The sequence below is a fragment of the Staurois parvus genome, unplaced genomic scaffold (assembly GCF_062004578.1).
Source record: "Staurois parvus isolate SC_StPar_1 unplaced genomic scaffold, SC_StPar_1.0 ptg001026l, whole genome shotgun sequence".
Lineage (NCBI taxonomy): Eukaryota > Metazoa > Chordata > Amphibia > Anura > Ranidae > Staurois > Staurois parvus.
In genome coordinates, this window is record NW_028318822.1 from 569,909 (window position 1) to 691,804 (window position 121,896).

At 46.5% G+C, this 121,896-nt stretch overlaps 3 protein-coding genes and 1 pseudogene across 8 annotated transcripts; 1 reads left to right on the forward strand and 3 right to left on the reverse strand.

The window, feature by feature from the left end:
* Window positions 1-8,417: 8,417 nt before the first annotated feature.
* Window positions 8,418-19,810, reverse strand: LOC149441093 (uncharacterized; annotated as a pseudogene). The gene is made up of 4 exons (XR_016307433.1): window positions 19,616-19,810; window positions 17,383-17,518; window positions 10,454-11,770; window positions 8,418-10,103 (listed from the first exon to the last, which is right to left on the reverse strand). The product of XR_016307433.1 is annotated as an uncharacterized LOC149441093 (transcript).
* Window positions 19,811-33,159: 13,349 nt separating this feature from the next.
* On the reverse strand, window positions 33,160-39,853 carry LOC149441094 (uncharacterized). Its single transcript, XM_089657769.1, has 6 exons — window positions 39,777-39,853; window positions 34,486-34,600; window positions 34,084-34,218; window positions 33,874-33,997; window positions 33,558-33,757; window positions 33,160-33,403 (listed from the first exon to the last, which is right to left on the reverse strand). Exons 2-6 carry the CDS (start codon window positions 34,579-34,581, stop codon window positions 33,245-33,247), a joined length of 714 nt encoding a protein of 237 aa, XP_089513895.1. The 5' UTR covers window positions 34,582-34,600; window positions 39,777-39,853; the 3' UTR covers window positions 33,160-33,244.
* Window positions 39,854-64,611: 24,758 nt separating this feature from the next.
* LOC149441095 (uncharacterized) lies at window positions 64,612-83,180 on the reverse strand. Its single transcript, XM_089657746.1, has 7 exons — window positions 83,116-83,180; window positions 70,860-70,999; window positions 70,164-70,298; window positions 69,795-70,022; window positions 69,494-69,715; window positions 69,204-69,339; window positions 64,612-66,484 (listed from the first exon to the last, which is right to left on the reverse strand). Exons 2-7 carry the CDS (start codon window positions 70,989-70,991, stop codon window positions 65,160-65,162), a joined length of 2,178 nt encoding a protein of 725 aa, XP_089513872.1. The 5' UTR covers window positions 70,992-70,999; window positions 83,116-83,180; the 3' UTR covers window positions 64,612-65,159.
* A 14,205-nt stretch (window positions 83,181-97,385) lies between these two features.
* Window positions 97,386-121,392, forward strand: LOC149441096 (uncharacterized). Of its 5 annotated transcripts, none has more exons than XM_089657734.1 (7): window positions 97,386-97,452; window positions 101,265-101,379; window positions 103,188-103,322; window positions 103,409-103,532; window positions 103,649-104,052; window positions 112,176-112,311; window positions 118,494-120,982. In XM_089657734.1, exons 2-7 carry the CDS (start codon window positions 101,284-101,286, stop codon window positions 120,596-120,598), a joined length of 3,000 nt encoding a protein of 999 aa, XP_089513860.1. In that variant the 5' UTR covers window positions 97,386-97,452; window positions 101,265-101,283; the 3' UTR covers window positions 120,599-120,982. The 5 variants fall into 5 exon arrangements, with proteins under 5 accessions (XP_089513860.1, XP_089513861.1, XP_089513865.1 ...); XM_089657739.1 differs by lacking the exon at window positions 97,386-97,452 and having other exon boundaries at window positions 97,469-101,379; window positions 118,494-120,552; window positions 120,912-121,392; XM_089657735.1 differs by lacking the exon at window positions 97,386-97,452 and having other exon boundaries at window positions 97,468-101,379; window positions 103,454-103,532.
* Window positions 121,393-121,896: the final 504 nt, after the last annotated feature.

Below are 121,896 nucleotides of genomic sequence, written 5' to 3' on the forward strand. Positions count from 1 at the left end.
TTAAAATGGCAACCAAAACCTGAAAGACGTGGAAGAAAGCGAAAAACTACCATTGGAATGGATAGAAGAATAGCCAAAATGGGGCGGACTCAGCCAACAATCAGCTCCAGGAAGATGAAAGAAGGTGTGACGTTCCCTGTGAGGACTGTTACAATTAGAAGACGCCTATGTGAAGCCAAGCTATCTGCAAGAAGCCCCCGCAAAGTCCCACTGTTGGGAAAAAGACGTGTGCTGAAGAGGTTACAATTTGCCAAAGAGCACATTGACTGGCCTAAAGAGAAATGGCGCAACATTTTGTGGACTGATGAAAGTAAGATTGTTCTTTTTGGGTCTAGTGGGCGGAGACAGTTTGTCAGACGACCCCCAAACACTGAATTCAAGCCACAGAACACTGTGAAGACAGTGAAGCATGGTGGTGCAAGCATCATGATATGGGGATGTTTCTCATACTACGGTGTTGGGCCTATTTATCGCATACCAGGGATCATGGATCAGTTTGAATACATCAGAATACTTGAAGAGGTCATGCTGCATTATGCTGAAGAGGAAATGCCCTTGAAATGGGTGTTCCAACAAGACAACGACCCCAAACACATCAGTAAACGTGCAACATCTTGGCTCCAGACCAACAAGATTGACGTTATGGAGTGGCCAGCCCAATCCCCGGATCTTCATCCAATAGAAAACTTGTGGGTGACATCAAAAATGCAGTTTCTGAGGCAAAACCAAGAAATAGAGAAGAACTGTGGAATGTGGTCCAATCATCCTGGGCTGGAATACCTGATCACAGGGGCCAGAAGTTGGGTGACTCCATACAACACAGATGTACAGCAGTTCTCAGAAACAGTGCGACTACTACCAAATATTCATGAAGTCATTCAAAGGAAAGCAAAATCTTCAAACATTTCTCAGTTTATATAGTGAATGTTTGAGTTTGTAAAGAAGAATACAAACACTGCTAGTTTTTTGAACCGTCTAATATTCACTTTTCTTCCATTTTTTTTAGAGGAATAATACAAATGTGATCTATTTTTCTTCATGTTTTGATTTGGAATAGAATGTGTCGTGTTCCCAATGCATTTGTGTGGATGGAAATAAAAGCTATTAGAAGGATTTTCAGCTTTATTCACCTTTTTCAACACACTGCTATTATTTTGAACACAACTGTAAATATATACACACCATGGTTTGTGGACTCTATATCTAACAATCGATCAATCCTGATGTACTGACAGCCCATCTAATTTCTTGAGGCCTGAAAATGCCAGGATAGTGCAAATACCTCCCAAATTACCCATTTTTTGGAAAAAAGACAGTCCAAGGTATTTAGTAAGAGGCATGGCGAGTTTTTCAGAGGTTGTAATTTTTTTTTCTTCTTGCAAGCAGACTACTTCTACAAACATTGGTGAAAGAATGGGTCGCTCTCAGGAGCTCAGTGACTCCAAGCGTGGTCCCGTGATAGGTGGTCACCTGTGCAATAAGTCCATCCGTGACATTTCCTGGCTACTAAATATTCCACGCTCAACTGTTAGTGGGATTATAACAAAGTGGAAGCAACTGGGAACAACAGCCACTGAGCCACCAAGTGTAGGCCACATCACATGACAGAGCGGGGTCAGCGCATACTGAAGCACACAGTGCGCAGAAGTCGCCAACTGTCTGCAGAGTCAATAGCTAAAGACCTCCAAACTTGGTGTGGCCTTCAGATGAGCACAACACCAGTGCGTAGAGAGCTTCATGGAATGGGTTTCCATGGCCGAGCAGCTGCATCCAAGCCTTACATCACCAAGTGCAATGCAAAGCGTCGGATGTCGTAATGTAAAGCATGCCACCACTGGACTCTAGAGCAGTGGAGACGTGTTCTCTGGAATGACCAATCACGCTTCTCCGTCTGGCAATCCGATGACTATGTCTGGGTTTGGCGGTTGCCAGGAGAACGGTACTTGCCTGACTGCATTGTGCCAAGTGTAAAGTTTGGTGGACGGGGGATTATGGTGTGGGGTTGTTTTTCAGGGGTTGGGCTTGGCCCCCTAGTTCCAGTGAAGGGAATTCCTAAGGCGTCAGCATAGCAAGACATTCTGGACAATTTCATGCTCCCAACTTTGTGGGAAGAGTTTGGGGATGACCCCTTCCTGTTCCAACATGACTGCATACCAGTGCACAAAGCAAGGACTATAAAGAGCCAGTTTGGAGTGGAGGAACTTGACTGTCCTGACCTCAACCCCATAGAACACCTTTGGGATGAATTAGAGTGGAGACTGCGAGCCAGGCCTCCTCCCCCGACATTATTGCCTGACCTGACAAATGTGCTTCTGGAAGAATGGTCCAACCTTCCCATAGACACCCTCCTAAACCTTGTGGACGGCCTTCCCAGAAGAGTTGAAGCTGTTATAGCTGCAAAGGGCGGGGCCAACTCAATACTGAACCCTACGGACTAAGACTGGGAGGCCATTAGAGTTCATGTGCGTGGAAAGGGAAGCGCCCCAATACTTTTGGCAATATAGTGTAAGTCTGAATGATGACCTTGCTGATCCTTTCCAAAATTCTCAGGAAAGTCTCCTTGACCCAGTTTTTCGAGTTTGTATCACAAACAGTTGTTCAGACTTTCTTGACTGGACCATAGCCTGAGGATACGTCTTCAGTACTCAACATTGAGTGCATGAACTTGGCCATCTGTTGTGACTGTGGTTGGAAAAGCTGGCCATACAATGGGGAAATTCTCGCTCAGTGTGTGGTCTTGCTCTCTTTGACAAAAGGCGATTGTTCATATGACTTTTGTCAAAGGAAATGTAAAGAGAGAGGAAGGCGCTTCTATGTAGTAACACCAGTATATATTATTGAGAATGCGGTTAAAAACACTCACAGGAAGGTAGTGACAAGCTACTGTAATAATATCAAAAAATAATATACTAATAATTATATTACCTTTTATCTGCATGTCTTGGTTATATATACATTTTGTGTCTAATTTATTTATTTTATTCACTTCTCTACCATATTTTTATTATCATGCTGGGACTTATAGTTTCTATCTGGTTTTATTTGTTTTTTTTATGCATGTAGCACCGCTCTAGTCAGCTAGGGGGAGCTAACTAGTTTTTTTTTGTTAGAAAGGCTGAGTAGCAGCCTGGGCAATAGTCAGCAGGGTCAATATTAGGCCAGGGCTAAGAGGCTCTGCAGGCCAGTTCCCTGATACCCCCCCCCCCCACTCTAGAAACTTGGAGAAGATTCTAGAACACAGGTGTCAAACACAAGGCCCGCAGGCTGAATACGTCCCTCCAGGCCATTTCATGTCGCCCTTGCACCTCTCCTGTAGGTCTCCACCTTGTCTCAGCAGTCAGCAGCAGAGAGGAGAATTTAACTCCTTGTCCAAATCCTGCACCTCAGTGCAGCTGCAGCACCCCCTCATCTCTGCCTCCCCTGGTCTCAGCATTCAGCAGACTCTGGTAACTGACTCCATTCCTCCTCTGGTCCTCCTCCAGACCCTACACTTTCTGCTTTCCAGCTCTTCCCCCAAAGGGGGTGCACGGTGATGTTAGGGAGGGTTTGGGATTCTTGACATCTGATGTAATGAGGGGTGGGGTGCTCTGGACATCTAGTCTTACAGATACAACCGCCCCTTTGAGGGCAACCATAATGCCGGTACAGCCCTTGATGAAATGGAGTTTGACAACCCTGTTCTAGAAGCTGTGGGTGGGGGTGAGGAGGGGCTGGCTTGCACACTTAGAGGACTCTGGCCAATTCCCAAAGCAGGAGGCATGGCATGGGTCCAGGGCAGCCTTTAAGTGTGTCTGAGCCTGCTCAACAGCAGGACAGTTCGGGTGGAAGATGTGAGGTAGGCTGAGATGCAGGAGCCTGTGAGGGGGCCCAGTAGGAAGGGACCTATCTACAGGCCAGGAACCAGAAATCACATAGCCTCATCGGTCCCCGGAGGGAGGACCACTTATGGAGCCAAGGAAGGAACCAGCCCAACAGAGGACCTGAAGGCAACCACCAACCCAACCAGCTCACAGGAAAGGACTGAGTGAGTAATCCTGTAACCCCTGTGCCAGACAAGGGGAGAGGGCCTTCTGGTGGGAAACCTGACTAGCTCTACACCAGGGACTGTTACATAGAAAGTGGCAGCTTTGGATCCCCTTGCCCAGGGATTCACCCAGTACAGCTGGATGAGGAGAGGATTCATCTGGGGTCTGGAGTGGTACACCAGGAGAGGTTGGAGAGCTCCCCCAGAAGAGGCTGGAGAGCTCTCCAAGAAGAGTTTTGCTGTAAAGAGATGTGTACATAGTGCTAAGGAGTTGTCCTCAGTTGCAGTACCCTTGGGCATCCCATACGTCCCTCAACCCATCCAAGTTTAATACCCCGATAAAACAATACACAAGCTCAAGGACTCTTTACTGTCTCTGGAAGGCAAGCTCAAGGACTCTTTACTGTCTCTGGAAAGCAAGCTCAAGGACTCTTTACTGTCTCTGGAATGCAAGCTCAAGGACTCTTTACTGTCTAGAATGCAAGCTCAATGACTCTTTACTGTCTGGAATGAAAGCTCAAGGACTCTTTACTGTCTCTGGATTGCAAGCTCAAGGACTCTTTACTGTCTCTGGAATGCAAGCTCAAGGACTCTTTACTGTCTCTGGATTGCAAGCTCAAGTACTCTTTGCTGTCTCTGGAATGCAAGCTCAAGGACTCTTTGCTGTCTCTGGAATGCAAGCTCAAGGACTCTACTGTCTCAGGAAAGCAAGCTCAAGGACTCTTTACTGTCTCTGGAATGCAAGCTCAAGGACTCTTTACTGTCTCTGGAATGCAAGCTCAAGGACTCTACTGTCTCAAGAAAGCAAGCTCAAGGACTCTTTACTGTCTCTGGAATGCAAGCTCAAGGACTCTTTGCTGTCACTGGAAAGCAAGCTCAAGGACTCTTTACTGTCTAGAATGCAAGCTCAATGACTCTTTACTGTCTGGAATGCAAGCTCAATGACTCTACTGTCTCTGGAATGCAAGCTCAAGGACTCTTTACTGTCTCTGGAATGCAAGCTCAAGGACTCTTTACTGTCTCTGGAATGCAAGCTCAAGGACTCTTTACTGTCTCTGGGCCCAAATCTTCAGCAACTCCTAAGGGGGGTGGTGCTACATACAGTTTTCAGAATCCGTGAACGTATTTAACCGTTGTCTTTTTATCGGTTGCTATATTTTGGTGTGATTTCCTCATATTGCCCCATATTAATGTGTTATGTGTTTGGATGGTTCTCCATAACACCGTGCCGCCCAACGCCCGCCCGTTTTTTCTATTTCTTCGAGCTCCCCTGTCCCGGGACTCAAGTTCGACAAAGGAGCTTCTGCACATGCTGTGAAACATGTAGCCGCCCCTTGTCTGATGTCACTTTTGGTAGGTGCATTCCATGCTGGTTCGGGAAGTTGGGTGGCCATCTTGCATCTCAGCTGGTCAGCTACTGAGGATCCATGACAGGAGATCTACTTCCATGTCTGTATGGTATGATGAGCTTGTTTGACACCATTTTCCTGTGAGTGTTTTTAACCCCATTCTCAATAAAATATGAGGTGGTATCAAAAAGTTTCATGACTAGTTTTGTAACACGCCAACAGATGACAGCACAAGGCTGCATGCACAGTCACATGGAGCATCAACATTCACAAGTCATACCCATTTAGAATAGGGTACGGGGCAAGATCTGAGTGGGGGGCCTTGTTAAAGGGGGCTTCTAGATTCCGATAAGTCACCCCACGCAGACCCCCACAACCACAGCCCAGGGTTGTGGGGAAAAGGTCCTTGTCCTCATCATTTATACCCATTTACAAGGGGGGACGGGGCGAGATCTGAGGGGGGGGCTTTTTATAAGAGGATTCTAGATTTTAATAAGTCACCCCATAACCACAGCCCAGGGTTGTGGGGAAGAGGCCCTACTAGAGCCTTGATGTGAGCACAGGCCTGGCAGGCCAGGAAAGAGGAGGGGATAAGCGAGAGCCCCCTCCTGAACCATACCAGGCCACATGCCCTCAACATGGAGACAAGGGGGGAGCCCCCCCTACAAAAAAAGCTCCCTCACCATGTTGAGGACATGTGGCCTAGTACGGTTAGGGGAGGGGGGATGCTCACTCCCCCCCTTCCTTTCCTGGCCTGTTCTCAGATAAATGGAGCGAATATAAAGCGTCCGGTCTGGTATTTCTGCCGCCACCATGTCAGAATACCGGGCCGGCCGCTCAGCTGTTCTCTCCTGCAGGACCTTACCTGTTCCTCGCTCCAGCGCCGCTGCACAGTCTTCCCACACTGGCTTCTGAGACAGCCGGGTGCCCAATGCGCATGCGCTGCGCTTTGTGAATGGTCCAGTGTTTTCTGGGACATATGACAGGTCCCAGAAGGCTCCGGGCCATTCACAAAGCGCAGCGCATCTCGCGCATGCGCAGTGGGCACCCGGCTGTCACAGAAGCTGGCGCGGGAAGAAGAGGGAAGGACAACTCCGCAGAAGTGGGAGCGGGTACCTGTCAAATTCAGGTACCCGCTCCCCCTCCCTCCCCAAAGGTCCTCAGTCTCTGGTCATCCCCTGCACTGTCTGCAGTCTCTGGTTATCTCCTGTACTATGTCCACACTCTGGTCATCTCCTGTACTGTGTCCGCAGTCTCTGGTCATCTCCTGTACTGTGTCCGCAGTCTCTGATTATCTCCTGTACTGTGTCCACAGTCTCTGATCATCTCCTGTACTGTATCCGCAGTCTCTGATCATCTCCTGTACTGTGTCCGCAGTCTCTGATCATCTCCTATACTGTGTCCGCAGTCTCTGGTCATCTCCTGTACTGTGTCCGCAGTCTCTGACTGTCTCCTCTAGTTTGTCTGCAGTCTCTGGTCATCCCCTGTACTGTGTCCGCAGTCTCTGGTCATCTCCTGTACTGTGTCTGCAGTCTCTGACCATCCCTGTACTGTGTCCGCAGTCTCTGGTCATCCCCTGTACTGTGTCCGCAGTCTGTGGTCATCTCCTGTACTGTGTCCGCAGTCTCTGGTCATCTCCTGTACTGTGTCCTCAGTCTCTGGTCATCTCCTGTACTGTGTCCGCAGTCTCTGGTCATCTCCTGTACTGTGTCCGCAGTCTCTGGTCATCCCCTGTACTGTGTCCGCAGTCTCTGGTCATCTCCCGTACTGTGTCCGCAGTCTCTGACCATCCCTGTACTGTGTCCGCAGTCTCTGGTCATCTCCCGTACTGTGTCCGCAGTCTCTGACCATCCCTGTACTGTGTCTGCAGTCTCTGGTCATCTCCTGTACTGTGTCTGCAGTCTCTGGTCATCCCCTGTACTGTGTCCGCAGTCTCTGGTCATCTCTTGTACTGTGTCCGCAGTCTCTGGTCATCTCCTGTACTATGCCCGCAGTCTCTGGTCATCTCCTGTACTGTATCCGCAGTTTCTGGTCATCTCCTGTACTATGTCCGCAGTCTCTGGTCATCTCCTGTACTATGCCCGCAGTCTCTGGTCATCTCCTGTACTGTATCCGCAGTTTCTGGTCATCTCCTGTACTATGTCCGCAGTCTCTGGTCATCTCCTGTACTATGCCCGCAGTCTCTGGTCATCTCCTGTACTGTATCCGCAGTTTCTGGTCATCTCCTGTACTATGTCCGCAGTCTCTGGTCATCTCCTGTACTGTATCCGCAGTTTCTGGTCATCTCCTGTACTGTGTCCGCAGTCTCTGGTCATCCCCTGTACTGTGTCCGCAGTCTCTGGTCATCTCCTGTACTGTGTCCGCAGTCTCTGGTCATCTCCTGTACTGTGTCTGCAGTCTCTGGTCATCTCCTGTACTGTGTCCGCAGTCTCTGGTCATCCCTGTACTGTGTCCGCAGTCTCTGGTCATCTCCTGTACTATGTCCGCAGTCTCTGGTCATCTCCTGTACTATGTCTGCAGTCTCTGGTCATCCCCTGTACTGTGTCCGCAGTCTCTGGTCATCCCCTGTACTATGTCTGCAGTCCATTGGTTCAGAATATTTTTTTTTCTTGTTTTTCGCCTCTAAAACCTAGGTGCGTCTTATGGAGCGAAAAATACGGTACATTGTATCTCTCTATCTCCTTGCAGAGACAAAGAAAAAAAAACTGTAAAAAAGATAAATATTAAAAAATAAAGAAAAAATACCCAGATCAAGGTTTGATCTAGTTCAGTGCCAGGGTTAGTGTTTGGGTCAAGGTCAGGGTCAAAGGTCAGGATTTTTTTTCTTTTAATTGGTATCAGTTTCAGTTAGTGTCAGTGTGTTTTAGGTGAAAAAAACAAAACAAAAAGCGCACTATTGCTTCTGGGCTGTACTGCAGGTACAAATAACACACATATATGGTGTCGCTGTGATCGTCAAGAGCTGGAAAATGTATTTTGTGTTGTTCTTTGGCGGTAGGTTACGGTAGTAACAAGAAACACACATCTAAATTAAACAAAAAAAATTAATATTTTTTTTTCTTTTATAATTTTGGGCCAGTTTTCCTTTGATAATAAAAATAAATAAATAAATCAGGAGATATCAATTCCCATTTACCACCAAATGAAAGCCCAATTTGTCCTGAAATAAAAACCATGTGGTATAATTCCCCTGGATGTACAAAGTAGCTGTGATGATATGGACGGTTTTACTAACACGTGTCAAAGTTGTAAAATTTTTCTTAGGCATTAAGATTTGTTTTACCCTTAGGCATGAAGGGGTTAAGTTCGAAGACACTGCGCCAGGCAAGGAAGCATTGCACCATAGGCACTGCATAGGGAGAGATGCAGCTGAAAGGCAAACAAGCTAACACATGGTGAAGCACATAATAGGCAGAATCAGGGGCGGACTGACCATTGGGGCACTGCCCGAGGGCCCGGGGTCAGCAGGGGGCCCCATGAGATGCCCCTGGTACCTTTTTCATAGGCTTTTTTGAGTTTGTGCAAGGCCACAGGGGCCCCATGATCCCCTATTGCCCGGGGGCCCCATGAGTTGTCAGTCCGCCCCTGGGCAGAATGGTACTCCATGCAAGACGCATACTCCAATGAAGGACACACTGGCAGTGAAAATTTTCCATACTCAAAACAAATGTATGGTCACTTGTCTGTATGAGATCTTTGATGTATAAAAAAAAAAAAAAAAAAAGAGTCGGGATTCCATTTATGGCATTTTTACACTCAGGGCAGAAATACAGCTTCTGCCGTTTTTGAGATCTTTGATGTACACCAAGGGTCTGATTTCTGTGAAAAACATTTCCCGCACACAGGACAGGAATGCAGCTTAAACCTGTGTGAAACCTCCGATGTGTGTGAAGATGGGATACCCGTAAAAAACATTTCCCGCACCCAGGACAGGAATACGGCTTTGACCTGTGTGACACCTCCGATGTGTGTGAAGATGGGACACCCTTAGAAAACATTTCCTGCACCCAGGACAGGAATGCAGCTTAAACCTGTGTGAAACCTCCGATGTGTGTGAAGATGGGACACCCGTAGAAAACATTTCCCGGACCCAGGACAGGAATGCAGCTTAAACCTGTGTGAAACCTCCGATGTGTGTGAAGATGGGATACCCGTAGAAAAGATTTCCCACACCCAGGACAGGAATACGGCTTTGACCTGTGTGACACCTCCGATGTGTGTGAAGATGGGACACCCGTAGAAAACATTTTCCGCACCCAGGACAGGAATACGGCTTTGACCTGTGTGACACCTCCGATGTGTGTGAAGATGGGACACCCGTAGAAAACATTTTCCGCACCCAGGACAGGAATACGGCTTTGACCTGTGTGAAACCTCCGATGTGTGTGAAGATGGGACACCCGTAGAAAAGATTTTCCGCACCCAGGACAGGAATACGGCTTTGACCTGTGTGACACCTCCGATGTGTGTGAAGATGGGACACCCGTAGAAAAGATTTTCCGCACCCAGGACAGGAATACGGCTTTGACCTGTGTGACACCTCCGATGTGTGTGAAGATGGGACACCCGTAGAAAACATTTTCTGCACCCAGGACAGGAATATGGCTTTGACCTGTGTGACACCTCCGATGTGTGTGAAGATGGGACACCCGTAGAAAACATTTCCCGCACTCAGGACAGGAATACGGCTTCTCACATGTGTGAGATCTTTGATTTTTGCGGGCGGCACAGTGGCTTAGTGGTTAGCACGTCTGCCTTGCAGTAAATGGGTCATGGGTTAGATTCCTGACCATGGTGCCTCCTGCATGGAGTTTGCATGTTCTCCCTGTGCTTGTATGGGTTTCCTCCCACGCTCCAAAGACATGCTGGTAGGTTAATTGGCTCCTGTCTAAATTGGCCCTAGTATGTGTATGTATGAATGTGAGTTAGGGACCTTAGATCTTACGCCCCTTGAGGGTTAGGGACTGATGTGAATGTACAATATATATATGTAAAGTGCTGCGTATATTGACAGCGCTATATAAGTACCTGAAATAAATAAATAAATGTTTGATTTCCTTGAAAAAAATTCCCTCACTCAGAACAGGAATACGGCTTCTCCTGTTTTGCACCACCGATGTGTGCAAAGATAGGACGCCTGTGAAAAACATTTCCCGCACTCAGGGCAGAAATAAGGCCTCACTCTTGTGTGAGATCTCTGATGTCGAACAAAGATAGCTTTCTGTGAAAAACATTTCTTGCATTCAGGGCAGGAATACGGCTTCTCTCCCTGTGTGAATCCTCTGGTGTCTGTAAAGACTCAACGTCTCTGAAAAACATTTTCCGCACTCAGAACAGGAATAAGGCTTCTCATCAGTGTGCAATTTCTGATGCGTGTAAAGATGGGATTTCTGTGAAAAATGTTTCCCGCACTCAGAGCAACAATCAGGCTTCATCCCTGTGCGAGATCTCTCATGTTTAACAAGGTCTGTGTTCTCTGTAAAACATTTCCCTCACTCAGGACAGGAATAGAGCTTTTTCCCTTTGTGAAACTTCTGATGTCTGTAAAGATGGGACAATTGTGAATAACTTTTCCCACACTCAGGACAAGCATACGGCTTCTCACCCGTGTGAATCCTCTGGTGTCTGTTAAGATTGGACTTCACAGAAAAACTTTTACCGCACTCAGGACAGGAATACAGTTTCTTCCCCTCGTGAGACCTCTGATGTACGAAAAGATGGGCTTTCTGTGAAAAATATTTCCCACACTCGGAACAGAAAAACGGCTTCTCTCCTGTGTGAGTCCTCTGGTGTGTGTAAAGTATGGATTTTTCTGAAAAACGTTTCCCGCACTCAGAGCAGGAATAAGAGCTATCCCCCGTGTGAATCCTCTGATGTCTGTAAAGTCTGAACCTCTCTGAAAAACATTTCCCGCACTCAGAGCAGGAATAAGACTTCTCCCCTCTGCAAATCCTCTGATGTTTGCAAAGATTGGACTTCTCTGAAAAACATTTCCCGCACTCATTGCAGAAATAAGGCTTCTCCCCTGTGTGAGATCTCTGATGTAGAACAAGTCTTGATTTCCATGTAAAGCATTTCCCGCACTCAGAACAGGAATGAAGCTTCCCACCCGTGTGAGATCTCTGATGTTCAGCAAGATTTGATTCAGAGCTAAAGCTTTCCCCACATTCAGAACAGGAAAGTTTCTCCTCCCCCAGAATTCCGGCACCATCCCTCACAGTGAGAGATTGCTCAGAGTCAGAGGGAATTGATGGTCCATCCACACTTTGAAGTCCACCATCCATAGCTGAGCTCATTGTTGTTTCTCCTGCACAATCTCCTGTGATGTCCTCATCTTCCATTTTACAGCTTAGATGTAAAGTGAGACAATCCTTTGAGGGTTCCTTGATGGCATGTCCTAGAAAATATAAAAACATGATCAATAGATACAAGATGGTTAGTTCACCTAAATCAAGGTTCCATCTGGATCAGGTAGGTGATAATGAAGAGGTTCAAACTTGGAGAACCTTTTGTAGAGAACAAGAGACCATAGGCCTAGGTATCAAATCAAGATTCCATCTGGATCAAGCAGGTTTTAGTGAGTAGATGTTCTCTGTAGATGTCCCAACCAGCTGTGACTTCCCCTCTTTAGTAAAAAGTCCTTTGGTCCTCCCCCCAGATCACTTCTACATTTCCCCAGCCTTGTCAGAAGAGCAGGAACCAATGGGAACTGGGAGGGGCATGCTCTTCACACAACCACAAGCCTAGGCACTGGGTCATTTTATCCCTGATAATGAAGAGGTTCAACGTTCAGACTTGCAGACCCTTTAGCACAGAACAAGTGACCAAAGGACATTCAGGGGTAGGGGCCTAAACATGGTGCTGTGAGCAGCTTGAGCTCTAGGCGCCCGCCATGATCGAATGAAGCCCTGTCCTTGACTGTCTTGATCGACCTGGACTAACCTGTGGATCCCTGATGGGCGTTCTTTGGTCCTCCCCCAGATCACTTCTACATTTCCCCATCCTTGTCAGAAGAGCAGGAACCAATGGGGACTGGGAGGGGCATGCTCTTCACACAACCACAAAGCTAGGCTCTGAGTCATGTGATCTCTGATAATGAAGAGGTTCAGACTTGCAGACCCTTTAGCACAGAACAAGTGACCATAGGACATTCAGGGGGAGGAGCCTAAACAAGGCACCATGAGCTCCGGGCGCCCGCCATGATCGAATGAAGCCCTGTCCCTGACTGCCTTGATCGACCTGGACTAACCTGTGGAGCCCTGATGGGTGAGGAGTAGGAGGTGACCGGTCCCCCGGTAGTAGCTGGTGAGGGCGCAGGACCTTCCTGGATCCAGGTCCCCAGATCGGCCAGAGTGTCTGTAGGTGGCAGCCATAAGGAGCCCTGAGATTCTGGCGGTCCAGGAGTAGGAGGCCTGGTGAGAGAGGTCCTCCCATACTGCAAGGGAGTCTTAAAGGTCCGGGAGAGCTGGGAGGCTCTACGGATGAAGAATATTTTGAGCCCTGGAAGGATACCACCCCTCCTGGGATGAGACACCAAACATAAGAGATCTAGAGACTCCCCAGACCACCAGTAATGCACAGAGTCCCCCTACAGGTATATTTGGAAGGCTGACGTGGAGGTCCATATCTTAAGTTGCCTATATCTGTGTCCCTGTTTTGGGAAAGTGGAGAAGATAGAGAAAGAACATCAGAAACGAGCTTGATCAAGTTCATGACTTATAATGTGAAAGGATTAAACTCCCCGACAAAAAGACATAAGATCCTTAGGGAAATATACCAACACTCCATAGATGTAGTGTTTCTACAAGAGACGCACATAACCTATGATACATACGTCAAGTTACACTCAAAGTATTATCCAACGTGGTATTATGCCGATTCCCCAGCATAATAAGAAGGGCTAAAGGAGTAGCAATTGGGTTTTCAAAAAATGCTCTTAACCCTGGAGGGGAGATTGGAGGACCACCCAGAGGGCCGGTTTATATTCCTGAAGGGAAGACTACAAGGAATGGAGTATACATTAGCTAATATCTACTGTCCGAATAAAAACCCAGTAACATTCTTGGAGGGTATGTTAAGAAAAATCTCTGAATATATAGTAAGGGGTAGTCTGGTTGTGGCAGGAGATTTCAATTTGTGTCTGGATCTGCATCTGGATACGCTATCTGATACGCTGAGAGAGGGTGGTAGGAAATTAAAATTACTGAAGAAGTTATTACATCAAGGTCAATTGACCAATACTTGGAGAGTAAAACATCCAAGAGAAAGAGACTACACTTCCTTCTCTCCAGTACACAAAACGTATTCAAGACTGGATTATATATTGACAGAGTATAGACAATTGGAGTTGCTGGTTAGCTCTAATATAGAGGTTATGTCTATCTCTGATCATGCTCCTGTCACAATGAGACTTCGGGTTGGAGTGGAGCAGGACAAAATAAATACTTGTAGACTAAATAAGAAGCTCATACAAGATCCTGATATACAGAGAAAGATATGGCAGGAAATTGAGCAATTTTTTTAATTTAATGAGACCAAGGAGGTTTCTGTAGCCACAGTGTGGGAGGCTCATACGGCATATATTAGGGGAATACTGATAGTGACAGGGGCTAAGAAAAAGAAGGGGGGGGGATAAAGGGGGTGATGATGGAGCTATAGAAGTTAGGACAGAGACATAAAAAGAAAAGAGACATGGTATATATCAGAAGATAATCCTTAAAAGAGAGGGATTAAAAGATTTTACTCAACAGGAGTTGAGGAGGATATTTAATAGGGTACAGGGGCGGACTGACAACTCATGGGGCCCCCGGGCAATAGGGGATAATGGGGCCCATGTCCTTGCCCAAACTCAAAAAAGCCTATGAAAAAGGTACCAGGGGCGTCTCATGGGGCCCCCTACTGACCCCGGGCCCTCGGGCAGTGCCCAAGTTTGCAAATGGTCAGTCCACCCCTGATAGGGTATCAAAAGAAAGATATCAGTGGGGGAATAGACCTGGAAAACATCTTATGAGGAGGTTAAAGGAAAAGAAATCCAAAACTTTTATAGATAAAATTCAAACCGATAAAGGAGAATTGGTGTACTCCACCACTGATATCGCTAACAGATTCCAAGAATACTATAGCAGTCTTTATGACGTGAGCCCTAGAAATCAAAAATAAATTGAGGATGATAAGAAGAGAAAAAGGCAGAAATACTTAAAGGAGGTAGAGATGCCAAGAATAACAGAAGAAAAACTAGAGGCCCTAGAGAGAACTATTACTCCGGAGGAAATTAGTTTGGCCTTAAAGAACACAGACCTAGGAAAGAGCCCTGGTCCGGGAGGATACACTGTGGAGTATTTAAAAAAATTTAGAGATCTTCTGGTCCCTAAAATGTGTGGCTACATGAATGCAATTGTAAGGGAATTCCTGTACGACGACTGGCACATAGAAGTGCGCAATATCGCACATAGAAATGAGCACGGGTGCATTGCTAATAGAAATGAGCATAGGCTCGTGCATGCGTGCAAGAATGTGCGCACATGGGAGTAAGCACACAGGAGCATGCACACAGTTTATGGCGCCAGACGGACTATTTAAAGGAGGCTCTCGCTCTCTCTGTCAATGCTGACTGGTCTTCAACTAATTACCGGTGTCCTGCTGTATCCTGTGTGTATCCGTTACCGACCCGGCTTGCCATTGACCTGCTCTTGGATTCTGTTTATGCTTCTGCTCATCTGTTTCTGATCCTGGCTTCCTCCTGACCTTGTCTGTTGTTCCAGTACCTCATTGCCTGCTCGTTGCTGACCCTGGCTATTACTCTGACTACTCTTCTGGCTCCAGTTTGGCTCTACAGTCCTGCCGAGTGCTTGTCCTGGCTATCTATTATATCAGCTCCAGTTGTCATGGTGTGTCCCGGGCCTCACGCTTATCAGAAGTTCCGGCAAGCCACATACCCAGATCTTGCAGTTCCAGTGGAGTGCCTCCTTAACCTCAGCTGGCCATTCCGGCATCTCCTCTGTTCCTGACTGGATGCTCTGCTTGATTCACCGAGGCTACACCACCAACAGCAAGTTCTACAATCAATACCCACAGGCACTCATGTTCCTCCTGTCCCTCAGCATCATCTGTTCCACCTGCAGTAGGGCCTGGGTTGGAGATACAGGAGAGGCTGACCTCATCAATTCAGACTTCTATCAGGTACGTGACAGCAATAGGAGAGGGGATGCAAATGAGGGAAGAATCACTGCAAGCACATATAACGGTCATACTCAAAGAAGGCAAGGATAGCTCAGCTCGCTAGCTATAGACCCATATTCTTACTAAATATTGATACAAAACTATATGCTGAGGTTTTGACAACCAGACTGAAGGAGCTGATGCCGGAGTGGATACACTTGGATCAGGTAGGATTTATCCCTGGAAGAGAGGGACGGGACAATGGTGTACGATCATTGCTCCTCTTACAAAGAGTAAAAAGAGAGAAACAGACGTCAAGATTTCTGTCAATAGATGCCGAGAAAGCTTTTGACAGTGTCGACTGCGGATTTATATTTGATTCATCAGAAGTCTTAGGATTAGGGCCCAAAATGTTGAAGTGGATAAAAGGGCTTTACAATGGTCCAACAATGACGGTTAAGGTCAACGGATCCCTCGACCAGTCGTTTAAAATGCATAACGGTACTAGACTGGAATGACCACTATGTCCATTGTTGTTTGTGCTATCACTAGAACCCGTCCTGGCAAGGGTAAGATGGTGTATAGATATAGTAGGAATAAAGATAGGGGACGTGGAACATAAGGTGGCAGCATACGCAGACGATATGCTATTTTATATAGTAAATCCTAGAAGGATCCGGGGAGAATGGATATAGTGAAAGCAGGATCCGGGGAGAGCGAATATAGTGAATGCAGGATCCAGGGAGAGCGGATATAGTGAATGCGGGATCCAGGGAGAGCGAATATAGTGAATGCAGGGTCTGGGGAGAGCAGATATAGTGAATGCGGGATCCAGGGAGAACGAATATAGTGAATGCAGGGTCTGGGGAGAGCAGATATAGTGAATGCAGGATCCGGGGAGAGCAGATATAGTGAATGCGGGGTCCGGGGAGAGCGGATATAGTGAATGCAGGGTCCGGGGAGACCGGATATAGTGAATGCAGGATCCGGGGAGAGCAAATATAGTGAATGCAGGATCCGGGGAGAGCGGATATAGTGAATGCAGGGTCCAGGGAGAGCGAATATAGTGAATGCAGGGTCCGGGGAGACCAGATATAGTGAATGCAGGGTCCAGGGAGAGCGGATATAGTGAATGCGGGATCCAGGGAGAGCGAATATAGTGAATGCAGGGTCTGGGGAGAGCAGATATAGTGAATGCGGGATCCAGGGAGAACGAATATAGTGAATGCAGGGTCTGGGGAGAGCAGATATAGTGAATGCAGGATCCGGGGAGAGCAGATATAGTGAATGCGGGGTCCGGGGAGAGCGGATATAGTGAATGCAGGGTCCGGGGAGACCGGATATAGTGAATGCAGGATCCGGGGAGAGCAAATATAGTGAATGCAGGATCCGGGGAGAGCGGATATAGTGAATGCAGGGTCCGGGGAGAGCGAATATAGTGAATGCAGGGTCCGGGGAGACCAGATATAGTGAATGCAGGGTCCAGGGAGAGCGGATATAGTGAATGCGGGGTCCGGGGAGAGTGAATATAGTGAATGCAGGATCCGGGGAGAGCGGATATAGTGAATGCAGGGTCTGGGCAGAGTGGATATAGTGAATGCAGGGTCCGGGGAGAGCGAATATAGTGAATGCGGACCGATCCCTATGCATAAATCATGTCTGAATACATAAATTGTGTCTGCAGCACAGAGAAGGGGGTTTATCTGAGGGAGAAGATCTAACGTGAAGGATGGGTATTAGTACAAGGAGGTGACTATTATCAACCTATGACATCACTCATCTCCCACCCTATTCTGGACCAATCAGTAAGCAGAAACAGAGCAGATAACAGAAGAATATATTGTGGCTCACCTGTGCTGATCTCTGTAGGAGTGTCCTCCTCTTTGAATGTCCTCGTCATTCCAGCCTCCTCCGTATATTGCTGATCATCCCTCACATACGTCTCTTCTACTTCACCCTCAACTTTCATCTTCATCATATCTTCACCCTAAACCAACAGAATGGCAGAAGATAACATCTGTGAAGGGCGCACACCGATGGAGACTCACTAACTATGGCACGGACCAGGGGCGGACTGACAACTCATGGGGCCCCTGGGCAATGGGGGATCATGGGGCCCCTGTGTCCTTGCCCAAACTCAAAAAAGCCTATGAAAAAAGGTACCAGGGGCATCTCATGGGGCCCCCTACTGACCCCGGGCCCTCGGGCAGTGCCCGGGTTTCCAAATGGTCAGTCCGCCCCTGGCACGGACTTTGCTTGGTGGTGGAGGAATGAAGAGAGAGGATTAATAATAGTCAACGTCGATTGAGAGATTGAAGTTTCAGGATGCTAATCTCTCAATCAACATGGACTATTTGTAATCCCTATGCTGCTAGCATTAGTAAATAGATAGGAAAGTATATTATACTTACTCTGGGCTTTTTTTCAGCTGGAACGTGGGGAAATCAGTTCCGGCACCTCCAGCACTGAATGTGTATAATGGCAAGGGGTGCTGGGGTGTGCTGGAGGCTCTATTGATGCTGGCTGCTGGTGGATCTATTACCACTGATGGGAATCCATTTTTGCATGGGGGTTTTATGTTTCTGGGAGTTAGTTGTGGATGGGAGGGATCTCCCATTGAGGGGGAGTCTATTGTTGCTCGCTGCTGTCGGGCCTATTGATGCTGGCTGATAGGAGATCTGTTGTTGCTGCTGGGAGTCTATAATTACTGGGTGGTATTTTGTTGTGGGGGGGGCTCCATTTTGTGGGGGTTCAATTGTTGCTGGCTGCAGGGGATCTACTGTATTTTACTGCTTTTCTTGGTATTACTAACACATTACATACAAATTATTTAGCACCACAAAATGATTCTTGGTTCTGTATTCTATAGAAGGACGGTACTGGGAGGTGGTTAGGAGGTGTAACCAAGGGATGGTGCTCGGAAGTGGGTAGGAGGCGGAGACAAGGAGTGACTCAAATAATGGGGAGTTCCTGCACCTATTCTCTGAAAAAAATAGCCCTGTATTTACTTGTTCTTCCTGGTTTCCATTCCTAGCCAAAATGATGTCATACATCCCAGGGGTCTTCATGAGGGTTTTTTTCAGCGAAATACCCCCTCCTATGTGCCTGAGCTAAGGGTAGATGGATTCCAGAACGTAAATGCTACCTGAATCATCTTTTCTTACTGAAAATGGCCATGGAAAGAAATGCTAGGCGTTTTCAAGGTGATTACTCCGCCAAAAAAAAGCATTGAGACAGGAATGGATAGATGGAGGGATGGGGGTTTTGCTTTGAATATTTGTTTGGTGGTGTTCAGATGCAGTACAGTTCCGTTTTAACGCTGATCAAGGTAAGCAAGACTCCATTTCACCTTCGAAGAGAAGATATCAAGCTGCAGGTTTGACAGGTCAGTGGCTGTAAGAAAGCCATTACTAAGATGGCAAAATAAGAAAAAGAGGCTTGCCTGGGCCATATAGCATCTGCCAATGGACTACTAAAGACTGGATGAAGGTCCTATGGGCAAATTAATCAAAACTGACAGCAGGAGAAATTCCCTTGTCCTTCAGCACCTGGCTTTCAACAGCAATGCCATTTATCCCAGCGACTGTAATGCAGGATGAAAGATCGGACCTTGGAAGAGAAGGCCCAAATGACGCCAGAGGATGCTATGTCACGTCGGTAAGATCTGCGACCAATGAACATATCTGAATTTCTCTCTTCAGACTAGCAATTGGCCCTCCTGCTCTATCCTCTGCAACAACTGGGTAGGATCTTCAGAGGAGGAAAGGCTTAGATTAGGGAGTACATGTCCCATCCAGGGGTGGACTGACCATTTTGAAACTCTGACACTGCCCAAGGGCCCAGGGTCAGTAGGGGGCCCCATGAGATGCCCCTGGTACTTTTTCATAGGCTTTTTTGAGTTTGGGCAAGGACACAGGGGCCCCCATGATCCCCTATTGCCTGGGGGCCCCATGAGTTGTCAATCCGCCCCTGGTCCCATCCAACACATTAGCACAGGGACCCTTTGCACTGGTTACAAACCTGGGAACTTTTCGAGCCTGGATGCAAGGACATCTATTATTGGTGTGCCCCAGAGTTGACAAACCTGCAAAAAACATCTAGATGGAGACCCCACTCTCCTTGATCCAGCCATTGAAGACTGAGATAGTCCATTTGCCAATTGTCCACATCCAAAATGTGAAATGCGGACAAGGCTGAAAAGTATTCCACCAAAGGATCTGAGACACCTCCAGTTTAGCCTGCCAAGCTCTGCTGGGTGACTGATGTAGGCCAAGGCCATGGTGTTGTCCAACAGCACCCCGATTGGGTAACCCTTAAAAATAGGCATTCAATGGGAAAGATAGAGATGTATCATTCTGTGTTCCAAGATGTTAATGGAAAGTCTGCTTTTCTGCTGGGTCCATTGACCATGAATCGACAATTGACCCAGCCCTCACCCCACCTCAACTGAACAGGCTGGCAACCATCATGTTAGCTGGACGCCTAATCCTTGCAGATTAAATTATCATAGAAAGAATCATAAGGAAAACCTTTTGAGTATTGTCTATGTTGTCTAGAACAGGACTGTGGAGTCCTCTAACATGGAGGGCGATTCCTCAGCCTTCAAATTCTTCAAAACAGCCCTAAAAGCCAAGACCAGCTCTTTCTAACATGTCAAATTAGCCGCTGGAAACTCATCCTTGTTTCTGCAATAAGGCCCTCTCCATGTGGGATACAAAACCCAGCATGGCTTCCAAAAAATTGCCAAAAGTTATGGGGCCCACGAAGACCCTGGCACCACCTTGCCCACGTCCGAAGCAAAAAACAAGGGCCTCCAGGACTGGGAATATTGGCAGGTGATGCAGAGAGAGTCCTAGTGGGAAGCAGCCCCACATGCTCTTCAACTGGCACAGGAGGGGAGAGGATATTTGTCCCCAAGTACAAGGCATCCCTCAACCCATCCACCATGACTTGATCATGACTATAAAGAGGTGAATGTGTGCAGACAGGGATGGCCCCCCAACAGGAACCAGGAACTACTGACCCCACCAGGCACACACCCATGGGAAACAGTAGTGGTACCTGTAGTGTTAGAGCTCAGAAAGAAGGACCACCCCTCCAGAATCCAGGAAACACTGCTCCCAAGAGAATTAACTCCAGTAGGGCAGTCTCCCACAGTCCAAATGGCAGTTGCCCTTCCACTTCAACAGCCCATCTATAGCTGCTATAACTTCTTCATGTTATCTGTGCTCAGCCACTGACAAAGAAAGACCTAGGCAGTCCCGGCCCAGCAGCACTTCCTCAAACAGCACATCCCCACATCACTGCCCAACATATGCAGCATGCTTCTGCCTGGGGGAAGAAGTCTGTGATGGTGACAGAGAATGTGGACTGAGGGTTACAGGTAAAGGAGGCCAGGATGGCCATTCCTTGCACAAAGTGCCATTCAGGCGCTAAGTGCATGGCACTTTGAACACGGCACTTTAACTAAGGCAAGTACAAATATTAGTGCTCCACCCCAAGTAGTCTGCAAGTGCTCTTTCCTCGCTTATCTCTTTAACTCAGCCTTCCTTTTTTATTTCTCCTCACTCTCCAACATGCTTTACATTCTTTTTTGCTATAATGCCCTCTCTCCTCAAACTCTCTCTTTTTTACCCCTCCTCCCACCAAACAACCTGTACATATCACCCTCACTTCTGCCCTCTCATTATCATTGCATTATCTCCTGCTCTTCCTTAGCCCACATAATGTCACCACTCCAAAATCAATGCAGCATTTGCCCTCATATATATCCCACTCCCACCTCACCCTCCTACTACTACCAACTTCTGGAGACATCGCCCCAAAGCCTGGCCCTCCAACATCAAACTGTTATCCACAGAATCAGCAGTCTATCTTCTCTGGCAGCAGCCAGAACCCTCACTCTCTTATCTCAATTCCCCTGCTTCCACGTGCCGGTCCCTCCCTGTTATATGCACTCTTTAATGCCCGCTCAGTCTTTAACAAACCTTCCACTGTCAATAACCTCTTCCTCTCCCACTCCCTCAACCTGCTTGCTATTACTGAAACATGGCTCCAGGAATCAGACTCTGTCTCCTCAGCTGCTCTCTCCCATGGTGGCATCCTTTGGACTCGCTTGTCCAGACCCAGTGGATGAAAAGGGGATGGAGTTGGACTTCTTCTTTCCCCACTTTCCCAGGTTCTTCCCAAACCTCCTTCACTGTCACTCCGCTATTTTGAAGTGCGCTGTATTCATCTCTTTTCTCCTGTTTGTCTGAGGATCGCAGTCATCTACCAGCCCCCGGGCCCAGTTTCATGCTTGCTTGATGACTTCTCTGCATGGCTACCCTACTTTCTCTCCTCTGAGGTGCCTGCCATCATCCTCGGTGACTTTAACATCCCAGTGAATGTTAACACTTCAGCCACTTCTCAACCTAACCTCCTCTTTTAACCTAACACAATGGACACAAACCACCACCCACTCCAATGGCAACACCCTCAACCTTGTATTCTCCCACCTATGGACTCATTGTAACCTCTTAAACACCCCTTTTCCTCTATCTGATCACAACTTTATCAGCTTCACACTCTCCCTGTCTCCTACTTCCCATGCCTCCAACCAGCAAACCGTTACACGTAGAAACCTCCACCACCTCAGCCCTGACCTTCTTCACTCTACTACTGAGTGCCTCTATGATAAAATTGCACCCCTGTCCTGCCCAGAGCTGGCCACATCTGCCTCCAACAACTATCTATCATCCTCCCTGGACGTACTTGCTCTCTACACACAGAACCAGGCCTCGCCTGTCACAACCCTGGCAAACAGATGACACCAGAAGTCTCAAGAGACGCAGCCGCACTCTTGAATGAACATGGCGTAAGACTAAAATTCCTGAAAGACTTCACCCTCTACAAATCCGCTCTTCTCAAATACAACTCCAGCCTCCTCGCTGCTAAACAAACCTACTACAACACTCTCATCAAGACCCTCTCATCCAATCCTCGTCAACTCTTCTCTACCCTTAATTCCTTACTCCATTCCCCACTGTCTCTACCCACCAATTTACTGCACAGGAGAGCCAGTCATTTCAAGAATAAGATTGACACAATTTGTGATGAGATCTCCAGTTGCAAGCTTCCTCCTCCAACCAAGATTCCAGACCAACACCACATGCAATACTCTCCTCCTTCGAACCTGTTACCACTGAGGAAGTTGCCAAACTCTTTTCCAAGGCTCACCCCACAACCTGTCCCCTGGACCCTTCACCATTACTGTGGCCTCCTTTCTGCTCTATTCTAAACTTTCTAACCCACATCTTCAACCTTTTTCTCTCCATCGGCACCTTTCCCTCCCTGCTCACACATGCACTGGTTACCTCCATACTTAAGAAAGCCCCCTCGCTGGACCCCACCTGTTCGAATAACTTAACTCCCTGCTCCCATTTGCCTCCAAGCTTCTTGAGCGCCTTGTCCACAACTGTATGATTTGCTACATCACTGACAACAACCTTCTCGATCCTCTACAGTCCGGCTTCGGCCCACAACATTCCACTAAAATTTCTCTACTAAAACTCACTAATGACCTACTAATGGCCATTACTCCTTGTGTCAGGATCAGGTGAGAGGAGCCTGTGTCCCATTTCCACCAGGCAGCAGCAGCAACAAAGAGCAGTAGGGGGGCTCCTCCATCCTGACCTTGTCCTCTTCTTCCTCCTCCTCCACAGGCCCTCTGCTGGCACCCCCTGGCCTCATCCTCCCCGCACAGCCCTGTGCACATTGCAATTCCTAACTGGAGTTTGCCTGGCAGCAAGCCCCAAACACCTTTTTGCACACACCAGGGATTCACCCACCACTACGCCCTCCTCTGCAGCTGGTCCCCCATCCTGATGGCAGCCCTGCTGCTCACAGCCAACCTTTGTCCCTTCTGCCTAGGTGTGGTGCCACCCCCCTGTAAGATGCCACCTAAGGCAAACGCCTTGTTTGCCTCACAGTAGCTACAGTGCCTTCAAAAAGTATTCATACCCTTTAATAATTTCCACATTCCTCAAGTCTTTTACAGACTCTAACAGGTTTTCTTCTAAGATTGCCCTGTATTTGGCTCCGTCCATCTTCCCATCAACTCTGACCAGCTTCCCTGTCCCTGCTGAAAAAAAGCATCCTCACAACATGATGCTGCCACCACCATGTTTCACGGTGGGGATGGCGTGCTCAGGGTTATGTGCAGTGTTAGTTTTCTGCAACACATAGCGTTTTGCTTTTAGGCCCAAAAATTAAATTTTGGTCTCCTCTGACCAGAGCCCCTTCTTCCACATATTTGCTGTGTCCCCCACATGGCTTCTCACAAACTGCAAACGGGACTTCTTATGGCTTTCTTCCAACAATGACTTTCTTGTCGCCACTCTTCCATAAAGGCAGATTTGTGGAGTGCACAACTAATAGTTGTCCTGTGGACAGATTTTCCCACCTGAGCTGTGGATCTCTGCAGCTCCTCCAGAGCTCCCATGGGCCTCTTGGCTGCTTCTCTGATCAATGCTCTCCTTGCCCGGCCTGTCAATTTAGGTGGTCGGCCATATCTTGGTAGACTTGCAGTTGTGCCATACGCTTTCCATTTTCGGATAATGGATTGAACAGTGCTCTGTGGGATGTTCAAAGCTTGGGAATTTTTTTTTGCTTTAAACGCCTCCACAACTTTATCCCTGACCCGCCTGGTGTGTTCTTTGGCCTTAATGATGCTGTTTGTTCACAAATGTTCTCTACAAACCTCTGAGGGCTTCACAGAACAGCTGGATTTATACTGAGATTAAATTACACAGAGGTGGACTCTACTAATTAGGTGACTTCTGAAGGCAATTGGTTCCACTAGATTTTAGTTAGGGGTAGCAGAGTAAAAGGGGCTGAATACAAATGCACATCACACTTTTCAGATATTGATTTGTAATCAATAGATACAAGATGGATAGTTCACCTAAATCAAGATTCCATCTGGATCAGGTAGGTTTTAGTGAGCAGATGTTCTCTGTAGATGTCCCAACCAGCTGTGACTTTCCCTCTTCAGTAAAAGGTCCTTTGGTCCTCCCCCCAGATCACTTCTACATTTCCCCAGCCTTGTCAGAAGAGCAGGAACCAATAGGGACTGGGAGGGGCATGCTCTTCACACAACCACAAGCCTAGGCACTGGGTCATGTGATCTCTGGTAAGGAAGAGGCTCAACGTTCAGACTTCCAGACCCATTAGCATGGAAATAGTGACCATAGGCCTAGGCGTATGGTGATAGGCAGCACTGGAGGGTGTCTGGAGAAGTATTTTCTGTTGCAACTGTATTTCAGTTTTCTTCTTTCCTCCTTACTTTACATCCCAACAAGACTGTTCATATCAATCTTTACCTATAGGTCAGCTCAAAGAAAAGGGACCAACCTAAGAAAGTGCTAATGTATACTTCAAAAGACTGGAAATAAATGTCTTTAACAACATGGAGACAAGATTATTTGCCAGAACAGCCCTCCAGGTAAGGTTAGTATGTTGAGGGCATGGGACCTGGTATGGTTCAGGGGAAAGGTGGTCACATGGTCACCCCCCCTTCCTTTTCCTCTTTTGCCAAGCAAGATGAGGGTCAACCATGTATTTCAAAAAGGAACTTTTTTTGCAAGGGGTCTCCCATTAACATTAAATAATGTATTTGCTTTGGTATATGTCCCCCAGGGCAGCAACCAGCCCCCTCTTTGTATGACAATCCCTTGCCTATTAACATCGAAAATGGCCATTATTCATTTCTAAGATTTAGTTGGCTCCAATGGGGTTCGGGCTCAGCAAGTTCACTCAACCTGCCCCCAACCGGACCCAGGTACGGTCAGCTCATCACTATGCATAACTGTCTGAATAAATAAATGGTCTGTAGCACAGAGAAGGGGGTTTACCTGAGGGAGAAGATCTAATGTGCAGGACGGGTATCAGTACAAAGAGGTGACTATTATCAACCTATGACATCACTCATCTCTCTACTCTGGACCAATCAGTGTGCAGTAACCGAGCAGAGATAACAGAAGAATATATTGTGGCTCACCTGTGCTGATCTCTGTAGGAGTGTCCTTGTGCTGCCACGCAGCTTTACTGTTTAGCTGTTGTTATTTACATGTTATGTTATAATGTTATTTGGTATCATCCACACACCCCTGCTGTTTCTGACTAGTTGGTTGCTTCCACCTTCATTTCCTGGTGTAACCCCATTTTAGTTTAGTGGTTATCAAGATGCTGTAGAGTGAGGAGGCTATGTACATTACTGGAAATTTACCTATGAAAACACCTTTTATGTTCATACCTTTGTTACCTTGAAGCATAAAGAAGCATTGGAAAATACCTCTGAAGTTGTTATTCATTGAGTAAACTATCTGTTAAGGCGATCATTCAACTTGCTGCACACATTCTGACAGACCGGGTCTAAACGAATCTCGCCACAAGTACAACCGATGCCAAGACAGAACAGTAAATTTCCAATAAATCTCAATGAGAATCCATCACACAGCCATCTCTGCAGCTTCAGAACTGTGAGTAACCATTCTCCTGTATGAAGAACAGTAATCTTGTCTGTGCACTGAGTGGAGCATCCAGTGTGAGCCAGGCTGCTGCTCTAGCTGCCTCATTGCAATAGACATTCAGCTCCCCAGCTCAGCCTGCTTTCAAATAAAAGTAACTACAGATTTCTGCAGATTTCCAACAAGACATTAAAACTACAGCACTTGTCATTATGTCTGACAGTGATCCCACTTATGAGTCACCTGCATGTAATCAAGATAAAACAGACACCATGCTGCATTCTGCCCGTCCTGTTAGAGCCCCTCATCCATCTTTGAAGGCAAGGGAGGCTTATGATGCAAGTAAGGAAGAGACATGCAGTAACCTGACTGCATTATGGGAGAAAACTTTAAGTTGTATAACAGCCAGTAATGAAACTAGCAACAATTCTGAGCAATTGAACACTGCCCTCTCAAGGGTTAAGAAGGCATTTGAGAATTATAAAAGACTTTCTGAAAAGTACTCTTCCCTTTTGTCACATTCCAATGTAGAGGAAGCTTCAATAGAATTAAAGAACTTTATTTCTACTGACCAGCAGAGACATATCACTTATATTGAAGCAAAGACACAGATAGAGGGTAGATTAGCACAACTACATGAAACTACATCCTGTATATCTGCTTCTTCCAGACACTCAGGAAAATCAAATAGATCTGCCCGCTCATATCATAAATCATCTTCTAAGTCATTGCGGTCCTGCTCTGTAAGGTCAACATTGAGCGACCAAATACTCAAAGCTCGCCAAAAGGTTGCAGTAGCCCAGGTTCAAGCCACCTGTTCTGAAAGAGAAGCAGCCTTCAAGGCAGAAGCTAAATGCAAGGAAGCAGAAGCTAAATGCAAGGAAGCAGCCTTCAAGGCAGAAGCTAAACGAATACAAGCAGAATCAGAGGCCCAGCTAGAAATCCTTCAGAAAAATAGAGAAAAGGAAGTAGCCTTAGCGGAATTATCCGTCTTGGAACAAGCCCTTTTAGAAGAAGAAGGAGCATATTGTCCCAGCTTGGCTGCTTGTCAAGACCCTGTTGAAAGGACCCTACAGTTTGTCTTAACCCAGAACCACGACGATACAGTTCCACCTACAGTTGGAGATTCTTCCCATAATCATCCAGCAAGTCAATCAGAAGGCAACATGTCGTCAAAGCAAGCTGATCAACCAGACGCACATTCCAACAGAGACACTCCACAACTACCACGTGCCACAAAATTAAGTGTACCAACCTATCCAGCTCATGTGCCACCACAAACATATGTGAATAGAGATTACAAGGGCACAACAGAAGACTACAGAGTGAACTCTATACCTCCTGTAATACAGTTAACTTCAACTTCAAACGCACAGAGATCTTCAGACACCAGACCCTTACCTGGATTGAACCCATCTGCAATACCTTTCTCTCCACCTATCAGCCAGCATCAGATACCAACCATGATTCAAGATGGTGCACCATCAGTATCACCTGTGGATGTAAAAACTGAAAGGGTTGATATTGCAGAGTTCAGCAAGTACATGATTCGGCGAGAGTTAATTACTACTGGACTGTCTAGATTTGACGATCACCCAGAGAACTATAGAAGTTGGAGATCTACATTTAAGGCGGTAACAAAGAACTTGGACATTGAACCTCAAGCAGAACTTGACTTACTAATAAGGTGGTTGGGGCGTCAATCTTCAGAACAAGTAAAGAGACTTAAATCCGTCTACATTTATAACTTTGAAGCAGGCCTCAATGCTGCCTGGGAACGTCTGGAACAAGACTATGGGAGCCCCGAAGTCATTGAATCTGCCTTATTCCAGAGACTAAAAGACTTTCCTAAGATTTCTGTTAAGGACAATCATAGGCTTAGAGAGTTAGGTGACCTCCTTCATGAACTTGAAATTGCTAAGTCAGATCCTAGTTTGCCAGGTCTTAGCTATTTAGACACTGCTCAGGGCGTAAATCCTATTGTAGCAAAGTTGCCTAGTTATCTCCAGGGAAAGTGGACTAGTGTAGGATCAAAGTATAAATATGAACACCATGTTTCTTTTCCCCCCTTTTCCTATTTTGCAGAGTTCATCAGGAAGATTGCAAGAACCAAGAATGACCCAAGCTTCCTGTATCCAGATACAACCATCTTTCCTTCAACTACTTCAAAGGGTATTGCCACCAACAGTAAATTCAGGGACTTAAGACATCCTATTGCCGTGAGGAAGACCGCTATCATGTCCAACGTCTTGGCTACAGACACTAAATTACAACATACCAAGGCAAGCAAGCTTGATCAACAGTGTCCCATTCATAATGCACCACATTCTCTCTCCAAATGTCGTGCATTTAAGGACAAGCCTATTGAAGAACGCAAGACATTTCTCAAAGAACATAATATCTGTTTCAAGTGTTGTGCATCCTCCGATCATTTCGCTAGAGACTGTAAGATCGCCATCAGATGTTCCCTGTGTAACAGTGCCAAGCATGTGGACGCACTCCATGCAGACCTGTTCAAAAGGAAACCTTCACCCGGCAGCAACCCCAAGACCACCTCAGATGATGGCGGGGAGAGAACCGAGCAACATGCCGACCCCGTAACCACAAGATGTACAGAGGTGTGTGGAGAAGGGCTTCATAGCAAGTCTTGCAGCAAGATATGTCTTGTAAGGGTTTTTCCTGAAGGATGTCCACAAAATGCCATAAAAATGTATGCCATACTCGAAGATCAGAGCAATCGCTCGTTGGCAAGTACAGAATTCTTTGACTTATTCAACATTCGTGGAGAGGCCTGGTCCTATACCTTGCAGACATGCGCAGGAAGGGTCAATACTTCTGGAAGAAGAGCCCATGGCTTTATAGTGGCATCAGAATATGAGAACATAGAGTTTCCTCTTCCTACTCTAATCGAATGTGATCAACTACCGAACAACAGAGAAGAGATCCCCACACCTGAGGTTGCACATCATCACCCTCATTTGAGCCACATTGCTAAATGCATTCCTACACTTAGCAAGGATGCGAAGATCTTGATTCTTCTAGGGAGAGACATTCCTAGGGTTCATAAAATAAGAGAGTTATGCAACGGTCCAGATGATGCTCCTTATGCCCAGAAACTTGATCTTGGATGGGTGATAATAGGAGAAGTTTGTTTAGATCGATCTCACAAGCTCTTGGATGTAGCTTCTTACAAAACTAATGTGGAGGGATCATACACCTATCGATCGATGAAATGTCCATTGCACTATTATGTGAAGGAAAGACTTGATTTCAGTCCTGAAGTTCCATATCAAGTACTCCAAGGCATTACTTGCAAGCTCACTTCTCACAAGGATCTTGGTGATGCAGTGTACCAGACTACTTGTGATGACAACAAGATTGCTCCTTCGGTCGAAGACAAGGAGTTCATCAAGATTATGAATGAAGAGTTCTTCAAGGACAACTCCAACAGTTGGGTAGCTCCATTACCCTTTCGTGTACCAAGGCTTACTCTCCCTAACAATCGAGAACAAGCTTTAGCCAGATTTGCTGCACTTAAGAGAACTCTACGCAACAAACCTGAGATGCAAGAGCACTTTCTAGCATTCATGCAGAAGATTCTAGATAACCATCATGCCGAGCCAGCACCAGACCTTGCAGAAGGTGAGGAATGCTGGTACCTTCCATCCTTTGGAGTCTACCATCCTCGTAAACCGGAGCAAATCAGAATCGTCTTCGACTCAAGCGCTCAGTTCAAGGGAACTTCTTTAAACAACGTTCTTCTAACAGGTCCAAATCTAACGAACAATCTTGTAGGAGTGTTGATACGGTTCAGGAAGGAACCCATTGCCGTGACAGCTGACATCCAACAGATGTTCCACTGTTTCGTAGTCAAAGAAGACCACAGAAATTATCTCAGATTCTTGTGGCACCGCAACAATGATATTAATGATCAGGTGATAGATTATCGCATGAGAGTCCATGTCTTTGGCAATAGTCCATCTCCTGCCGTGGCAACTTATGGACTGAGAAGAACAGCACAGGAAGGTGAAAAGGAATTTGGATTTGCCACCAGGCAATTCATTGAGAGAGATTTCTATGTAGATGATGGTCTGAAATCCTTCCCAACACCTGAAGAAGCCATCAATCTGATAAAAGGAACTCAACAGCTCCTGTTGACTGCTAACTTAAGGCTTCATAAGATCGCATCTAATAGCAGTGAAGTAATGAAGGCTTTTAATCCGGAAGATCATGCTAAAGATTTGAAGGATTTGGATTTGGGAGTAGATGCCCTACCCACGCAAAGGAGTCTCGGTCTTCTCTGGAATGTAACTTCAGATACATTCACCTTTCAAGTCTCTGACACCAAGAAGCCATTCACCAGACGAGGAATCCTGTCAACTGTCAATAGCCTTTACGATCCCCTAGGCTTTGTGACTCCAGTTACCGCCCAAGGGAGATCCATACTTCGTCAGCTTACTGAGAGAGTGACAGATTGGGATGCCCCTCTACCAGTAGACCTACTACCTAAATGGGAGAAATGGAGAGACTCCTTGAAAGTATTGGAAGAACTTAATATCCCACGCTGCTATTCACCTACTTCAACTTCAAGAAGTCAGAGGAAAGAGATTCATATCTTTTGTGATGCGTCCACCGAGGCTATAGCGGCCGTGGCTTATCTCAAAATCATAGATCCCTCTGGGAGATCCCATGTCGGGTTTCTTCTAGGAAGAGCCAAGTTAGCTCCAAAACCGGCTCACACTATTCCAAGATTAGAATTGTGTGGAGCAACCCTAGCTGTTGAAGTTGCAGAATTCCTGCAAAATGAACTGGACACTGAAATTAATCAGGTTAAGTACTACACTGACAGCAAGGTCGTACTTGGCTACATATGCAACAGTGTAAGAAGGTTCTATGTGTACGTGGCTAACAGGGTAGAACGAATAAGAAAAATCAGTAGACCTGAACAATGGAACTATGTCCCGACTGGTTTGAATCCCGCTGACATTGCCATGAGGTCAGTGCCAGCAGTTGTCCTCACGCAAACCATTTGGTTTACAGGACCCAAGTTTTTAACAGATCAGTCTTCTACAAACTTAGAAGAAGATATCGATTTCTACCTGGTGGATCCAGATACTGATCAGGAAATCCGCCTTGAAGTTATAACATTGAGTTCTAACATCTGCTCAAGAAGAAACTTGGAGGTAAGACGTTTTGAACGTTTCTCTTCTTGGAAAAGATTGGTGAAGACTATAGCAAGACTGAGTCATATTGCACAGATTTTCCACAAGTCCAACCAGACATCATCTTGTCATGGATGGCACACCTGCAAGGAGTCACCCAATGCGTTAGAGTATGAGAAGGCAGAGTTATTCATCATACGTCGTGTGCAAGAAGAAGTCTTTGCAGAAGAGATTAAGTGTTTGAGAGGCAATAGACCAGTCTCAAAGGGTAGTCCACTATTCAAACTGAACCCAATAATTGACAATGAAGACATGCTTAGAGTTGGGGGACGACTGAATAAGTCAAACCTGCTAAGAAGGGAACAGAACCCTTTGATAGTACCAAGAAACCACCATTTGGCAACCTTGATTATCCGGCATTACCATGAGAGAGTCAGACATCAAGGAAGACACTATACCGAAGGTGCCATCAGAGTTGCAGGGTTCTGGATAATTGGAGTGAAAAGACAAATAGCCACGATTATTCATAACTGTGTCAAATGTCAGAAGTTGAGAGGTAGACAGCAGTATCAACAGATGGCTGACCTACCCGCAGACAGACTGAGTGAAGATGCACCCTTTACATATGTTGGAATCGATGTGTTTGGACCATGGATAGTAATGGCCAGAAGAACTCATGGTGGTGAAGTCAACAGCAAAAGATGGGCTGTAATGTTCACTTGTTTAAGTGTAAGAGCTGTACATATCGAAGTGATTGAGTCAATGGACACTTCAAGTTTTATCAACGCTCTAAGGAGATTTCTTGCTCTAAGAGGTCCTGTGAAGTTGTTGAGATCAGATTGTGGAACTAATTTCATTGGTGCTTGCAGAGAGTTACAGATAGACCAACAACAAGTTGGAAATTATTTGAGTGATCAAGGCTGCGTATGGAAATTCAACCCACCACACTCTTCGCACATGGGCGGAGCATGGGAACGCATGATTGGGATGGCAAGGCGCATACTGGACTCAATGTTGCTTGACATAAGTTCTTCACGCCTTACCCATGAGGTGCTCACCACATTCCTTGCTGAGGTCGCAGCAATAATCAACTCAAGACCATTGACTGCCGTATCTACAGACCCAGAATTTCTGACTATCTTAACTCCAGCTACATTATTGAGCAGGAAGATTGGACAGATTCAAGCGCCAAAAGGTATTTTCGATGAAAAGGACGTATATAAACGTCAGTGGAGATACGCTCAATACCTTGCAGATCGTTTCTGGGACAGATGGAGGAAGGAATACCTCACTCTTCTCCAAGGACGTAAAAAGTGGCAAACCCAGAAGCCCAACTTAAAGGAAGGGGACCTGGTCCTGCTAAAAGACCAGCAAACTCATTGGATCCAGTGGCCAGTTGGACTTATTACAAAAGCAATTGCCAGTGATGATGGAAGAGTCCGAAGTGTGGAAGTCAGGATCGTTAAGGACGGAGACTCAAAAACCTTTCTCAGACCAGTCACTGAGATTATCCTAATTATGCCTGCTTCTAGTAATTCTGATTCAGTGTTATGTGAGGGAGTCACTTAAGACCTCTAATATAGCTAACTTGCAGATTTGAGAAGGTTAGATAGTATTTTACTGTATGCAATGTTAATAGTATTTTATAAGGAAGAAAATAATTGTGTAGTGGTATCTCTCGATACCAGACGGGGAGTGTGCTGCCACGCAGCTTTACTGTTTAGCTGTTGTTATTTACATGTTATGTTATAATGTTATTTGGTATCATCCACACACCCCTGCTGTTTCTGACTAGTTGGTTGCTTCCACCTTCATTTCCTGGTGTAACCCCATTTTAGTTTAGTGGTTATCAAGATGTTGTAGAGTGAGGAGGCTATGTACATTACTGGAAATTTACCTATGAAAACACCTTTTATGTTCATACCTTTGCTACCTTAAAGCATAAAGAAGCATTGGAAAATACCTCTGAAGTTGTTATTCATTGAGTAAACTATCTGTTAAGGCGATCATTCAACTTGCTGCACACATTCTGACAGACTGGGTCTAAACGAATCTCGCCACAAGTACAACCGATGCCAAGACAGAACAGTCCTCCTCTTTGAATGTCCTCATCATTCCAGCCTCCTCCGTATATTGCTGATCATCCCTCACATACGTCTCTTCTACTTCACCCTCAACTTTCATCTTCATCAGATCTTCACCCTAAACCAACAGAATGGCAGAAATAACATCTGTAATATAGAAGGATTTATGATGTGAGATCACATAGAAAATATCATCTTGTAGAGTCCACACATCGTCTCCACATGTCAGAGTGTTCCATCACTTTATGTTCCAGACCCTCAACTCCACCAACCTGATGATGGTGAGGGGTGGTGTGACCTTCCTGTGTGGAATCCCGAGAATACAGAGGACGGGGACATCTCTCTGGTGGGCTCCCATGACTGGATCCATCTACCTGATGATGGTGAGGGATGGTGTGATCTTCCTGTGTGGAATCCTGGGAATACAGAGGACAGGGACATCTCTCTGGTGGGTTCCCATGACTGGATCCATCTGTAGGAAACACACACACTGACTGAATCCATTGTTTCTATGTGTTTATCAGATGATGGGGGATCTAGGTGGATCCTCCGTACTGCTCTCTCCTTTACAATAAAGTCTCCTCTTACCCGGTGATGTGAGGGGCGGCTGATTGTCCATCATGACGTCCTTGTAGAGATCCTTGTGTCCTTCTAAATACTCCCACTCCTCCATGGAGAAATAGACAGTGACACCCTGACACCTTATAGGAACCTGACACACACAATGATACAGTCACCATCCAGACACATCCTTTGTCTGTTACTGGAGAATGTCCCAGAATTCCCGGCACCGCTCACCTCTCCTGTCAGCAGCTCCATCATCTTCTTGGTGACTTCTAGAATCTTTTGCATGTTGTGTCTCTCAGGTTTTAGGGAGTAACATGGAGGCACTGTGATGGTCATATGATCACCTGACTTCACAGGAGGAAATCTCTGTAAACCAATAGGAATATCATGATAGAATCCCAGAATCCTCCTCACCTCTCTGGTCAGGTCTGTGTTTTATTAATAGAGATAAGAGTGAAGTCATGTGACCTCCCAGAATCCTCCTCACCTCTCTGGTCAGGTCTGTGTTTTATTAATAGAGATAAGAGTGATGTCATGTGACCTCCCAGAATCCTCCTCACCTCTCTGGTCAGGTCTGTGTTTTATTAATAGAGATAAGAGTGAAGTCATGTGACCTCCCAGAATCCTCCTCACCTCTTCGGTCAGCAGGTAGATGATCTCCAGGTTGAGGTTTAGTATCTTCTCAGTCATGTGACTCCAATCCTCCTCCATCCTCATTGATGTGGTCATGTGATCTATGTGGGTTTCTCTGTAGATAGATAGCGGAGAATTATATGGACGGTATTGGTTGTACAATATTAGAATGGGGATATAAGGGGTTAATAGGCAGGCTGCTCCCAGTGGCACAGGTGGAGTGGGTTCTCCCATTCCACCCTGGTCAGGGGAGCACACTACAGAAATGATGGAGGAACTTCCATTGCCCAATCATCTCTATGGACTATGAAACGGGAAGCGATGAGGATTTTGTCACTTCTGGTTTCAGTTTGTTGTAAGCAAGCCCTTACTGACTTGTGAAAGCATCTGACCAAACCGATCTCGGTTTGATCAGATGCTTTTGAGAACAGAGGACAGATCTGGGGTCTAGTACACCCCAGACCTCTCATTAAAGAGTACCTATCACTACTTCAGCTATCACAAGTGAGTCCACCCCTAAGTGACAAGGTCCAAATTGGGCCCAAAGTGTCAATATTTTGTGTGGCCGCCATTATTTTCCAGCACTGCCTTAACCCTCTTGGGCATGGAGTTCACCAGAGCTTCACAGGTTGCCAATGAAGTCCTCTTCCACTCCTTCATGACGAGATCACGGAGCTGGTGGATGTTAGAGACCTTGCGCTCCTCCACTTTCCATTTGAGGATGCCCCACAGATGCTCAATAGGGTTTAGATGTGGAGACATGCTTGGCCAGTCCATCACCTTTACCCTCAGCTTCTTTAGCAAGGCAGTGGTGGTCTTGGAGGTGTGTTTGGGGTCGTTATGTTGGAATACTGCCCTGCGGCCCAGTCTCTGAAGGGAGGGGATCATGCTCTGCTTCAGTATGTCACAGTACATGTTGGCATTCATGGTTCCCTCAATGAACTGTAGCCCCCCAGTGCCGGCAGCACTCATGCAGCCCCAGACCATGACACTCCCACCACCATGCTTGACTGTAGGCAAGACACACTTGTCTTTGTACTCCTCACCTGGTTGCCGCCACACAAACTTGACACCATCTGAACCAAATCAGTTTATCTTGGTATCATCAGACCATAGGACATGGTTCCAGTAATCCATGTCCTTAGTCTGCTTGTCTTCAGCAAACTGTTTGCAGGCTTTCTTGTGCATCATCTTTAGAAGATGCTTCCTTCTGGTACCACAGCCATGCAGACCAATGTGATGCAGGGTGCGGCGTATGGTCTGAGCACTGACAGGCTGACCCCCCCACCCCTTCAACCTCTGCAGCAATGCTGGCAGCACTCATATGTCTATTTCCCAAAGACAATCTCTGAATATGACGCTGAGCATGTGCACTCAACTTCTTTGATCGACCATGGTGAGGCCTATTGTGAGTGGAACCTGTCCTGTTAAACCGCTGTATGGTCTTGGCCACCGTGCTGGAGCTCAGTTTCAGGGTCTTGGCAATCTTCTTATAGCCTAGGCCATCTTTATGTAGAGCAGTGTTTCTCAACTCCAGTCCTCGTGGACCCCCAACAGGTCATGTTTTCAGGATTTCCCTCAGATGAAACAGCTGTGGTAATTACTAAGGCAGTGAAACTGATAAAATCACCTGTGCAAAATAATGGAAATCCTGAAAACATGACCTGTTGGGGGTCCACGAGGACTGGAGTTGAGAAACACTGATGTAGAGCAACAATTCTTTTTTTCAGATCCTCAGAGAGTTCTTTGCCATGAGGTGCCATGTTGAACTTCCAGTGACCAGTATGAGAGAGTGATAACACCAAATGTAACCCACCTGCTCCCCATTCACACCTGAGACCTTGTAACACTAATGAGTCACATGACATTGCGGAGGAAAAATGGCTAATTGGGCCCAATTTGGACCTTGTCACTTAGGGGTGGACTCACTTTTGTTGCCAGCGGTTTAGACATTAATGGCTGTGTGTTGAGTTTTTTTGAGGGGACAGCAAATTTACATGTTATACAAGCTGTACACTGACTACGTCACATTGTAGCAAAGTGTCATTTCTTCAGTGTTGTCACATGAAAAGAGAGAATCAAATATTTACAAAAAAGTGAGGGGGGACTCACTTTTGGGAGATACTGTAAATGATGAAATGTATTTTTTTTTTTAAATGACCCCGTCTCCTTGTGCTCACTCACAAATGTGAACTCGCACACTGGTCATGCGTGCATATGTAAATAGCGATTGTACCACACATGTGAGGTATCACCACGAACATCAGTAATCACAATAATCCAAGCACCAGACCTCCTGTGTAACTCTAAGCTGGTAACCTGTAACAGCTTTTAAAGCATTGCCTACGGAGATTTTGAGGTAGCGTAGTTTGCGCCATTCCACGGGTATGCACAATTTTTAAGCATGACATGTTAGGGATCTGTTTACTCGGTGTAACCTCATCTGTTATATTTTACCAAACAACTGGGTATTACATTGTGTTTGTGTGCACTAAAATTCATTAAAATGTACTTAAAAAAACCCCCACTGCATTTGAAAAACCGCTGTGCAAATATCGTGTGACATAAAATATTGTAACAGCCAACATTTGCTTTCTCCAGCGTCTTTGTTTTCAGAAAATATAGAACTTTTGGGGGGTTCTAAGTAATTATCTAGTAGAAAAAAAAAAAAAGCTGATTTTTACATGTATATGAGAAGTGTCAGAATTGGCCTTAGGGGTTAACCGCTTGCCATCTGCCCTATAGGAGAAGTACTGCTACAGGGCGGCATGGCTGCGCAAAATCACATATATATATATATATATACGTGATTTTGGATTTCTGGGTAGGGGCATGCACGTGCACCCACGCTGCTATTGGCGGCTGGGGATATCAATCACTGGGTCCCAGACAGCAATTTCCGGACGGCGCTCGGTGATCGTTGGAAAAGCTGACAGGGGAGAGACCTGTGTGTAAACAACACAGGTCTCTCTCCTGTCAGCAAGGACATGCTGCTTTGTATTTCTCTGGAAAAACAGAATGGTTGTCCGCACAAACAGCAATGTGGTGGATGAAATCCTTTATTGGAATCCTTTACATGCAATATAAGAACATGACAGCTCCAAGACAGGACAGAGGAGCAGTAGATGCGTTTCACACAAACACATGCTTAGTCATTACTGAAAAACACAGGTAAACAACACAGGTCTCTCTCCTGCCATGAAGGACATGCTGCTGTCCATTTCTCTGCACAGCATGTCTTTCTAGGAAAATACACCCAGCACACAGTTAACCCTTTGATCACCCCAGATGTTAACCTCTTCCTGCCCAGTGTCATTAGTACAGTGTCAGTGCTTTTTATTAGCACTGATCACTGTATTAGTGTCACTTGGGATGTCAGTGACACCAAGTCAGAATGCCCACTGCAGTCCCGCTATAATTCGCTGATCACCGCCATTACTAGTATTAAAAAAATATATATATATATATTTGGGGGGGAACTCTACGGGCACAGGGAATCCTGTGAAAATTAATGGCAAGATGTTATCAGAGAATACTGGCAGTCAATTTCCACAAAAGCTGTGCATGGTGGAATGCTCTTGGACTTTCCTGCACAATGATGACCCTAAGCCAGGGGCGGACTGACCATTTGGAAACTCGGGCAATGCCTGAGGGCCTGGGGTCAGTAGGGGCCCCATGAGATGCCCCTGGTACCTTTTTCATAGGCTTTTTTGAGTTTGGGCAAGGACACAGGGGCCCCATGATCCCCTATTGCCCGGGGGCCCCATGAGTTGTCAGTCTGCCCCTGCCCTAAGCACAAGGCTAAGTTGACCCACCAGTGGTTATGGCAGAAAAATATGAAGGTTCTGGAGTGGCCATCATACTCTCCTGACCTTAAAGAGGAGTTCCAGTGAAAATGTAAAAAAATCAAAGTCAGCAGATACAAAAACTGTAGCCACTGACCTGTCCCTCAATCCTGCGGTGTCACCCCCACAACCTGTTTCATCGTCAACCCTGTGTTCCTGGTGCCGACATCTTCAGTGTGGGAACCCAGCTGTGACAGCTTGCGGCTTCTCAGCTGGGTGCCTATTGCGCATGCGCGAGTAGCCCTGGGTTTTCTGAATGGTCTTGTAGTCTTCTGGAACCTGTCACATGTTCCAGAATACTACGGGGAGGACAACTTCCTTTTTCGATCACCTAGTTGATCGAAGCAAAAGTGGGAGCGGGTACATGTCAATTTCAGGTACCCTCTCCCCAAAGGTGCCAATCCTTAATGGGGAGCGGGGGACCAGTCCTTAAAGTGGAACTTCTCCTTTTGAGCGGAGCTCCGCTTTAATATCATCGAGCCACTCTGGGGAGATCTCAAACGTGCGGTTCATGCAAGACGACCAAAGACTTTACATGACCTGGTGGCATCTTGCCAAGATGAATGGTAGCTCTTTCACCTGCAAGAATTCGGGGGCTTCATAGAAAACTATTACATAAGACCGCACGCTGTCATTGATACTAAAGGGGGCAATACACAGTATCTCCGCAGGTCATCTCCAGGGAGAAGGTAACATCTCCAAAATGAAGAGAACGTTCCTGCCTCATAAGTGGGGAAATGTGTGGCCCTGGAAGGGGTTAATCTAGGTTTCCACACTATATATGTGTGTATCATCATTTTTTGCTGGGACCCTCATCTAAAATAAGGGTTCAACATAGCTAAAGGGAGTACCCAGCCACTTTGTTTACGGACAGAAGGAAGAGGCTAGGAGCTCTCTCATCCCGAACCCAGGTATGTTCTTCTCATCTCCAGTGAGAAGGTGACCCATCTCCACAATGAGGAGAATGTCCCGGCCTCGGAAGTGGGGGAATGTTGTGCCCCTGAAGGGGTTAATCTGGGTTCCCACACTATATATGTGTGTATCATCATCTGCTGGAGATAAAAGACATCACAGTGACTATGGAGGAAGAGGACAGACGTGACTATAGAGGAAGAGGACGGACGTGACTACGGGGGGAAGAGGACGGACGTGACTATGGAGGAAGAGGACGGACATGACTATGGAGGAAGAGGACGGACATGACTATGGAGGAAGAGGACGGACGTGACTATGGAGGAAGAGGACGGACGTGACTATGGAGGAAGAGCACGGACGTGACTATGGAGGAAGAGGACGGACATGACTATGGAGGAAGAGGGCGGCCGTGACTATGGAGGAAGAGGACGGACGTGACCATGGGGGAAGAGGACGGACAGGACTATGGAGGAAGAGGACGGACATGACAGGGGGGTTACTGGGTGTAAATAGGAAATAGCATCTTATTACCTCCTCTGCTGCCACTTCCACCAACATCCCCTCTCTACTTCCTACCAAATTGCCTCTCAGCCAGAATTTCTTATTTATTCCTGACATCACTTCCTGTCTGTTCCTGACATCACTTCCTGTCTTCCATAGGGACTTCCTGTCTCAGCTTAACTGAGTCCACCATCTTGTGGTGCTCAGGTAAACTGCAGCCTGAGAAAGTTCTGGCCATTGTCGCCAAGTGGATGCTGCAAGACAGTCCCAGGATTTTGGCTACTATCCCATCATAGCCACATCTCGCAGGTTCTCAGACACGGTACAGGTTCCAGGATGTTGAACGCTCTCCGGGTTCCATCACCAGGCACTGCAATGATACCAGACTGTTGGAAGCCGTGATCTCCTCTCTGATAGTGAAAGTAGAACTCCGACATCAGCAGAGGGTGGGATCAGGTAAGTACCACCACTGACCACCAATGCTGGGTTGGGGGTACACTTTGTTCTCACTGACACCAACAATTCCACAGAGTTTGTCCACATGGGAGAACCATCCACTTGTAGTGGCAAGGCCTCAGGAGATGGCATTCTAGGCAAGTGAGTGGTGGGAGCGGACTGAATCTGTTGGTCGGCGTTTGTTTTTTGGGGGGTTTTTGTGTGGCATAAGACGTCTTTCAGGTGGCAGTGAGGTGATGATGGCTGGAACACTCTCTGGGTTCCATCACCAAGCACTGCAATGATACCAGACTGTTGGGAGCCGTGATCTCCTCTCTGACAGTGAAAGTAGAACTCCGACATCAGCAGAGAGGCAGTGGGAGGGTGAGATTTGGCAAGTATCACCATTGACCACCAATGCTAGACTTATACTTTGTTCCGACACCAGGGGCTTACTTGATCCCACTTAAGCCAAAGATGAGGCTTATTTAATCCCACTGACACCAGTAATGGGGTTAAGCACCCCTCTAGATAGCCGGGGGGAGCTAGCTAGGGTTTTTTTTTTAAGTTAGAAGTAGCAGCCTGACATGAGACAGCAGGGGCTATTAGAGGTCAGGGCTGAGAGGCTCTACAGATCAGTTCCCTGATACCTCCCAAAAAAACCCACAATAAAGAAAGTTCCCTGATCTAGAGAGTTGGAGAAGTCTTTAGAACTCAGTGGGCATGGGTGAGGAGGGGCTGATCTACACATTTAGGGGATCCTAGCCAATCGCCAAGGAATAGGCCCTTGGAGTACAGCCCTTAAATGTGGAAGATGGAGTGAAAGGAAGAGATGTAGGAGCCTGTGAGGGGGCCCAGTGGCAAGGGACCTGCCTAAAGGCTGGATCTAGCAAGGAGGACTGCTTTACCTCACCAGTCCCCTAAGACAGTGTTTTTCAACCTTTTTTGTGCAAAGGCACACTTTTTTCATGAAAAAAATCACGAGGCACACCACCATTAGAAAATGTTAAAAAAAATTTACCTCTGTGCCTATATTGACTATATATAAAGTAATTCTCTTGAATAGGAATCAAACACAAAGAAATTATTTTATAATTACTTTATTATGAAATAATAAAGTATTTTATAATTGGACCCGGGGGCCGGACCAAGAGTAGATGAATGATGTGTATGTGTCATCCATAGTAAGTATAGTAATATTCCCCCATAGTAAGCATAGTAATTAATCCCCCATATAGTAATTCACCCCCCCTATAGTAATTCATCCCCCATATAGTAATTCATCCCCCATAGTAATTCACCCCCCATAGTAATTCATCCCCCATATAGTAATTCATCCCCCATATAGTAATTCATCCCCCATAGTAATTCATCCCCCATATAGTAATTCATCCCCCCTATAGTAATTCATCCCCCCTATAGTAATTCATCCCCCATATAGTAATTCATCCCCCATATAGTAATTCATCCCCCATAGTAATTCATCCCCCTATAGTAATTAATCCCCCATATAGTAATTCATCCCCCATAGTAATTCATCCCCCATATAGTAATTCATCCCCCATATAGTAATTCACCCCCCATATAGTAATTCATCCCCCCTATAGTAATTCATCCCCCATATAGTAATTCATCCCCCATAGTAATTCATCCCCCCTATAGTAATTCATCCCCCATATAGTAATTCATCCCCCATAGTAATTCATCCCCCATATAGTAATTCATCCCCCATATAGTAATTCATCCCCCATATAGTAATTCATCCCCCATAGTAATTCATCCCCCATATAGTAATTCATCCCCCATAGTAATTCATCCCCCATAGTAATTCATCCCCCATATTAATTCATCCCCCATATTAATTCATCCCCCATATTAAGTCCCCAAGCCCCCCCTGTGTCAATTCACTTACCTTTGCTCCGCGCGTTCCTCTCGCCGTTCCGGTGTAGCATGAAAATCTGTCTCCTATGAGGATCTGTCCCCCTCGACGTATCTGTGCATGTGCCAGTTTCAGGCATTAGCAGCCGATCGGCGATCTCCGGCACATGCGCAGATACGTCGAGGGGGACAGATCATCCTGACAGTATCACGCTCCGCGGGCCGGATTAAAAGGTCTGCCGGGCCGTATACGGCCCGCGGGCCGTAGTTTGCCCATTGCTGTTCTAATGATTGGTCTATTTGTGAGCCGAGGCCACATGTTACGGATGAAATTGCAATTTTTCCCAGGGCACACCAGACAATATCTCACGGCACACTAGTGTGCCGCGGCACAGTGGTTGAAAAACGCTGCCCTAAGAGAGGACCACCTGTAGAGCCAGGGAAGAAGCCAGTCCAGCCGAAGGCCTGATGGCAGCTGCCAACCCAACTAGCCTGCCAGAGATGAACAGTGAGTACTCCTACACCCCCTGGACCGGAAAAGAAGGAGAGGGCATTTGGGTGGGAAACCTGACTCCCCCCAGTCACATCTGGAACTGTTCATTTTAAAAGTGACAGATTCTGGGCCTCTTGCCCAGGGGTTCCCTCAGGCAACTGGATGAGAAGAGGATTCATCTGGGGTGGTACACCAGGAGAGGCTGGAGAGCTCTCCAAGAAGAGATTATGCTGCATAGAGACTTGTATATAGTTGCTAATGAGTTTGTCCTCAGTTGCAGTTTCCTTGGGCGTCCCTTACACCGCTCAACCCCATACAACTTCAAAGCCCCTTAATAAATTGTTAAAACGCTGAGCAAACTGTGCAAAGTGCTATATAAATCCTGTATGATAATAACAATAAAACATAAAAATCAAGCTCAAGGACTGTTTACTGTCTTAAGAGTGCAAGTTGGAGGAAAATGCTTGTTGCCTGGTTGTGCAGGACTATAGGTGGGCCCAAAACTGCAGCCACACCTAAAGGGGTAGTGCAGCAGGGGCTTATTTTATCCCACTGACACCAACAATGGGGCTTATTTTACCCCACTGACACCAACGATGAGGCTCATTTTATTCCAATTATGGGACTTATTTTATCCCATTGACACCATTAGTAGGCATTATTTTATTCCACTGACACCATTAGTAGGACTTATTTTATCCCACTGACACCATTAGTAGGGCTTATTTTATCCCACTGACACTATTAGTAGGGCTTATTTTATCTCATTTATGCCAATGATGGGGTTTATTTTATCCCCCTGACACAAATGGTGGGGCTTCTGTTATCCTGCCAACACAACGAGGGTTGTTTTATCCCACTTACACCAATGGTGGGCCTTTTTTTGTCTCACTGACACCAACAATGGGACTAACTGTATCTCAATGACACCAATGATGAGATGTATTTTATCCCACAGACAACAATGGGGAGTATTTTATCCCAAAAACACCAATGATTAGACTTATTTTATCCCCCTGATACTAATGATAGGGCTCCTTTTATCACACTGACACCAATTATGGGGCTTATATTATCCCATATTGGTGCATATTTTATTGCTCTGACACCAACAATGGGTTTTATTCGGTTTCATTTATGCCAACGATGGGGCTTATTTTATCCCGTTGACACCAGCTATGGAACTTATTTATTCTCACTGACACCAATGATGGGGCTCATTCTATCCCACTGACACCAATGATGGGGCTCATTCTATCCCACTGACACCAATAATGGGACTATTTTATTTCACTGACATTAAGGAAGAGGCTCATTTTATCCAACTTACACCAATGATGGGACCTATTTTATTCCACTGACACCACCAATGGGGCTCATTTTATCCCACTGATAGCAACTATAAGGCTCTTTTATATCCTTATGATGCTCATTTAATCCAAATAACACCAGAAATTGGCTTTATTTAATCTCATTGACACCAATAACAAAGCTTATATTAACTCTATGACACCAACGATGGGTCTAAGGCTGTGCCTTGTGTTGCCTCCTAAAGTGGTCATAGGGTTTTTATTGGACCCACTGATGACTGGGTCAGTGATGATATGTCTGACACCAATGGGTTAGCCTGTTCCCAACAAGTCCATGCACATAATGGCTGCTTTAAGCTGGCCCCACATACCTGTTTTGTTGGTCTCAAGGTGATTTTGTGTAACTGAAGCACTAAATTTTATATGTGAACGTACTGTAGCTCATGGTATGCATATCAGAAGGAATTTTATCTGATTGCAACTAATATTTCAGGTTTTGAGTTAAAACATATTCCATTTTATATTTAAGAGAAAGAGTGTCACAGTAGACAGCCTGGTGCTTTCCCTCTGAAAGAGCCCCGCTCCATGACGATTCTGAAGCCAGAAGGTCTGGTGTCAACCATGACCTGTACTTCAACCTTTCTGAAAAATATCGGCATCTAGCAGATAGTGTCTTTAATCACCTGGCTCAAGAAAAGGTCTACTCAGATTCTATGTTATGAAGGTTGAATTAAGAAACATGAGATTTTTAGTTTACCTCTAAAGTCCTTTTCTTGGAATACCTCACAAGATTTAAAGTGTATTCTTCAGTCCTTATGACAGGGTTATGCTGCCCAAAACACCACATCAGAATAGGGAGGAACCTCAGAAACCTGCAAAACACACCGACCAAAAGCATCCTCAGGGGCTCTAACATTCACCTAAAAATACTTTGTGAAAGTGTGAATTGAGACCGAAGACCACATAGCAAGCCTTACAAACTTGAGCTTCGGAAGCTTGGTGATGAATAGTCCTGGAGGCACCTACATTCTTGGTAGAATGAGAGGTCACTGAAAAGGGTGAAGCCTTTCCTTTCAAACCATAAGCTTGAGAAATAAGCTGAAGGATCCAATGGTAAATTGTAGACTTTCATGACCCTTCTTTGGGCTCTCAGGAAGTACAGGGAGGGAAACTGATTCCTGAATCAGGGTAGTCAACTTCAGATGAGCCTTAACCACAACTGCGCTATAGCAGGATGATGGCTACACTGCGGTTGTCCAGTTCTGGGAGGGCAGGAAGGGGGTAAAAGTTTCTGGTAGGCAAGTGGTTAACAGCACAAACCATATCCAAGGCCTTTCCCATGGCATCTGAGGCTTAGGAAAAATCGAAGGCAAGACAATATCCTGGTTAATTTTACCACCGTGTGCAGCTGAGCACAACTTCCAGCCACTGTGTGACCTATTTTAATTCTTTATGCTCCTGACAACGCTCTCTTTTCTGGAGCAAAACATGTAGAGTTTCTTTTTTTTTTTTGGGTCTATTTTTAAGAGCACTTTTTGAATGCACATGGTATTCAATCCTCTCCCCCTTTTTTTTGGAGAGGTCTGTACTGCGGTTTATAGTGCATCTTTTGCATTCCTCAAGACAGTGAGGTATTTTTGGTGGGTATGGTGATGTATGGGGATTATCCATGAGAGGCTGACATTTAAGCCCGTGGATGAGTGTACCCGTATTACATATCTGTAGCAGGATAGATTATTCTATCCAATTAGTTTTATCCATGGGGGGAACTCCATTTCCTTAACAGAGATTATATATTCAAGCTGATAGGCTTCTGATCAAACTACAGTACCTCCTTGTATGCCGTCACTTCATCTAAAACGGTATGGTATTTGATTTGGTCTGGTGTTATTAACCATTTGGATGTAAGGGAAATAATTGCAATGGTATCCAGTTATATTGGTGTGCGCAGTACATTCCACTCCAATAGGCATTCATTACAGCTGAGCGTACATTTTTTATATGATCAAATAAAGGTTATATTTTAGATTCATCAGTTGGTCAGATGGTGGATAGGGAAACGCACCCTCGTCCAGTATAGATTTCAATATCCTGGTTAAGATGGAAGGCAGAAACCACTTTAAGTAAAAAAAGATGGCTGAGGCCAAAAAACCACCTTGTCAAGGTAGAACACCAGCAATGGTTCCTTACAGGAAAGGACAGCCAGTTCTAAAACCCTGGGAGCCAAAGTAATGGCAGCCCGAAACACCACCTTCCATGTCAAAAGAACTAAACGAAGCTGATGGAGGGGTTGGACTGGGGGGATTTCTGTAAGACAGGAAGAACCAAATTGTGATCTCACAGAGTCAACTGAGGTCTCACCAGGAGAGCAATATGCGGGACATCCTGTACCAAGAAATGCACCAGAGCAATGAGAAGTACTAGGCCTCCAAAAACAGACTGACAAGGCTGAAATCTAACCCTTGATTGTACTCAAGGCCAGTCGCTGATCAACTCCCGTTTAGAGAAAAGCCAGCAAACAGCCCACAACATGCTTGCAAGGATGAAAACTCCTAGTTTTGCACCAAACAATATACAATTTCTATGTCCTGTGGTAAATGTTCCTTGAAGTAGCCTTCGTAGTTTTCAAAAAGGTAGAAATGCCAGAATCAGTGACTCATCTGTCTCTCAGGACTCTGGCTTCAAAATCCAAGCCATTAGAGCCTGCAGCTGTAAAGAAGGATGGAAAATCAGACTTTGCAACAGGAGGTCATGACGACCTGGATAGATGCAAGGACTGTCCACTGACATGTTCACAATGTCAGGGATACCAAACACAGCGTACCCTTGTCACCCAGAAGGGAAGAGACTGCTTTCTTCCCTTTCCTATGTGCAAACATAGTCATGTAGGACCTTGTTTGTTTCGGCATGATAGATATGATCTATCCAAATATACACCTAATATTAATGTGCCCAGTTCCTATTGAATTTTATGAATGGTTACATGTGGAATAGACGTTTTATGGCAAGCTCTGCATTCCTAGCTTTAATGGCCTAACAGGTCATGTGTGACGGCTGCCTGAGTTATTGTTTTACGATACGGCAGAAGAAAGTGTCTTGCAAAATAGACATCCTGCCAAGACTAATTAGTGGGTTACAGCTCTGGAGCTGGCCTCTATTTGTGTTTTTATTTAAGCTAAGAGGCTCTTTTGAAGTTTTGCAACAACTTACAGCTACAAATTCCATTTGAAGAGGAGGGGAGAAAGATGATTGTTCATGAAAAAAAAATGGCTGAGACTTTAACAAGATGGCTGTCGCATAGATCTTCCATGTCTCTATTGCGCATAATCGTTACAGCCACCTGTGCAGTAAGTCCATCCGTGACATTTCCTGGCTACTAAATATTCCACGCTCAACTGTTAGTGGGATTATAACAAAGTGGAAGCAACTGGGAACAACAGCAACTCAGCCACCCAGTGGTAGGCCACGTCACATGACAGAGCGGGGTCAGCGCATACTGAAGTGCAAAGTGCAAAGAAGTCGCCAACTGTCTGCAGAGTCAATAGCTAAAGACCTCCAAACTTGGTGTGGCCTTCAGATTAGCTCAACAACAGTGCGTAGAGAGCTTCATGGAATGGTCAGGCACCTTTGCCAGTTCTCATGAACAGCCCCCCACTCATCCTGACTTATCCCTTTGTACTGACCCACCCCTAGACAGCTGGAGCACCATGCAGCTCAGGCACTATCTCCTGACATTTGTGAAATCTGGTTTCTCATGGCTTTCAAAACATTGTGTCAGAAGGAAGCACTTTCTAGACACACACTTTCACTCCTATACAGTTTCCTGACTGCGTCTTCCGACAATGCCGCACCAGCATTTGTGCATCATTGGGAAACTGATCTAGGAATGACTTTTATGGCCAAACAGGTAGACAAGATTCTCCTGCTGACTCATAAATCTTCCATAGCGAAGACATATCAGGAGTACCGAGTCCCATATATACTCAAAAAAGTTGACCTAACATTCCAGATACATGTTGGTGTTGTGCCCAAGACGTTGGTACGTTGGCTCATATTTCCTGTCTCTGTCCTAGACTGCGCCCCTTCTGGGAGGACGTGACAGCCACAGTTAAACAATTGACGTCTGTAGACCTGAGTGGGAACCTAGCAGTCTACCTGCTCCACCTGATGGAGAGGTCCATCTGAAAATACAAGTCTTGTCTTACAATCCACTTGGTGAATGTGGCAAAGGCTTGCATCGCAGTTTTGTAGAAGCAGACACAACCTCTGACTAGGTCACTGTGGTCTTCCAAAGTCAATGATATTCTCCATATGGAGGACTTAACGGCTCCTCTTCACAACACTGAGAGGGCCTTCAGAGAAAGGTGGAGGCCTTGGAGATACTTTAAATATCACAAGGTCATGCCTCAAGCTGACCCTGACCTTCCTTAACTAGTTGCCGACCGCAGATAGCCGAATGACGGCTAAACTGCGGCCGGCCAGTTCTGAGTGGACGTCATATGACGTCCTCCCAGAACGCGCTCTCCTGCGCGCCCCAGGGGGCGCGCACCCGGCGATCTCCGTGATCGCTGTGTCCTACGGACACAGCTGATCACGTGATGTGGTAAAAGGCCAATCATACCGGCCTTTTACCACGTGATTAGCGGTGTCCAATGACACGCTGATCACAGGGAAATGCAAGTGCCGGTTCTCGGCTGCACTTTCCTCACGCTGTCAGATCGTGAGGAAAGTACTGCCGAGAACTGGCAGTTGTCAGAGCGGGGATCGGCACCGATCATCAGGGCACTGATGATCAGTGCCCTGATGATCGGTGCCCAGCAATGCCACCCGCAAGTTCCGCCCACCTGTGCCCAGCAGTGCGCCCACTAGCTCCGCCCACCTGTGCCCAGCAGTGCGCCCACTAGCTCCGCCCACCTGTGCCCAGCAGATCACCCACCTGTGCCACTCTGCAGTGTCACACACCTGTGCCCAGAAGTGCCACCTACCTGTGCCCAGCAGTGCCATCCACCTGTGCCCACCCACCTGTGCCCACCAGTGCCACCCACCTGTGCCCACCCACCAGTGCTGCCCACCAGTGCTGCCAGTCAGTGCCACCAGTCAGTGCCACCAGTCAGTGCCCAGGGGTTGTGCCAGTCAGTGCCGCCAGTCAGTGCCCAGCAGTGATGCCAGTCAGTGCCGTCTATCAGTACCCATCATCAGTGTCACCTATCAGTGCCGCCTATCAGTGCTGCATATTAGTGCCGCCTATCCGTGACACCTCATTAGTGCTGTCATCAGTGCCGCCTATCCGTGCCACCTCATTAGTACTGCCTATCAGTGCCCTTTAGTGCTGCCTATCAGTGCCCATCAGTGCCGCCTATCAGTGCCCATCAGTGCTGCCTCATCAACGCACATCAGTGAAGGAGAAAAAATACCTGTTTGAAAAATTTTATAATAGAAACAAAGAAACTTTTTTTTTTTTTTCAAATTTTTTGCACTTTTTTAATTTATAGCGCAAAAAGTAAAGGGCCCAGTGGCGATTAAATACCAACAAAAGAAAGCTCTATTTGTGAGAAAAAAATTATCAAAATTTCATATGGGTACAATGTTGCATGACCGCGCAATTGTCAATCGAAGTGCGGCAGCGCTGAAAGCTGAAAATTGGCCTGGTAAATAAGGGGGTATAAGTGCCTGGTAGGCAAGTGGTTAAAGTACTCGTTGGGGGGGCAAATGTCCTTGAGAAACCTAATCTGGAGACATTCCCAAAGAACAACTCCGCCCCCCCTTTTTTTTTCTCTCTTACTACTTTCTGTTACCCTTATTCTCTCTTACTTAGTTCCTGTAAGCTGCCTTGCCATAGTTGGTGACCAGTGCTATGATTTTGTACAGTACTTGCACTGACAGTTCACTCGGGCAGCTCTATGTAGGTTAAGCTCTCAGTTGAATAGTACATTAGAATGTTTCTCTTCCTATATAATTCTGTGTATCTGATTGAAGTACGTCTGCCTCTTGACCCTATGTGATGCAATCTCTATGCTCATTTATGTGTGGCGAAATTTGGAAAAGTGATGATTTATCGATTATATGCCTCTGTATTACAAACCGATGTTCATATAATCCTTTGTAAGAAGGTTTCCAAGGGGCAAGGGGCTGGACACCCTTATAAGTGTTGGAGCCTGCTCAGTTGGAGAAAAGTGGAGGAAGAGTTTGGGTAGAAGACAGGAGGATGTGAGGCTGAAGGAAGGAGGCTGTGAGGAGGCCCAGTGGGATGGGGCCTACCTGCAGACCTGAAGCTGGAAAGGAGGAGAGCTCACAAGCTCTCTGAGAGAGGACCACCTGTATGACAGGGAAGGAGCGGCCCAACTGACAGGCCTGGTAGCAGCCACCAACGCACAAGTGGTACAGGAAAGGATATGAGTGAATACACCTACACCCCCTGGGTGGATAGTGGAAGAAGAACTCTGGTGGATGGTTGGGTTGGATTAGGATTTCCATATCTGTATATTCTATATTAATCAGATTGCAGCAAGTCCAAGTATTGCATGACTGCCGTAGTCGGGAACCATATATCAGTTTTGCCATTCCATCGGAGGTTCTTTATAACCAGCACATACCATTTTGCATCTGCATGTAGTTTATAATGTTCATCTCCCTGTGACAAATGGTCTAGATTTTATAGAGACAAACATATCCCCTCTGATCTGAGAAGAAAGTGACTGATGTTTTGCAGATGGTGTGGAGCCCATGGTGGACGGATTTCTCCCTTCATGCTGCTTTTGGAGATGCCTGGTCTGAAGGATTCTATTGAGGGCTGGTGAGGTGATGGTTGCTCTTATCTCAGCTGCAAACCTTCAGGACTTGTCAGAATGTCCTTGGTGGTGCTAGGTGTTAACTCAAGATGCAGGTCTGCATGGTATTTCCAAATACTACAACAAGATCATTTAGCAAAACTATTGACCACTGGAGTAATAAAATATTTTCAATACCACGCGGGCCTGCACAACTATCCATCAGATGGGGACAACACCCCTCCTATAACAGACAGGTCCTCATACAGGGATGTACCATCCATCATAGGGACCACACCCCTCATATATAATAGACAGGTCCTCATACAGGGATGTACCATCTACCATAGGGACCACAAACCTAATATATACTAGACAGGTCCTCATACAGGGATGTACCATCCATCATAGGGACCACACCCCCCATATATAATAGACAGGTCCTCATACAGGGATGTACCATCTATCATAGGGACCACACCCCTCATATATAATAGACAGGTCCTCATACAGGGATGTACCATCTATCATAGGGACCACACACCTAATATATAATAGACAGGTCCTCATACAGGGATGTACCAACCATCATAGGGACCACACCCCTCATATATAATAGACAGGTCCTCATACAGGGATGTACCAACCATCACAGGGGATCACAACCCTCATATAATAGACAGGTTCTCATATAGGGAGGTACCATCCATTATAGGGGGCATAATTTCTCATATAATAGACAAGCCCTCATACAGGGATGTACAATTCCTTATTAGAGATCACACCCCTCATATAATAGACAGGTCCTCATACAGGGATGTACAATTCATTATCAGAGATCACACCCCTCATATAATAGGTTCTCATACAGGGATGTACCATCCATCATAGTGACTCCACCCCTCATACCATAGAGAGGTTCTCATACAGGGATGTACCATCCATCATAGGGACTATGAACCTCATTCAATAGACAGGTACTCATACAGGGATGTACCATCCATCATAGGGACTATACCCCCCATATCATAGACAGGTCCTCATACAGGGATGTTCCATCCATCATAGGGACTATACCCCTCATACCATAAACAGATCCTCATAGAAGGATGTATCATCCATCATAGTGACCACACCCCTCATATCATAGATAGGTCTTCATACATGGATGTGCCATTCATCACAGGGACCAGACCCCTCATATAAACGACAGGTCCTTTTAGAGGGATGTAATTTCCATCATATTGATTATACCCCTCATATCATAGACAGGTCCTCATACAGGGATGTACCATCCATCATAGGAACTATACCCTTCATATCATAGATAGGCCTTCATGCAGGGATGTGCCATCCATCACAGGGACCAGACCCCTCATATAAATGACAGGTCCTTATACAGGGATGTACTATCCATCATAGGGACCACACACCTCATATAATAGACAGGTCTACATACAGAGATTATTGAGGAAACTTTCTTAGTCACAAACAATTATAGTTATTCCTCATAACTGAGGTCCTCCAGCCATTAGCTTTGTTGCCCTTCTCTGAACTCTGTTTAGCTCAGTCACACCCTTACTGAAGATTGGTGACCAGAAGTTGACGGTGTACTCAAGATGTGGAAGAACCAGGGTTTTGTAAAGTGCCAGAACTATAGTTTTATCTCTTAAGTAAATATCTTTTTTTGCATGCTAATAGTCTGTTGGCCTTGTTTGCGATAGCTTGGCATTGCATGCTATTGCTGAGCCTGTGATCTACTAGGGCACGCAGATCCTTTTCCATCTTTGATTCTCCCTGAGGTTCTCCACCTAATGAGTAACTTGTATGCTTGTTTAGTTCCCTAGTACATTACTTTACATTTTCCAATATTAAATCTCATCTGCAATATAGCTGCTCACCCATTTATTTTATGGAGGTCTTCTTTTAAAGTTGCTATATCTTGTTTTGAGGTTATTCCCCTGCTCAAATCTATGGTAGATACACTACATCCAAAGGCCTTCCTCTATTTAAATCACAGCTTACCTCCTCAGAGAATGTTCAAAGTTGGTCAATCAAGAACGGTGCTTCAAAAATCCATGTTGGTTACTACTAATGATACTTTTTTCATCAGCAAATTCTTGCCTTCCAATAGTTTACATACTATTGATGTTAGGCTGACTGGTCTGTAGTTTTAAGGTATATATCTCAGACCTTTTCAAATATTGGATCCGCATATGTTTTTCACCAATCAGCTGCTATCACTCCAATTAGTAAACTGTCCTTAAAAATTAAGAACAATGATCTGGTTATAACATGGCTAAGATTTTTGAGAACTCTTGGGTGGTAGCCATCTGGTTCTGGTGATTTATTCACATTACATTTTTTGAAGACTGGTCTCTGTCAGCCACAAGGGTGCATTCTATACAATGTTACTAACATTACTGTCTTGCTTTTTATACCCCTCCTTTTTCTTCATATAAGCGAAGAAGAATGTATTTAATACAATTGTCTTTTCCCTGTCACTTGTAAACATCTAACCCTCATCAACTTGCCTTTCTACCATTAAAGCAGTATTAAATCCAAACGCAAACATTTATTATATTGCAGCTTACCAGTTCTTACATGCGATCTTTTTTTTATCTCTCTCTCTCTCTTTTTCTGTCTCTTTCTTTTTCCAGTAAGAATTACATGTTCTCCATTAGAATGTATCAATTACAGAGATAAGACACTATTTAATACTGACCTGGTGCTTACAATGATCAGCTTTTATTTATGGAAAAACTTTTATGTCAAAAGAAAAAAAAACTGTTCTGATTACAAAATGTTAGCTGGAGTTTGGCTTCAATTAGTGTATATAAATCTGCTACTACATCTAACACTCCCCATCTCCCTTCCCCCAAATTAACAATGCTACTGTCCAAAAGGTACCCTCTGCACTCCTTCATCCAGAGTGGGGGTGCTACAATGCACAGCTGCACCAGATTTTGCACTTGTCAGGGTTGGGCTCCTGCTACTTAATGAGCAGCTCTTTTCTTTTACCCCTGGTTCACATATCTGTGGCCATGCGGGCCGCGTTTTGCATGGGCACGAGAGCCCATTCTTTTGCATGGACTCTAGTGCCCCGGGACACGCAGGGAAGAAGTCGACTGTCAATATCTGCTGGTGTCCCCAGTGGACCATCAACATCTGTCACAGTGTATCAGTGCACAAAAAATCTGTCACAGTGTACCAGTGTCCCATCAACATCGGTCACAGTGTACCGTTGTCCCTAGTAGACCATCAACTTCTGTTAGTGTTCCTAGTGGACCATCAACATCTGTCAGTATCCTAGTGGACCTTCAACATCTGTTGGTGTCCCAGTGGACCATCAACATCTCTCCGTATCCATACTGGACCATCAAAATCTGTTGGTGTCCCTAGTGGACCATCAACATCTGTCAGTGTCCCTAGTGGACCTTCAACATCTGTTGGTGTCCCAGTGGACCATCAATGTCAGGGCTCCAGGTATGACCAGAGGTGTGTGGGCTAACACAGGGAAATGCAGGCTCAAGTATGGTGTAAACAATATACAAAAATATAAACACACAATATAAACAAAACCAAACCTCCAACTGATAATGGAAAGTACAAGCACACAGACAAGAGTAGTCAGAGCTGGTGAGGTGGAGTGGTCAGGCAGGCCGGGTCAGGAACCATCGGGAAGACAAGGTACAAAGGAGCAGGCAGAGCATAGTCAGACGGGCCGGGTCAGGAACAATCAGGCAGACAAGGTACCAGAGGAGCAGGCAGGAGAGTGGTCAGGAATAGCCGAGGTCGGTGCAGGCAGAGTTCTATCAATGTCAGGAGTCAGGCAGAGTGATCAGGAAGGCAGGCAGACAACAGGATCAGGTTCAGGCACAGGGGCTCATGGGAACAATACACCAAGGCACTGATTGCAGGCCTGGTCCTGCTTAAATACACCTCCTGCAATCAGCCTCAGGTGATGGCTTGACTGCAGGAGTGAGATTCTGGCTGCTGAGAGCACCCACTGGCCAGCACTGGTACTGCAGCCCACAAGGCAGGTGAGTCCCACCACCAGTGGCGAGTCCATTCCTGACAATCAACATCTCTCTATGTGCATACTGGACCATCAAAATCTGTCAGTGTTCCAGTGAACCGTCAATATATGCTGGTGTCCCTGGTGGACCATCAACATCTGTCAGTGTGCCAGTGGACCATCATCTGTCAGTGTCCTAGTGGGTCTTCAACATCTGTTGGTGTCCCAGTGGACCATCAACATCTCTCCGTATCCACACTGGACTGTCAACATCTGTTAGTGTCCCAGTGGACTGTCAAAATCTGTTGGTGTCCCTAGTGGACCATCAACATCTGTTAGTATGCCAGTAGCCTGTCAACATCTGTTAGTATCCTCAGTGGACCATCAACATCTGTCACAGTGTCCCTGGCCAGGTACTAGTGATGGGGTGTCATGCTGCCACAAAGAATTAGGGCCCATACCACAGTGGCAGAATGTGTTCTGAGGTGTAATTCTAAGTATGCCTGTGCTGTGTGGTAGAAATACACTATATATCTAAAAGTTTGTGGACACCTGGCCATCACACCTTCTTCTAAGACCAAATGTATGTGGACATTCCTCCAAATGTTGGAGCTCAGGTGCTTCCAGTGAATGGTACTCTTATGGTAATGTTAAAACTACATTATACAGACATTACAGAAAATCGTGCTCTTCCATCCTTGTGGTAACAGTTTTTTAGTGAAGACCCTTTTGTGTTCCTTCATGATTGTGCCCCTGTGTACAAATCCACCTCCATAAAGACGTGGTTTGACTTATTTGGTGTGGGGAAACTCAAGTGTCCTGCACAGAGACCTGACCTCAACCCTACTGAACACCTTTGAGATGAACTGGAACGCTGATGGTGAGCCAGGTCTTCTCACCCAACATTAATACCTGACTTCACAAATTAGCAATTTCCACAGACACTCCAAAATCTTGTGGAAAGCCTTCCCAGACAAGTGGATGTGGAGTGGTTGTTATATCTGCAAGTGAAAGGATAACTTCATATTAATGGGATTTCCAAGCTAATATAGAGTGATGGTCTACCACACACTTTTGGCTGTATAGTGTACATTTGGCTATAGAAGGTGTGATGCCCAAGTGTCCACACACTTTTGGATATATAGTATTATTATTATTATTATACAGTATTTATATAGCGCCATAGTGGTTTGCTCAGCACTGTACAATAGCAAGGGGACAGAACATGAGACAAAACAGTAACAATACAATACATGAGCGGTTCGAGGGCCCTGCTCTTTTGAGCTTACAATCTAGGAGGGAGGGGAAGTGGTACAGGAGGAAGTGGCTGTGGGGGATGGAGTGGTGGGAGGAGTGGAGGAGGTTGGTTGTTAGGTGAGGGTGGGGCAGGCTTCCCTGAAGAGATGGGTTTTCAGGGTGCGCCTGAAGGTGAGGAGGGTAGGTGACAGTCTGATGGATTGGGTTAGGGCGGGTGTCGGCAACCCGCGGCTCCAGAGCGGCTCTTTTTCATCTTTGCTGCGGCTCCGGAGCACACTGCCCACCAGGTGACAGGCAATAGGGTTTCAGTGGTCGGCAAGCCGCGGATCGCAAGCCACATGCGGCTCTTCTGTGTGCCGGGCGCCCGCTCCCCTCCCTCCTCTCGGGCGGCCGCCTCAAAAGTCTGGACTCTTTTAATCCGGCCCGCGGAGCGTGGAACATTAGCTGTCAGGATGTAGGCGGGGCAGCCAGGATGTAGGCGGGGCAGTGTGACGAACTCCTCTCACAGTCCGCCCTGAAGACCGGAACACAGCGCGGGAACACAGCGAGAGGAACGCGCGGAGCAAAGGTAAGTGAATTGAGACAATATGGGGAATTAATTACTATAGGGGGGATGAATTACTATGGGGGATGAATTATTATATGGAGGATTAATTACTATGGGGGATGAATTACTATGGAGGATGAATTACTATATGGGGGATGAATTACTATGGGGGATGAATTACTATGGAGGATGAATTACTATATGGGGGATGAATTACTTTGGAGGATGAATTACTATATGGAGGATGAATTACTATATGGGGGATGAATTACTATGGGGGATGAATTACTATGGAGGATGAATTACTATAGGGGGGATGAATTACTATGGGGGATGAATTACTATAGGGGGGATGAATTACTATATGGGGGATGAATTACTATGTGGGATGAATTACTATATGGGGGATGAAGCTAACTGCACGATCCTGTATATAGCATTAAGGTAAGAAACAATATATGCAGTGTCGGATTTGTTTTAAATGTTGCAATGGTTTTGCGGCTCCCAGTCTTTTTTTTCCCTTCGGAAACGGGTCCAAGTGGCTCTTTATGTCTTAAAAGTTGCAGACCCCTGGGTTAGGGAGTTCCAGAGGATGTAGGAAGTCCTGGAGACGTCCTGCAGTCGGGCGTGGGAGGAGGAGACCAGGGAGCTAGAGAGTAGGAGGTCCTGTGAGGAGCGAAGGGCATGGGTAGGGTGGTATTTGGGTATCAGGTCAGTTAGGTAGTTTGGGGCGGCGTTGTGAATGGCTATGTAGGTCAGAGTTAGTCATTTGAACTTGATGCGCTGGGCAATCGGAAGCCAGTGAAGGGATAAGCAGAGGGGGGTGGCAGATGTGGAGCGGTTGGTGAGGTGGATGAGTCTAGCTGCTGAGTTCAGGATAGTCTGGAGCGGGGATAGCATGTGTTTGGGTAGGCCAGTGAGAAGGGAGTTGCAGTAGTCCAGGCGTGAGATGATGAGGGAGTGTATGAGTTGTTTAGTAGTGTCTGGGGAGAGGAATGTACGTATCTTGGAGATGTTGCGGAGGTGGAGCCTGCATGACCTTGATAGTGATTGGACATGAGGTTGGAAAGAAAGGATTTAGTCCAGGGTGACACCCAGGACTTTGGCTTGCGGGGTGGGATTGATGGTGGCGTTGTTAGTCGTGATGGAGAGGATGGGGGGGGGACAGGTTTAACTTGAGGAAATGGAGCGACATCCAGTCTGATATGTCGTTCAGGAGGTGGGCGATGCAGGCGGAGAGTGAGGGGGTGAGGTGGAGGGTGGAGAGGTAAATTTGTGTGTCATCGGCATAGAGGTGATAGTTGAAGCCATGGGAGTGTATCAGTTTGCCAAGGGAGGAGGTGTAGATGGAGGAGAGGAGGGGTCCGAGGACAGAGCCTTGGGGGACTCCAACAGAGAGGGGGAGAGAGGGGGAGGTGGCAGTGTTATAGGTGACGCTGAAAGAGCGTTGGGATAGGTAGGAGGAGAACCAGGAGAGAGCAGCGTCCCTGATGCTAAGGGAGTGCAGTTTTGTAAGGAGGAGGGGGTGGTCGACTGTGTCGAAGGCCGCGGAGAGGTCGAGGAGCAGGAGGACTGAGTAATGGCCATTAGCTTTGGCGGTTAGCAGGTCATTAGTGATTTTGAGTAGGGCGGTTTCGGTGGAGTGTAGGGGACGGAAGCCTGGCTGTAGTGGATCAAGGAGGTTGTTATCAGTGAGGTGGGCGCTTAGGCGATTGTAGGCCAAGCGCTCAAGGAGCTTGGAAGTGAATGGTAGCAGGGAGATGGGTCTAAGGTTGTTTGGGTCAGTGGGGTCAAGGGAGGGTTTTTTGAGTATGGGGGTGATATGTGCGTGCTTTAGAGGGGAGGGGAATGTGCAAGTGGAGAGGGAGAGATTGAAGATGTGGGTGAGGGAGCGAATGATGGAGGAGGGGGGTGAATGGAGGAGCTGTGAGGGGATAGGGTCCAGGGGGCAAGTGGTGAGGCGGGCTTCAGTGAAGACCTTAGTGACCTCCTCAGTGGTAGCTGGGCTGAAGGAGCGGAGCGATGGGGAGGTGATAGTGTGCAGGGTGTTAGGTATGGTGGGGGGCAGTGCGGGTATGAGGTCGGAGAAGGGGAGAGTTGAGGGGGTGATGGGGCGGGCAAGGTGGAGAGGTAGATTGTGAGTTGACAATGTCCTTATGGATTGCATCAATCTTGTTTTGGAAATGATTGGCAATCTCGTGGGCGGTGAGTGAGGTACTGAGTGGAGGTGGGGGGGGGGAGAGAGCAAGGATTTGAAAGTGGAGAAGAGCCGGCGAGGATAGGTGGAGAGGGTGTTGATGAGGTTAACGAAATAGGCTTGCTTGGCGGCGTGGAGGGAGGAGGTGTAGGTGAGAAAGGCGGCTTTGTAGAGGTAGAACGCACGAGGGGATCTGGTTTTGCACCATAATCGCTCCAGCACGCGACTGCGTCATTTGAGACATTTCGTATGGTCGTTCTGCCAGGGTTGAAGCGGTCGGGGTCTGATGTTAATGTGTGGTTAGAGGTGCCAGGGAGTCTAGGGCAGCTGACAGCGAGTCGTTATACGCAGTAGTGGCCAGGTCAGGGCATGACAGAGGAAGGATACTATCGTACAGACGGTCAGCTGCCGGGTGGAGATGGGCAGGGTTCAGGTTGCGGAGGTTACGGCTGGTGATGGTTTGATGCTTTGGGGGGGAGAGTTAGAGGAGGGGGAGATGGAGAATGTGAGGAGATGGTGGTCAGAGAGGGGGAAGGGGGTGTTAGTGAGGTCGTGGGGGTGCAGAGGTGGGAGAAAATGAGGTCCAGGGTGTTTCCATTGGGGTGGGTGGAGGACTTTGTGTGCTGTGTGAGGAGGTTAGGAGGAGGAGTTGGGAAGTAGCCAGGTTGTTGGTGTTGATGGGGATGTTGAAATCCCTGAGGATGATGGTCGGTAGCTCAGAGGAGCGGAAGAAGGGAAGCTAGGCAGCAAAGTCGTCCAGGAAGAGGGATGCGGAACCAGGAGGCCAATAGATTACTGCAATACTCAGGGGGGTGGGAGAGAAGAGCCAGATGCAGTGGGCCTCGAAGAAGGAGAAGGTTAAGGAGGGGGGGTTAGGGGGGGCCTGGAAGGTGCTCAGCGGTGACAGGAGCATGCCGACCCTGCCGCCTCTGCGACCACTCTGGGTGAGTGAGTCCAGATGAGGCCTCCATAGGTGAGTGCTGCAGGGGAGGTGGAGTCAGTGGCTTGGATCCAGGTTTTGGTGATCGCTAGGAGATTAAGGGAGTGGGAGACAAATAGGTCGTGGATGGCGGTGAGCTTGTTGCAAACCGAGCGGGCGTTCAGGAGGAGTGGATGCGGGGAGGAGGGGGACGGGTATGAGGTTGAGGGGGTTGCGGCGGCTGGCGGGAGCAGGAGGGTGCCTAGAGGGGGAGTAGGGAGGTGGGGGGCCAGGGTTCAGGGAGATGTCACTGGCGGTTAGGAGAAGGGTGAGGAAGGTGGCATGGGAACGAGATGTGCAGGAGCGAGTGGATCTGTTAGTGGTGGCGTGTGGGTCGGCGGGAGGGTGGAGTATTAGGAGGAGGTGGTGAGAAGGAAGAAGTGAAGGAGCAATGTAGAGCTGTTTTGGGGGAGTAGGGGAGGCAATTTTGGGAATGGAGGAGAGGAATACGAGGAGGAGGAGTGCAGGTGGCATGTTAGAGTGAGCGGAGTGCTGGTCAGATCAGGGAGGTGAGAGGTTTCATATCAGGGTGTGATGATGCGGAGAGTCTGTCATGTCGTGGCGGAGGTCATCTGTGTCCATCTGTAGGAGGAGAGTGAGAGTGGTGGGCAGCTGGGTTAGCAGCTGGCAAGTTGCAGTCCGTGGGTTCTGTAGGCCAGCGGCTGTGTTGTGGCATGGCGTCTGGTGGCTGGCGATCCTTGGCGGGATGGTGGGCTTGCGGTCCCTGGCGGGATGGTGGGCTTGTGGTCCCTGGCGGGATGGTGGGCTTGCGATCCCTGGCGGGGTGGTGGGCTTGCGATCCCTGGTGGGGTGTAGGGTTTGCGATCCCTGGTGGGATGGTGGGCTTGTGGTCCCTGGTGGGATAGTGGCCTATAGTCCCTGGTGGTGGTTTGTAGTCCCTGGTGGGTAGTAGGTGCTCCTGTTAGTGTCCCTGGTGGCTAGCGGTGTGATGGCGGCTGGGCTCCCTGGTGGGTAGTAGGTGCCCCTGATAGTGTACCTGGTGGCTAGTAGTGTGATGGCGGCTGGGCGGCGGTGTCCCGATTCGTCACGGCTCAGGACCCCTCAGGATGGCAGCGGACCCCTCCTGGTGGGATGGTGGGCTTGCGGTCCCTAGCGGGATGGTGGGCTTGCGGTCCCTGGCGGGATGGTGGGCTTGCGATCCCTGGCGGGGTGGTGGGCTTGCAATCCCTGGTGGGGTGTAGGGTTTGCGATCCCTGGTGGGATGGTGGGCTTGTGATCCCTGGTGGGATAGTGGCCTATAGTCCCTGGTGGTGGTTTGTAGTCCCTGGTGGGTAGTAGGTGCTCCTGTTAGTGTCCCTGGTGGCTAGCGGTGTGATGGTGGCTGGGCTCCCTGGTGGGTAGTAGTGCCCCTGATAGTGTACCTGGTGGCTAGTAGTGTGATGGCGGCTGGGCTGCGGTGTCCCGATTCGTCGCGGCTCAGGACCCCTCAGGATGGCAGCGGACCCCTCCTGGATGTCGGCAGGACTGGTAGGGGTGGTGGAAGCTTCCCCTGTTCTGGGGATGGAGTGGTGGCATCCCGTCATGGCCGAGATCCTGGCCTCGACCCGCCGGAGCTTCGCCAGAGGGACGGAGTGTCCAGGACCCCTTCTGGGTGTTGGCGGGGATCTCGGCGGCAGCTCAGGGGCCCGGATGGTGGCGGATGGAGTGAACTCTGTGGTCCTCTGTCGTTCGTTGCGGCCGGTAGGAAAGGCCGCGGCTTCAGGGGCCATGATAGGCCGTGAGTCGCCGGGGCTCCGCCGGAGGGACAAAGTGCCCAGCTGCCCTTCTGGGTGTTGGAAGGATCTCCGGAGGACCCTTGTACCGCCCGGATGGCGGCGGATTCGGCGGGGGCGCCGGAGCTTATGCGGCCACTCCGGACGTCCTCCTTTCTTCTACTGTATATCTTCTATAGTATATCTTAAAAACTGACAACTTTGTGTAAAAAAAAAAAAAAAATTAATTTTCACTTTTCCCAAAAGCTTGTAGCAAAAAAAATAACATAATGAAAAGATTCATTATGCCTCATAGAAAATGTTGGGGTGTTTTGTTTTCCAAAATGTGGTCATTTTGTGGGTGTTTCCACTGTCTGGGTGCTCCATAGAATTCCTGAAGGTGCTGCTTGGATGTTGGGCCTCTCTATGTGGCCAGGCTATGAAAAGGTCTCACACATGTGCTATCAGCACAAGTAGCAGACTGTATTTTGGGGTGTATTTCTTAGTATGTCATGCTGTGTGTTAGAAATATCTTAAGTGTAAAAAAAAAACAACTTTATTTTATTTCCACATTTTCCAAAAACTTGACAAAAAAATGACTCATTATGCCTCATAGAAAATATGTTGGGGTGTTTGCTTTCCAAAATGTGGTAACTAAAAGTGTTTCCATTGCCCAGGGCCTTCAAAAGTGTGAGAGGTAGTTAGAAAATTATGTAATTTATGCTCCTTGAAAGCCCAAAGGTGCTTCTTGGATTTTGGGTCTCTCTATGTGCCAAGGCTGTGAAAAAAATCTCACACGTGTGTAATTATACATATGCCTTTGCCATGTGTAAGAAATAACTTGTTAAAATGACAATTTTGTGAAAAAAAACATTTTATTTGAGTTTTTCATTTTCCAAAGAATTATGGGAATAAATTACAACTGCAACAAAATTAACCATGCCTCTTACTAAATCCCTCAGGATGTCTACTTTCCAAAAAAGGGGTAATTTGGGGGTATTTGTACTGTCCTGGCATTCTAGGTCCTCAGAAAATGAGATAGGCTGTCAGTACATCAGGTTTGATCAATTTTCACACATATATATACACCCACACTCACTGGTCACTTTATTAGGCACACCTTGCAAGTGCCAGGAAAACATCCCTCACACCATGACACCACCACCACCAGCCTGAACCATTGATACAAGGGAGGATGGATCCATGCTTTCAAGTTGTTTATGCCAGATTTTGTCCCTACCATCTGAATGTCGCAGCAACCAGTCTGCCCGTTCTTCTCTGACATCAACAAGGCATTTTCCTCCACACAACTGCCACTCTCTGGATATGTTCCCTTTTTCGGACCATTCTCTGTAAACCCTAGAGATGGCTGTGCGTGAAAATCCCAGCAGATCAGCAGTTTTTGAAATACTCAGACCAGCCCGTCTGGCACCAACAACCATGACATGTTCACAGCTACCTAAATCCCCTTTCTTCCCCATTCTGATGCTCGGTTTGAACTTCAGCAAGTCGTCTTTACTGCCTATAGATGTCTACATGCATTGAGTTGCTGCCATGTGATTGGCTGATTTGCAATTTGTGTTATCAAGCAATTGAACAAGTGGACCTAATAAAGTGGCTGGTGAGCAATATATATATATATATAAATATAAATAATATATATATACACACACACACAGTTGCAAAAAAAAGTATGTGAACCCCTTGGGATTCCGTGGAGTTTTGCATGAATTGGGCATAAAATGTGCTCTGAACGTCATCTAAGTCACAACAATAGAAGAACACAGTCTGCTGAACATAATACTACACAAACATTAGATGTTGCCATGGTTTAATTGCACATAACATGTAAACATTCACAGTGCAGGGAGGAAAAAGTATGTGAACCTTTGGACTTAATAACTGGTTGACCCTCCTTTGGCAGCAATAACCTCAACCAAACGTTTCCTGTAGTTGCAGATCAGACCTGCACAACGATCTGGAGTCATTTTGGACCACTCCTCTTCACAAAACTGTTTCAGTGTAGCAATATTCTTGGGATGTCTGGTGTGAATCGCTCTCTTAAGGTCATGCCACAGCATTTCAATCGGGTTGAGGTCAGGACTCTGACTGGGCCACTCCAGAAGGCGTATTCTGTGCTGTTGCAGCCATTGTTTTGTTGAATTACTTGTATGCTTTGGGTCATTGTCCTGTTGCATCACCCATCCTCTGCGGAGCTTCAGTTGGCGGACAGATGGTCGTACGTTTTCCTGCAAAATGTCTTGATAAACTCTGGAATTCATTTTCCCATCAATGACAACAATCCATCCAGGCCCTGAGGCAGCAAAGCAGCCCCAAACCATGATGCTCCCTCCGCCATGTTTCACAGTGGGGATGAGGTTTTGATGTTGGTGTGCTGTGCCTTTTTTTCTCCACACATAGTGTTGTGTGTTCTTCCCAAACAACTCAATCTTGGTTTCATCTGTCCACAGTATATTTTGCCAGTAGTGCTGTGGAACATCCAGGTGCTCTTTTGCAAACTTCAAACGTGCTGCAATATTCTTTTTGGACAGCAATGGCTTCCTCCGTGGTGTCCTCCCATGTACTCCATTCTTGTTTAATGTTTTCCTTATTGTAGATGTGTCAACAAAAATGTTAGCATGTGCCAGAGATTTCTGTAGGTCTTTAGCTGACACTCTGGGATTCTTCTTTACCTCATGCAGCATTCTGCGCTGTGCTCTTGCAGTCATTTTTACAGGACGACCACGCCTAGGGAGAGTAGCAACAGTGCTAAACTTTCTCCATTTGTAGACAGTCTGTCTTACCGTGGACACATGAACATCAAGGCTTTTGGAGATACTTTTGTAACCCTTTCCAGCTTCATGCAAGTCAACAATTCTTGATCGTAGGTCTTCTGAGAGCTCTTTTCTGCGAGGCATGGTTCACATCAGACAGTGCTTCTTGAAACCAGCAAACCCAAAACAGGTGTGTGTTTTTTAAGGGCAGGACAGCTGTCAGCAACACATCCAATATCATCACACTGATTGGAGTCAAGGTTGGCTCACTCCTGGCTCCAATTAGCTCTGGGAGAAGTCATTAAGCTAGGGCCTCACATACTTTTTCCTCCCTGCACTGTGAATGTTTACATGTTATGTGCAATTAAACCATGGCAACATCTAATGTTTGTGTAGTATTATGTTCAGCAGACTGTGTTCTTCTATTGTTGTGACTTAGATGACGTTCAGAGCACATTTTATGCCTAATTCATGCAAAACTCCACATAATCCCAAGGGGTTCACATACTTTTTCTTGCAACTGTATATATATATATATATATATACATACATACACACATTGTCAAAGTGTGAAAGCGCTAAAAGCTGAAAATTGGCCTGGCCTAATAATCGAGTCCCCAACCACCAGGATCTGAGCTTGTACTCCTATCCCCATTCTTGCTGGATTAGTTGAGCAGAGCAAACCATTGTAGGATGCTATGAGGGTATCAGGAGAAACATTTCTAACAGTCAATACAGAAATAGGGCCTCTCAACGACTGCGTGTAAGATCTTAGTGTATGACGAAGACTGAACTCCATGTATAACATTTCCACAGTCAGGGCAGAAACATGGCTTCCCCCCTGTGAGATCTTTGATGTACTGTATAACAAAGTCTGATTTCTACACTTGGGACAGGAATATGGCTTCTCCCCAAGAAAGATATTTCATGTATAACAAGGTCTGATTTCTGTAAAAAAACATTTCCCGCACTTGGACCAGCAATATGGCTTCTCTCCCATGTGAAACCCTTTGATGTGTGAAGATGGGACACCACTTAAAAATACTTCACTCAGTGAAGCAATGTGGCTTCCCAATTGCGTGAGATGTTTGATGCATAAGGAGGACCGATTTCCGTGAAAAACATTTCCCGCACTCATTACAGGAATACGGCTTCTCTCCTGTGTGAGATCTTTGATGTCGAATAAGGTCTGACTTATGCGAAAAACATTTCCTGCATTCGGGACAAGAATATGGTTTCTCGCCCGTGTGAATCCTCTGATGTCTGTAAAGGCTATACTTCTTTGAAAAACATTTCCCGCACTCAAGGCAGGAATACTGCTTCGCCCCCGTGTGAGATCTTTGATGTATAACAAGGTCTGACTTCTGAGAAAAACTTTTCCCACATTCACGGCAGAAACACTGCTTCTCACCAGTGTGAGATCTGTGATGTACAAGAAGGACTGATTTCTTTGAAAAACATTTACCGCACTCAGGGCAAGAATAGAGCTTTTTCCCCTTGTGAGACCTCCGATGTTTGTATAGATGGGACACCTGTGAAAACGTTTTTCCACAGTCAGGACAGGAATATGGCTTTTCCCCTGTGTGAATCCTCTGATGTCTGTAAAGCCTGGCCTTCTCTGAAAAACATTTCCCACACTCAGTACAGGAATAAGGTTTCTCTCCCGTGTGAGATCTTTGATGTAGAACAAGTCCTGATTTTCGAGTAAAACATTTCCCACACTCAGGACAGAAATAAGGCTTTTCCCCTGTGTGAACCCTCTCATGTCTGTCAAGATTAAACTTTTCTGAAAAACATTTCCCACACTCAGGGCAGGAATAAGGCTTCTCCCCTGTGTGAGATCTCTGATGTAGAAATAGTTCTGACTTAAATCTAAAACATTTCCCACACTCAGGACAGGAACACAGCTCTTTCCTTGCGTGAGACCTCTGATGTATGTAAAGATGGGACAATTGTGAAAAACATTTCCCGCACTCGGGACAGGAATAAGGCTTCTTCCTCGTGTGAGATCTGCAATGTATGACAAGTTCTGATTTATGAAGAAAACATTTCCCGCACTCAGAACAGGAATGAGGCTTCCCACCCGTGTGAGATTGCTGATGTACAGTAAGGCCTGATTCAGATCTAAAGCTTTCCCCAAATTCAGGACAGGAAAATGTCTCCTCCTCCTGAATTCCAGCACCATTCCTCACAGTACGAGGTTGCTCGGTGTCAGAGAGATTTGATGGTCCATCCACACTGTGAAGTCCACCATCCATAGCTGAGCTCATTGTCTTTTCTTCTGCACAATCTCCTGTGATCTCCTCATCTTCCATTTTACAGCTTAGAGGTAAAGTGAGACGATCCTTTAAGGGTTCCTCCATGACGTGTCCTGGAAAATATAAAAACATGATCAATAGATACGAGAAGATGAGTTCACCCAAATCAAGATTCCATCTGGATCAAGCAGGTTTTAGTGAGCAGATGTTCTCTGTGGATGTCCCAACCAGCTGTGACTTCCCCTCTTCAGTAAAAGGTCCTTTGGTCCTCCCCCCAGATCACTTCTATAGTAAAAGGTCCTTTGGTCCTCCCCCCAGATCACTTCTACAGTAAAAGGTCCTTTGGTCCTCCCCCCAGATCACTTCTACATTTCCCCAGCCTTGTTAGAAGAGCAGGAACCAATGGGGACTGGGAGGGGCATGCTCTTCACACAACCACAAGCCTAGGCACTGGGTCATGTGATCTCTGATAATGAAGAGGTTCAACGTTCAGACTTGGAGAACCTTTAGCACAGAACAAGTGACCATAGGACATTCATGGGGAGGGGCCTAAACATGGTGCCGTGAGCAGCGTGAGCTCCGGGTGCCTGCCATGATCGAATGAAGCCCTGTCCCTGACTGCCTTGATCGACCTGAACTGACGAGTAGAGCCCCGATGGGCATTCTTTGGTCCTCCCCTTCCAGATCACTTCTACATTTCCCCAGCCTTGTCAGAAGAGCAGGAACCAATGGGGACTGGGAGGGGCATGCTCTTCACACAACCACAAGCCCAGGCACTGGGTCATGTGATCTCTGATAATGAAGAGGTTCAAAGTTCAGACTTGGAGAAGCTTCAGCACAGAACAAGAGACCATAGGCCTAGGCGTCTGGTGATAAGCAGCACTGGAGGGAGTTTGGAGAAGTATTTTCTGTTGCAAATATACAGTAAGTGTTTCAGTTTTCTATGTTCCTCCTTACTTTTCATCCCAACAAGACTGTAAATAGAGTTTTATGTTACCTTTAGCTATAAGTCAGCTTAAAGAAAAGGGACCAATCTAAGAAACTGCTACAGCAAACACGGTTGTGTTTCAATTCTATCCTGCCAGCTGAACCCCAATATCTACATAAATAGGGATGAAAATGTGAATAAGTAGGTGTTCTGTCCCACCTATTTGTATGTGTTGTATTGAACTGCATCAGGTTAGTATTGATTTATGCATGCTGACATCTAGTGGTGGTTTAGGGCCATTACAACATGTTTACTAATGTAATTTGAGGTCTCCCTCTGTTCTCCTCTCCTGTTTAGTGCTAGCTAGTTCAGTCCCAGAGACAGGTGAAACTCGAAAAATTAGAATACGGTGTCTTTCACCGGCCGTGTCCTCTCCCTGGTGCCAGCATCTTCGGTTTGGGCACCCGGCTGTGACAGCTTGCGGCTTCACAGCCGGGTGCCCACTGCACATGCGTGAGAATCGTTGTGTTTTGTGAATGGCCCCGTACTCTTCTGGGACCTGTCACGTGTCCCAAAAGACTACGGGGAGAGAGGGGCGGGAGGACAACTTCTGTTTCCGATCGCCTAGGCCAGGGGCAGGCAACCTGAGAGCCCCAGGACTACAAGTTCCATCACGCCTCTGCAAGTCATAGCTGTAACTGTTAGTTTTGTAATCTTTGCAATGCCTCATGGGAAATGTAGTTCCACAACAGCTAGAGAGCCACAGATTGCCTACCCCTGGCCTAGGCGATCGCATCTGAAGGTGGGTACCTGTAAAATTTGGGTACCTGCTCCCCCAAGGTGCCAATCCTTAATGGGGAGCGGGGGACAAAGGCTTAAAGCGGAACTTCCCCTTTTGGGTGGAGCTCCACTTTAAGTCACGTGTCCTTTAAAAAACGCTTAGAAAGCACAGCAAAAGCGCAGTAAAAACTTCTTTGTATTTTTGCAGCGGATCTGTGTGAAAGTAGCCTCAGTGTTAAGTCTGAAGTAATATTACGTTCAATTAAACTTCTGTATGCGATTGAAGAGTTAAGCTGCCTGTGGATGGTGACAAGTCAGCATAGTGAGCATATTGTCCAAACAGACTGGGTCTAAGGGCAAAATGTCAATGCATAAAGCAGTATTTGGTACAGGCCAGTAGGGATACTATGTACCGCTTAGTCATTCACATTGTGGTGTGGGATCTGAGGGCCCCATATTTTTAAAGGGGGCTTCCAGGTTCTGATAAGCCTCAACCCACACACAGCCCCAGTGTTGCGGTCATTAAAGAGACGGATTTGTCAGATATTGCTCTAAGCCGGGGTGAATAGATGTATCTCAAGTCTGTTTTTAAAAACTCTCTTGAACAGATGTGACAATTCGCAGGCATTATAAGGACACCCCAAATTTTTATTATTTTGCATTTTTCACATTTCACATTATTAAAACCTCTGCTCCCTGCAAAACGGAACTTAAAAATAATGAATTTGTTTGGTATATGTCCCCAAGGGCAGTGCCCAGTCCCCCCCTTTTTGTTTGATAGTCCCTTGCCTATTAACATTGAAAATGGCCATTACTCTTTTCTAAAATTCAGTTCCCATTGACTCCAATGGGGTTCGGACTCGGCAAGTTCGGCCAACCCGCCTCACACCGAACCCAGGTACGTTCAGCTCATCACTATATATAAATCATGTCTGAATACATAATTTGTGTCTGCAGCACAGAGAAGGGGGTTTATCTGAGAGGAAAGAAGATCTAATGTGCAGGACGGGTATCAGTACAAGGGGGTGACTATTATCAACCTATGACATCACTCATCTCCCGCCCTACTCTGGACCAATCAGTGTGCAGTAACAGAGCAGAGATAATAATATATTGTGGCTCACCTGTGCTGATCTCTGTAGGAGTGTCCTCCTCTTTGAATGTCCTCATCATTCCAGCCTCCTCCATATATTGCTGATCATCCCTCACATACGTCTCTTCTACTTCACCCTCAACTTTCATCTTCATCAGATCTTCACCCTAAACCAACAGAATGGCAGAAATAACATCTGTAATATAGAAGGATTTATGATGTGAGATCACATAGAAAATATCATCTTGTAGAGTCCACACATCGTCTCCACATGTCAGAGTGTCCCATCACTTTATGTTCCAGACCCTCAACTCCACCGACCTGATGATGGTGAGGGATGGTGTGACCTTCCTGTGTGGAATCCCGGGAATACAGAGGACAGGGACATCTCTCTGGTGGGTTCCTGGTATTAGCTGACTCCAACATAATGTCCTTGTAGAGATCCTGATGTCCTTCAGAAAGCTCCTCTATGACTCCATACTCCTCATCCTCTTCTGTATACTCTTCTTTAAGAATAATATCATAATCTCTGAGGTTTCCACTCTGAATATATAATAAACACTCATTGTAACAAACAAGCTTAGGTATAAAACATAACTATCAATGATTCCCAATCATCTACCTGATGATGGTGAGGGATGGTTTGATCTTCCTGTGTGGAATCCCGGGAATACAGAGGACGGGGACATCTCTCTGGTGGGTTCCTGTAGCTGGATGACTCCACCATGGTGTCCACCATGTTTTCTTTGTATCGGTTACAAAACTCTGACACCTCTATCACCTCATTATTATCATCCTCCTCTTTTATCTCTTCTTTAACATCAACTTTAGAATCTCTCAGGTTTCCACTCTGAATATATAATATAAATGACATCAATGGTAACAATGCAGATAATGTACAGATCCTAATACACACAATGATACAGTCACCATCCAGACACATCCCTTGTCTGTTACTGGAGAATGTCCCAGAATTCCCGGCACCGCTCACCTCTCCTGTCAGCAGCTCCATCATCTTCTTGGTGACTTCTAGAATCTTCTGCATGTTGTGTCTCTCAGGTTTTAGGGAGTCACATGGAGGCACTGTGATGGTCATATGATCACCTGACTTCAGAAGAGGAAATCTCTGTATTGGAAAACCAATAGGAATACCATGTTAGAATCCCAGAATCCTCCTCACCTCTCCGCTCAGGTCTGTTTTATTAATAGAGATAAGAGTGATGTCAGGTGACCTCCCAGAATCCTCCTCACCTCTCCGGTCAGGTCTGTGTTTTATTAATAGAGATAAGAGTGATGTCATGTGACCTCCCAGAATCCTCCTCACCTCTCTGGTCAGGTCTGTGTTTTATTAATAGAGATAAGAGTGATGTCATGTGACCTCCCAGAATCCTCCTCACCTCTCTGGTCAGGTCTGTGTTTTATTAATAGAGATAAGAGTGATGTCATGTGACCTCCCAGAATCCTCCTCACCTCTCCGGTCAGGTCTGTGTTTTATTAATAGAGATAAGTGATATCATGTGACCTCCCAGAATCCTCCTCACCTCTCCGGTCAGGTCTGTGTTTTATTAATAGAAATAAGAGTGACGTCATATGACCTGCCAGAATCCTCCTCACCTCTCCGGTCAGGTCTGTGTTTTATTAATAGAGATAAGAGTGATGTCATGTGACCTCCCAGAATCCTCCTCACCTCTCCGGTCAGCAGGTAGATGATCTCCAGGGTGAAGTTTAGTATCCTCTCAGTCATGTGACTCCGGTCCTCCTCCATCCTTATTGATGTGGTCATGTGATCTATGTGGGTTTCTCTGTAGACGGATAGCATAGAATTATCTGGAAGGTATTGGTTGAACAATATTAGGATGGAGATATAAGAGGTTAATAGGCAGAATCTTTGCTTTCAGTTTTTCCTTCATGGTGATCACTGCTACTCTTACATCTGTAGCCCCGTCCATATTATTGGGGTGTTTATATTAGTTCTCTCTCCTATTGCCTCACCTAAACAATGATCTGATCTTTATCTGTACAGCTCCGGCCTCTCTTGTAGTCTCTGTAGGCAGCAGGGGCTGACTGACAACTCATGGGGCCCCCGGGCAATAGGGGATCATGGGGCCCCTGTGTCCTTGCCCAAACTCAAAAAAGCCTATGAAAAAGGTAACAGGGGTATCTCATGGGGCCCCCTACTGACCCTGGGCCCTCAGGCAGTGCCCGAGTTTCCAAATGGTCAGTCCACCCCTGGTAGGCAGCGTTCAGTGGTGAGGTCAGCGGGCGAGGTATTTACATTCTTCTTTAGAGATGGCTTTGAAGGGAAAACTATTAGGACATTGCACACTCCTGACCCCGGCACTCTGTGTATTATGGACTGCTGACCTAGAGCAGAGTAGGCTCAGGTTCTTTTTAAATATACCTCTTTAAGCCCCTCTCATGGGGCTGGGGGGGGGGGTTGTGGGAAATGAAGTGTGAAGTGTTTTTATGCACTCTGTTTTGATATTCTTTACCTTTTATAACTACAAATAAAAAAGGAGCTCAGAATTATGCCACCGGACTGGATCATTTTTAACAATCTATATATGCTAGGTAGCCTAATTAACAAGAGGAGTGGTCGGTATTTGGGTGCACCCTGATATTAAAAGGGGTTTCCAGATTTCCATAAGCCTGCCACCTGCAGACCCCCCACAATCACCTTGCCTTTCAGGAAAGAGGCCCTTCTCCTCAACAACAAGCACAACTGGATTTTTCTACTTACCTGTAAAATCCATTTCTTGGAGTATGTCACGGGTCACAGAAGAACCATTACTTTATCTTACTCATTGATGATGATCATTGGTGACTGGCCAAAAAAAGACCCCCCATTCGTTTTGTAGCAAGCCATGCATCCCAACATAGAGGGAAGGGATCTCTGTGTCCTGTGAGGTCTTCTAAGAAATGGGTTTTACAGGTAAGTACAAAAACATTATTTTCTTTATTGTACATCATGGGATACAGAATGGCCATATTATCCTTTACTCATAAGGATGGCCCTTAACCATTAGCCGCCCGGCCAATGTCCGTTTGGCAGCTTCAGATGTGTATCTGCATTCCGGGTGCACGCCATTTGGCGTGCTCCCGCACATGCGCAGTTTGCGCTAATGCAGAGCGGCGCAGCAGTGCGATCTGTCAGCGGCCGTGCACCTCGGACACGGCCGATGACAGATCCGAGTACCGGCTCCCGTTGCTGGTACCATGTGACCTGCTGTGACCAATCACAGCAGGTCACATGACAGTTGTATACAATGGATGGCTTCATTCAAGATGCCATCCATTGTATACTAGTGCCTAGCTGTGAATGGTCACAGCTAATCACATGCAAGCACAAAAAAAAAAAAAAAAAGAAAAGCTGAATGAATCGATTTCATTTAGGTAAATGCTTGCTTATAGCAAAGTAATTCTTTGCTATAAGCAAATTGTGTAAAAAAAAAAAAAAATACTGATCACTTCCCCAAAGTAGTACAATGTTACTATGGTAACATTGTACTATTTTGGTCATAGTAAAATATGAAAAAAAATCTTTAAAAAAGTTAAAAAAAAATGTAATAAAAAATTAAATATAATAAAAAAATTTAAAAAAATTAAAAAAAATTATATATATATTTTTTTTCATACTGTCACCAGTCAGCGTCCCTGTTCACCGCCATGCCAGTTATATGACGACGCTGTACTGCACTGGTGACAGTATGTAAAAAAAAAAAATAGTGAAAATAATTTTTTTCATTTTTTCATTTTCCGAAAATTTATGACAAAAAAATACAACTTCAAAAAACTCGCCATGCCTCTTATGAAGTATGTCAGACTGTCTACTCTGCAAAAAGGGGTCATTTGGGGATATCTGTACTGTTCTGACATTCTTGGACCTCAAGAAATTAGATTGGCTGTCAGTACTTCAGGATTGATCAATATTCAGATCTATACCATAGTTTGTGAACTCTATAACTTTCCTACAAACTAAATAATACATCCTAATTTGGGTTATTGTCACCAAAGACATGTAGCAGAATACATCTCGGCCTAAATTTATGAAGAACAATTATTTATTTGTAAACTTTTATAACAAAAACAAAGAAAAATGTGTTTTTTTCAAATTTTTTGGTCTTTTTTTGTTAATTTAGCAAAAAATAAAAACCCCGGCGGTGATTAAATACCACCAAAAGAAAGCTCTAGTTGTGTGAAGAAAATGATACAATTTTAGTTTGGGTATAGTGTTGTATGACCGCGCAATTCTCATTCAAAGTGTGAGAGCGCTGAAACCTGAAAACTGGCCTGGGCAGGAAGGGGTAAAATTGCACGGTATTGAAATGGTTAAGCAATGCCCATGAGGGGAGGGAGACAGTGACCACGACAGGTCAAGAGAGGTTTACAGTAGCCTGCAATACACCACAACCAAAAACCAGTCTTCTCAGCAGCTTTACATCCACCCGATAAAATCTTCTAAAGGTGAGAAGTGGGGATAAGGCTGTAGCCTGGCAGACCTGAGCTACTGAGGACTGATGAGCCCAAAAAGCACCTACGGCTCTGATAAAATGAACTGTCACTGGAAACGATGGAGCCCTACCTTTCAAGCCATGAGCTGGAGAAATAATCTGATGAATCCAATAGGAGATAGATGACTCAGTAGCCACCTGACCTTTCCTTGGTCCTTCAGGATGGACAAAAGGTGAATCTGACTGCCTAATCTCAGTAGTCAATTTCAAATACATCTGGACAGCCCAACCCACATTCAAAGTGTGACGGGTTCTGTCTCCCAGTGACTGAGGCCTAGAGCAAAACAATATCCTGGCTCAGATGGAAGGCTGAAACCCCACGGTTGAAGTCGAGGAACCACCTTGTCATTATTATTATTACATCGAGTTTATATAGCGCCAAAGGGTTTGCTCAGCGCTGTACAATAGAGGGGGGGGGGGACAATACATGAAACAGTACAGCAACTACAAACAGCACACGAGGGGTTAAAGGGCCCTACTCTTTCGAGCTTACAATCTAGGAGGGAGGGGGTAGTGGTACAGGAGGAAATGGCTGTGGGGGATGGAGTGGTAGGAGGAATGAAGGAGGACGGCTGTTAGGTAAGGGTGGTATAGGCTTCCCTGAAGAGTTGGGTTTTCAGGGAGCGCCTAAAGGTGAGGAGGGAAGGCGACAATCTGATGGATTGGGGTAGTGAGTTCCAGAGGATGGGGGAGGACCTGGAGAAGTCTTGCAGTCGTGCGTGGGAGGAGGAGACCAGGGAGCAAGACAGAAGGAGGTCCTGTGAGGAGCGAAGGGTACGGGTAGGGTGGTACTTGGGAATCAGGTTGGTGAGGTAGTCAGGGGCAGTGTTGTGAATGGCTTTGTAGGTCAGAGTTAGCAGTTTGAATATGATATAGCTATCAGACCCCCCACTCTCCATCCTGAAACATCCCCATATGTCTGCAGCAGCCTCCAGAAGGGAAATTGGCAGTGCTGTGAAGGGTGGGACACACAGAAGGACCCAGGCAGCATAGAACACGGTGACCCATGTGTGTATGAGTGTGTGTGGGGGGGGGGGGGCAATTACAGGATTCAATCCCCTATGCGACTCTTCCTACAGAAGTTGAAAGCCAGCAGGAGGACGAGGAAGAGAAGCTGAGCTTTAGCTGCTGCAGGGAGAATCGCATAGGGAATCAGTTCCTGCGATTGCCTCTCTACCACCCCCCCCCTCCTATCCATGATCCCATTTCCCCTACTGCCAGAGCCCCCCTGATGAATTAATGTGGCCCGGACCCCATACAGGAGGACTGGCTGTACCCCCTTTTTGGCAGTCCTGCAGCTGTCAATGCCTTTCCCTAGTAGGAGTGTTCAGAAGACCCCCAATAGAGGCTGAAAAGCCTGTTCTGTGCCTCCATGATGCCTCTCAGTATTTGCAGTGCCTCCCTTTGCTGCAAAACGCTGAATGCTCCATGCTGGATAAGATACCCCTTCCCCTGGCCATTATGTCCAGCCTCCTGGGACCCCATGTGTGGACCTCAGCTGCATACTCCTTTCTAATGGTGGCGGGAGGACCAACCCGTGATGGCAGGCAGGAGTTTGGCAAACCGTTACAACATCTACATAAAAAGCCAGACAAGGGCATCCCATACTGGTTTCACACACTGTCATATTTCACATGCAGGGGCGGACTGACAACTCATGGAGCCCCCCGGCAATAGGGGATCATGGGGCCCCTGTGTCCTTGCCTAAACTCAAAAAAGCCTATGAAAAAGGTACCAGGGGCATCTCATGGGGCCCCCTACTGACCCTGGACCCTCAGGCAGTGCCCCAGTTTCCAAATGGTCAGTCCGCCCCTGTTCACATGACTGTCATATGCCTTTAAGTGTTCTGTAATTTGTCTCTGCTCCTCCCCTTCCTTTGGTTTAGTTCATGCTGTATAGATAGCCCCACCCTTTTATTCATTTTCCCAGTAATGCACTTCAGCTGCAAGCCTCATGTCATGAAGTAGATCACATTATGATCTTTTGACCTATCCGATGTTCATTGTTGTAAGATTCTCTCAGTTTATGGAATAAACTTCACAAGATCTACAAGATGTCGTCTGGATCAAGTCACTGCCTGTGTTATTCAACTAAAATTGGAGTTATGGCTATCTCATCACAACTGTAAGTTACAGAGATCACACTATCCATGCTTAGATTGGAGAGACAGAACACACACACAGCAGCAGACTGTGAGAAAAAAAACTTCACTGTAGCACATAGGCAGCTTCTAGTACCCTCTTATGGGGAACCAGGGAGGACGCATATTTTAAACAAAGGCAACCATTAACCCCTCGCCTACCCGGCACTTATACCCCCTTCCTGCCCAGGCCAATTTCCAGCTTTCAGCACTGTCAGACGGTCATACAACACTGTACCCATATGACATTTTTATCATTTTTTTTTTAGACAGAGCTTTCTTTTGGTGGTATTTAATCACCTCTGGGGTTTTTTATTTTTTGCTAAACAAACCAAAAACCACTGAAAATTTTGAAAAAAAAAGTTTTTGTTATAAAATTTTGTAAATGAGTGATTTTTTTCCTTCACTGATGTGCGCTAATGAAGCTGCAGTGATGGGCACTGATAGGATGCACTGATGGACACTGATAGGTGGCACTGATGGGAATTGACAGGCATCACGGATGGGCACTGAAAGGTGGCACTGATATGCGGCACTGAATGGCACTGTTAGGTGACACTGGCTGGCACTGTTAGGCAGCACTGATAGGTGGCACTGATGGGTAGCACTGACTGGCATTGATAGGTAGCACTGACTGGCACTGTTAGGCAGCACTGATAGGCGGCACTGACTGGCACTGATAGGTGGCACTGATTAGCATTGATAGGTGGCACTGATTGGCATTGATAGGTGGCACTGATGGGTGACACTGAAAGGCAGCTCAGATGGGCACTGATATGTGGCATTGATGTGCACTGGTAGGCACTGATATGTGGCACTGAGGGGCATTGGCACGAGGCACTGATGAGCACTGACATGAGGCACTGATGGACACTGACAGGTGGCATTGCTGGGGCTACACTGATCATCAGTGCCCTGATGATCAGTGTAGATGTCCCCTCTGAGGAACGCCGATTACCGCCTCTCCTCTGTCAGCGTGACAGCTCAAAAGGAGAGAAATGACGATAACCGACATTTCCCTGTTTACATGCGATCCCTCGGACACAGCGCACCGCCGATCGCCACGCACTGCCTGAGCCGCGCATGCGCAGTGAGAATGGGAGGACATCATAGGACGTCCTCCCAGAATGAGAGAACCACCTTGCGCCTGTCATATTACTATACGGTGGGCGGGAGGTGGTTAAAGGATAAGTTCATCTTTTCGGGCAGAATTCCACTTTTCATAACAAGTGGAAGCATTTTTCAATGCCCATTTCTGGCCCTGCCATACCAATGTGCTTTTCTCTCACTGTGAGATTTTGAACAGATTTTCAGATCCCATCATTGCCTGTAGATTATCTCCCAGAACCCACTTCCTGTAGGCCACCTCCCAGAACCCACTTCCTGTAGGCCACCTCCAAGAACCCACTTCCTGTAGGCCATCACCCAAAACCCACTTCCTGTAGGCTACCTCTCAGAACCAACTTCCTGTAGGCCACCTCGCAGAACGCACTTCCTGTAGGCCACCTCCCAGAACCCACTTCCTGTAGGCCATCACTCAAAACCCACTTCCTGTAGGCCACCACCCAAAACCCACTTCCTGTAGGCCACCTCCCAGAACCCACTTCCTGTAGGCCACCTCTCAAAACCCACTTCCTGTAGGCCACCTCCCAGAACCCACTTCCTGTAGGCCACCTCCAAGAACCCACTTCCTGTAGACCACCTCTCAGAACCCACTTCCTGTAGGCCACCTCGCAGAACGCACTTCCTGTAGGCCACCTCTCAGAACCCACTTCCTGTAGGCAACCTCTCAGAACCCACTTCCTGTAGGCCACCTCTCAGAACCCACTTCCTGTAGGCCACCTCCCAGAGCCCACTGCCTGTAGGCCACCTCCCAGAACCCACTTCCTGTAGGCCACCTCCCAGAACCCACGTCCTGTAGGCCACCTCCCAGAACCCACTTCCTGTAGGCCACCTCCCAGAACCCACTTCCTGTAGGCCACCTCCAGAAACCACTTCCTGTAGGCCATCTCCCAGAACCCACTTCCTGTACGCCACTTCTCAGAACCCACTTCCTGTAGGCCACCTCCCAGAACCCACTTCCTGTAGCCCACCTCTCTCAGAACCCACTTCCTGTAGGCCACCTCTCTCAGAACCCACTTCCTGTAGGCCACCTCCCAGAACCCACTTCCTGTAGGCCACCTCTCTCAGAACCCACTTCCTGTAGGCCACCTCCCAGAACCCACTTCCTGTAGGCCACCTCCCAAAACCCTTCACTTCCTTGTGCACAAGAAGGCACGGTAGGGTGTGTTCACTACTCTGGATCACACCTCCCTCATTACAATACCACCTTCCACCAATTTCCTATACAATCCGACTGTACAATCACCTTTAGATCTGCCATCAGCTATGTAGTACAAGGGCCTGTCTGATTTGATACAAATGGAATAGATCGTTCAAGTGTGTCCTCCTAGTCCAAAGTTCTGGTAAATCTAAAAGGAAATTGTACAATCAGATTGCATAGTGTATGGCCATCTTTCTACGCTTACATAGGAGGGAGTGGACACAGACACTCAGTTGTCAGGCCCCGTTCACATCTCCATGTAGTGAAAACTCACATTCCTACATGCATTTGTTTTGGAGCTTTTTCACTCGTCCAGCATTCACTTGAATGGGCTGCCCAACACACAACAATCGCCCCAGAGAAGCTCCAGAACGTTTTTTTGGCGCGGTGCAGTGCCGCAGTTTTTTATGCATTTGCCACACTTGGGGAGCCATTAAAATGTAATGACAACACAAACACGATGCACATTTGCAACGTGCTACTGAAACGCATGGCAAAGCGCCCATCTTCTGTACAGATTGCCATGCGTTCGGAAACACACAGGTGTGAAAGGAGACTGATTGTGCCGTGTAAACAAACCAAATTCACTTTCAGGCCCCATTCCTACCTAGAGTAGAGGGAGCAAATGTTTTTTTGGCTCGTTTTTTTCATTGCAGCCCACTGATTTCAGTGGCCTTCGCTACACGTGGCAAAGTAGCTCATGGGACGTTTCGGCGTGGTGCGAGTTGCATGTTTTTTATCATACATTTTGCTGTATTTGTCCCGTTTTTTTCATGTAGCAAAATGTGTGCTTGTTTCTGTGTTTGGTGCGCACTGAAAGCGCAACTAGGTAAGTTCAGGCGTATAAATGTGGCCATACACTATACAATCTGATTGTACAATCTCTTTTAGATTTACCAATACAATATAAAAGGAGAACACACCATCTATCCAATCACTTTGTATCCAATCAAGCAGGCCCTTGGACTATATCAGGGGTGCCCTGTGGGCTGCACGAGGCCCCAGGGAGTTTAGCATGGAGCCCGTCTGTAGGAACGCTGTGGGAGCCAGGCAAATGGAGAGATGCCGGGGGTGCTGTGAAAAAATAGTTGATGGGTGAATAGTTAATGAGGTCAGTGCAGGATGTGTGTGCTAATGAGGTCAGCTGGTAATCTGCTTCCAGGGTCCTACTGGCTTCTCTGCCCTAAATCTACATGTCAGGACGTGATGAAATCCAGCAAGGGCTAAGGTAAGGCCTTGTTCTCAAAATCAAAAAGAGCTTGCATTCTTTTGCAACTGACGTACATTAATGGAATATTGGTACATATGTGGATTGATGGATGTGGATTTTGGAAAAAAAAAAGTGAACTTGGCCTTTAAAGTGTTACCCACAACAGTAAAATCAGTCTGTAGATGCAGTAAAGCATGCTTGTTATACTCACTGTGGGACCTAAGGGGTTAATCCTCTGCATTATGTTTGATCCTGACTTCTCTGCTCCTCCTCTTGTTCAAATGTTCATGTCTTATCTCTTGATAAGACAGACGGAACCATAGCCATTCTGCACATGCTCAGTTTGGTGTGTATTGCTAGAGAGTTTTTTTTTTTCTGGGAGAGTGCATGTGATCAGCACAGGGCCAATCAGTACTGCCCAGAAGAGATCAGGGGTTCTGCATCCTAGAGAAAACTCCGCCAACAAGCTTTGACCAGTGCTCTGCTGGGCACTGACACTGATAGAAGTCACAAGACTTCTAACTGCTGATGAGAAAATGTATTAAGTTTATATCTACTAAAATAATTGCATTTCCATGTTCTGTGTACTGTGCGAGACCGGATATAGTGAATGCGGGGTGCGGGGAGACCGGATATAGTGAATGCAGAGTCCGGGGAGACCACATATAGTGACTGCGGGGTCCGGGGAGACCGGATATAGTGACTGCGGGGTCCGGGGAGAGCGGATATAGTGAATACGGGGTCCGGGGAGACCGGATATAGGGACTGCGGGGTCCGGGGAGACCGGATATAGGGACTGCGGGGTCCGGGGAGACCGGATATAGGGACTGCGGGGTCCGGGGAGACCGGATATAGGGACTGCGGGGTCCGGGGAGACCGGATATAGGGACTGCGGGGTCCGGGGAGACCGGATATAGGGACTGCGGGGTCCGGGGAGACCGGATATAGGGACTGCGGGGTCCGGGGAGACCGGATATAGGGACTGCGGGGTCCGGGGAGACCGGATATAGGGACTGCGGGGTCCGGGGAGACCGGATATAGGGACTGCGGGGTCCGGGGAGACCGGATATAGGGACTGCGGGGTCCGGGGAGACCGGATATAGGGACTGCGGGGTCCGGGGAGACCGGATATAGGGACTGCGGGGTCCGGGGAGACCGGATATAGGGACTGCGGGGTCCGGGGAGACCGGATATAGGGACTGCGGGGTCCGGGGAGACCGGATATAGGGACTGCGGGGTCCGGGGAGACCGGATATAGGGACTGCGGGGTCCGGGGAGACCGGATATAGGGACTGCGGGGTCCGGGGAGACCGGATATAGGGACTGCGGGGTCCGGGGAGATCGGATATAGGGACTGCGGGGTCCTGGGAGACCGGATATAGGGACTGCGGGGTCCTGGGAGACCGGATATAGGGACTGCGGGGTCCGGGGAGAGCGGATATAGGGACTGCAGGGTCCGGGGAGAGCGGATATAGTGACTGCGGGGTCCTGGTAGACCGGATATAGGGACTGCGGGGTCCTGGGAAACCAGATATAGGGACTGCGGGGTCCTGGGAGATCGGATATAGGGACTGCAGGGTCCTGGGAGACCGGACATAGTGACTGCGGGGGCCGGGGAGACTGGATATAGTGACTGCGGGGGCCGGGGAGACTGGATATAGGGACTGCGGGGTCCATGTAGATAAATGGTTGGACGTGAGTGCTGCTGATGTGGTTGGATGTTTCTAAATGTCCCCCCGCATCCATTGCCTATGCAGGCTCCCTGGGAGCACGCGGCACCATGATCGGTGCCCGCCGTGTCCTCCTGTGTGAGGTCCCGATCATGTGATCACCGATTGGCCAATCAGTGATCACATGAATAGTAGTAAACAAGATGTCACTTCCTGACATCATTGCTTACTACTTGTAAAATCTGTGAATTCACAACAGCCTTGTACCATGTGACAAGCTGTGACCAATCACATCTCACACAGTATTTCTCAGTGGCTGCACGAATGTAGCCAGAGAGAAGGAGAAATTATTGATTTTACAGCCTTCATGGGTGTAAGAGCAATCAGTGTAAAAATAGAAAAAAAATCTTCATCACCCCCCACAAGTAGTACAGTGTTACTATGGTGACACTGTACTGCTAGACCATGGGTGTCAAACTGGCGGCCCTCCAGCTGTTAACAAACTACAAGTCCCATGAGGCATTGCAAAATTGACAGTTACAAGCAGCACTCCCAATGGCAGAGGCATGATGGGACTTGCAGTTTTGCAACAGCTGGAGGGCCGCCAGTTTGACACCCCTGTGCTAAGGAGACAGTAAGTTAAAAAAATATAATATAATAAAATATATAATAACATAAAATATTTAAATAAAAATGTAAAACATTTTTTTGAAAAAGTATAATTTTTGGTTATAAACTAATTTGGGTTATTTTATTTTTTTTTAATAAAAAGATGAATACATTTTGGCCAAGAATTATGAAGAAATATTATTTATTTGAAAAATTTTATGAGAAAAACACTTTTTTTTTGGACTTTTTCATTTATATAGCAAAAAAAAAAAAAATTCCAGTGGTGAATAAATACCACCAAAATAAAAGTTTTATCTGTCTCGAAAAAATGCTAAAAAATTCATATGGGTACAGTGTTGCATGACCGTGCAATTGTCATTCAAAGTGTGATAGTGCTGAAAGCTGAAAATTGGCCTGGGCAGGAAGGGGGGGAAAGTGTCCAGATTTGAAGTGGTTAAAGAAAAAAAAAATTGCTTTGGACCCAGGGGCAGACTGACCATATGGAAACTCGGGCACTGCCCGAGGGCCCGGGGTCAGTAGGGGGCCCCATGAGATGCCCCTGGTACCTTTTTCATAGGCTTTTTTGAGTTTGGGCAAGGACACAGGGGCCCCATGATCCCCTATTGCCCGGGGGCCCCATGAGTTGTCAGTCCGCCCTGTTTGAACCATATCCCCCTGGGTAGCGCCCCCCCCCCCCCTTTCCATTTGTCTAACAAGTTCTTGCCTATTAGCCCAGAAAACGGCCATTACTGTATTTTAACATTCGGCTCCCATTGACCTCAATGGGGTTCGGATTCGGCTCCTGAACTTTAGTTGTGTTCTGTGGAGCCGTCTCCCCCCAACCCAGGTATGTCCATCTCATCTCCAGGGAGAAGGTGACCCATCTCCACAATGAGGAGAATGTTCCGGCCCCGGAAGTGGGGGAATGTTGTGCCCCTGAAGGGGTTAATCTGGGTTCCCACACTATATATGTGTGTATCATCATCTGCTGGAGATAAAAGACATCACAGTGACTATGGAGGAAGAGGACGGACGTGACTGTAGAGGAAGAGGACGGACGTGACTGTGGAGGAAGAGGACGGACGTGACTGTGGAGGGAGAGGACGGACGGGACTACGGAGGGAGAGGACGGACGGGACTACGGAGTGAGAGGACGGACGGGACTACGGAGTGAGAGGACGGACGGGACTACGGAGGGAGAGGACGGACGGGACTACGGAGGGAGAGGACGGACGGGACTACGGAGGGAGAGGACGGACGGGACTACGGAGGGAGAGCACGGACGGGACTACGGAGGGAGAGCACGGACGGGACTACGGAGGGAGAGGACGGACGTGACTACGGAGGGAGAGGACGGACGTGACTACGGAGGGAGAGGACGGACGTGACTACGGAGGGAGAGGACGGACGTGACTACGGAGGGAGAGGACGGACATGACGGGGGGTTACTGGGTGTAAATAGGAAATAACATCTTATTACCTCCTCTGCTGCCACTTCCACCAACGTCTCCTCTCTACTTCCTCCCCGATCACCTCTCACCCAGACTTCCTGTCTGTACCTGACATCACTTCCTGTCTGTATACCATAGAGACTTCCTGTCTGGGTAGAAGTGAGGTCACCAGCTTGTAGAGCTCGGAGAAACACCTTGTTATTGCCAAGTGACACCAACAATGGGACTTATTTAGTCCTCCTGTGTGCCCCCAGCACCTTGTTTACTTTTGGAATAGTTGCCTCTGGAGGTGTCATTCATGCCAGTTGAGCAGCCTGTGTGGATTGAGTCCAGCGGTCGGTGGGTTGTACCTCTGGACAACATGAGACGTCTCTAGGGTTGCCCCCTCATCCCTTTAAACCCTAACACATATTAATGATATGGGTTCTGTGGCTGATTAACCCCTCGCCTACAGAGCACTTCTACCCCTTTCCTGCCCAGGCCAATTTTCAGCTTTCAGCGCTGTCACACTTTGAATGACAATTGCGCGGTCATGCAACGCTGTACCCATATGAAATGTTTATCATTTTCTTCACACAAATAGAGCTTTCTTTTGGCGGTATGAGCTCGCCGCTGGGGTTTTATTCTTTTGCGCTATAAACAAAAAAAAAGTAAAATATTTGAAAAAACTATTTTTTTCTTTGTTTCTATTATAAAAGTTTGTGTAGCAGAGGAAATGAATCCTATCTGTGACTGCTGTCTGGCATCTCCTCTGAAATCTCACCCTTGCACTGGACACACACAAGGCAGTGAGGGATTTCAGCCCCTTCCTTCTCCTCTCAGACTGTAATAGAGAGAGAGCCAATCAGAAGAGCCATTAAAGGAGCCAATGACAGAGACTTTCTCAAGCAGGAGGTGCAGCTGCAAAGCATTGTGGAATATGCAGTCTTGAACAGAAACAGCCTGATAGGCTGATATGGAAATAGAACTACAAAGGCCATCATGGTTAGTGAGAGCAGAGTGAAGGACTCCATCTTGTTTTTCCTGAGGGGAGGAAGTCTGCATGTGGCAGGGGACAGTCTGGACCTGGCAAAGCAGTGCTTAGGGTCAGTTCACTGCATGTTTAGTTATTGCATCAGTCAAGGGAACATCCAACCTGAGAGAAGTGGGCCTACAGTACAGTGCCTACACTGACAGTGTGAAGGGCTCATTGTGAGGTGACCACAGGAGCCGGTCATTTCCAGGACCATCGTTTGGGCCTTTGTCACAGGATCTGGTGAGAGGGACTTTGCCCCCTGGCAGATGACAGGAACACTCACCAGGCACTGGGTTGTGTAGATGGTCCTGCTATACAGACACAGTGTTTGCTTTGCTATACAAATACTGCCACACAGGGTGGATTTAATTTAAATCAAACTGATTTAAATCACTAGTCAGTAAGGCTTGATGTAAATCCTAGTTTTCTACATAAAGACTAATTCTTGCTGGTATAACTTTCATATACAAGTAGATGAAGATTTTTAGAATAACAGCTTTTCATATTAGTTTTTTTTTATCCCCAGTTTAATAGGTTAATCATTCATATTTGGACAAATTTTCTGCTGTACTTAGGAAGGAGAAAAATAATCATTACCTTAATAATAACAATTTAAATAGATTTATTCAACTGAAACAATAACATTCCAGCATACAGTTGCAAGAAAAAGTATGTGAACCCCTTGGGATTACGTGGAGTTTTGCATGAATTGGGCATAAAATGTGCTCTGAACGTCATTAAGTCACAACAATAGAAGAACACAGTCTGCTGAACATAATACTACACAAACATTAGATGTTGCCATGGTTTAATTGCACATAACATGTAAACATTCACAGTGCAGGGAGGAAAAAGTATGTGAACCTTTGGACTTAATAACTGGTTGACCCTCCTTTGGCAGCAATAACCTCAAGCAAACGTTTCCTGTAGTTGCAGATCAGACCTGCACAACGATCTGGAGTCATTTTGGACCACTCCTCTTCACAAAACTGTTTCAGTGTAGCAATATTCTTGGGATGTCTGGTGTGAATCGCTCTCTTAAGGTCATGCCACAGCATTTCAATCGGGTTGAGGTCAGGACTCTGACTGGGCCACTCCAGAAGGTGTATTCTGTGCTGTTGCAGCCATTGTTTTGTTGAATTACTTGTATGCTTTGGGTCATTGTCCTGTTGCATCACCCATCCTCTGCGGAGCTTCAGTTGGCGGACAGATGGTCGTACGTTTTCCTGCAAAATGTCCTGATAAACTCTGGAATTCATTTTCCCATCAATGACAACAATCCGTCCAGGCCCTGAGGCAGCAAAGCAGCCCCAAACCATGATGCTCCCTCCGCCATGTTTTACAGTGGGGATGAGGTTTTGATGTTGGTGTGCTGTGCCTTTTTTTCTCCACACATAGTGTTGTGTGTTCTTCCCAAACAACTCCATCTTGGTTTCATCTGTCCACAGTATATTTTGCCAGTAGTGCTGTGGAACATCCAGGTGCTCTTTTGCAAACTTCAAACATGCTGCAATATTCTTTTTGGACAGCAATGGCTTCCTCCGTGGTGTCCTCCCATGTACTCCATTCTTGTTGAATGTTTTCCTTATTGTAGATGTGTCAACAAAAATGTTAGCATGTGCCAGAGATTTCTGTAGGTCTTTAGCTGACATTCTGGGAATTTTCTTTACCTCATGCAGCATTCTGCGCTGTGCTCTTGCAGTCATTTTTACAGGACGACCACGCCTAGGGAGAGTAGCAACAGTGCTAAACTTTCTCCATTTGTAGACAGTCTGTCTTACCGTGGACACATGAACATCAAGGCTTTTGGAGATACTCTTGTAACCCTTTCCAGCTTCATGCAAGTCAACAATTCTTGATCGTAGGTCTTCTGAGAGCTCTTTTCTGCGAGGCATGGTTCACATCAGACAGTGCTTCTTGAAACCAGTAAACCCAAAACAGGTGTGTGTTTTTTAAGGGCAGGACAGCTGTCAGCAACACATCCAATATCATCACACTGATTGGAGTCAAGGTTGGCTCACTCCTGGCTTCAATTAGCTCTGGGAGAAGTCATTAAGCTAGGGCCTCACATACTTTTTCCTCCCTGCACTGTGAATGTTTACATGTTATGTGCAATTAAACCATGGCAACATCTAATGGTTGTGTAGTATTATGTTCAGCAGACTGTGTTCTTCTATTGTTGTGATTTAGATGACTTTCAGAGTACATTTTATGCCCAATTCATGCAAAACTCCACGTAATCCCAAGGGGTTCACATACTTTTTCTTTCAACTGTATGTTATTTGCTTAAACAAACATCCATGTTTGTTAACTAATTTGGCTAAACAAAATATATATATTTTAGGAAACTTAGACTGTCAGCCCCTTCCTCCTCACACTGTCAGCCCCTTCCTCCTCACACTGTCAGCCCCTCCCTCCTCACACTTAGTTTCACTTTCTTCTTGTGCAGATCTATTCCACTCCAAACAATCAGAAAAATATCATTTCTATTCTATTCACTGAACTTCTTGAAACTTAGCACTGAAGGGGTTGATTCTGTATTCATAGGTTTGTAGAAGTGAGGATTAAGATCTTTTTCTGAACTCTGTTCATGTTATAACATTTTTGCTGAGAAGAAGAGGCATGTGATCTCCGCTGAGTCAAATTCAGTTTTGAGAACTGCAAAAGTAAACCAATCATCTGTGATAATATCTTGTAGGCAGAGAAACTGCCCAATCATCTTACAAAAACCTCTGGAAGAGCATGACATTGTGAATGGATTCATGGAATTTATTTACCAAAAAAATTAAACATATACAGCCTTATTCTACATAATTACAAAACTAATCTTTATTTCATGATGGAATAACCTTTGGATGGTAATATATTTTCCTCAAAAAGGATTTTATTTAAAAAAAATCCGATTTAAATAAAAAAATCCGATTTAAATAAAAATTATCTGATTTAAATAAAAAATCTGATTTTTTTTAAAAAAATCATTGATTTTTATCCACTCTGCTGCCACGGGATTACAATTATATTTTACCATAGGAGTGTAAGTGCACCAACGAAAGTGTCTCGCTGAAGATCCCAACATTCATCCTGTTACCAAGAGACTGAAGTTACTGGTGCCATATGGGCACGCGCATGCGTATTCAGGCCTCTATATTGCATGGTGTGTGAGGGAATAGCTTTACCTTGGAAAGTAGCTATGAAGCATCAGTTGGGCGCAGTGTTTGCCTATTGGGCTTGTGGTGTCGGGGGTTAGAAGGGAGAAGTCTGACACAACAGAGAGTCATCCTTCTGCTCTCCTCCTGCTTGGACATCATAGAGCCGAATCTATGTAGAGGAGTTAAATCCACTTTGAGGTCTCCATTTATGTGTTTCCTCTGCTCTTGGGGTTATTCACGGTTGGAATCCCCTGAAAGCAGCCTGAGTGTAAAAGTGAGTTATATTGCTTCCGGTCTCAGTATTTGCTGTTCTCTTGATTCACCGAACGTATACCTTTTGTTATTGTTTATTACTTCCCATAGAGGTCTTACAGTAAAGCTGATCTCTGTGTTTTATTATAAAGTGTGCGCTTTTCATTGGTCCTTGTACTTCACTATTGTCAGGGGTGTCAGTTGGGGTTGAGAGTTCTTGGGGCTGAGAGGCAGAGTGGCGGAGTGAACAAACTTAAGCAGCCCCTACGGGGGTATCACTACATTTTTAAACAGGTCATTTTTCTCCTTCACTGATGTGCATTGATGAGGCTGCACTGATGGGCATTGATAGGCAGCATTGATGGGGTGGCATGGATAGGCAGCACTGATATGCAACAATGATGGGCACTAATAGGTGGTATTGATGGGTGGGACTGACTGGTGGCACTGCTAGGTAGCACTGATGGGCACAGGTGGGTGACACTACTAGGCACTGATGGGCACAGGTGGGTGGCACTACTAGGCACTGATGGGCACAGGTGGGTGGCACTGATGGGCACAGGTGGGTGGCACTGATGGGCACTGATAGGTGGCATTGATGGGAGGCATATTAGTGATCCTCAGTGTGCTGATGACATTCTCCCTTTCTGATTCTGTTCAGTTCCAGGCAATGGTCGCTGCAGCCCCCATTTATACACACTGCCATTTTTAACGCAGGAACTTGTGCGATTAGCTTGTTCACTTGTATTTTTTATATTACGATGCTGCGTTAATTTAACTGACAATTGCGCGGTCATGCAAAGCTGCACCCAAATCAAATGTATGCCCTTTTTTCCCCCACAAATAGAGCTTTCTTTCGGTGGTATTTGACCATTTCTGCGTTTTTTTATTTTTTTCACTATAAACAAAAAAAGACCGACAATTTTGAGAAAAAAAACTATATTTTTGACGTTTTGCTATTAAACATGTCCTGTAAAAAATTTTAAAAATCAAATTTCGCTATAAATTTAGGGCAAAATGTATTCTGCTCCATGTCTGTGCTAAAAAAAATCCCAATATGTGTAAATTATTATTATTATACAGTATTTATAAAACGCCAATAGTTCGCTCAGCGCTGTACATTACAAAGGGAGACAGAACATGTGACAGAACAATACCAATACAATTTGATACACGAGGGGATCGAGGGCCCTGCTCTTTCGAGCTTACAATCTAGGAGGGAGGGGATGGTGGTACAGGAGGAGATAGCTGTGGGGGATGGGGTGGTAGGAAGAGTGGAGGAGGTCGGCAAGTTAGCGGGGGGTGGGGTAGACTTCCCTGAAGAGATGGGTTTTCAGGGTGCGCCTAAAGGAGAGGAGAGTAGGTGATAATCTGATGGGTTGGGGCAGGGAGTTCCAGAGGATGGGTGACACCCTGGAGAAGTCCTGGAGGCGGGCATGGGAGGAGGAGACCAGGGAACTAGAGAGAAGGGGGACTTGTGAGGAGCGGAGTGTGCGTGTTGGGCGGTACTTGGATATTAGGTCAGTGATGTAGTTCGGGGCAGTATGGTGGACAGCTTTGTACGTCAGTGTTAGGATTTTGAATTTGATCCGTTGCGCAATCGGAAGCCAGTGGAGGGATTGGCAGAGGGGGGTGGCGGAGACGGAGCGGTTGGTAAGGTGGATGAGTCTGGCTGCCATATTCAGGATGGACTGAAGCGGGGATAGCCAGCGGCGAGGCAGGCCAGTGAGGAGGGAGTTGCAGTAGTCGAGTCGTGATATGATGAGGGAGTGGATGAGCTGTTTAGTGGTTTCTGGGGTTAGGAACGTGCGGATTTTGGCGATGTTTGTTAAAGAGTGACTTGGGGCTGGAAGGATAGGTTGGAGTCTAGAATGACACCAAGTACTCTGGCCTGCGGGGCGGGTTTGATGGTGGCGTTGTTGGATGTGATGGAGAAGTCAATGGGGGGTGGTGTGCGGGCTGGGGGGAAGACAAGAAACTCGGTTTTGGAGAGGTTCAGTTTAAGGAAGTGGAGCGACATCCAGTCTGATATGTCGCTCAGTAGGTGTGTAAATTAATTGGTTCACGTGAAAGTTATAGTGTTTACAAATGGCGGTATACTGTATATACTGGGATTTTTTTTTATAGCAGGACTGCGGAGGGCATTCTGACACTCGGGGAGGGGGGGGGGAACTGACTTGGTGTCACTGATATCCCCAATGACACCAATACAGTGATCAGTAATAATAAAATCAGTGGGGTTCCCCACTGACAGCTGTATGGAAAAAGAATTGTCGGCAATTAAAAAATTTGCATGGGGTACCCCCTCCCAATCCATGCCAAGCCCTTTGGGTCTGGAATGGATTTTGAGGGGAACCCCCACGCCAATTTTTTAAAAAAAATGGTGTGAGGGTCCCCCGCAAAATCCATGCCAGACCCTTATCCAAGCATGCAGCCTAGCAGCTCAGGAAAGCAGGGGGACGAGCGAGTGCCCCCTCTCCTGATACCAGGAAACATGCCCTCAACATGGGAGGGTGCTTTGGGGCAGGGGGGCTCCCCTCCCAAAGCACCTTGCCCTCATGTTGATGGGGACAAGGGCCTCTTCCCCACAACCTTGGGCTGTGCTTGTGGGGGTCTGCAGGTGGGGTGCTTATCGGATTCTGGAAGCCCCCTTTAACAAGGGGGCCCCCAGATCTTGCCCCCCCCGGCATATGAATGAGTATGGGCTACATGGTACCACTACCCATTCACAAAAAAAAGGTGTAGTGTAAAAAATGAGAGAAAACAGTCCTTGACAAGTCCTTTATTAAAAACAAAAATAAACAAAAAGTCCCCGAAGTAGATCCAACGTCAATCACGATACCCACCACCACCGCGGACCCGAAAAAAGAAAAAACAAATGCTCGGCTGTCGACGCTGACTTCTGCCGTCTCACAGCTGCGCTGGCCTGACAGTTCTTAAATATCTAAGTGGTGGCACCACCCAGTGACGTCAACTGAATGACCCTGCCCCCATGTGACATCATCATGCGCTGTGGTCAGGGGCATTGCTTTGGTCGGTCAGAGCGCAGTGTATTGTGGGGTGCGGTGGGCGAAAAGCACTTAGCACTTGTTTGTTTGCCGAACACATGAACAGCGCTTTACAACATAACGGCAGACAGTACAACTACAATACAAATGAATACAGGAGGATTCAGGGGGCCCGGCTCGTTAGACCTTACAATCTAGGCGGGAGGGTCGAGATACAAAAGGTAATAACTGTGGGGGAGGTGATGAAGAAAATACATGTACAGTTGTTAGGTGGAGGCAGGATAGGCCTCTATGAAGAGAAGGGTTTTCAGGGATCGTCTAAAAGTAGACAGAGTAGGAGATAGTCAGACAGATTGAGGTAGGGAGTTCCAGAGGATGAGAGAGGCTCGGGAGGAGTCCTGGAGGGGAGTATGGGAGGAGATGACATGGAGCTAGAGAGCAGGAGGTCTTGGGAGGAATGAAGAGAACAGTTTGGTAGGTATTTTGAGACAAGGTTAGTGATGTAGCTGGGGGAACAATTGCAGATGGTAATGTTATTATTTTGAATTGAATTTGTTGGGTGAGCAGAAGCCAGGGGAGGGATTGGCAGAGAGTGGTGAGGACACTGAATGGAGGCCAGTGGAGGGATTGGCAGAGAGGGGTGGAAGACACTGAATGGAGGCCAGTGGAGGAATTGGCAGAGAGGGGTGGAGGAGACTGAATGGAGGCCAGTGGAGGGATTGTCAGAGAGGGGTGGAGGACACTGAATGAAGGCCAGTGGAGGGATTGTCAGAGAGGGGTGGAGGACACGGAATGGAGACCAGTGGAGGGATTGGCAGAGAGGGTTGGAGGACACTGAATGGAGGCCAGTGGAGGGATTGGCATAGAGGAGTGAAGAACACTGAATGGAGGCCAGTGGAGGGATTGGCATAGAGGAGTGAAGAACACTGAATGGAAACCAGTGGAGGGATTGGCAGAGAGGGGTGGAGGACACTGAATGGAGGCCAGTGGAGGGATTGGCATAGAGGAGTGAAGAACACTGAATGGAAACCAGTGGAGGGATTGGCAGAGAGGGGTGGAGGACACTGAATGGAGGCCAGTGGAGGGATTGGCAGAGAGGGGTGGAGGACACTGAATGGAGACCAGTGGAGGGATTGGCAGAGAGGGGTGGAGGACACTGAATGGAGGCCAGTGGAGGGATTGGCAGAGAGGGGTGGAGGACACTGAATGGAGGCCAGTGGAGGTATTGGCAGAGGGGGTAAAGGACACTGAACGGTTGGTAAGGTGGTTGAGTCTGGCAGCAACATTCATGATGGACTGGAGGGGGATAGTCTATGTAAAGGTAAACCAATGAGTAGGGAGTTGTTAGTTTTCGAGGCGAGAGATGACCAGGGAGTGAATTAGGAACTTTGTGGTGTCATTGGTTAGGAAGGGGCATATCTTGGAGATGTTGCGAAGGTTGAGGTGGCAAGCTTTGGACAGTGATTGGATGTGGGGCCGAAAGAATAGTTCAGAATCCAGGGTTACACCTAAAATCTTGGCATGCGGGAACGGGTTGATAGTTGAGTCATTGATCTTGATGGAGCAGTCGGGGGAAGGGGCACATGGGGGAGGGAAAACGATAAACTTTGTTTTGGATAGACTGAGTTTGAGGAAGTTGTGTGACATCCAGGCTCAGTAAATTGGTGAGGCATGGAGTGAGCTGAGGGGTAGAGAGTTAGATTTGGGTGTCATCAGCATAGATGGGTTAGTGGAGCATTTATGGAGCAGTAGCTGGGCATTAGAGGAGAAACAGTGGAAGCTCCTGTATCCCAGAATACCCTGGGAAATAATAACTAGGACAGAGCAGGTCCATAAACGAGAGCTATATTAGACTTCTTTTCAAATACACTGAGGTCCACTCAAGGAGGTGAGAGCACATCGGATGGGCACGAGGGTGTGTGAAGTGGTGATAGGATTCAACTGGGTGAGTGAGATATTCGCAATCACTGCTGATGTTGGGACTTGTTTTTTATGTCAGAGATTGGACTGTGTGCACTGGGGGGGGTAAGTCACTACTGATATCAGGTTTGCACTTAATTGATTGGAAGTATGTTTATGATTTTTATTTATTTATTTCAGGTACTTATATAGCGCCATTAATTTATGCAGCACTTTACATATATGTATTGTACATTCACATCAGACCCTAACCCTCAAGGGGTGTACAATCTAAGGTTTTTTAATTTATATTACACATAAATTAATTATATATATATATATATATATATATATATATATATATATATAGACACACACACACCATATTGCCAAAAGTATTGGTTGGCCGGCCTTTCCACACACATGACCTTTAATGCCCTCCCAGTCTTAGTCTGTAGGGTTCAATATTGAGTTGGCCCCGCCCTTTGCAGCTATAACAGCTTCAACTCTTCTGGGAAGGCCGTCCACAAGGTTTAGGAGGGTGTCTATGGGAAGGTTGGACCATTCTTCCAGAAGCACATTTGTCAGGTCAGGCACTGAGGAGGTCTGGCTCGCAGTCTACACTCTAATTCATCCCAAAGGTGTTCTATGAGGTTGAGGTCAGGACTCTGTGCAGGCCAGTCAAGTTCCTCCACCCCAAACTGGCTCCTCCATGTCTTTATGGACCTTGCTTCGTGCACTGGTGCGCAGTCATGTTGGAACAGGAAGGGGTCATCCCCAAACTCTTCCCACAAAGTTGGGAGCATAAAATTGCCCAAAATGTCTTGGCATGCTGACGCCTTAAGAGTTCCCTTCACTGGTACTAGGGGGCCAAGCCCAACCCCTGAAAAACACCCCCACACCATGATCCCCCCTCCACCAAACTTTACACTTGGCACAATGCAGTCAGGAAAAGTACCGTTCTCCTGGCAACCACTAAACCCAGACTCATCCATCGGACTGCCATATAGAGAAGCGTGATTGGTCACTCCAGAGAACACGTCTCCACTGCTTTAGAGTCCAGTGGCGGCGTGCTTTACACCACGGCATCCGACGCTTTGCATTGCACTTGGTGATGTAAGGCTTGGATGCAGCTGCTCGGCCATGGAAACCCATTCCATGAAGCTCTCTACACACTGTTGTTGTGCTAACCTTAAGGCCACACCAAGTTTGGAGGTCTTTAGCTATTGACTCTGTAGACAGTTGCCGACTTCTGCGCACTGTGCGCTTCAGTATGCGCTGACCCCGCCCTGTCATGTGACGTGGCCTACCACTTGGTGGCTGAGTTGCTGTTGTTCCCAGTTGCTTCCACTTTGTTATAATCCCACTAACAGTTGAGCGTGGAATATTTAGTAGCCAGGAAATGTCACAGATGGACTTATTGCCCAGGTGGCCACCTATCACGGGACCACCCTTGGAGTCACTGAGCTCCTGAGAGTGACCCATTCTTTCACAAATGTTTGTAGAAGCAGTCTGCATGCCTGGGGGCTTGATTGTATACACCTGTGGCCATAGAGGGGATTGGAACACCTGAATCACATGATTTGGAGGGCGGACTCAATACTTTTGCCAATATAGTGTATATATAGTGTATATGATCACTGACCACTTGATTAGGTACACCTTGCTAGTAATGGGTTGCCCCTTTTGCCGTCAGAACTGCCTTCATTCTTCGTGGCATAGATTCAACAAGGCGTTGGAAACATTCCTCATAGATTTTGGTCCATATGGACATGACAGCATCACGCAGTTGCTACTGATTTGTTGCCTGTGCATCCATGAACCATTGATAGAAGGCAGGATGGATCCATGCTTTCATGTTGTTTACACCAAATTCTGACCCTACCATCTGAATGTCGCAGCTGAAATCCAGACTCATCAGACCAGGCAACGTTTTTCCAATCTTCTATTGTCCAATTTTGGTGGGCCTGAGCGAATTGTAGCCTCTGTTTCCTGTTATCTGAAAGGAGTGGCACGGGTGTGGTCTTCTGCTGCTGTAGCCCATCTGCTTCAAGGTTGGATGTGTTGTACATTCAGAGATGGTATTCTGCATACCTTGGTTATAACGAGTGGTTATTTGAGTTACTGTTGGCTTTCTATCATCTGGAACCAGTCTGCCCATTCTTTACGCCAAATTCCGTCCCTACCATCTGAATGTCGCAGCAACCAGTCTGCCCATTCTCCTCTGAACTCTGACATCAACAAGGCATTTTCCTCCACACCACTGCTGATCACTGGATATTTTCTTTTTTTTGGACCATTCTCTGTAAACCCTAGAGATGGTTGTGTGTGAAAATCCCAGCAGATCAGCAGTTTTTGAAATACTCAGACCAGCCCATCTGGCACCAACAACCATGCCATGTTCAAAGTCCCCTTTCTTCCCTATTCTGATGCTCGGTCTTCACCACGTCTTCCCGTGCGCCCCCTGGGGCTCGCACCCGGCGATCCCTGTGAGTTGCCGCAGCGTGAGGAAAGTGAAGCCGATAAATAGCAATTGTCAGAGGATGGATTGGCACCAATCATCAGGGCACTGATGATCAGTGCCCAGCAGTGCCGCCCACCAGTGCCGGCCACCTGTACCCAGCAGTACTGCCCACAAGTGCCCAGCAGTGCCACCCATCAGTGACGCCTATCAGTGCCCATCAATGCATATCAGTGCTGCATTATCAGTACCCATCATTGCTGCCTATCCATGCCACCTCATCAGTGCTGCCTGTCAGTGCTGCCTATCGGTGCCCATCAGTGCTGCCTATCAGTGCCCATCAGTGCAGCCTCATCAACGCACATCAGTGAAGGAGAAAAATTCTCTGTTTGCAAAATTTTATAAGAGAAACAGAAAAACTTTTTTTTGTTTAAACCGCAAAAAAAAATACTAACAAAAGAAAGCTTTATTTGTGTGAAAAAAATGATAAAAATTTCATATGGGTACAGTGTTGCATGACCGCGCAATTGTCATTCAAAGTGCGACAGCGTTGAAAGCTGAAAATTGGCCGGGGCAGGAAAGGGGTAGAAGTGCCCAGTAGGCGAGGGGTTAATAGCAAAAAGTCAAAAACATTGTTTTTTTTCTCAAAATTGTCGGACTTTTTTTTTTATAGTGCAAAAAATAAAAAACGCACCAAAAGAAAATACCACCAAAAGAAAGCTCAATTCGTGGGGAAAAAAAAGGACATCAATTTAATTTGGGTGCAGCATTGCATGACCACGCAGATGTCAGTTAAAATAACGCAGCGCCGTAATGCAAAAAATGGCCTGTTCAGGAAGGGGGGGAATTCTCTGGAGGGCAAGGGGTAATAAACAAATCTGAAATGAAACAAAACACATTTTTTTCTCTACACCTCTATTGAAAGCTTTATAAACACAACATAAACACCTCATGAACATATCAGAAATACCATAGGAGCGTTGAGGAGCATTGCTTGGGTTCTTCGTAATCAACACACGTGAGAACGCGCCCTTAGGGAGGCACTGTACCTTTAGTAAGTTACAAAAAAAAGTCAACAGTAAACAAACATGCTGAAACTTTTTCAAAAAGTCCTTTACAAAAAAAAAAAAAAAAGTTACACAATCTAAATGCATCATCAAACGAACGGTCCAGCAATGCAGATCCACATCAGTCACGATGAAAGACGTCTTATGCCACACAAAAAAAAAAACGCCCACCAACAAACTCAGTCCGCTCCTTCCACTCACTTGCCTAGAATGCCATCTCCTGAGGCCTTGCCACTACAAGTGGACGGTTCTCCCATGTGGATAAACTGTACTGAATTGTTGGTGTCAGTGAGAACAAAGTGTACCCCCAACCCAGCCTTGGTGGTCAGTGGTGGTACTTACCTGATCCCACCCTCTACTGATGTCGAAGTTCTACTTTCACTGTCAGAGAGGAGATCACGGCTCCCAACAGTCTGTTGTCATTGCAGTGCCTGATGATGGAACCCGGAGAGTGTTCCAGCCGTCATCACCTCACTGCCGCCTGAAAGACATCTTATGCCACACAAAAACCCCCCAAAAAACAAACGCCGACCAACAGACTCAGTCCGCTCCCTCCACTCACTTGCCTAGAATGCCATCTCCTGAGGCCTTGCCACTACAAGTGGATGGTTCTCCCATGTGGATAAACTGTACTGAATTGTTGGTGTCGGTGAGAACAAAGTGTACCCCCAACCCAGCCTTGGTGGTCAGTGGTGGTACTTACCTGATCCCACCCTCTACTGATGTCGAAGTTCTACTTTCACTGTCATAGAGGAGATCACGGCTCCCAACAGTCTGGTGTAATTGCAGTTCCCGGCAATGGAACCCTGAGAGTGTTCCAGCCGTCATCACCTCACTGCCACCTGAAAGACGTCTTATGCCACACAAAAAACCCCCAAAAAACAAATGCCGACCAACAGACTCAGTCCGCTCCCACCACTCACTTGCCTAGAATGCCATCTCCTGAGGCCTTGCCACTACAAGTGGATGGTTCTCCCATGTGGATAAACTCTATGGAATTGTTGGTGTCTGTGAGAACAAAGTGTACCCCCAACCCAGCCTTGGTGGTCAGTGGTGGTACTTACCTGATCCCACCTTCCGCTGATGTCAGAGTTCTACTTTCACTGTCAGAGAGGAGATCATGGCTCCCAACAGTCTGGTGTCATTGCAGTGCCTGATGATGGAACCCGGAGAGTGTTCCAAACATCATCACCTCGCTGCCATTCTGCATCCTGCGGGATGAGGACACGATGGGACAGGAGCCAAAATCCCGGGACTGTCCTGCAACATCCGGGACACTTGACAATAATGGCAAGGTCAGGTTCACACTTTGAGATGTTTCTCCTGGCTGCAGTTCCTCTGAGCTCCACAAGGTGGTGAGCTCACATCTACCCGGACAGGAAGTCTCTATGGAAGACAGGAAGTGTTGTCAGGTACAGACAGGAAGTGATGTCAGGTACAGACAGGAAGTTCCAGGTGAGAGGCAATCAGGGAGGAAGTAGAGAGGAGACATAGGTGGAAGTGGCAGCAGAGGAGGTAATATGATGTTATTTCCTATTTACACCCAGTAACCCTCCGTCATGTCCGTCCTCTTCCTCCATAGTCACGTCCGTCCTCTTCCTCCATAGTCACGTCCGTCCTCTTCCTCCATAGTCACGTCCGTCCTCTTCCTCCATAGTCACGTCCGTCCTCTTCCCTCATAGTCACGTCCGTCCTGTTCCTCCATAGTCACGTCCGTCCTCTTCCTCCATGGTCACGTCCGTCCTCTTCCTCCATGGTCACGTCCGTCCTCTTCCTCCATGGTCAAGTCCGTCCTCTTCCTCCATGGTCACGTCCGTCCTCATCCTCCATGGTCACGTCCGTCCTCTTCCGCCATGGTCACGTCCGTCCTCTTCCTCCATAGTCACGTCCGTCCTCTTCCTCCATAGTCACGTCCGTCCTCTTCCCCCATGGTCACGTCCGTCCTCTTCCTCCATAGTCACGTCCGTCCTCTTCCTCCATGGTCACGTCCGTCCTCATCCTCCATGGTCACGTCCGTCCTCTTCCGCCATGGTCACGTCCATCCTCTTCCTCCATAGTCACGTCCGTCCTCTTCCCCCATGGTCATGTCCGTCCTCTTCCTCCATGGTCAAGTCCGTCCTCTTCCTCCATGGTCATGTCCGTCCTCATCCTCCATGGTCATGTCCGTCCTCATCCTCCATGGTCACGTCCGTCCTCTTCCTCCATAGTCATGTCCATCCTCTTCCTCCATAGTCACGTCCGTCCTCTTCCTCCATAGTCACTGTGACATCTTTTATCTCCAGCAGATGATGATACACACATATATAGTGTGGGAACCCAGATTAACCCCTTCAGAGGCACAACATTCCCCCACTTCCGGGGCCGGAACATTCTCCTCATTGTGGAGATGGGTCACCTTCTCCCTGGTGATGAGATGACCATACCTGGGTTGGGGGTAGGGTTGCCACCTCATCCCTTTAAACCCGAACACATATTAATTCCACGGGTTCTGTGGCTGATGAAGGTGGTCATTAAACTCACTTGGCGCCTTATCTGCATTATATTGGCCTCAGAACCCGTGTCATCAATATATGTTCAAGTTTGAAGGGATGGGGTGCCAACCCTAGTTGGGGGGGAGACGGCTCCACAGGACAGAATTAAAGTTCAGGTGCCGGATCTGAACCCCATGGAAGTCAATGAGAGCCAAATGTTAAAAACCAGTAATGGCCATTTTCTAGGCTAATAGACAAGAGATTTGTCAGAGGAATGGGATAGGGGGCTGGGCTTTCTCCTGGATGACTTGTACCAAAGAAAATATATATGGGGAGCAACAAATATAGTAATGCCTAATAATGCTAAATCCTGTATAGTATATGGCACAGTGGCTAAATGGTTAGCACTTCCGCCTGGCAGTACTCGGGTCGTTGGTTCAAATCCCAACCACGGCACCACCTGCCTGGAATTTGCATGTTCTCCCTGTGCCTGTGTGGGTTTCCTCTGGGTACTCCAGTTTCCCCCCAGGTACTCCAGTTTCCCCCCACACGCCAAAGATATGCTGGTCGGTTAATTGGCTCCTGTCTAAATTGTCCTTAGTATGTATGAATGTGAGTTAGGGACCTTAGATTGTACACCCCTTGAGGGTTAGGGACTGATGTGAATGTACAATATATATGTAAATTGATGGCGCTATATAAGTACCCGAAATAAATAATATTAATAAAAGTCAACATTAAAGTGCAAAATTCCTTTAACCCATCACCTTCAGGGCACTTATACCCCTTCCTGCCCAGGCCAGGGTCTGGTGTTCAATTATACATGAACTCCACTAAATGGATTTTCCATGTTTTTTTTTAGCATGCATTTCCACCTAAAGCTCATACTAGCACCCAAGGGTCTGGTGTTCAATTTGGGGAGCACCCCACACTGGGGCCCCCCTTGACATTTATATCAGACATTCAAGAAAGATAAGGGTCTGGTATGCAATTTAATTTTTTTTGCTCTTTTTTTTTGTTTATAGTGCAAAAAATAAAAAAAACCCAGTGCCAAGTAAAAACCACCAAAAGAAAGCTTTATTGGTGTGAAAAAAATGATACAAATATCATATGGGTACAGTGTTGCATGACCGCGCAATTGTCATTCAAAGTGCGACAGCGCTGAAAGCTGAAAATTGGCCTGGACAGGAAGGGGGTAAAAGTTCCCGGTAAGCAAGGGGTTAAATAAAAAGTGTGTTCTCCCTAAAGTTCTTACCAGACCCAGTGGTGTATTTAGGTTTTGTGCTGCTCTAGGCAACACAAAGATAGTCTGCCCCCACAGACATGAACAAACACCACCCCCCTTCCCCCTCCCACAGAGAGATCCTGACATTGATCAACAACACCCCTACCGCCCACGCCTGGGAGAGCCTTCCGCTATACCCCCCCTCCCCCACCAGCAATAGAGAGAAAGACACTCATCTTCACAGCTCCGGCCATCCCCAGGAACGAGAGTCAGGCTCTACATACACCATCAAACAGCCCGCAGCCTCTTTCAGATCCCACCTGGTTCCCATGATGCGCATGTCCCTTCTTCTAGGGCAGCGGTTCGCAACCTTCCTAATGCCGTGACCCTTTAATACAGTTCCTCATGTTATGGTGACCCCCAACCATAAAATTATTTACCCAATAATTATAATTCATGAAGTGTCGTTTTACCTCCAATACTGCTGCTTTCAGCACAGTAGCTGCTTTCAGCACAGTAGCTGCTTTCTACACAGTAGCTGCTTTCTACACAGTAGCTGCTCTTTATACATTGGAAATATGTGTTTTCTGATGGTCTTAGGCGACCCCTGTGAAAGGGTTGTTCGACCCCCAAAAGGGTCGCGGCCCACAGGTTGAGAACCACTGTTCTAGGGGGAGGTGCTACCCTCCTGAAAAATGCCGCCCTAGGCAAGTGCCTTGTTTGCCTTGTGGTAAATACGCCCCTGACCAGACCCTTCTATGAGCATGCAGCCTGACAGTCCGGGTAAGGGGGATGAGCATGTGCCCCCTCTTCTCTTGAATCATACAAGCCCACTTACTCTCAACATGAGAAGATCACCCAGCAAAGCACTTTGTCCCAGTGTTGATAAAGATAATAACCTCTTCCCCACAACCCTGGACTGGTCGTTGTGGGGGCCTGGGGGGGGTTCGAGGCTTATGGAAATCTGGAAACCCCCTTAAATGTCAAGGGGGCACCCATATACTGCCCCCATGTGAATAAATACAGGGTAATGTAGCAGCTATAGCTTGGTAAATACTGTCCAGTGATGATACACATTCCTAAGAACATTTGAAATTTGGTGGCCCTGAGAATGGGAATGGGACATAGGATGAACAGCAATGTGCCAAATGGTGGTTGTGGCCAAATTGTGCTTAAAAGTGGGAGGGGCATAAATTGGGTATGATTAAATATTATTATTATTAGAAACTGATGCTACTCTGCTCTAGGTCAGTAGTCCACAATACACCGCGTGCAGGGGTCAGGAGTGTGCAATGCCCTTATAGTTTACTTAACGTGGAAAGAAAAAGTTAAATCTTTCCCTCCCTTACTAACCTCACCACTGAATGCAGCCTACAGACTACAAGAGAGCAGGAGAGGCTGGAGCTGGACAGATGAAGATCAGATTGTTGTTTAGGTGAGACAATAGGAGAGAGAACAAATATAATCACCCCAATATTATGGACGGGGCTACAGATGTAAGAGTAGCAGTAACAGTGATCACCATGAAGGAAAAACTGAAAGGAAAGAGTCGGCCTATTAACCCCTTACATCCCCATCCTAATATTGTACAACCAACACCGTCCAGATAATTCTCTGCTATCTATCTACAGGGAAACCCACATAGATCACATGACCACATCAATGAGGATGGAGGAGGACCGGAGTCACGTGACTGAGAGGATACTAAACCTCACCCTGGAGATCATCTACCTGCTGACCAGAGAGGTGAGGAGGATTCTGGGAGGTCACATGACATCGCTCTCATCTCTATTAATAAAACACAGACCTGACCGGAGAGGTGAGGAGGATTCTGGGAGGTCACATGACATCACTCCTATCTCTATTAATAAAACACAGACCTGACCGGAGAGGTGAGGAGGATTTTGGGAGGTCACATGACATCACTCTTATCTCTATTAATAAAACACAGACCTGACCGGAGAGGTGAGGAGATTCTGGGAGGTCACATGACATCGCTCTCATCTCTATTAATAAAACACAGACCTGACCGGAGAGGTGAGGAGGATTCTGGGAGGTCACATGACATCACTCTTATCTCTATTAATAAAACACAGACCTGACCGGAGAGGTGAGGAGGATTTTGGGAGGTCACATGACATCACTCTTATCTCTATTAATAAAACACAGACCTGACCGGAGAGGTGAGGAGGATTCTGGGAGGTCACATGACATCACTCCTCTCTATTAATAAAACACAGACCTGACCGGAGAGGTGAGGAGGATTCTGGGAAGTCACATGACATAGCTCTCATCTTTATTAATAAAACACAGACCTGACCGGAGAGGTGAGGAGGATTCTGGGAGGTCACATGACATCACTCTTATCTCTATTAATAAAACACAGACCTGACCGGAGAGGTGAGGAGGATTCTGGGAGATCACATGACATCACTCTTATCTCTATTAATAAAACACAGACCTGACTGGAGAGGTGAGGAGGATTCTGGGAGGTCACATGACATCGCTCGCATATCTATTAATTAAACACAGACCTGACCGGAGAGGTAAGGAGGATTCTGGGAGGTCACATGACATGACTCTTATCTCTATTATTAAAACAGACCTGACCGGAGAGGTGAGGAGGATTCTGGGAGGTCACATGACATCCTATCTCTATTAACCTCCCTAGCGGTAATCCTGAGTGTGGCTCGGGGTTAATTTTCAGTACCAAAAGCAGTAACCCCGAGCCACACTCGGGATTACACTTTAGTGTTTGTAGTGTAACTTACCTTGTCCCTGCGATGTCCTCCCACTGTGTCCTCCCATTGTGTCCTCCGGCCGATGCCGGCATCCTTTTTCCTGGTTCCCCTCCCTGCGAGTGCCGAGATACAAGGGGGTGGAATCGACAGGAGATTCAAAAAAGTAAAATCATGACATACACACAATACATTGTAATCTGTTAGGATTCCATTACTGTATCAAACCATATCACATACATTTTGTCCCGAGTGCTTTGTCCGGCGCCCTGCCTACATTTTTACTGTTCTTTCTGCCTGCAAACTTGAGGAAGTCCATGGCGTCCAAAAAGCGTCCCTTGAAGTCAAAAGTGGTTTTAGACCGGCTAGAGAAGAGCGATAGTAAATTAGAATCACTTGCAGAATTGGGCGATAGTGATTCGTGGGGGAAATTCGTCATCAGACACTGAAATTTCCATGCAAAACAATGTACCGCTTTTACATTCAAAAATATTGACAAAATCAGACCACCAGGGAGGTTAATAAAACACAGACCTGACCGGAGAGGTGAGGGGGATTCTGGGAGATCACATGACATCACTCTTATCTCTATTAATAAAACACAGACCTGACCGGAGAGGTGAGGAGGATTCTGGGAGGTCACATGACATCACTCTTATCTCTATTAATAAAACACAGACCTGACCGGAGAGACCAGGAGGATTCTGGGAGATCACATGACATCATTCTTATCTCTATTAATAAAACACAGATCTGACTGGAGAGGTGAGGAGGATTCTGGGAATGTGACATATTAGTGTTTTTGTTTGAATACAGAGATTTCCTCTTCTGAAGTCAGGTGATCATATGACCATCACAGTGCCTCCATGTGACTCCCTAAAACCTGAGAGAGACAACATGCAGAAGATTCTAGAAGTCACCAGAGAGATCACTGAGCTGCTGACAGGAGAGGTGAGCGGTGCCGGGAATTCTGGGACATTCTCCAGTAACAGACAAGGGATGTGTCTGGATGGTGACTGTATCATTGTGTGTGTCAGGTTCCTATAAGGTGTCAGGGTGTCACTGTCTATTTCTCCATGCAGGAGTGGGAGTATTTAGAAGGACACAAGGATCTCTACAAGGACGTCATGATGGACAATCAGCCGCCCCTCACATCACCGGGTAAGAGGAGACTTTATTGTAAAGGAGAGAGCAGTACGGAGGATCCACCTAGATCCCCCATCATCTGATAAACACATAGAAACAATGGATTCAGTCAGTGTGTGTGTTTCCTACAGATGGATCCAGTCATGGGAACCCACCAGAGAGATGTCCCCGTCCTCTGTATTCCCGGGATTCCACACAGGAAGGTCACACCATCCCTCACCATCATCAGGTAGATGGATCCAGTCATGGGAACCCACCAGAGAGATGTCCCCATCCTCTTTATTCCCGGGATTCCACACAGGAAGGTCACACCATCCCTCACCATCATCAGGTAGATGGATCCAGTAATGGGAACCCACCAGAGAGATGTCCATGTCCTCTGTATTTCCAGGATTCCACACAGGAAGGTCACACCATCCCTCACCATCATCAGGTAGATGGATCCAGTCATGGGAACCCACCAGAGAGATGTCCCCATCCTCTGTATTCCCGGGATTCCACACAGGAAGGTCACACCATCCCTCACCATCATCAGGTAGATGGATCCAGTCATGGGAACCCACCAGAGAGATGTCCCCATCCTCTTTATTCCCGGGATTCCACACAGGAAGGTCACACCATCCCTCACCATCATCAGATCGGTGGAGTTGAGGGTCTGGAACATAAAGTGATGGAACACTGTGACATGTGGAGACGATGTGTGGATATTTTCTATGTGATCTCCCATCATAAATCCTTCTATTTTACGTAAGACTGTGATGTTTGAATGTAGAGGTGAGGTAATATTGCAGATATTTTCCTATTTCAGGAGTATTATAAATATTTCTTACATTCAGGGATTAACAGGTTAATTAAATGTTTGCAATTTCTAATGGGGGGAAAAAAAGGACTGAGGCCTGAGATTGAAGGAACGAACAGCCAGCTGGTAATGACCCCTTAACAGGTCTGATATGCTGTGTGGAAATGAAGGGTCCATTGTAGACTCGTGAGCTTCAAACCTGACAGAGTGAAAGAGATCCGTGCACACCGGATCAACCCATTGTCTGCAAAATGTCAATGGGTTTCCCTTTGTATCCTGAACAATTCTTCTGTCGTTATGGCTGCAATCTTTCTTGGTCTACCTGACCTTGGCTTGGTATCAAGAGATCCCCAAACTTTCCACTTCTTAATAGGTGATTTAACAGTACTGATCGGCATATTCAAGGCTTTGGACATCTTTTTATGTCCTTATCCATCTTTATAAAGACCTTGTTACGCAGGACTTTTGACAGTTCTTTTCTGCTCCCCATGGCTCAGTATCTAGCCTAGTCAGTGATTCCACATAAGAGCTAACAAACTCATTGACTATTTATACACCGACACTAATTGCAATTTAAATAGCCACAGATGTGGGACATTAACCTCTAATTGCCATTGTAACCCGTGTGTGTCACCTTGTGTGTCTGTACCAAGGCCAAACATTCCAGGGGGCGGAGACTTCTGATCCGGCCATTTAGGTGATTTCTGTTATCATGATTTAAAAAGGAGCCAAACACCTATGTGATAATAAATGGCTTCATATGATCATCATCCTTCAATAAAAGAGCATTTTTTGGCATGATCAGTCATATTTTCAATATCAATGCCAAAATGTCACAATTGCTGCCAGGGGAGGGAAACCTTTGAGCACAACTGTAGGTTGTGGGGCAGATTAAGAGGGAGTATTTCTCTCTTAGAGTAACCAGCACAGTGCCCACTTGCGTGACTGGGACTGTTATATTCATAGCTGATCTGGTTGTTTTTTTGGAGTCAGCAAGCCATAGGTCTTATAAATGGCAGAGAGGTGGCGCTGTAGGTGGAGGATGGGTCCCAGATACCACCATAGGGTAGAGAGAAACCTAGACGTAGCCCCTCTAGTACACTTTCCCAGGAGGTCAATGTGTTCCTGGTGGCTCTGACTCCCTTCCCCTATGAGGTACTTCTGCTACTTCCAGAGGGCCTTCCTCCAGTTCCTATATGGCTACACAGGATTTGGTGTCTGGCAGTCTATGGCAGTGTTACAACAACAGTTATCTGGGACACTCCCCAATTTGAGCCAGTTTAGTCACAATTAGAGGTGATCACCTTGTCCTCCCCCCGAGGTGGTACTTCTGGAGGAGGACACAGAAGCAAATGACTTTATACTTGAGATGGGAAGGCAGAAATACCAACCCCCTTGTTACCGGAGGACCCGTCACTCATGTCTGGTGCTACTCTCTGCTGTCTGGCTGCTCTTCATTCCCAACATAATAGTTGTTTCATGGTTTCAGTTCATGGTTACCCATAGTGACTACTCTCCTGATACTCCTTTTGTTGATATCGTATGTACTCTCCAGGGCCTCGGGAAATGCACAGCCAAAAGGGAAGCCAAGGGAACTAGGACAGCGACAACCAAAGGAAATGCTTCAGGGGTGCAGCCCTCCTCAGACGGGGAAATCAGCTACTAGATAGAGAATAAACAGGTGCGCACACACCTAGTGCATTATCCAAGGTTTATTGAAAGGTATGAAAAGTAAAAACATACTCACAGACGAAGCATAGATCTAAAAAGCATTTGCATAATGAGGATGGCCACAACGGCAAGCAAGGTGTTCCAACTGTCAGTGCGGTCAAATGGCTGATGCGTTTCGGGGACAAATCCCTTTCCTCAGAGCTACTGACCAGTTTTTTTTACATTTTTATTTTATTTTTTATATTATTATTTTTTATTTTTATTTTTTTTTACATACTGTCACCCTAGCAGTACAGTGTCACCATGGTGACACTGTACTACTTGTGGGGGGTGATGAAGATTTTTTTTACACTGATTGCTTTTACACCCATATAGGATGTAAAAGCAATCATTTCTCTTTCTCTCTGTCTGCATTCTTGCAGTCATTGAGAAGTACTCCTACTCCTTGACCTCTCTGCGGCCTTCGACACAGTTGACCACCCCCTCCTCCTCAAAATACTACACTCCCTCGGCCTCAGAGATTCTGCTCTCTCCTGGCTCTCATCCTACCTGTCACAACGCTCTTTCAGCGTTACCTATAATGCTACCACCTCCCCCTCTCTGTTGGGGTCCCTCAAGGCTCTGTCCTCGGGCCCCTTCTCTTCTCCATCTACACCTCCTCCCTTGGCCAACTCATATACTCTCACGGCTTCAACTACCACCTCTATGCCGACGACACACAAATCTATCTCTCAACCCCCCACCTCACCCCCTCGGTCTCTGCCAAAATCACACACCTACTGAGCGACATATCAGACTGGATGTCGCTCCACTTCCTTAAACTGAATCTCTCCAAAACCGAGTTTCTTGTCTTCCCCCCAGCCCGGACACCACCCCCCATTGACTTCTCCATCACATCCAACAACGCCACCATCAAACCCGCTCTGCAGGCCAGAGTACTTGGTGTCATTCTGGACTCCAACCTATCCTTCCAGCCCCAAGTCCAATCTTTAACAAACTCATGCAGACTCCACCTCCGCAACATCGCCAAAATCCGCACGTTCCTAACCCCAGAAACCACTAAACAGCTCATCCACTCCCTCATCATATCACGACTCGACTACTGCAACTCCCTCCTCACTGGCCTGCCTCGACGCTGGCTATCCCCGCTTCAGTCCATCCTGAATACAGCAGCCAGACTCATCCACCTTTCCAACCGCTCCATCTCCGCCACCCCCCTCTGCCAATCCCTCCACTGGCTTCCGATTGTGCAACGGATCAAATTCAAAATCCTAACACTGACGTACAAAGCTGTCCACCATACTGCCCCGAACTACATCACTGACCTAATATCCAAGTACCACCCAACACGCACACTCCGCTCCTCACAAGACCTCCTTCTCTCAGGTTCCCTGGTCTCCTCCTCCCATGCCCGCCTCCAGGACTTCTCCAGGGTGTCACCCATCCTCTGGAACTCCCTTCCCCAACCCATCAGATTATCACCTACTCTCCTCTCCTTTAGGCGTACCCTGAAAACCCATCTCTTCAGGGAAGCCTACCTCACCCCCTGCTAACTTGCCGACCTCCTCCACTCTTCCTACCACTCCATCCCCCACAGCTATCTCCTCCTGTACCACTATCCCGTCCCTTCTAGATTGTAAGCTCGAAAGAGCAGGGCCCTCAATCCCCTCATGTTTTGCATTGTATTGGTATTGTTCTGTCACATGTTCTGTCCCCCTTTGTAATGTACAGCGCTGAGTGAACTATTGGCGCTTTATAAATACTGTATAATAATAATAATACTGAGTGAGCTGTGATTGGTCACAGCTTGTCACATGGTACAAGGCTGTTGTGAATAGCCTTGTACCATGTGACCTCTGTGATCATTCACAGATTTCACACGTAGTAAGCAATGATGTCACAAGTGACATCTTGCTTACTACTTTGCATGTGATCACTGATTGGCCAATCAGTGATCACATGATCGGGATCTCGCACAGAGGTCCCGTCCGACGATCAGTGTTTCACTGTGTCCTGAGGACACAGCGGGCACCGGATCGCGGTGCTGCACGCTCCCAGGGAGCGCGCACAGCTAGAAAAGGCGGGTGCCGTTTATGAACGGCAACCCGCCCCTGGAGTGCCACCGCCCTGCCGTTTATAAACAGCAGGCGGACGGCGAGTGGTTAAAGAAGCACAAGAGTTAGGCAACTCAAGAGGAAGTGGATCTCATCCTGTCCTGAGCAGAACTTCATGTTCCCAATCTTTCCTTGGTTCACATTTGATTTCCTCATCTGTCAGAGATCTGACAATGGCAACATCTGACCTTTGCAACCTCTTTTGATCAGCATTCAAAGCGGGTGCCCCTGTACAAGGTGTGCTGTTTATTGCCCCTCCAGTCAGACTGCCTTTGACCACATGGGATCTCATAGGTTCTTTCTGTTTTAAAAACTCCTCCATTTATGACTTTTTGAGACCATTCTTTTGGTTTTTTTTGACCCGGAAGGTGGTATTTCTGGTTGCCATTACTCTGGCTCGTAGGGTTTTAGAACTGGTCCTTTCCAGTAAGGAGACATTTCTGCAATTGCACCATGAAAAGGTGGTACTTTGACCTAAGCTGTATTTCCTGCCTAAGGTGGTTCAGCTTTCTTGACTAGGGTATTGTCTTACCTTCTTTTTGACCTAAGCCCCTGTTGCCTGGGGACAATTCTCTCCACACTTTGGATGTGGTTCATGCTATGAAATGTTACCTGAAGTTGACTGTTGGAATCTCCCTTTTGATTTTCCCAAAGGACCAAAGTAGGTTCTCGGAGCTTCCATATCTACTTGTTCTTGTTGGATTCATTAGCTTATTCTCAAGCTTACGATTTGAGAGGAAAGGTTCCATTTTTCTCAGTGACGGCTCATTCTACCAGGAGTGTAGGTGCTTCATCAAGCTTCAGTAGCTCAAGTTTGCAAAGCTGCTACGTGGTCTTCAGTTCATGCTTTTACTAGGTACTGTAGATGATAAAGCCACGTAGGACGCTACCTTTTAGTCTCAGTGTTTTGCAGGATGCTGCTTGAGATCCTTTCCTGCTTCTTGTTTGGAGTTTTGATGTTTTTTTTTCATGTGTCCCCCCTCATAATAAATGCTTAGGGACATCCCAGATCAGGACATTCTTGATAGTAAGGATTACTAAAGCTGCTCCAGTGATGTAAGATAAAGAAAATCTGATTTTTGACTTACATGTAAAGTTCTTCTCCCAACCCCTGTTTGTGGTCTAGGGATTGCTAGAAAACTGAAGCCCTTCCTAAAATTGGGAAGGGTTATGCCTTGGAAGAGAATTCCTGTCTTTTTTTTTTTTGCCAGTGTCCAATAACCTGTAGGCGTAAAACCGTAATTGTAAGGATCACTGAAGGTGCTCTGTGTCCCATAATGTACTCCAAGCAATCGGTTTTACAGGTAAAGTCAAAAGTCCAATTTTTAGTCATAGGGAGATGAAACTGATTCATACTGATAAGTATGTATTGTGGGCTATGTACAGATACAAAATTGCATGTCTGTGAATTTACAGAGCCACCTAGGGACCATCAAAACTGATACTTGGTGCTTGGACAGTTGCAATTGGGAAATGTCTGAAATCCTAACCTCAACCCAGCCTTATAGCCGATGGCCACTTCTCAGCAAGTGAGCTAGCCAGAAGTGATAAGCCACAGGTTAGAGTCCAATCCACATCTACACCTCATGTCAGGACCTGGGTCACCTGCTGGTGGCACTATGCTTCCCAAAGCAAAAGTTGTAGTTCCAGTGTCCACCAGCAGGTGTCTCCCAGCAGCCCACCGTTTCTAGTGCTGATGCTGGTTGCTGGGAGGGAATTTAGGCCCTCTTCCCCCTTGTCCGACTCCAAAGTGGCATGATTTTCATTGAAGCTTTGGAGTGAGACTTTGATGTGACTCTCTGGCAAGACAGCCACATCAAAGTAGTGTAGGAGCCTTTTCAAAGTCGCTACGACTTTAAGTCGCATAGATCCCAATGGGTGTCATGGAAGGAAATGATCCGTAAATTGTGTTGCACAAGTTTGAACGCAGCCTCAGTCTCTCCTCTGCTAGTATACTTCACGTCAGTGTTTTGCTTTGCTGTGCAAAGTCAGATGCTGCTTGCCATTTATCCTGCTCCTGGTCTTGTTCTTGCCCCACATCCTGGACCCTGCTGCCTTATATCTGCTCCCCTTGTACCTGATTCCAGTCCTGATTCCCCCTTGCTTGCATCTCCCGGTATTCCCCGTGACCTGTGTTCCTCGGTATATATTGCATTATACCAAGGTCGTTAACTAGAAAGAACTGGAAATATTCCCCTGGGACTTTAATGGGAAAAAACCTCAATGAGTATGCAAAAAGTATAAAACGATCATGTATATTGTAACATAAAAACAAATCAAAAGATTCGATGTAGTAAATCGTTTTATACACTTTTTGCATGCCATTAAAGTCCCAGGGGAATAATTCCAGTTCTTGATTGTTCATGTATATTGGGATGCAGGCAAAAACCGTTTCATGGTGGGACATTGTACCATATTGTTTGTTTTTACATACCTAGGTCGTCAGGTATTTTGTCATTCGGTTAATTGTTCACTTACCTGTATATCTTTGTTTGTTGGTGTTTGGAGGTCTTTTGTTTTACTACAGTATATATAAATTCACTTCAGTATACTGTATATATTTGGTTTGGTCTCAGTTTCCTAATTTGAAGCCACACAGATCTGGCCATCTCTGATGCTGGTTCCTGATACCTCCAATACATTGACCATCATGACAATGAACATTGTGATCTGGCCATCTGTGATGCTGGTTCCAGATACCTCCAATATGTTGACCTGCACAACAATGAACATTGTGATCTGGTCATCTGTGATGCTGGTTCTCGATACCTCCAATACATTGACCTGTATGACATGAACCTTGTGATCTGGCCATCTCTGATGCTGGTTTCTGATCCCTCCAATACATTGACCTGCATGACAATAAACTTTTGTGGTCTGGCCATCTCTGATGCTGGTTCCTGATCCCTCCAATACACTGCCCTGCATGACAATAAACGTGTTTTGGCCATCTCTGATGCTGGTTCCTGATCCCTCCAATACATTGCCCTGCATGACAATAAACATTGTGATCTGGCCATCTGTGATGCTGGTTCCTGATACCTCCAGTATGTTGACCTGCATGACAATAAACATTGTGGTCTGGCCATCTGTGATGATGGTTCCTGATCCCTCCAGTACATTGCCCTGCATGACAATAAACATGGTGATCTGGCCATCTCTGATGCTGGTTCCTGTTACCTCCAATACGTTGACCTGCATGACAATGAACATGGTGATCTGGCCATCTCTGGTGCTGGTTCCTGATACCTCCAGTACGTTGACCTGCATGACAATGAACATTGTGGTCTGGCCATCTCTGGTGCTGGTTCCTGATACCTCCAGTACGTTGACCTGCACGACAATGAACATGGTGATCTGGCCATCTCTGGTGCTGGTTCCTGATAGCTCCAATACGTTGACCTGCACGACAATAAACATGGTGATCTGGCCATCTCTGATGCTGGTTCCTGATACCTCCAATATGTTGATATGCACGATAATAAACATTGTGATCTGACCATCTCTGATGCTGGTTCCTGATCCCTCCAATACATTGCCCTACATGACAATAAACATTGTGATCTGGCCATCTCCAATGCTGGTTCCTGATACCTCCAATACATTGCCCTGCATGACAATAAACGTTTGTGATCTGGCCATCTGTGATGCTGGTTCCTGATACCTCCAATATCATGACCTGCACAACAATAAACATGGTGATCTGGCCATCTCTGATGTTGGTTCCTGATACCTCCAATACGTTGACCTGCATGACAACAAACATGGTGATCTGTCTATCTCTGATGTTGGTTCCTGATACGTCCAATACGTTGACCTGCATGACAACAAACATGGTGATCTGGCCATCTCTGATGTTGGTTCCTGATACCTCCAATACGTTGACCTGCATGACAACAAACATGGTGATCTGTCTATCTCTGATGTTGGTTCCTGATACCTCCACTACTTTGCCCTGCATGACAATAAACATTGTGATCTGGCCATGTCCAATGCTGGTTCCCGATACCTCCAATAAATTGACCTGTTCTGAACATGAAAAATTGCTGACTTTTTTCCATTCTGTTGGTTTAGGGTGAAGATCTGATGAAGATGAAAGTTGAGGGTGAAGTAGAAGAGACGTATGTGAGGGATGATCAGCAATATACGGAGGAGGCTGGAATGATGAAGACATTCAAAGAGGAGGACACTCCTACAGAGATCAGCACAGGTGAGACACAATATATTCTTCTGTTATCTCTGCTCACTGATTGGTCTGGAGCAGGGCGGGAGATGAGTGACATCAGCCAATAATAGTCACCTCATTGTATTGATCCTTTTTTTTCCTCAGATAAACCCCTTCTCCATGCTGTAGATAAAATGTATTTATTCGGACATGATTTATGTATAGCGATGAGAGGAATGTACCTGGGTCTAGTTCTGGGTGGGTTAAGCAAGCTTTCAGATCCTGAAACCAAAAGTTAATGGGAGACAAGTCTTAGGCCGGTCATACATGGGTCGATTTTCGAACGATTTTTCATTCGAAAACCGGACCTAAGAATAATCGGCCGATTTTCGCTCTGTTAGTAGGGCAATGGCACCGGCCGATTCTCGCTCTCTTAGTGGGGCAATAGCACCGACCAATTTTAGTGGTTCCTCCCCATTTCGTTTATCAGGCATGCTGGAAAATTCATGAAAAATTACCAATTTTCAAAATTTTGATTGGTGGCACCATTGGATTACAGAAAGAACGATGTTTTCAATTTTCGATCGAAAAATCATTTGGAATTCAACCCATGTATGGCCTGCTTTAGAAATCAGCAACAACCATTTCCTAGGCCAGCCTTTCTCAACCTTTTCAATGCAGAGGAACTTTTGACATGACTTTCCAGTCTCACGGAACCCCTGCTAAAATGACTTTATCTACAATTCATGATACATTAGTGCAGGGGTGGCGAACAAGTTAGACACAAAGAGCCAAAATTTTAAACTATGAAAGTCAGAGAGCCACACCACGCAGTGACCTGCCAAAACAGACAAACACTCACACAAAAACACATAATTAAAACCATATATTCACCATAACACTTTCTTCCCCTTACAAAGACGCACCTAGGTTTTAGAGGCAGAAAACAGGAAAAAAAAAATTCTGAACTAATGGACTGCAGACACAGTACAGGAGATGACCAGAGACTGCGGACACAGTACAGGAGATGACCAGAGACTGCGGACACAGTACAGGAGATGACCAGAGACTGCGGACACAGTACAGGAGATGACCAGAGACTGCGGACAGCACAGGGATGACCAGAGACTGCGGACAGCACAGGGATGACCAGAGACTGCGGACAGCACAGGGATGACCAGAGACTGCGGACAGCACAGGGATGACCAGAGACTGCGGACAGCACAGGGATGACCAGAGACTGCGGACAGCACAGGGATGACCAGAGACTGCGGACAGCACAGGGATGACCAGAGACTGCGGACAGCACAGGGATGACCAGAGACTGCGGACAGCACAGGGATGACCAGAGACTGCGGACAGTACAGGGATGACCAGAGACTGCGGACAGCACAGGGATGACCAGAGACTGCGGACAGTACAGATGACTGCTGACCTTTGGGGAGGTGGGGAGCGGGTACCTGAATTTGACAGGTACCCGCTCTTACTTCCGCAGAGTTTTTGATTGATCTTACCTGTTCCTCGATCCAGCCGCACGCTGTCTTCCCGGCTTCTGTAATGGCGCTCGGCATGACAGCCGGGTGCCCAGTGCGCATGAGCGAGAAGCACTTGCGCTTTGTGATTGGTCCGGCGGCTTCTGGGATCTGTCATGTGTCCCAGGTACCGCCTTACCATTCACAAAAAGCACCGCTTCTTGCGCATGCGCACTTGGCACTCGGCTGTCATGCCCAGTGCCCACACTACAGAAGCCGGAAGATAGCGTGCCGCTGGATAGAGGAACAGGTAAGATCAAAGAACAAAGAAGTAAGAGCGGGTACCTGTCAAATTCAAGTACCCGCTCCTCACATCCCCAAAGAAAGATGAAACTTGGCAAAGAGCCACAGTATACAAAATATGATAAGAGGCAAAGAGCCGCATTCATTTTGGCCGGGAGCCGCACGCGGCTCGAGAGCCGCGTGTTTGCCACCCTTGCATTAGTGTGATAGTCAGAGGTATGAATGCTCCTCACAATTGTGATCAGTGGGAAGAATGCTCCTCACAATTGTGGTCAGTGGGAAGAATGCTCCTCACAATTGTGATCAGTGGGAAGAATGCTCCTCACAATTGTGGTCAGTGGGAAGAATGCTCCTCACAATTGTGGTCATTGGGAAGAATGCCCCTTACAATTGAGGTCGTTGGGAAGAATGCTTCTTCCACTTGTGGTCATTGGGAAGAATGCCCCTTACAATTGTGGTCATTGGAAAGAATGCTCCTCACAATTGTGGTCATTGGGAAGAATGCTCCTCACAATTGTGGTCATTGGGAAGAATGCTCCTCACAATTGTGTTCATTGGGAAGAATGTTCCTCACATTTGTGGTCATTGGGAAAAATGCTCCTTACACTTGTGGTCATTGGGAAGAATGCTCCTCACAATTGTGGTCAGTGGGAAGAATGCTCCTCACAATTGTGGTCATTGGGAATAATGTTCCTCACAATTGTGGTCATTGGGAAAAATGCTCCTTACACTTGTGGTCATTGGGAAGAATGCTCCTCACAATTGTGGTCATTGGGAAGAATGCCCCTTACAATTGAGGTCATTGGGAAGAATGCTCCTCACAATTGTGGTCATTGAGAAGAATGCTCCTTACACTTGTGGTCATTGGGAAGAATTACCCCCTCACAAATGGCTAAAAAGATCAATGGTGTCAGTGGGAACATACCCGAGAGGCAAAAATTGCTCAAGGAACCCCTGGCAACCTCCTGGAGGAACCCTGGTTGAGAACCCCTGTCCTATGTTAATAAGCAAGGAATTGCCAAACAAGTTGGAGCACTGCCCTGGGGGGACCTGTACCAAAGCGATTTTAATAATATGAAGTATTAAAAATGCTCAATTCCTGTAAATAACATGATTGGAGGGGGTCCTGTGAATTGACAGATCTGTACTCTGTAGAGCTATTCACCCTAAGGTCATCACAGAGGACAAAGGGGCACTCTTTACATCTGGAGGAAAAGCGATGTAATCTCCAAACACGGAAAGGTTTCTTCACAGTAAGAGCTGTGAAAATGTGGAATAGACTCCCCCAAGAGTTGGTTGTGTCCAGCTCAGTGGATTGCTGTAGGAAAGTTCTGCATTCTTTCTTGGATACACAGAATATAACTGGATATAACATTTATAGGTAAAGTTGATCCAGGGAATATCCGATTGCCTCACGGGGGATCAGGAAGGAATTTTTTTCCCTTCAGGAGCAAATCGGATTATGTTTTACTGAGTTTTTTTTACCTTCCTCTGGATCGACTGTGGGTGTAGGATTATAACTTTTTTTTCGTTAAACTGGATGGACTTTTCTTTTTTCAGCCAGACTAACCATGTATGAGAGTTTTTAACCACTTGCCTATTGTGCACTTTCACCCCCTTCCTGTCCAGGCCGATTTTCAGCTTTCAGTGCTGCCGCACTTTAAATGACAATTACGCAGTCATGCAACACTGTACCCAAACAAAAGTTTTATCCTTTTTTTGAGACAGAGTTTCCTTTTGGTGGTATTTAATCACCTCTGGGTAAAAAAAGACAAAAATTTTTGAAAAAAAAGTTTTTTCTTAGTTTCTGTTATAAAATTTTGTAAATAAGTACTTTTTCTCCTTCACTGATGTGCGCTAATAAGGCTGCACTGATGGGCACTGATCAGGAGGCACTGATAGGTGGAACTGGTGGGAATTGACAGACATCAATAATGGGCATTGACAGGCATCACTGGTGGGTACTGATAGGTGGCACTGTTAGGTGCCATTGATGTACACTGATATGTGGCATTGATGTGCACTGGTAGGTACTGATATGTGGCATTGATGGGCACTGGTAGGCACTGATATCTGGCACTGATGGACACTGATATGTGGCATTGAGGTGCACTGGTAGGCACTGATATGGGGCACTGATGGGCACTGATATGTGGCATTGATGGGCACTGATATATGGCATTGATGGGCACTGATGGACACTGATATGTGGCATTGATGTGCACTTGTAGGCACTGATATGTGGCAGTAATGGGCACTGATATGTGGCAGTGATGTGCATTGATGGGCACTGATATGTGGCATTGATGAGCACTGATATGTGGTTTTGATGGCACTGGTAGGTACTGATATGTGGCAGTGATGTGCATTGGTGGGCACTGATATGTGGCATTGATTGGCACTGGTAGGCACTCATATGTGGCATTGATTGGCACTGGTAGGCACTGATATGTGGCATTGATGGGCACTGATATGTGGCATTGATGGGCACTGATATGTGGCATTGATAGGCACTTGTAGGCACTGATATGTGGCATTGATTGGCACTGGTAGGCACTGATATGTGGCATTGATAGGCACTGGTAGGCACTGATATGGGGCATTGATGTGCACTGATGGGCACTGATATGTGGCATTGATAAGCACTGATATGTGGCATTGATGGGCACTGGTATGTGGCATTGATGGGCACTGGTATGTGGCATTGATGGGCACTGGTATGTGGCATTGATGGGCACTGATATGTGGCACTGATGGGCACTGATATGTGGCACTGATGGGCACTGATATGTGGCATTGATTGGCACTGGTAGGCACTCATATGTGGCATTGATTGGCACTGGTAGGCACTGATATGTGGCATTGATGGGCACTGATATGTGGCATTGATGGGCACTGATATGTGGCATTGATGGGCACTGATATGTGGCATTGATGGGCACTGATATGTGGCATTGATTGGCACTGGTAGGCACTGATATGTGGCATTGATTGGCACTGGTAGGCACTGATATGTGGCATTGATAGGCACTGGTAGGCACTGATATGGGGCATTGATGTGCACTGATGGGCACTGATATGTGGCATTGATAAGCACTGATATGTGGCATTGATGGGCACTGGTATGTGGCATTGATGGGCACTGGTATGTGGCATTGATGGGCACTGGTATGTGGCATTGATGGGCACTGGTATGTGGCATTGATGGGCACTGGTATGTGGCATTGATGGGCACTGGTATGTGGCATTGATGGGCACTGATATGTGGCACTGATGGGCACTGGTATGTGGCATTGACTCAAGACACATCTGCTGTATTCACCTCGGCTTATAGCAATACCTGAATCATCCATCTCTTCAATGACCCCAACACTAATTTGAAATATTATGAGGATTATGTATACAAACTATGACCACAAAACCGATATTTACAAAGAAATAGGATGCAGTTTAAATTTCCGGCCAATGACAGCTCCCGGATGCTTACTCCTGTTTGTAAACAGGCAGCCGACTATTCACTTCCTCTATACCAGACCGTTCCGGCCCTAGATATGTCTGGTATAGATGTTATTGGGGGATCTATTGCAAAAAAAAAAAGGTTCTTCCTAAAAATACATCGTAGACCCTTTCCTGAGCATGCAGCCTGGCAGGAGATTGAAACCCCCCATAAGCGTGCACCCCCTTCCTCCTGAACACATTCTACATGCCCTCAGCATGGGGAGTATTGGGTTGCAGCCCTGGCATAGGACCTTGTCCTACACACACTTATATTTGCAACAGAAAATACTTCTCCAAACACCTTCCAGTGCTGCTCATCACCAGAAGCCTAGCCCTATGGTCTCTTGTTCTGTGCTGAAGGGTCTCCAAGTCTGAATGTTGAACCTCTTCATTATCAGAGATCACATGACCTAGAGCCTAGGCTTGTGGTTGTGTGAAGAGCATGCCCCTCCCAGTCCCCATTGGTTCCTGCTCTTCTGACAATGCTGGGGAAATGTAGAAGTGATCTGGGGGGAGGACCAAAGGACCTTTTACTATAGAAGTGATCTGGGGGGAGGACCAAAGGACCTTTTACCGTAGAAGTGATCTGGGGGGAGGACCAAAAGGAGCTTTTACTATAGAAGTGATCTGGGGGGAGGATCAAAGGACCTTTTACTGTAGAAGTGATCTGGGGGGAGGACCAAAGGACCTTTTACTATAGAAGTGATCTGGGGGGAGGACCAAAGGACCTTTTACTATAGAAGTGATCTGGGGGGAGGACCAAAGGACCTTTTACTGTTGAAGTGATCTGGGGGGAGGACCAAAGGACGTTTTACTGAAGAGGGGAAGTCACAGCTGGTTGGGACATCTACAGAGAACATCTGCTCACTAAATCCTACCTGATCCAGATGGAATCTTGATTTGGGTGAACTCACCCTCGTGTATCTATTGATTATGTTTTTATATTTTTTCCAGGACACGTCATGGAGGGACCCTCAAAGGATCGTCTCACTTTACCTCTAAGCTGTAAAATGGAAGATGAGGACATCACAGGAGATTGCGCAGGAGAAACGACAATGAGCTCAGCTATGGATGGTGGACTTCACAGTGTGGATGGACCATCAAATCCCTCTGACTCTGAGCAACTTCATACTGTGAGGGATGGTGCCGGAATTCAGGGGGAGGAGACATTTTCCTGTCCTGAATGTGGGGAAAGTTTTAGGTCTGAGTCAATTCTTACCATACATCAGCGATCTCACATGGGTGGGAAGCCTCATTCCTGTTCTGAGTGCGGGAAATGTTTTTTTAAAAAATCAGAACTTGTCATACATTACAGATCTCATACAGGCAAGAAGCCTTATTCCTGTCCCGAGTGCGGGAAATGTTTTTCACAATTGTCCCATCTTTACATACATCAGAGGTCACACAAGGGGAAAAAAATATATTCCTGTCCTGGGTGTGGGAAATGTTTTACACGGAAATCAGGACTTGTTGCACATCAAAGAACTCACACGGGGGAGAAGCCTTACACCTGCTTTGAATGCGGGAAATGTTTTACTTGGAAATCAGGACTTGTTCTACATCAGAGATCTCACACAGGAGAAAAGCCTTATGCCTGCTCTGAGTGCGGGAAATGTTTTTCAGAGAAGACCAATCTTTACAGACATCAGAGGATTCACACTGGGGAGAAACCATATTTCTGTAGTGAGTGCGGGAAATCTTTTTCACAGGTATCCCATCTTTACATACATCAGATGTCTCACAAGGGGAAAAAGCTATATTCCTGCTCTGAGTGCGGGAAATGTTTTACACGGAAATCAGGACTTGTTCTACATCAAAGATTTCACACGGGGGAGAAGCTTTATTCTTGCCCTGGGTGCGGAAAATGTTTTTCAGAAAAGTCCAGACTTTACAGACATCAGAGGATTCACACAGAGAAGTCGTATTCCTGTTCTGAGTGCGGGAAATGTTTTTCACAGAAATCAGACCTTGTTACACATCGAAGATCTCACACAAGCAAGAAGCCATTTTCCTGCCCTGACTGTGGGAAATCTTATCCACGGAAATCAAAACTTGTCATACATCAAAGATGTCACACCGGCGAGAAGCCATATTCCTGCACTGAGTGCGGGAAATGTTTTTCAGAGACATCCAATCTTTACAGACATCAGAGATCTCACACGGGAGAGAAACCGCATTTCTGTCCTGAGTGCGGGAAATGTTTTTCACAGAAATCAGACCTTGTTGTACATCAAAGTACTCACATGGGGGAGAAGCTGCATTCTTGTTCTGAGTGTGGGAAATGTTATACACAGAAATCGGACCTTCTAATACATCAGAGATGTCACAGGGGGGATAAGCTGTATTCCTGCACTGAGTGTGGGAAATGTTTTCCATGGCGATCAGGACTTGTTATGCATCAGAGATCTCACACGGGGGAGAGGCCATTTTCCTGCCCTGAGTGCGGGAAATGTTTTATACAGAAATCAGACCTTGTTAGACATCAAAGAGCTCACAGAGGGGAGAAGCCGTATTCCTGCCCTGAGTGCGGGAAATGCTATAGGAGGAAATCAGACTTTGTTATCCATCAAAGATCTCACACGGGGGAGAAGCCGTACTCCTGCCCCGAATGTAGTAGAAGTTTTTTGGAGAAGTCCAAGCTTTACAGACATCAGAGGACTCACAAGGGGGAGAAGCCGTATTCCTGTTCTGAGTGTGGGAAATGTTTTTCAAAGCATTCAGACCTTGTTAAACATCCAAGATGTCACAGAGGTGAGAATCCATATTCATGCACAGAGTGCGGGAAATGTTTTCGAGTGAAACAGAGTCTTTACAGACATCAGTTGATTCACACGGGGGAGAAGCCGTATTCCTGTTCTGAATGCGGGAAATGTTTTTCACAGAAATCAGACCTTGTTCGACATCAGAGATCTCACACGGGGGAGAAGCCGTATTCCTGTCCTGAGTGCGGGAAATGTTTTTTACAGAAGTCAGACCTTGTTAGACATCAAAAATCTCACACACGCGACAAGCCACCCTCCCTTATCAGGGAACAGGGAGAAGCTGGCCTGAGTGTGTGAAATTTTTTTACAGAAATCAGATCTTGTTAGACATCAAAGATTCCAAAGCTGTATTCCTGACCTGAGTGCGGGAAATGTTTTTCACAGAAATCAGACTTTCTTAGACATGAAAGATCTCACATGGGGGAGAAGCTGTGTTCCTGTCCTGAGTGTGGGAAATGTTTTTCAAAGCATTCAGACCTTGTTAGATATCAAAGATCTCACACAGGGGAGAAGCCACCTCCCTCATCAGGGAACAGGGAGAAGCTGGCCCGAGTGTGTGAAATGTTTTTACATAAATCAGATCTTGTTAGACATCAAAGATTCCAAAGCTGTATCCCTGTTCTGAGTGCGGGAAATGTTTTTCACAGAAATCAGACTTTCTTAGACATCAAAGATCTAACATGGGGGAGAAGCTGTGTTCCTGTCCTGAGTGTGGGAAATGTTTTTCAAAGCATTCAGACCTTGTTAGACATCAAAGATCTCACACGGGGGAGAAGCTGTGTTCATATCCTGAGTGCGGGAAATGTTTTTCAAAGCATTCAGACCTTGTTAGACATCAAAGATCTCACCCTGCGGAGTGGCTGTGTTCCTGTCCTGAGTGCGGGAAATGTCCGGTCTTCACAAACATCAGAGGATTCACAGGGGGGGGGAAAAGCCGCATTCATTTCCTGAAAAGCCACATTCCTGGCTTGAGTGTGGAAAATGTTTTTTTTTTTTGACAACATATATGGGTTGACTGTGTTCTCTGATCAACTTTCCCAGGTCATTATAAATAAATATATGTAATAAATAAATGGAGTCCCACCCTGTCAGAGATGTTCCTTTTTTTTTGGTTTTTTTTTCCTTTTTTGTTTTTTTTTCTTTTTTTTGTTTGTTTTTTTGTTTTCCCTTTTTTTTGTTTTTTTTTCCTTTTTTGTTTTTTTTTTTTCCTTTTTTTTTTTTGTTCTTTCTTAATCCTCTTTTTTCTTTTTTAATCCTCCTTTATACCTGTTCCTATGTACCTTACTTTACACATAGTGGTAGGATGCCTAGAATACGTAAACCCGAGGTGAGCAGGTTCACAAAATCCGCTTGTGGCCTCAGAAAAACAAAGAAAGAAATAATATGCACCCATACAAAATTAACCCCTCCCCCTCCAGAGGATCCCCATCCCCCCCCCCCTCCTGACCAGGACATTTTTTGTGATACAGCGCCATGTTACTTTAACTGACAATTGCGCGGTCGCACAACGCTGCACCCAAATGGAATGTCCTTTATTTTTTTTTTATAGAGCTTTCTTTCGATGGCATTTGATCGCCTGTGCGTTTTTTAATTTT

Excerpts from the sequence above, each read along its gene's own strand:
- LOC149441094 (XM_089657769.1), bottom strand. The coding sequence starts at position 34,581 with ATGACCACATCAATGAGGATGGAGGAGGATTGGAGTCACATGACTGAG. Across the intron at positions 34,219-34,485 it reads TCTACCTGCTGACCGAAGAG|AGATTTCCTCCTGTGAAGTC; the intron begins GTGAGGAGGATT and ends ATTGGTTTACAG. Across the intron at positions 33,758-33,873 it reads GCCGCCCCTCACATCACCGG|ATGGATCCAGTCATGGGAAC; the intron begins GTAAGAGGAGAC and ends TGTTTCCTACAG.
- LOC149441095 (XM_089657746.1), bottom strand. The coding sequence starts at position 70,991 with ATGCTATCCGTCTACAGAGAAACCCACATAGATCACATGACCACATCA. Across the intron at positions 70,023-70,163 it reads TGGAGCTGCTGACAGGAGAG|AGTGGAAACCTGAGAGATTC; the intron begins GTGAGCGGTGCC and ends TTATATATTCAG. Across the intron at positions 66,485-69,203 it reads TCCTACAGAGATCAGCACAG|GACACGTCATGGAGGAACCC; the intron begins GTGAGCCACAAT and ends TATATTTTCCAG.
- LOC149441096 (XM_089657739.1), top strand. The coding sequence starts at position 101,284 with ATGACCACATCAATGAGGATGGAGGAGGACCGGAGTCACGTGACTGAG. Across the intron at positions 101,380-103,187 it reads TCTACCTGCTGACCAGAGAG|AGATTTCCTCTTCTGAAGTC; the intron begins GTGAGGAGGATT and ends GTTTGAATACAG. Across the intron at positions 103,323-103,408 it reads CTGAGCTGCTGACAGGAGAG|GTTCCTATAAGGTGTCAGGG; the intron begins GTGAGCGGTGCC and ends TGTGTGTGTCAG.